This window comes from Oncorhynchus mykiss, chromosome 2, assembly GCF_057628025.1.
Source record: "Oncorhynchus mykiss isolate SJ-2025 chromosome 2, ASM5762802v1, whole genome shotgun sequence".
Lineage (NCBI taxonomy): Eukaryota > Metazoa > Chordata > Actinopteri > Salmoniformes > Salmonidae > Oncorhynchus > Oncorhynchus mykiss.
In genome coordinates, this window is record NC_143023.1 from 42,498,829 (window position 1) to 42,643,007 (window position 144,179).

A 144,179-nucleotide genomic window follows, 5' to 3' on the forward strand; every position below is an offset into this window, starting at 1 on the left:
TTTTCCATTCTGTCATTACATTGACCTCAGCTCTAGTGAACTAGGGGCACGTAATGTAGAGAGAGAAGGAGTACAGTCTGGCAGTGGTGGATTACAGTTAAGATGTCTGCTGGCTTTAGCCAGCACAGGGCGATGTCACTGTTCACCAAAGTGTCCTGTGGTTAATTTGACCACAGGCTCATTCAGCGTATTGACCCCGCTGTGGGTTTACAAACGATGATGGGAGACCAAGCAGGGCGGGAATTCAAACTCAACTTTCCTCTAAATGTACATTTAGATACCTGGAACTGACAGCACTTAACTTCTTTGCAGATATGAAACAAACAGACTATCATAATATTAGTCAAAAATATACAATTCCCATGTTAATGCTTCAAACCCAATTTTACAAGAATGTCTATACAATCAAACTAGCAACGGCAATGATCACAAGTTAGTCATAACGTGGCTAATAGGCTAGCTAGCGCATATGTATCAAACACAAGGCCCACGGGCCGAATAGGACACAGAAGCAAGCATAAATGAGTCAACAGTTGAGTCTTACACTTTATGAAATTACAGCCTGATGCGCTCGCGTTGGTGAATTCCACCTCAATTGCGCTGCTTTCATGTGTCTCATTTTCAACGTGCAGCGGAGGGAAAGTCTACAGGCACATGCCATAGTCCTAGCTAGGCTACTAAAATGTTTCAGTCTGGCATCAGTTTTTAAAGCTTGACAAGGAAAGAAAACCTGCAACAAAACACCATGCAAAGGAGAAAACGTGAGCCTACTACAGCAACATTTGAGCAGTAGCCTAGGCTTTCTACTCAACTACAATAAAACATTTGTTTTTACATGTTTAAATGTTACAACAACCCAAAGCTACGTTTTTGTTATTTGGAGTTTTCTAATACTTTTTGATTAGGGTTGCAGCATATTTTGCACGTGCAAGCATAGCGGCAAAGGCTGGACAAATATTATTTATCTCTTCTTTTGTTTTAATATGTTAACCCTATGTACATAATTGGACATTATAAATGGTCATATTTGTTCAAATAAAACAATGGCCCGCAAATTTGTTGTGTTGTTACAATATGGCCCGTGTGCTGATTGAGTTTCCTGGACTAGTGTATCTGTGTCATGACTTCCGCCAAAGTCGGCTCCTCTCCTTGTTTGGGCGGCGTTCGGCGACCGACGTCATCGGATTTCTAGCCATCACCGCTCCATTTTTCATATTTCCATTTGTTTTGTCTTGTTCCACACACACCTGGGTTTCATTCCCTAATCACACTGCATGTATTTAGTCCTCTGTTTCCCTTCATGTCTTGGTATGAAATTGTATTTATGTTATGTGGGTATTGTTACGCGCCATACTTTTTGTCTATGTTCCGTGTTTGGGCACGTTTATGTACTTTTGTGCTTTCGTTGCACCGGAATAAAAAAGTGCGCCTGTTCACTACACTCTGCTCTCCTGCACCTGACTTCGCCTCCAGTACACACCCTTAACAATCTGTTTATGTAGCTAGTTATTTATTTAGCAAGCTAAAACACGGAGCCAAAGATACTGTATTTATAATTAAACCCTTCTGTCCGTGACAGAGCCTAACGTTGGCTAGCAAAATGCTGGGTGGATGTCATGTCATTGGAGGAGTGGATGAGTGACCGACTTACCCTTGTATCGTTTTACGGTGGCTGCAGCTAAAGATTCAGGTGTCATTTGGTTAGCTAGCAAGAAATGTGAATCGCGTTTTCATGGTTGTTTGATCAATAGGTTGTTTGGTTGTTTGACCAAATGTAAGAGGACTCTGTTGGTATTTACATATTTGCAGAAATCAATTCAGATGTATTTTGTGGCTTTTTGGAAAATGCGTTCTAATGATCTAAAGTCACATTGTTGCTACTGCCTGTAAACACACAGTTCAGGTCAAAGTGAATGATGGCAGGTCTGTGTGGCAAATGGCTTATTTGTATATAGGTCTACTGCAGCTCTGATTGGCCATAGTGCACTGGTCTGCATAGACTCCGGTCCTGGACAAGACAGATGTTTTTTTAGGTTTTATTTACTGCAGTATCTATTAATTGTACAAACAGCTTTCCCACTCTATATTGCTATAGAATGTTCACAAATGCCTCACTATACGTCATTCCCAAACATTCTATGAATTTATGAAAATGTGAAAATGACCATATCAACTGCTCGCTTGTCAGAAAATGTCAAATAAAATGTAATAGTCTTCCCAGGGGTGTATATGAACAGATTTGAATACGATTTCATGTTGCTAAAATGCTGTCAGTTCCACTTTAATGTATCTCTGTGTTAGAGACTACAGTAGTTATTTTGTAGTTATCACATAGCCATCTCTCTCCTGAAGAAATCCCTGTCATTTTCACATTTATCTGGTTTCATGGGAACAATGTGACAGCGGCGATCCCTACTCTCGTCACTTAGCTATACTAATAGCATTCTTATCAACACCACACTTTGGGAACTCAGCCTACCCCCTTCTCTCCTCTTTTCTGGAGTCACTCTTTCTCTCTTCCCCTCTCTCTTTCTGCACACGACGTGAAAGACCTAAACACCCTCCCTTTTCTGACCTCCATTTCCCCTCCATCTCCTGTCCCACACTCTTCTGGAGTTCTCTCACACTGCATGCCTCTAATGCTTGCGCCATGTGGTTTTTACGGCCTTATTAGAATTTATATCTAACAAGTGTTTCCCCGTGCTTAATCTCCTGCCTCACACTGGATCTGGAGACTAATGCTGCTGGAATGGCCTAGGGATCTCCACTCTCCACTGCTGAGGGGAGTAACAAAGCAGCCAAGGCTGTTTCCCTTCCCAGTAAAATATCAGACAAATAAAAGTATTAAATCTGTAATGTTATTTAGTAATTCTTTAAGTCCGACAATGTTACCAGAATGACACGGCCATATTTTCCACACCACACCGCCGCACAGCAGTAGCACACCAACACAACAAGTGAGATGGTAGGCCTCCAGACAGTGAAGATGCTTGTTTACGTGTGTGCGTGTTTATGAGTGTGGGTGTATTTCAAAATAGAGAGTGAGGGTGTAGTGGGGTAATATTTGATATATGTGATATTATACAGTATATTCCTCACATGCGACCTGTGATAAGACTATGCAATTAGCCTATTAAAATGTTTGCCTGACTATTTAACATTATAGTAAAACCATGCACAATCAGGTATTATGCTTTTAGAGGTCTGAGAGCTATGAACATATCAAATAACTCAACTCCATAATTCCTGCTTCATACACGGCCTGGTTAATGTTACCCAGCTGTCAGATCAACTCCAACCTGAGACGAGTTTCTGTCTCTGTCTCTGTCTCTGTCTCTCTCTCTCTCTCTCTCTCTCTCACACACACAAACAAGCACTAGTGTCCAAACACAGATACAGTACTCACTTATACAGTCATTTTCATTGCCACAAACATTTATGTTTGGACTAATTTCCTGAGCTTGCAGGAACACCTTGCACCCAGGCAGGGTGCTCTCTGTATGGGAGATGTATTGGGTGACGCCTTGGGGCCTGTATACTCCTGGAGGGTGTTGGGTTCATGTGGTATGAGGTGCCTGCTACTGGGCTAGAGAAAGAGGCTACTCCCTCAGATGTGGAGATGAGATATGCTTCACACGCTATCTCGCCGGATTGTCTTTCTGTGTAAAGGGACGGTGGAGACGGTGTGGAAACGCATCTGTCGCGTGTCTTTCTCTCTCTCTCTCTGGTTCGCTGAGGGAAACTCTTATACTTCAGACAGGAAACTCTTGTTGATATAACAGCTTTTATTTGCTTTTTGGAGTGCGTAGAGAGCATGGTGTTGTGCTCCGTTGACCCTGGGCAGTCCTTTTGTAGCACACGCCTAATGGGGACACAGGACAAAATGGGCATTGTGGGCACTGGAGCGGAGTACCTCCTCTACCTCTCATTAGTCTGTAAATAGAGGGTTGGAATGGGAGGGTGTCAGTAAAATGTTGCCTGTCTGATTGGCACAGTCACCAAGTGTTATACCCTGACTACACCAAATAAATTTAGGAATCTATGTTATTCAATTATTGCACCCACACTGCTCGCGCGTGTCAACGAGCGCCTGCGTTGCCAAGGGCTAAAATAGAAGTCATTCCTATTTCTGATGCAGATCGCGCTGCAAGTCCTGCCTCTCCCATCTCATTGGTTTATAGAAGCAGGTACCCACGTGCCATCTCCGCATTGGTTATACCCACGTGGGTAATTGAAAGACGAACTGTTGCCGGTTGTAGTGGTAATACTATGAAAGTTTAGATGCCAATCACCATATAAGTTAAACGATGAAAAAGCCTGGAAGGAGGAGAGATGACTAGAAACGATTCGGTTGACCGTTTTTATGTGTGGATTAATTGTCAGAGTAGAGGACCTTGTCCATTTCAGGTAAAATAAAAACCTAATGTTTATATCCCAGGACAAATTAGCTAGCAACAGCAAGCTAGCTAAATAGGACAAATTAGCTAGCAAGTGCAAACTAAATTACCATAAATGTTTAATGCTTTTTGACCTGTCCCCAAATTAATGTCATTGGTTCAGAGTTTGTTTTGATATTATAACCTGCGTGTCGTGATCGCGTTTGGTGTAGGGGGACAAAATAAATGTATGCACGATCGCGCATGATGGTGCACGCGCGCAGCCGGTTTGGGTTTCGTGTTAGGCCCACTGACCTGAGCGGACCTGCCCAGAGGGCAGTGTGTGTGGGTGTGTTTTTATGCATATACAATATGTGTGTATATGTGTGTGGGTGCTAGAGAGTAGTTGTACCCCAGTCACAATAATCAGTGTGTCCCCAGGCTAACTGTCTGCACCATGACTCACACACTTCCTTGTCTGTGGTGTTCTCTTGGCTCACCATGGAAGGAACAGACACTTACCCCCCCCCCCCCCCCCCCCCCCCTTCTCCTCCCACGCACCCCTTTCTTCCCAACTCTCCCTTCTCCGACTGGGAGACAATGTGCTAGAGAAGTTATGGCACTTAACACCAACTTAAAGAACACACATACTTCAGATTCTTCCTCTGTAGATGAACTTCTCTCTCTCCCTCTCCACCCCTGTCTTCATACCTGCTAGATTATTGTTTTCTGAATGAATGCTGCAGATATTTCACATTGGAATTAAAGGGCAACTCCACCACTTTTCAATCTCATTTTCATCACAATACCAGTGTCAACATATAGTACGTGAAAACGGCGCATTTCTATGTTTTGTAGAAAAAAATCTAAACTTAAAAAGTTCTACCCAATGACATCAAAAGTTATAACAGTGATTTTAAAATATCAGATTTGCAGTGATGTGGAGAGCAAGAAAATACCCTCCCTTGAGCTAGAAACTCATTGCAGGTTTTGAAAATCTCAGTTTTTCACCTTTAATCCTACCCTATGATGCCACAGAGAAACTTTTTTAAAATCTTTGTAATCACAGATCATAGAAACACACAATGTTCACATATGTAGACACTGGTTTGGTCCTAGAGATGATGAATATGAAGTTGAAAAGTGGTGGAATTGTTAATCACTAGCTCCCTGTGTGTATATATGTGTGTGTGTGTATATGTGTGTGTGTGTGCATGGTGTCTGGTGTGTGTGTGTGTGTGTTAGTAATGCTGTTTGTTCACCTGCACCTGCCCGCAATTGCTAGTAACCCACCCGCAACCACTCCACTATATGTGATAAAGTGAAAATATGAGGCCCGCATCTAACTCTAACCCACAAATAAAGAAAATTAGGTGTACAGTCAGAGATGGCGGAACGATTTTTTGACAGACCTTTTTAGATAGGCCTATGCTTCTGCTTATAATTTCCATCATTTTGGCAGGCTATCAACTTGTGTATAATTAGATGCATGCAGGTTGTCTTCTTTAATTACTAGAAGACTAAATAAACCCCTTCTCACCAGAATTATGTCATAAATCGATATAATGCACTCTTCAATCTAGTTGACATTGGTAACGTTTTTTTTCTCTTTCATTTCTAATTCTCTCAAGGAGCAAATACTTTAGGGATCGTGGAGAAAATGCATTAACTCCCCCCAAAATGGGAAGGGATTTTCCTTGTCAAAATTTCCAATGACATCAGTTTGACCAGTTTGAAGGAAATTAAAAGCTGTTAAAATGACGCAACATGTTTTTGATAAGATTTCAGTATGGCTTGGATGTATATTTTATGTGTTTGAAATACTATCAGCTTTTATGACGATGATAAAGATAGCACCTTTAAAGACACTCCCTAACCGGCATTCATTCTCTCACTCCTGTTCTAGAGTCAAAATGTACATTTGGTGTATCATTTTACAGCAACAAATATTATATTAGGCTATGGGAGAGGTTATAGACCTACAGTTAGTGCCCAGGTTTCAGTTAGGCTACTATTCCATTTAACTCTGGGGTGGCAGGGTAGCCTAGTGGCTAGAGCGTTGGACTAGTAACCGGAAGGTTGCAAGTTCAAACCCCCGAGCTGTCGTTCTGCCCCTGAACAGGCAGTTAACCCACTGTTCCTAGGCCGTCATTGTAAATAAGAATTTGTTCCGAACTGACTTGCCTAGTTAAAAAAAACAACAACTGAACAGTACAGTTCCCCTGACGTGCCATTTTGAAGTCCCCGTCTTGTGAATGTTGAATATATATACATTCAGCTATCATTCAGTTTTACCACTTCACCAAATCTTTCCCAAACATTAAATACTGTTCTGCCCCTCCCTTCTATTTTACAGCTTTTCTATTATTGAATTAAATATTGTCCTTTTTGCCTCAGTGGAAGTTCCCAAAAGCATTTGGCAAGTGGCGTGTATTTGGCGTGCTACAGTTAGGACCTGAAGCTTAGGCTTGAAACTAATTTGAATGCATTGTTTTCCCTTTATTCAAACCTGCCAGCCAGCAACCCACTCTTATTCCACACAATATTTTATGACCCTTAACCCGCCCACCCCTCTCTATGTGTGCAAGCACTGTTCATGACACAAACCAGTCACACCCCTCTTGTTGGTGGAGAGACAATTTTGCCAGTTTTAAAGCTTGTTTCCTGCAATTCTATACATTTTACATTTTGCTATGTCTAATGTTTATTCATGTGATATTTAAGTGGCTCAAACATTACAACAAAATCTACGAGCTAAAAAACCTAGCTATAAAATCTTAGCTGACATGGGCTAGTTATAAATAGCTTTCCAAGGTATGCAATGACTGACATGACAAGAGGAAAACTGATGATGCACTATCCAATAAGTAAGTAGAAAGCCAGACTGAGTTCTCAATTTTTTAAACATATACAGTACCAGTCAACACCTATGCATTCAAGGGTTCTTCTTTATTTGTACTATTTCCTACCTTGTAGAACAATAGATGTTTTTTGTGACTGCACTTGAAGAAACTTGAAAAATTCTTGACATTTTCTTCCACTTCATGTCTTAAAGTAATGATGGACTGTCATTTCTCCTTGCTTATTTGAGCTGTTCTTGCAATAATATAGACTTGGTCTTTTACCAAATATGGCTATCTTCTGTATACCAACCCTACCTTGTCACAACACAACTGATTAGTTCAAACGCATTAAGAAGGAAATCAATTCCACAAATTAACTTTAAACAAGGCATACCTGTTAATTGAAATGCATTCCAGGTAACCTCATGAAGCGGGTTGAGAGAATGCCAAGAGTGTGCAAAGCTGCCATCAAGACAAAGGATAGCTACTTTTCTAAAATCTAAAATATATTTTGATTTGTTTCACACTTTCTTGGTTACTACATGATTCCATATGTGTTATTTCAGAGTTTTGATGTCTTCACTATTATTCTACAATGTAGAAAACAGTAAACATAAAGAAAAACCCTTGAATGAGCAGGTGTTTCCAAACTTTTGAATGGTACTCATTCAAAAGTTTGGAAACATCTGGTCATTCAAGGGTTTTTCTTTATGTTTACTATATGTATATATATATAGTACCAGTACCCCGCACCCCCCCTGCCGGCTCCACAGTTTGGGATCCACTGCTTTATAGGACACTACTTGTGAGAAGGAAATAATATTTCTGTGTGTGTGTGTATTTGAGAGAGCATGTAGTATATATTGGAAGGCAATGGAATAATTACAACTCTACCCTAAGATTCACTTCCCGAGCAGTTTATCAAGTTGCGACATTAGGAAAACAATAACAATAACAAACAGAAAAATATCAAAAGCGGGGGGGGGGGTTGAAAGGGATTCTGTTCCGCTGCAGCCCGAGCTGGGTCACCAGGGCCTGTGAAGTGAGTTCACTCAAACCCACGCTAGAGGGGACCTCAGTTCACACACACACCAAACAATGTGAGGATGGGAGCCTGCTGTGTGTGTGTAAATGCGTGCTTGAGTGATTGTGTGTGTTAGAGAGAGTGAAAGTATGAGTGCATGTATGTATGTATGTATGTGGTAATGTGTGTGCGTACATGTTTGTATGTATGTGAGAGAGAGAGAAAGAGTGCAAGTGTGATAGAGCTTGATAAACGGCAGCTCCCTGCCTCTGTCTGTGTTTAGCAAGGCCTGTGCATCGTCTCCTGCAGAGCAGACGGATAACCTCTGACCTCTACTTCCTGCAAACAGAGAAACACAACCTCCAGTGACCTTGACAATGGGACAAGGACAGCTGGGGGGGACAGCTGCCTCGGCCCAGGATGGGGAGAGGAGCACTTGGACATGGAGACACAAGGAGAGACAGGAAGATAAAAAATAAAAATAAATAAAAAGTTTTATTGTTAAGGCTCCTGAGTGGCATAGTGGTCTAAGGCACTGCTTCTCAGTGCTAGAGGCATCACTACAGACCCTGGTTTGATTCCAGGCTGTATCACAACCGGCCGTGATTGGGAGTCCCATACGGCTGCGCACAATTGGCCCAGTGTCGTCTGGGTTTGGCTGGGGTAGGCCGTCATTGTAAATAAGAATTTGTTCTTAACTGACTTACCTAATTAAATAAAGGTTAAATAAATTGTCACACATAGGTGCAGTGAAATGTGTGGTTTTACAGGGTCAGCCATAGTAGAACCTCACCCCTGGAGCAAATTAGGGTTAAGTGCCTTGCCCAAGGGCACATTGACAGATTTTTCACCTTGTTGGCTCGGGTATTCGAACCAACAACCTTTTGGTTACTGGCTCAAACACACACACACACACGCACACACATCGAGAGACACCCCAGGGATGGGAGGACCAGTGGGGAAGCGTTCCCATGCTGCTCTGACTCAAACGTCTTGGCTGATCCCAGGCAGGGACACACCACAGTCAGCCTTCATACAGGAAGGAGAGAGCTTCTTGCTGACAGTGAAGCAGACATATACCAGCAGGTCTGCACAAACACACACCCACACATGGTGTCTATCACACGCTATCCCTTACTACTCCTGTTCTCCTCTCCCAGACACACTATACACACATACAGTGTCTACTGACTAATATTTGCAACCCCTTTATGCTTTGTTTATTTTGTTGTATCACGGCCTATTCTTTGAGATAACACAGCAACTTGGGAGTAGATCAATTAAGTGTCCCTTCCCCACCCAAGTGGAAGCCGAACATAGTGAAGCACCCCGGACCTTGGACTCCCACCCCCTTCCCAGGATGCACTTCTCTGTTCAGGTCATTGGGTTTATCCTCCATTGGTCTCGTCACACTGATGGACAGGGACAGTTGGGTTTCATGGCTCCGAATCAAGGCCGGCGCTCGGTCTGGGAGACAACGCTCTATTCAATAAGAGGGACCATTCCACAAGGGAGAACGCAGCGTTGAGTTATTCAATACACTGCTGTCTCACATGCCCAACCCAAACAACTCTGTCGAAAGAGAGGGAGAAAGGGGGGGTTGACACACACACACACACACACACACACACACACACACACATATGCAGGTTGACATTTATTGTCATGTGTCTTGTCCTGGAGGCAGAACTGAGCAATTTCCCCTTAGATAGGCCAGCTGTAAAGTCCAAATTTGCTATATTTTAATAATTCATTAAAACAAAAATGTATTTTTTGGTCTTAATTTAAGGTTAGGGTTAGGCATTGTGGTTAGCAGTGTGGTAAGTTTAGGGTTAAGGGTTAGATTTAACATCTGATTTTTATAACTTTGTGGCTGCGTCAGCTAGTTACCACTCTGCAGTTCTGCCTCCAGAACAAGATTCATGACGAAAAACACTAACCTGGCACACGCACGCACACACAAACTCTGGATTACGGAACTAAGGACTTCATGGACAAAAACATTGTCAATCATCTGTGTCCAGTGTTTCTGAAAATGAAAAATACCATTATGAACGAGAGCTGAAGCTTAGTTTTGATTTATGCGATCAAGATAGAGTACCGTGACCCTGATGCTTCAAACAGCAAACATCAGCTTTAGAAGGACTGAAACTGTAATTGGGTTCTCAGAGAGAAAAAGGGGGCTCTCAGAATGACAAACTATGCCAAATCCTCCATTTGCTTTTGTAAGCCATAGTTTATCCACATAATGATGTTATCAGATCCTTTGGGGGAAAGGGGAGAGCTTGCTGGCTAAATTGCCTGAGACACTGTCCTCAGTGTGGTGTGACCTGCAACACAACCTCTGTGCCTGTCATTCGCCTCCTAAGCCAGTCAACCAACCAGGATATAACAGATAAAGAAGATACAGTGTAGACACTGTTAATGTTATAAATGACTATTGTAGCTGGAAACAACAGATTGTTTATGGAATATCTACATAGGCCCATCATCAGCAACCATCATCACTCCTGTGTTCCATTGGTATGTTGTGTTAGCTAATTGATCATTAGAAAACCCTTTTGCAATTATGTTAGCACAGCTGAAAACTGTTGTTCTGATTAAAGAATCAATAAAACTGGCCTTCTTTAGACTAGTTGAGTATCGGGAGAATCAGCATTTGTAACCTGATTCAGGAAACTAGGCGTATGTCGCAAGTCACTTCAGTGCTGCTGAAAACAAATAAATTACGCTTTGTTGCCGACTCAACGGGTGTTGAGCGTTCAAAAACTCCTCAGTTATTCTGCACTCTGGCATACTAAGGCGAGTCTTTTGTTTAGAAATGTAGCTAGATAGCTAGCTAGGTAAACAGTCACCAATGATCTGGATAACATGAAAACTGCCTAACCAGCTCTACTAGGGGGAGTAAAATGGTGAGAGTGGGGTGTACTCTCATTATGTGTCTGGAAGTAGCTAGCAAGCTAGCCAATGTTAGCCAGTTAGCTTGGGTGCTTGATTGTCGTTGTGAGGTCAGAGCTTTCAGAACAACCCTACTTATTGCCAAGGCTTCCAGTGTACACTCTTAACGCGAAACGCTCTGAATTTGCAAACGGACAATCTGACAGCACAGTTGTAGTCATCAAGGCTCTGGATAACATACTGCAACAGCCCAACCAGCTCTGCTAGGGCGAGTAATGATCAGCTCTCTCTCTCTCTTAGATGTCTGGAAGTAGCTGGCAAGTTAGTACAGAATGCATGGATCAACCCTTAAAGAGATGGGTTGGGCTTAAGAGGGTGTGAACAATGCTGAATGGGTGTAGACAAAGAAGGGCTCTCCAATAGTAGTACCAAAACATTGAAAGACAGTTTTCTCAAAAGTGAGTTTACAAGTTTATCAACTTTCAAAGCAGAATTACTTTCCCATTGTCAAATGCAGTGTATGATATTCCATTTTCTAGCTCTGAGTCCCTACTTTTATCCAATGTAGAAAAACAGAAATTCAAATGTTGTTACTTAAGACCGAATCCAAGTGGTGTGTCACATTTGTGGTTTCGATTACAGGCTCAAAATGGCCAGAAACAAAGTACTTTCAACTGAAACTCGTCAGTCTATTCTTGTTCTGATAAATTAAGGCTATTACATGCGAGAAATTGCCAAGAAACTGAAAATCTTGTACAACGCTGTGTACTACTCCCTTCATAGAAAGAGAAGTGGGAGGCCCCGGTACAGAACTGAGCAAGAGGACAAGTACATTAGAGTGTCTAGTTTGAGAAACAGACGACTCACAAGTGTCACGCCCTGATCTGTTTCACCTGTGATTGTCTCCACCCCCTCCAAGTGTTGCTTATTTCCCCCAGTATATTTATACCTCTGTTTCCTGTCTCTCTGTGCCAGTTTGTCTTGTATGTTTAGTCAAGTCAACCATTGTGTTTTTCCAGTACTCCTTTTGCTGTTCTCCTTTTTATAGTCCTCCTGCTTTTGACACTTGCCTGTTTCTGGACTCTGTACCCGCCTGCCTGACCATTCTAATTGCCTTGACCACGAGCCTGTCTGCCACTCTGTACCTCCTGAACTCTGATCTGGTTTTGACCTTTTTGCCTGTCCACGTCCATTCTATTGCCTACCCCTTTGGATTATTAAACATTGTAAGACTCCAACCATCTGCCTCCTGTTACGGTGCGTGAATGAGGACCCAAAAGCGAATTAACTTAAACAGAGCTTCTTTAATTACCAAACATAGGTAGGCTCAGACGGACCGGCAGATTCCGACAGGACAAGACAAGGTTACAGCAAACATGACGACAGTCTGGTTCAGGCATGAAACACAACAAACAAGAATCCGACAAGGACAGGAGCAGGAACAGAGAGAGATATAGGGACCTAATCAGAGGGAAAAAGGGAACAGGTGGGAAAAGGGGTGACGAGGTGGTTAGGAGGAGACAAGGCACAGCTGGGGGAAAGAGGAGGAGAAAAGGTAACCTAACAACGACCAGCAGAGGGAGACAGGGTGAAGGGAAAGGACAGAGACAAGACACAACATGACAGTACCCCCCCACTCACCGAGCGCCTCCTGGCGCACTCGAGGAGGAAACCTGGCGGCAACGGAGGAAATCCTCGATCAGCGCACGGTCCAGCACGTCCCGAGAGGGAACCCAACTCCTCTCCTCAGGACCGTACCCCTCCCAATCTGCGAGGTACTGGTGACCACGGCCCCGAGGACGCATGTCCAAAATTCTACGGACCCTGTAGATGGGTGCGCCCTCGACAAGGATGGGGGGGGGGGGGGGGGAGACGAGCGGGGGCGCGAAGGACGGGCTTGATGCAGGAGACATGGAAGACCGGGTGGACGCGACGAAGGTATCGCGGAAGAAGAAGTCGAACTGCGACAGGATTAATGACCCGAGAAATACGGAACGGACCAATGAACCGCGGGGTCAACTTGCGAGAAGCCGTCTTAAGGGGAAGGTTCTGAGTGGAGAGCCAAACTCTCTGACCGCGACAATATCTAGGACTCTTAGTTCTACGCTTATTAGCAGCCCTCACAGTCTGCGTCCTATAACGGCAAAGTGCAGACCTGACCCTCTTCCAGGTGCGCTCGCAACGTTGGACAAAAGCCTGAGCGGAGGGGACGCTGGACTCGGCGAACTGAGATGAGAACAGCGGAGGCTGGTACCCGAGGCTACTCTGAAAAGGAGATAGCCCGGTCGCAGACGAAGGAAGCGAGTTGTGGGCGTATTCTGCCCAGGGGAGCTGTTCTGACCAAGACGCAGGGTTGCGAAAAGAGAGACTGCGTAAGATGCGACCAATAGTCTGATTGGCCCGTTCTGCTTGACCGTTAGACTGGGGGTGAAAGCCGGAAGAGAGACTGACGGAAGCCCCAATCAAACGGCAAAACTCCCTCCAAAATTGAGACGTGAATTGCGGACCTCTGTCCGAAACGACGTCTGACGGAAGGCCATGAATTCTGAAAACATTCTCGATGATGATTTGTGCCGTCTCTTTAGCAGAAGGAAGCTTAGCAAGGGGAATGAAATGAGCCGCCTTAGAGAACCTATCGACAACCGTAAGAATAACAGTCTTCCCCGCTGACGAAGGCAGTCCGGTGACAAAATCTAAGGCGATGTGAGACCACGGTCGAGAGGGAATAGGAAGCGGCCTGAGACGGCCGGCAGGAGGAGAGTTACCGGACTTAGTCTGCGCGCAGACCGAACAAGCAGCCACGAAACGACGCGTGTCATGCTCCCGGGTGGGCCACCAAAAACGCTGGCGAATGGAAGCAAGCGTACCCCGAACGCCAGGGTGGCCGGCTAACTTGGCAGAGTGAGCCCACTGAAGAACGGCCAGACGAGTAGGAACGGGAACGAAAAGAAGGTTCCTAGGACAAGCGCGCGGCGACGGAGTGTGAGTGAGCGCTTGCTTTACCTGCCTCTCAATTCCCCAGACAGTCAACCCGACAACACGCCCCTCAGGGAGAATCCCCTCGGGGTCAGTGGAGGCTACTGAAGAACTGAAGAGACGAGACAAAGCATCAGGCTTGGTGTTCTTAGAGCCCGGACGATAAGAAATCACGAACTCGAAACGAGCGAAAAACAGCGCCCAACGCGCCTGACGCGCATTAAGTCGTTTGGCAGAACGGATGTACTCAAGGTTCCTATGGTCAGTCCAAACGACAAAAGGAACGGTCGCCCCCTCCAACCACTGTCGCCATTCGCCTAGGGCTAACCGGATGGCGAGCAGTTCGCGGTTACCCACATCATAGTTACGTTCCGACGGCGACAGGCGATGAGAAAAATATGCGCATGGGTGGACCTTGTCGTCAGAGAGGGAGCGCTGAGAAAGAATGGCTCCCACGCCCACCTCTGACGCGTCAACCTCGACAACGAACTGTCTAGAGACGTCAGGTGTAACAAGGATAGGAGCGGATGTAAAACGATTCTTGAGGAGATCAAAAGCTCCCTGGGCGGAAACGGACCACTTAAAGCACGTCTTGACAGAAGTAAGGGCTGTGAGAGGAGCTGCCACCTGACCGAAATTACGGATGAAACGACGATAGAAGTTCGCGAAGCCGAGAAAGCGCTGCAGCTCGACGCGTGACTTAGGGACGGGCCAATCAATGACAGCTTGGACCTTAGCGGGATCCATCTTAATGCCTTCAGCGGAAATAACAGAACCGAGAAATGTGACGGAGGAGGCATGAAAAGTGCACTTCTCAGCCTTCACAAAAAGACAATTCTCTAAAAGGCGCTGGAGGACACGTCGAACGTGCTGAACATGAATCTGGAGTGACGGTGAAAAAATCAGGATATCGTCAAGGTAAACGAAAACAAAGATGTTCAGCATGTCTCTCAGGACATCATTGACTAATGCCTGAAAGACAGCTGGAGCGTTAGCGAGGCCGAAAGGAAGAACCCGGTATTCAAAGTGCCCTAACGGAGTGTTAAACGCCGTCTTCCACTCGTCCCCCTCCCTGATGCGCACGAGATGGTAAGCGTTACGAAGGTCCAACTTAGTGAAAAACCTGGCTCCCTGCAGGATCTCGAAGGCTGAAGACATAAGAGGAAGCGGATAACGATTCTTCACTGTTATGTCATTCAGCCCTCGATAATCTATGCAGGGGCGCAGAGACCCGTCCTTCTTCTTGACAAAAAAAAACCCCGCTCCGGCGGGAGAGGAGGAGGGGACTATGGTACCGGCGTCAAGAGCTACAGACAAATAATCTTCGAGAGCCTTACGTTCGGGAGCCGACAGAGAGTATAGTCTACCCCGGGGGGGGGTGGTTCCCGGAAGGAGATCAATACTACAATCATACGACCGGTGTGGAGGAAGAGAGGTGGCCCTGGACCGACTGAACACCGTGCGCAGATCGTGATATTCCTCCGGCACCCCTGTCAAATCACCAGGCTCCTCCTGTGAAGAAGGGACAGAGGAAACAGGAGGGATAGCAGACATTAAACATTTCACATGACAAGAGACGTTCCAGGAGAGGATAGAATTACTAGACCAATTAATGGAAGGATTATGACAAACTAGCCAGGGATGGCCCAAAACAACAGGTGTAAAAGGTGAACGAAAAATTAAAAAAGAAATGGTTTCACTATGATTACCAGAAACAGTGAGGGTTAAAGGTAGCGTCTCACGCTGAATCCTGGGGAGAGGACTACCATCCAGGGCGAACAAGGCCGTGGGCTCCTTTAACTGTCTGAGAGGAATGTCATGTTCCCGAGCCCAGGTCTCGTCCATAAAACAGCCCTCCGCCCCAGAGTCTATTAAGGCACTGCAGGAAGCTGACGAACCGGTCCAGCGTAGATGGACCGACAAGGTAGTGCAGGATCTTGAAGGAGAGACAGGAGTAGTAGCGCTCACCAGTAGCCCTCCGCTTACTGATGAGCTCTGGCCTTTTACTGGACATGAAGTGACAAAATGACCAGCGGAACCGCAATAGAGACAGAGGCGGTTGGTGATTCTCCGTTCCCTCTCCTTAGTCGAGATGCGGATACCTCCCAGCTGCATGGGCTCAGCACCCGAGCCGGCAGAGGAAGATGGTAGTGATGCGGAGAGGGGGGCAACGGAGAACGCAAGCTCCTTTCCACGAGCTCGGTGACGAAGATCAACCCGTCGCTCAATGCGAATAGCGAGTTCAATCAAGGAATCCACGCTGGAAGGAACCTCCCGGGAGAGAATCTCATCCTTTACCTCTGCGCGGAGACCCTCCAGAAAACGAGCGAGCAAAGCCGGCTCGTTCCAGCCACTGGAGGCAGCAAGAGTGCGAAACTCAATAGAGTAGTCTGTTATGGATCGATTACCTTGACATAGGGAAGACAGGGCCCTGGAAGCCTCCTCCCCAAAAACAGATCGATCAAAAACCCGTATCATCTCCTCCTTAAAGTCCTGATACTGGTTAGTACACTCAGCCCTTGCCTCCCAGATTGCCGTGCCCCACTCACGAGCCCGTCCAATAAGGAGAGATATGACGTAGGCGACACGAGCAGTGCTCCTGGAGAAAGTGTAGGGCTGGAGAGAAAACACAATATCACACTGGGTGAGGAACGAGCGGCATTCAGTGGGCTCCCCAGAGTAACACGGCGGGTTATTGATTCTGGGCTCCGGAGATTCGAAAGCCCTGGAAGTGGCCGGTGGATCGAGGCGGAGATGGTGAACCTGTTCTGTGAGGTTGGAGACTTGGGTGGCCAGGGTCTCAACGGCATGTCGAGCAGCAGACAATTCCTGCTCGTGTCTGCCTAGCATCGCTCCCTGGATCCCGACGGCTGAGTGGAGAGGATCCGAAGTCGCTGGGTCCATTCTTGGTCGGATTCTTCTGTTACGGTGCGTGAAAGAGGACCCAAAAGCGAATTAACTTAAACAGAGCTTCTTTAATTACCAAACATAGGTAGGCTCAGACGGACCGGCAGATTCCGACAGGACAAGACAAGGTTACAGCAAACATGACGACAGTCTGGTTCAGGCATGAAACACAACAAACAAGAATCCGACAAGGACAGGAGCAGGAACAGAGAGAGATATAGGGACCTAATCAGAGGGAAAAAGGGAACAGGTGGGAAAAGGGGTGACGAGGTGGTTAGGAGGAGACAAGGCACAGCTGGGGGAAAGAGGAGGAGAAAAGGTAACCTAACAACGACCAGCAGAGGGAGACAGGGTGAAGGGAAAGGACAGAGACAAGACACAACATGACACTCCTGTGTTTGGAATTTGAGTCTCCTGTTTCCGGGAGAAAGGCGACTAGTAAACTGCTTGACTTACGTCAAAACCACCGTAGTGTGGCAGACTACGCGGTTGATTTTCGCAAGTTGGCTTCCGAGAGTGCCTGAAATTCGGAGTCTTTTTTTTGATACTTTTCTGCAAGGATTATCTGAGGAGGTAAAGGATGAGCCAGCTGCTCGGGAATTGTAGCTGGATCTCGACTCACTTATCCCCCTTACCATTAAAATTGATGGACGCCTAAGGGTACGCAAGAGTGAGAGGAGGTCTGGTCTCGGGCACACTCGTGCACCTGCTATGGAGCATTCACCTCCTATGGAATCCGGAAGTTTCCGAAGGCAGCTCTTCCGAGAGGATTCGAAGCCACCCGAGCACTCTCTGGAATCTACGATGGGTGAATTGGATACTCCTGAGCCTATGCAATTGGGAAGAGCTAGGTTATTAGTTGGGGAACATGCACGAAGGATGAATAATAACTGTTGTCTGTACTGTGGAGGGGCAGGACCTGCCCTATTAGGAAACCCTTGTCTCTAGTGGGTACCAGTACTATGGTGAGTCAGACTGAGTTCCCTAACTCCCGTCACCCGCACACCCCTTTTTGCTCTTGTACTGTGGGGAGACCAATCTAAGTCTATCCAAGTGCTAATTGACTCTGGGGCTGATGAATGTCTTATGGATGCCCCGATAGCTTCGGAGCTTGGTATTCCCACTCAGCCTCTCTCTGTGCCCATGGATGCTAGGGCACTGGACGTCCGCTCTATAAGGGAAGTCACGCACAGTACTGTGCCCGTTCAATTACGGGTTTCTGGTAACCACAGTGAGACAATACAGTTCCTCCTCATTGCATCTCCCCATGTTCCGGTTGTTTTTGGATTTTCCTGGCTTCAAAAGCACAATCCGATGATTGATTGGACCACAAGCTCCATCCTGGTTTGGAGTCCATTTTGCCATTCCTACTGTATTCAAGCAGCACAGCCTTCCTCAAATCGTCTTCCTCAGGATGTCTCTGCTATCCCCACTGAATACCATGACCTCCTGGAAGTGTTCAGTAAGGCACATGCTACTTCCCTTCCCCCGCACCGTCCTTATGATTGTGCCATTGCTCTTTTCCCAGGCACTACACCACCTTGGGGTTGACTGTATTCTCTGTCTGGACCAGAGACCAAAGCAATGGAGGAGTACATAGAGGAGTCTCTGGCTTTCTGGGATATGTCATTGCTGAGGGCAATGTTCAGATGGATCCTTGAAATGTGAAAAGTTGGCCTCACCCAACTTCCAGGGTGCAGTTGCAACGGTTTCTTGGGTTTGCAAACTTCTACCGCCGTTTCATTCGGAACTACAGCACCCTGGCAGCCCCCCTCTCAGCACTCCCCTCTCCCAAGGTACCGTTCAAATGGTTTACAGCTGTCGACAAAGCCTTTGTGGACCTGAAACATCAGTTCACAACAGCACCCATCCTCATCCATCCGGACCCCTCGCGTCAATTTGTGGTGGAAGTGGATGCTTCGGATGTTGGCGTGAGGGCCATCCTGTCCCAGCGATCTGCCCAGGACCAGAAGCTTTATCCCTGTGTCTTCCTGTCCTATAGTCTCAATCCTGCTGAAAGGAACTACGATATTGGCACCCGAGAACTCCTGGTGGTGAAGATGGCATTGTAAGATTGGAGGCACTGGCTGGAAGGAGCAGAACAGCCATTCCTGGTCTGGACCAACCATAAAAACCTGGAATATCTCCGTACAGCCAAGTGCCTCATTTCCAGGCAGGCCCGGTGGGCCCTCCTGTTCACCAGATTTAACTTCACCATCTCCTGCCACCCAGGGTCAAAGAATGTGAAGCCTGACCCCGTCTCCCGCCTATACAGTTCCTCTGCCACACCCTCGACCTCTGAAACCATTCTTCCTACCTCATGCCTTGCTGCCACTGGGGATTGGGGTATTGAGAACCTGGTCCGTGAGGCACAACGCTCCCAGCTTGGACCTGAAGGGGGCCTGGCTAACCGGCTGTTTGTCCCTAGTCTGGTCCTGGAATGGGCTCATTCCTCCAGGCTGACCTGTCATCCAGGGTCCCGTTGTACACTAGCATTCCTCCGACAATGTTTAACTGGTGGCCCACAATGGTTCCTGACGTCTCTGCCTTCATCGCCGCATGCACAGTGTGTGCTCAGAACAAGACTCCACGGCAAGCTCCTTCTGGCCTCCTGCAGCAACTACCGGTTCCTCATCATCCATGGTCTCATATCTCTGGACTTTGTCACTGGGCTCCCTCCGTCTGATGGCAACATTGTCATTCTGACGGTAGTCGATTGGTTCTCCAAGGCCGCCCATTTCATCCCTCTCCTCAAACTACCTTCTGCCAAGGAGACGGCCCAGCTTATGGTGCAGCATGTCTTCTGGATCCATGGACTCCCGGTAGACATGGTCTCTGATTGGGGTTCTCGTCTCAGTTCTGGAAGGCATTCTGCACCCTTACTTGGTCGTCGGTCAGCCTGTCCTCCAGATTCCATCCCCAAACTAATGGTCAGTCGGAGCTAGCCAATCAAGACCTGGAGACCACCTTAATGTGCCTGGTCTCAACCAACCCCACTACCTGGAGCCGTCAACTGGTCTGGGTGCAGTATGCCCGGAACACCCTTGCCAGTTCTGCCATGGGACTCTCCCCTTTCGAGTGCTCCATGGGGTATCTTCTCGGAACAAGAGCAGGAGGTCAGCGTACCCTCGGCCCAGATGTTTGCCCGCCACTGTCGACGTACCTGGAGAAGAGCCAGGGCGGCTATTCTCAAGACCAACTCCAGGTATCGTCGACAAGTGGACTGTCGCCTGACCCAAGCTCCCTGCTACAGTAGAGTGTATGGTTTTCCACTCGGGATCTGCCCCTTTGGGTAGAGTCTCGCAAGCTGTCTCCCCGGTTCATTAGTCCTTTTCCCATCTCTAGAGTCCTGAGTTCCACTGCTGTCCGACTTGGGTTACCCTGTACCCTCCGTATTCACCCTATCTTCCACATGTCTAGGATTAAGCCCATGTCTCACTATCCTTTGTCTTCTGTCTCCAGGCCCATCCCTCCCCCCCCGGGTTATTGGTGGCCAGCCAGCGTATACGTTGAGACTACTCCTGAAGGTTTGACCACGGGGCAGGGATTTCCAGTACCTGGTTGACTGGGAGGGTTAAGGCCCGGAAGAGAGGTGCTGGGTCCCTGCTAAAGACATCTTGGACCCGGCCCTCATCAACAATTTCCACTGCCGACCCCGCTCAGCCAGGTAGGACGCCAAGTGTGTGTGTGGGGGGTAAATGTCACACCCTGATCTGTATCACCTGTTCCTGTGATTGTCTCCACCCCTTCCAGGTGTCGCCCCCCCCCCCCAGTGTATTTATCCCTGTGTTTCCTGTCTCTGTGCCATTTCGTCTTGTATGTTTAGCCAAGTCAACCAGTGTGTTTTTTTCTGTACTCCTTCTTCTAGTCCTCCCGGTTTTGACCCTTGCCTGTTTCTGGACTCTGTACCCGCCTGCCTGACCATTCTGCCTGCCTTGACCACGAGCCTATCTGCCACTCTGTACCTCCTGGACTCGGATCTTGTTTTAAACTTTGTGCCTACCACGACCATTCTCTTGCCTACCCCTTTGGATTATTAAACATTGTAAGACTCCAACCATCTGCCTCCTGTGTCTGCATCTGGGTCTTGCCTTGTGCCTTGATAACAAGTCCTCAACTGGCAGCTTCATTAAATAAATTGAGACACCAGTCTCAACGTCAACAGTGAAGAGGCGACTCTGGGATGCTGGCCTTCTAGGCAGAGTTTCTCTGTCCAGTGTCTGTGTTCTTTTGCCCATCTTAATATTTTATTTTTATTGGCCAGTCTGAGATATGGCTTTTTCTTTGCAACTCTGCCTAGAAGGCCAGCATCCCAGAGTCGCCTCTTCACTGTTGATTTTGAGACTGGTGTTTTGCGGTTACTATTTAATGAAGCTGCCACTAGACAAACTAGACACTCTAATGTACTTGTCCTCTTGGTCAGTTGACACCGGGGCCTCCCACTCTTTCTATTTTGGTTAGACCCAGTTTGCGCTGTTCTGTGAAGGGAGCAGTACACAGCGTTGTACGAGATTTTCAGTTTCTTGGCAATTTCTCGCATGGACTAGCCTTCATTTCTCAGAACAAGAACAGACTGAAAGGTCTTTGTTTCTGGCCAATTTGAGCTTGTAATCGAACCCACAAATGCTGATGCTCTAGATACTCAACTAGTCTAAAGAAGGCCAGTTTTATTGCTTCTTTAATTAGAAAAACAGTTTTCAGCTGTGCTAACATAATTGCAAAATGGTTTTCTAATGATAAATTAGCCTTTTAAAATGATACACTTGGATAAGCTAACACAACTTGTCATTGGAACAGAGGAGTGATGGTTGCTGATTATGGGCCTCTGTACGCCTGTACAGATATTACATTAAAAATCTGCTGTTTCCAGCTACAATAGTAATTTACAACATTAACAATGTCTACACTGTATTTCTGATCAATATGATGTTATTTTAATTAACAAATGTGCTTTTCTTTCAAAAACAAGGACATTTCTAAGTGACTCAACTTTTGAACAGTAGTATATATATTTTTCATTTATTTAAGCAGGGAGCCATGCTGGGGAGTAGAGTTGCAAAAAAAAAAAAGTTAAGCCAGGGAATTTGGGGAATTTTGCTTAAATTCATCAAAAGTTAGTTTATAATGTCAACCTTTTTGTGTGGAATACACATGAGGAAATTCTAGTGTCCTGTGGCATATTTTGGTTAAACTATCCACAATTCAATGGAATTGCAACCCTCTCCATGCACAGTCCATTCTTCCATCACATGTACAGCTGATTCTCAAGATCTTGCACATGAATGAGATGCTATTGAGCCCACACTTCTACACTGTCTGTGCCAAGAACTACATGCTTTCTGGTAAGTTTTGATTACAATACTGGGTGGGGTGAATAACTGGTCATTGTTTGGGAACACACACACCAAGGCACGCAACAGGCTAACCAATACAAGGGTTGAAAAATTGGTGGCCATCCGGGCAAATTTGAGGCTTTTTGAGCCTGACAACGAGCCATCCTTAACAAGGTTGGAAAGTGAAAGTGAAGATGAGGCCTCAGAGTCTGATGCTCAAGAGGTGGACATTAAGAAGGTCCAGGGAGAAGACATGGAAGCCTGAGAGGAAGACAACCATATCTTTAGTTTCTAGACTATCATTTCACAGATGTATGTTGAAAACGTTTTTGGGAGATGTGATGGATCATTGGGGATCATTCAATGTTCCCTTTCTTTTCTTGTTCAGTGAAATCATCCCATGTGTAGAGTCAACTCATTTAATTAAAGTTAAATTCGTAACTCAATTGGAGATCATTCCACATGAGAAGCGCAAAACAAACTAAAAGCACATTTACCTATATCACCTGAGTCCGGGTTTGGTAACTTAAATGTCTGAAGATTTACAATGTGGTAAGGTATGGAGGAAGTTAATGCAGGAGGGCCTTATAGACAAAATGACTGCAACGCATACTGTTGCTACAGTATGGACCCCACTCTATCAAACACTGGGTTATGGCCCCAGTCCCAGTTGTAATATGTTGGCTTCAGACATACACTGTCACATGAAAGGGTAGTGCCTCCCTGAGAGATGTGGAGCAGACCACTGGGGTGGGGGTGGGGGGATTTCCTCAGACATCAAGCCGCCCTATGGACTCTCACAGATGGGACAGGTCTGACCATGTCTTTGACCCCCCCTCACCCCCTTAGTCCATGTCTAGTGGTAGAGGGGTCAGACATCAACCCCCCCCCTTATAAGCTCCACAGAAAGTTCAGCCCTGACCATGTATTAGACCCTCCCTTTATACTAAAAAAGATAGGACTTACCAGGTCTTGTGGGAGAGAGGGGGCCCCGGGGACATGAGACTGACTGGGAGCTCCGAGGGAACACAAGGCATGAGAAATGATGCAAGGTCCTGCTATTCCTCAAGCAGAGCCAGTGACAGCTCGATTACGGGCGGCAATACAAACCATTAAGTGCTATTAATCTTCCTGGCTGGCGACGAGTCATTCATCTCGCTGGGCCGGGGTGTGAGTCATTATGTGTCATTACTCTCCTACCCGCTGGGCACTGGGTTAGGGGGGCAGGCAGGACGGGAGCAAGGGGGGTTGAGGTCTCCCCTTGTTGGACCCCAAGCTGAGCAGGCAGGTCTACCAGGCCAGACGGTTGGCACTGGTGCTGAAATATGTATGGAGGACTCATGAACAACAGCCAAGCCAAAAAAGCCATATTTGGGGATAATTGTTTCCTGACACGGTCAACGTGTCACAGGGGTTAATCGGACCACTGTGGCTCTCCGTTCAGTCTTAGTCTCAGTCTCTCTAGACTTTCTGCTCGCTCTCTCTCTCTCTCTCTCTCTCTCTCTGTGTTTATTTCTCTGACTCTCTCTCACTATCTCTTTTTGTTTTCTCTTTCTCTCCTCTCTCTCTACCAGTGTGCTATAGCTTTCAATCACCCATTTTTTCCCCAATGTGCACTCAGAGAAAGGTTTAGGACCATGTCAATGTACATAAAGCCAAGGCATTAAACTGACTATGTGGCAAAGTGGGGTGGTGACCTCAATGAAACCCTAACGCTATTTCATGGTTGTGGGGTGGGAGTTGAGGGAACTTACTCGACCCCACACCTGGACAAGAACCCTCTATATAAGGCCTTATGTTGGAAATATAGTGGACCTCTCCACCCCTTGCCTCCCCCTAAGCGTGTCGCCCCCCTCCGTCCTCCCAGCCCATAAAAGTATGGGAAAGTCCCAGCGCTGCTATGTGTCTGTGTAAAACATAATACTGTCTGCAGGACTGTGCCTGAGTCCTGACTGAGTCCTCCGCCACTACAGCGACAGATGTTTTATTTAGAATCCAAAAACACTGGCTAGGTAATTTGCTTAAAGGAGGGGAAACAGAGCAGAGAGTGCTGTTGCGGTGTGACGACCATGCCAGAGCACGTGAGAGAGAGACCAGCTTGGTAGAGTTTCCACTCCTCAGCCTCTCTCCAACATCAGCTCTTTCTCAGACGCCTGTTTTTCACTCTCTCTCTCTCTCTCTCTCTCTCTCTCTCTCTCTCTCACACACACAAACAAGGTTAATCTCTGTCACAATCTACTTCCTATCTCTTTACTCTGTCTATCTAGCCTTGTCTCTGTCAAGCACTCTAATTCTCTCTTTTTCTCCCTGTCTCATCAGTTTCTTTCCCTCTTTCATTGTCTGACTGTTGGCTATAGGACCAGGTGGTGTTCCATTGTCTCTTCTCCCCCTACCCTATTTTTCTCCCTTCCTCCCCCCGTCTCAACTCGGGGTGCAGGTTGACCCTGCTCGTTAGGCGCAGGTTGACCCTGCTCGTTTAAGTGTGCCTCATGGGGAGAAAGGAGATGGGTCTAGGAAAATGGACAAGTCACTCACACGCAATCACCAACACATATACTGTAACTCACCAAGACACAGACATGCACTAAGCGCTACTGAGCAGTTTCAAAGGGAAAAACATGGTAGTTATATACCACAGTGATTGTCATATACTGTATAATATTGTGTGTGTGTGTGTGTGTGTGTGTGTGTGTGTGTGTGTGTGTGTGTGTGTGTGTGTGTGTGTGTCATATTGTACTAAGCAGAGTTCTGGTCTAGTGCGCTGTACTAGGGAAGAGTTAAACCCCACACTGGTTGCTGTGAACGTCTTGGCAGCCTCCCCATAATGACAATCCCAGATCGCTATTATCAGAGGTAATATGGATACCCAGTGCAGCCCCCTCCTCTACACCCCACTCCTCCCCATACACCTCTCCCTTCTCTATTGCCAATGGGAATCCAGCTCACTTTCAACAGCTATCCACTTTTAATTATTATTGTTTATTATGGTAAATGGGATTTTACACGCATAGCTATAATATTCCATGGGGGTCACTCAACCAATATGGAATAGCTGTTACTCAATCCGCATGTTCTCATCCCCGACTTCCACAAACACAGAGACGTACACACACACACACACACACACACACACACACACACACACACACACACACACACACACACACACACACACACACACACACACACACACACACACACAAACGCACATATGCGCATGCACACACACCCACACATACAACATGCATGCGCATGCACACACACATAGCCCTGGGCAAAGCTTCTCTGCGTGGCCCACCCACACCACACACCAGGAGTTTCCCTTACACACTCACCCTGGGAGAGAACGTGGAGCTAAACTCTCCAGCAGACCCAGGTATACCGGCCAGAGTACACTCAACCCAACTCAACCCAACTCAACAACAGGCTGGAAGCCACAACAGCAAATCACTCCAACAATGAATGCAACCGTCTACAGGGTCTACTCTGTGAGGATTTGGATGTGGGTGTTATGTAAAAGAGTGTGTGCTCATTTTATACAGTTATAAATGTAAATGTACAACAAACGAATGAAGATGGCGAGTGAGTGAGTGAGTGAGTGAGTGAGTCAGTCAGTGAGTGATTGAGTGACTGAATGACTGACTAAATGTGTGACTGTGTAGTTACAGACTGTATAATGTGTGTGTGTGTGTGTGTGTGTGTGGGGGGGGGGGGGGGGGGGGGGGTTCAGTAGCTTGGTTTGGAGCTTTGTCTGGCGAGAGAAAGGCAGGCAGGCAGTGTGTGTGTGTGTGTGTGTGTGTGTGTGTGTGTGTGTGTGTGTGTGTGTGTGTGTGTGTGTGTGTGTGTGTGTGTGTGTGTGTGTGTATGTGTGTTTGTGTGTGCATGCGTGCAGGCTGGCGCTGAAGGGATTGAATGTCTGGGGCTTCAGGGCTCCCTTCCTGCCTCTATCGTGATATCTCCAAGACGCTTGTCAAACTCAAGGAGAAGGGAGACGGAAAGGGGAAAAAAACACTTCGTACTTGGATTCTGTGTGATACTTAAATCTGCCTTCTTTTGTGCCTCTTTCTGTCCTCTCACAAAGAGAGTTGCTAATCCGGAGCTCAAAGGAGAGCTGGCTTTTCCTGTGTAATTACAGACGCAATGCAACACTCTGTCTGCCAGGCAATTACAGCTGCCACACGGGAGAGATGGAGGGATAGAGAGAAAGTAAGGGGTAAAGGGGGAAAAGAGGTGAAAACGGAATGATATTGAGTTTAGTCAAATTGCTATCAAAGGCATGTCTTTGCCACACACACACATGAACCCACACGCACACACACACAACATATGTTTTACTATCCTTGTGGGGACTTAAAATTGATTGCCATTCAAAATCCTATTTTCCCTAACCTCTAACCCTAAACCTCACCTTAATCCTAACCCCAACCCTAACCTTAACCATAACCCTGACCTTAAAGGGAAATTTCATCGCTGCTCTTTCCCTGTAAATGTCCATTAATCGAGAATCGAGAATTTCCTCCCTACACGCAAATACGAGCATTTCTGCATCTCACTGGTAGAAATGGGCCATCTAAATTTCCTGGCTGTAAGCAAACCACAATATTCATAATTCATTGAGATTTCACGATGTAGTACCGCCCCTGTCAAGGTGGATCCAATTGAGAATGGGTATCAAAAGGTAGCTAGCTAATGATACTCCCTGGATTAGCCATTCATCCATAGAACGTCAGTTTACAAATAACTATTTATTTTGTATTTTTGTGTAGAGAACAACTGTAAAATTTTGTCATGGTGTGGTGCTCAGTACTTGGATGTGCAAACTACAAGCAAGCACAGGCTGTTGGGGTAACATTTAATTGGTTACCTTACTAAGAAGTCAAGCAGAGGTAAAGTAGATAACTTAGCTAGCTAACTATAGTTGTTTTATCTAAACCCAAATCTAGTTTGCTTTCATAATACGCTGGCTAGACATTCCAAAGCAAATCACTGTAATTAGCCAGCTAATCGGGCGATGTCATTTGTAACTTTGCAAGCTAACATTAGCTATGTTCGGTTACGTTAGCTACATACTACCGGACCATATCTAACCGTTAGCTAGCTAACTAACTACCGCAGAGGCTAACATGACTGGCCTATGTGTTCTATTCACAGAGTCCAATTCCATCAACATCTATAGCAGCATAAACATCGAGCTAAGCACCAGGACCCTTTGCTAAATCTTTCCATGACTCCATGATGAGCAAATAAATATACTGGAGGTAGGCATAAACATGGTCTGTGTCTCGCTGTCATAGTTGGTGTGTTTTATAAGTAGACTATAACTTATAATGTCGTTTTTCTGTATTATGGAGGCTTAGTTGATTGTTTATGCAAAGCTTGAAGTCTAAATTGAAGAAAATCAGAGTTATTAGGAAGGAGGGAGTGGTGGGTTTTATTTGTGAAGTTTAGTATGCATGATCTATTGACACGAGGAGGATGGGTGAATATAGTACAGTGTTTGTGTGTACTGATGCACTAAAAGTAGTAACATGTTGGCTAATCACTGACTGACTAGTGTATGTCTTACAGACTAATCATGCTGCTGCTGCTGCTCTTAGGAAAAAAGATTGCAGTCAGAGTGCAGTATAACTGCAATTATTTTGCAATTACTGCATCGAAAATAGCACAGTTGACTGCAGTTACTGCACTTTTACTGTAGTTTTAATATATATATACCCATTGGATGAAAGCTTTCAGCCAGGAACACGTTCAAGCTCAACATCATCTGACTCGGATGAGGAAAAGACTGCACATGGCTGGCAAGAGCCAAAGTGTATAGTCTATGAATTAAAGGTCTGCTGTCATTGCCCAACACAAAACGAGGTTCACGCTGCTTGGAAGAATCAGCCAACACAACATCCATATTCATTTAGACTGATGTTGTAGTATAATATAGAATGCCTAGTATGCTCACAGCAGAGTTGTGGTATAGATATTGCGCCTTCGGAAAGTATTCAGACCCCTTGACTTTTACCAAATTTTATTAGGTTACAGTGTAACGGATGTGAAATAGCTAGCTAGTTAGCGGTGGTGCGCGCTAAATAGCGTTTCAATCGGTGACGTCACTTGCTCTGAGACCTTGTAGTAGTGGTTCCCCTTGCTCTGCGGAAAAGGTCTGCGGCTTTTGTAGAGCGATGGGTAACGATGCTTCGTGGGTGACTGTTGTTGATGTGTGCAGAGGGTCCCTGGTTCGCGCCCGGGTATGGGCGAGGGGGCGGTCTAAAGTTATACTGTTACAACAGCATTATTCTAAAATTGATTAAATAATTTCCCCCCCCCATAATGACAAAGCAAAAACAGTTTTTTTGAAATGTTTGCTAATTTATATATATATACTTTGTTGTACCGCCTTTGGCATCGATTACAGCCTCGAGTCTTATTGGGTATGACGCAACAAGCTTGGCACACCTGTATTTGGGGAGTTTCTCCCATTCTTCTCTGCAGATCCTCTCAATCTCAGTCAGGATGAATGGGGAGTGTCGATACACAGATATTTTCAGGTCTCTCCAGAGATGTTCGATCGGGTTCAAGTCCAGGCTCTGGCTGGGCCACTCAAGGATATTCAGAGACTTATCCCAAAGCCACTCCTGCATTGTCTCGGATGTGTGCTTAGGGTCGTTGTCCTGTTGGAAGATGAACCTTCTCCCCAGTCTGAGGTCCTGAACGCTCTGGAGCAGGTTTTCATCAAGGATCTCTCTGTACTTTGCTCCGTTCATCTTTCTCCCGATCCTGACTAGTCTCCCAGTCCCTGCCACTGAAAAACACCCCCACGGCATGATGCTGCCACCACCGTGCTTCACCGCAGAGATGGTGCCAGGCACCTCCAGACGCATTGTATTCTTGGTCACCTCCCCGACTAAGGCCCTTCTCCCAGAATTGCTCTGTTTAGCTGGGCGGCCAGCTCTAGGAAGAGTCCTGGTGGTTCCAAACTTCTTCCATTTAAGAATGATGGAGGCTACTATGTTCTTGGGGACCTTCAATACTGCAGACATTTTTTGATGCCCTTCCCCAGTCTGTGCCTCAACACAAACCTGTCTCGTAGCCCTATGAACAATTCCTTCTTGGTTTTTGCTCTGACAACTGTTGGACCTTATGTGTGTGTGTGCGTGTGTGCCTTTCCAAATCATGTCCAATCAGTTCAATTTACCACAGGTGGACTCCGATGAAGTTGGCCAGAAATGCTGTTGTGAGCATACTAGGCCAGCATCCCGGAGTCGCCTCTTCATTGTTGATGTTGAGACTGGTGTTTTGCGGGTACTATTTAATGAAGCTGCCAGTTGAGGACTTGTGAGGCATCTGTTTCTCAAACTAGACACTCTAATGTACTTGTCCTCTTGGTCAGTTGTGCACCGGGGCCTCCCACTTCTCTTTCTATTCTGGTTAGAGCCAGTTTGAGCTGTTTTGTGAAGGGAGTAGTACACAGCGTTGTACGAGATTTTCAGTTTCTTGGCAATTTCTCTCATGGACTAGCCTTCATTTCTCAGAACAAGAATAGGCTGACGAGTTTCAGAAGAAAGTACTTTGTTTCTGGCCATTTTGAGCCTGTAATCAAACCCACAAATGCTGATGCTCCCGATACTCAACTAGTCTAAGGAAGGCCCGTTTTATTGCTTCTTTAAAAGGCCAACACAACGTGCCATTGGAACACAGGAGGGATGGTTACTGATAATGGGCCTCTGTACACCTATGTAGATATTCCATAAAGAATCTGCCGTTTCCAGCTACAATAGTAATTTACAAAATTAACAATGTCTACACTGTGTTTATGATCTATTTGATGTTATTTTAATGGACAAAACATGTGCTTTTTTTTCAAAAACAAGGACATTTCCAAGTGACCCCAAACTTTTGAACGGTAATGTACTGTATAAAAACATAAAGATATATATATTATACAACTTTTGAAGTTAATGCAATGCCATTGTTAAGTGAGAACCACTCTGGAGAAGGGCGGAACAGCTCCTCTGGATGTGAGCATGAAACAGATTTTAAATTCATTGTCTAGTGATATGAAGAACCATTTCAAAGTAGAGAAGTATAGGCAAGAGATTTGGGGAAAAATACAGAAAATGTCACGTTCTGACCTTAGTTCATTTATTATGTCTTCGTGTTAGTTTGGTCAGGGCGTGAGTTGGGGTGGGTAGTCTATGTTATTTTTTCTATGTTGTGTTTATGTGTTTGGCCTGGTATGGTTCTCAATCAGAGGCAGGTGTCGTTCGTTGTCTCTGATTGAGAATCATACTAAGTTAGCCTGTATTCCCCATTTTAGTTGTGGTGATTATTTTCTGTTTAGTGTTTCTTCATCACCTTACGGGACTTTTTCGATTTTTTTTTAGTTTATTCACGTTGTTGTTTTGTTCGGTGTTCAGTTGTTTTATAAAAAAATATGGACACTTACCACGCTGCGCATTGGTCCTCCTCTTTTTCCACCAACGACAGCCGTTACAGAGAATGTCTAACTCCTTGACATGTTGGTCTTTAACTGCTTTAGCCGAAGTAAGAAAATGGGATGAGAAATTATTTATCAGTCAGGATAAATTATCTCCTGACCCCTCCTGTCTCAGCCTCCAGTATTTATGCTGCAGTAGTTTATGTGTCGGGGGGCTAGGGTCAGTTTGTTATATCTGGAGTACTTCTCCTGTCCTATTTGGTGTCCTGTGTGAATCTAAGTGTGCGTTCTCTAATTCTCTCCTTCTCTCTTTCTCTCTCTCGGAGGACCTGAGCCCTAGGACCATGCCCCAGGACTACCTGACATGATGACTCCTTGCTGTCCCCAGTCCACCTGGCTGTGCTGCTGCTCCAGTTTCAACTGTTCTGCCTTATTATTATTCGACCATGCTGGTCATTTATGAACATTTGAACATCTTGGCCATGTTCTGTTATAATCTCCACCCGGCACAGCCAGAAGAGGACTGGCCATCCCACATATGCTCTCTCTAATTCTCTCTTTCTTTCTCTCTCTCGGAGGACCTGAGCCCTAGGACCATGCCCCAGGAATACCTGACATGATGACTCCTTGCTGTCCCCAGTCCACCTGACTGTGCTGCTGCTCCAGTTTCAACTATTCTGCCTTATTATTATTCGACCATGCTGGTCATTTATGAACATTTGAACATCTTGACCATGTTTTGTTATAATCTCCACCCGGCACAGCCAGAAGAGGACTGGCCACCCCACATAGCCTGGTTCCTCTCTAGGTTTCTTCCTAGGTTTTGGCCTTTCTAGGGAGTTTTTCCTAGCCACCGTGCTTCTACACCTGCATTGCTTGCTCTTTGGGGTTTTAGGCTGGGTTTCTGTACAGCACTTTGAGATATCAGCTGATGTACGAAGGGCTATATAAATACATTTGATTTGATATTTCCCGGGGAATCATGACAAGACATTGCAGAGAGATAAAGATTGTTTGAGAGCTCTTGGTGAACAGATAAAAACATTGAAAGGAGAAATTCAACAATTACAGGCAAGGGTCGTAAAAACAGACTTGGCTCCAACATGTGGACCCTTTGTTCCCTCAATCTACCCTCACACTGAGTTGCGCAAGGCAGATCGGGTTTCAAGCATCTGGTCAGCATTGCCTGGCATTGAGTCAACAGATACTGACAGCAGTGACGAACGATGTCTTAGGCCAACCAGAACACAGGCTGTAAAAGGAAGTAAAGACAAACCTCTGGTGACTGTAATCACACACAAATCAGCATCTCCAAAACAGTTGGATGAATTGTCAAAACTGTTGAAAATTCCACGAGAAATGGGTATTAAAATATGGGACATGGGTATAGTTGAAAAGACACATTCTGCTGACATGTTGTTCATACTGATCGTTGGAACAAATGGTCAACTGTGTTGGAGGCTCCTATCATCATCTCACTATGTGGCACACCATGTAATCCAGTTACTCTGATGCTTCCTCCAGAAACCACATTACTTGAACACGACTGTTGTGAGTTGGTTTTGGATCAGCTCTCTGATGGGTTTATTAAGAGTCATCCGTTGGAAAACCCTGAGTTTCTTATACACAGACGGATCAAGCAGTGTGTGAGGATGGCAGGATGGCCAGTTACTACAATGGACAATGTGATAGTGACAGGCATGTTACCTGCAGGAACATGAGCACAGGTGGCGGAATTGGTGGCATTGACAGAAGCATGCAAACAGGCTGAAGGAAAAACGGCTAATAAATATACAAACTCAAGGTATGCTTTTGGTGTTACCCATGATTTAGGGAAAATATGGAAAAACAGACGATTCATGGGAGTTCCTGTGAAGAATGGACCAGAGGGGATGGTTCTACTGAATGCTCTCCAGTTATTGGACAAGTTGAATTTTGGAAATGAAAGCACATGGAAAACTCTTTACCGACGAAAGTAAAGGTAATGATCTGGCTGACAGAGCTGCCAAGGCAACTATCAAGAGAACATCTCTGTCACCTAAACTGATTAGGACATACATCTGGGATACATTGCAACACATTAGAGATATGCAAGGCAGTGCACTAAAAGATGAAGTGTGGGAATGGATGGCTGCAGGATGCGAACTCAATCAAGAAGGTGTGTGGAAATACAACCTGAGATGTGTAGCGCCAAATGCACTCTGACCCTACTTGGTGTCACAGATCCACTCTTTGGGACACATTGGTGTGAACAATATAGTTTATTGTTTTTGTGGGCAAATGGTGGAATCCTGGTGTGCGGAAAGAGGCTGAGGCTGTTGTGGCGAATTGCAACATTTGTATGGAAAACAACACCAAGGGACGAGTGAAAGTACAGACACGACGAGCGCCTGTCCCACCAGGATCCTTCAGACAACTACATCACGTTGCCCAAATGTAAAGGACACGAAGATGTGCTGGTTGTTGTTGATTGTTTCTCACGATGGGTTGAAGCCTACTCTACTAAGAATGGAACTGCACAACACACAGCTAAAATTCTGATTTGAGAAATCGTAGACAGAAAAAGAGTTGTGGGGAATAACTCCCGAGGGGGGACATGACGTAGTACCAAGACAGTGGGTGATGGTAAAAAAAAATATGTAACAGAGACATTAGGGACAAAATGAGAAGGTCCTTATCAAGTTTTGCTAATAACGGGTTAAAGTCCAGGGAAAATCACGATGAATACATGTCACTATTTGCAAGGTTGTCCATTTTGATAACAAAGTGGAGCCTGGAGAATAAAGAACTGATTGATTAGCAATCGGGGGCCAATCTCGGGTGAAGAAGCATAGTAAGATGATCAAAACTTGATAAGCTTCTATGTTGTATATCGCAGTCATCATATTAGGGATATCTAGGTGAAATGTCCAACTTTTTCCTGAACATTGGGACATGGTTACTTAGGGAATCTATGTGAAATATAATTTTCTCTTGAAACAAGGACATGTTACTTTCACTCTTTTGTTACCTTTGTTATAGGTTATGAGAATCTACCGTCTGAAGCTGAAGCAATATTCCTTGACCCAAGGACTGTACTTGAAATGATACAAGATCAGTCCTTATCAACCAGTGGAACGGAAGAAGAATTCCTCACTACCAGCAGACTGTCCGAACATAATTTCTAATAGTTATCTATGTGGGATTGATACCAGTGTGGAAGAGCTGGTCACTTTTAAAAGACTTGCCAATTGGACGATTTAATATTATTGTCTTCCTGCTTATACATGTGGTAGGAATCGTAAGCGACATCATCATTACACATGTTCAATACTTATTTTATATAACTTTGTTTGAAATCTATTTCTTATTGTAAACCAAGTAGAATATGCCCTTTGTGTTTTTATAGAAATGCAAGGTGTTTAATGTGAATGATTTTATGCTTACTGCTAATGTTTTTTATACTGTCTATTTTTTCATGTTTTCTAAAAATACATTTAAAGTATATTTATTTTTAAAATGGTCTAGGGGGGAGTGTAAGAATATTTAGAAGATAAATACACAATGCAGAGGACGAGAGGTCAATAGAGTACTAACGGTCAAGAGGACTAAAAGCCAATAGAGTACTAACGGTCAAGAGGACAAAAAGCCAATAGATTACTAACGGTCAAGAGGACAAAAAGCCAATAGATTACTAACGGTCAAGAGGACAAAAAGCCAATAGATTACTAACGGTCAAGAGGACTAAAAGCCAATAGAGTACTAACGGTCAAGAGGACAAAAAGCCAATAGATTACTAACGGTCAAGAGGACTAAAAGCCAATAGAGTACTAACGGTCAAGAGGACAAAAAGCCAATCGATTACTAACGGTCAAGAGGACTAAAAGCCAATAGAGTACTAACGGTCAAGAGGACTAAAAGCCAATAGAGTACTTACGGTCAAGAGGACTAAAAGCCAATAGAGTACTTACGGTCAAGAGGACTAAAAGCCAATAGAGTACTAACGGTCAAGAGGACTAAAAGCCAATAGAGTACTTACGGTCAAGAGGACAAAAAGCCAATAGAGTACTAACGGTCAAGAGGACTAAAAGCCAATAGAGTACTAATGGTGAAGAGGACTAAAAGCCAATAGAGTACTTACGGTCAAGAGGACTAAAAGCCAATAGAGTACTAACGGTCAACAGGACTAAAAGCCAATAGAGTACTTACGGTCAAGAGGACTAAAAGCCAATAGAGTACTAATGGTGAAGAGGACTAAAAGCCAATAGAGTACTAACGGTCAAGAGGACTAAAAGCCAATAGAGTACTAACGATCAATGGAAATTGTGTTTTTTTTCTGTAGTAGGGGATTAATGATCAATGGGTGTCACGAGAATTTTCAATCCAAATGATAATAACAATCAATCAATAGCTTTGACCAATCCCCGAGGTTTGTAAGACCATGGGTTTAATAATAATTAGTCAAAGACTCAGCTTATGCAAAAGGTTAGTGCAGTTTATTCACGAGAACGTTCTAAACTCAATAATAGAAAAACATCAATTTTATTGCTGCGCACATACTTCCACACACAAACAGTAGGTATCCTACACACATACTGTATCACTACCCAGCCGACAAAGATTAGGGAGACCTTGAGACTCCCTGTCCTCTCCCAAATCTCTAGTCAGGTTGGTACCGAATTTTGCTCAGACAGTCTGTGTTTAAGATGCGATAAAGACATATTGTACAGATACATTGTTTTACCCTAATTCTGACTAAAACTACACTCACAGATATATAATTTTACTGACTAAAACCACACACATCATTAGAATAATTTCATGATTCTAATCAATTTTATACAAGTATATGGTTTCAGGGTGGAATATTCTAATCATTAATTTAAACATATAAATTCCATTATCAATGGGTCAGAGACATGGGAGGAATTTCAGTCCGGGACTCATAGCTACATGGCAAGTTCTCATTGGTCCAAATTGTGTATACATTGAGCCTGAAATATGATACTTGTTATTTGGCCATTGTCCCAGCTAATTGCAAGGAATTCTAATTGGTCAACCACAGGCTAGGGTTGGGTTATAAAACTACATCCTGTCCCTTTGTTCTGTGGAGAGAATCACTGAGGACCGGGGAGAATGAACATCTACCTCCCCGCATGATTTGTTTTCTTTGAATAAACCTATTTTCCTCCCCCTGATTTGCTTTGGGGTCTGTGTTATTGAAGAGTAACATCAACAGCTAACACATTCAACAAATACAACTGGTGTAGACTTTGCAGTGAAATGCTTGCTTACGAAACTTTCCCAACAATGCAGAGTTTAAAGAAAAATAATTCAAAATGAAATAGTAACTAACAGAAGGGGAATAAAATGAAATACACAAGAATGGAGCTATATACAAGGAGTACCAGTACCAGAGGTACAAGGTACTTGAGGTAGATATGTACACGAAGGCAGGGTAAAGTGACTACGCATCCGGATAGATAGTAATAAGAGCAAAATAAACAATAGAGTAGCAGCGGCAAATGATGAGTGTAAAAGTGTATGTATGTTTGTGTTGTGTTGTGTCGGTATGCGAGTGTGTGTTTTATGTGTGAATACGTATGTAGTGTTTGAATGTGTGAGAAATTTGTGTAGGACTGACAGTGTGTGTGAGTGTGTATATGGTGTGTATATAAAAATTGAATGAGTGTGCGTAGGGTCAGTGCAAGATAGAGTCATTGTAGATAATTTGGGTACCATTAATTGACTATTTAGCAGTCTTATGGCTTGGGGGTAGAAGCTGTCTCGGAGCTGTTGGTCCGAGAGCCGATGCTCCGGTACAGTTTGCCGGATGGTAGCAGAGTGAACAGTCTATGGCAATTTTTTGGGCCTTCCTCTGACAACACTTGATTGAAAATGAATTACAGAACCCTGAATCAATACTTTGTAGAAGCACCTCTGGCAGCGATTACAGCTGTGAGTCTTTCTGGGTAAGTTTCTAAGAGCTTTTCACAACTGGACTGTGCAACATTTGCCCATTATTCTTTTCAGAATTCTTCAAGCTCTGTCAAATTGATTGTTGATCATTGCTAGAAAACAATTCTCAGATCTTACCTTAGATTTTCAAGTAGATTAAAGTCAATACTGTAACTTAGCTACTCAGAAACTTTCACTGTCTTCTTGGTGAGCAACTACAGTGTATATTTAGCCTTGGGTTTTATGTTATTTTCCTGCTGAAAGGTGAATCCTTCTCCAAGTGTCTGGTGGAAAGCAGACTGAACCAGGTTTTCTAGGATTTTGCCTGTGTTTAGCTCCATTTAGTTTATTTTTTATCCCCCCAAAACTCCCCATTCCTTAATGATTACAAGAATACCCATAACATGATGCAGCCACCACTATGCTTGAAAATATGGAGAGTGGTACTCAGTAATGTGTTGGATTGGATTTGCCCCAAACAAACACTTTGTATTCAGGATAAAGTTAATTGCTTTGCCACATTATTTGCAGTATTACTTTAGTCTGTTGTTGCAAACAGGATGCATGTTTAGGAATATTTTTAATATGTGCTTCTTTTCACTGTCAATTAGGTTAATATGGTTGAGTAACTGCAATGTTGTTAATCTATCCTCAGGTTTCATCCATCACAGCAATTAAGCTCTGTAACTGTTTAAGTCACCATTGTCCTTATGGTGAAATCCTTGAGTGGTTTCTATCCTCTCTGACAACTGAGTTAGGAAGCATACCTGTATCTTTGTAGTGACTGGGTATATTGATACACCATCCAAAAAATACCACCAGTTGATCATGGAGGTTCTGAAGAATGTCTCCAACACACCTCTATCTACATCTTCATCGAAACTGTGATGGTCTGTCACAGGCACACGATCCATAGGGTCTGCTGTGACCCTCTCCAGTAAGAACTGTCCGCCCCGTTTTGAAGCCTTTTTACAGCTGTCAGGCTGCAGTCCGCATGTTGTGGCTCTATTGAACAAGGACATCCATATTTATGCACTGCTAGTGTGATTGTGCAATCGACAACACACAGAGGCCAGCATAATTGCTACAAAACATGACTCCATTCAATTTTAGATCAGACAGCAGGCTCAATCAACCAATGACGTCATTGGCTGAACTCTCCCAGCGCAACAATTCTAAAATACTACTATGGTGCATAATTATGTCTGAAACGCCTCTCATCACTCATATAGGCAGACTGAAAAAACATTCCAAGCAGTAATGTTTAGCGGTGAAGTTTCCCTTTAACCCCTAACCCACTGTCACACCCTGATCTGTTTCACCTGTCCTTGTTATTGTCTCCACCCCCTTCAGGTGTCTCTTAATTTCCCCAGTGTATTTATACATGTTGTTCCTGTCTCTCTGTGCCAGTTCGTCTTGTATGTTTCCAAGTCAACCAGCGGTTTTCCCGTTCTCCTGCTTTTGCTATTCTCCTTTTTCTAGTCCTCCCGGTTTTGATCCTTGCCTCTTTCTGGACTTTGAACCCGCCTGCCTGACATTCTGCCTGCCTTGACCATTCTGCCTGCCTGCCACTTTGTACCTCCTGGACTCTGATCTGGTTTTGACCTTTTTGCCTGTCCATGACCATTCTATTGCCTACCCCTTTGGATGATTAAACATTGTAAGACTCCAACCATCTACCTCCTGTGTTTGCATCTGGGTCTCACCTTGTGCCTTGATACCCACGAGGGAGAATGTTCCTGTTTTTACTATCCTTGTGGGGACGTTCGGGGATTTCCAGTACCCATTTGGGTAGCAGCACAAGCGCACGCGCGCACACACACGCACACACAAACAAACTGTCATCAGACATACATTTTCTGACGAGTAGCCTGAGATTTTCTCTGTGATAATCAGGTCCTGTGCATTGCTCCATGCTGATGTCACCGTTCAGAGTGCCTCTCTCTGATTTCATATTATTGTGTGCCGCCAGCTGCGGCTGAATCACCAAATTGCTTTACTCCCTCGGGACGAGGAGCCCTTTCACCCCAAACCCCTCGCTCTGATCTGCTGGATACTCTCAGGCTTTCACTGTGTGTTTGTGCATGAAGGCCAAGGAGGGAGAACACTTCTGAGGTATTGTGGACATCCAACAGTGTGTGGTGTGGGCAGTATGGGTGTTTGCAGTATGGGTGTGCATGTGTGTAAGAGATAAAAAATAATGCATGTGTGCATACGCATCTGTGAGAAAGATCGAAGGTCTACGTGCATGTGCATAAGTATGCGTGTGTTAGAGCAGACAAGTGTGCATGTGTGTATATACGTTTTTGTATGTGTGTGCCAGGCGGGGAGGAAGCTGAGAAGCAGATAAGACATTAAACAGTGTCTCAGAAGTGAATTTGAAATCTCCAGCATTCCCCCTAGGTTACAAACCCTGAGAGAGAGAGAGGCCACACCTGGACACAGTAAGAATCACAACAAAGAGGAAACGACAACCCAATTAGACTCTGCTGTTCACTGCTCATCCTGCTGCCACAGCTGGTCTTTGTCTAAAGCCCAACAGCACAATACTCCCTGAGCTGTGTGTTAGTGTTTCTCAGTTGAATCCCATAGCCTGCACCTATCAACCATTGGTACTCTTGTGCCATTGTTTATAATGTTTATGACTGCCTATGACAGATGTTATAATGTCTTATGTAGCTGTTATAAAGACTTTATAAATGCATACATAAGGGGAGTTGCATTAAAGTGTCCCAACCATAACAGGTTAGAAGTTCTTACCTAGCTCTTGCAATAATCTAAATGCTATCTAATACTTTATAAGTATAATTATTTCGAATGGCTTAAACGGTTTGCCACTCAGTTGTCCTCCGTTTGATAATTCATATGAGTAATTATGATGCCCTCTTGATGCTTAGGAATGATTGAGGTGGGCAGGGAGGGACTGCTGGAAGAAACTCGATACTGTTCAGTGATTTTTGCACTGCTGTGAACTGTGACATCATCAGTTCGTAGAGCATTTATCTCTCTAACCACAACTCTGTCTCAATCACAGGAAGTGTCTGCTATTATCAACAGCCTGTGTTCTCCATAAAGGACCAGAATGCTGCTATGGATGGTATTCTATAGACGTGCCTAAGAATTGGTTTGCAAATCTCTGACTTTGAGTGAGAAGGTCATTGCGTACTGTAGTTAATGATATATTGTTGCATATAAATAGTTCCATGTAAATAGTTAATTGCATAACCCATATTGCAACTTATTAGTTTCAAGTTTTAATGTCACTTGGGCAAGTGCAGTGAGTTGCCATTCTTGCAAACAAAAAAATCCAATGCAATAATCAATAACAATGTATTACTAAAAGAAACTCGAGAAATAATCATATGAAATATGAAATACACAATAAAGTAAGTATTCATACTATATAAAGGAAATATTTAAGAAGTCAGTTCCAATAGCATATTTACATGTGCAGGGATACTGGAGTGATGGGGGTAGATATGTATGTATGTATGTATTTAAGGGCACTAGACTACAGGATATTAGATAAACAGAGTAGAAGCAGCTTGCATGTAAGGGGGTGTGTGGGTGTGTACAGTCAAATGTATGTGCATATTATGTGTGAGCAAGCAAGTGATGGATCGAGTGTTTGTGTGTGAGTGTGTAGGGCTCTGTGAGTGTGCATAGAGATATTGAAATAAAAGGTCAATTATGATACAAGGTAAACTCGGTGATAGAAGCTGTTCAAGAGCCTGTTGGCAGACTTGATGCACCGGTACCTCCTGCCATGCGGCAGCAGAGAAAATAGTCGATGGCTTGGGTGGTAGGGGTCTTTGACGATTTTCCGGGCCTTCTTTTCACACCGCCTGATATAGAGGTCCTAGAGGACCAGTAGCTACTCTTCCTGGGGTCCAGCAAAATTAAGGCACCTGTACATTTTAAAAACATTACAATACATTCATAACAGATTTCACAAAATATTAAGTGTGTGCCCTCAGGCCTCCACTCGACCTCCACATAAACTCAGCAAAAAAAGAAACGCCCCTTTTTCAGGACCCTGTCTTTAAAGAGGCACGTGCAAGTTCCCGGACATTTATAGGGGGAATGGTCCTAGCCCTCACCCGCCGATCCAACAGGTCCCAGACGTGCTCAATGGGATTGAGATCCGGGCTCTTCGCTGGTCATGGCAGAACACTGACATTCCTGTCTTGCATGAAGAATTAGCAGAATGGCTGGTGGAAGGGTACCACATGAGCGAGGAGGATGTCTTCCCTGTAACGCACAGCGTTGAGATTGCCTGCAATGACAACAAGCTCAGTCCAATGACGCTGTGACACACCGGCCCAGAACATGACGGACCCTCCACCTCCAAATTGATACCGCTCCAGAGTACAGGCCTCGGTGTAACGCTCATTCCTTTGACGATAAACGCGAATCCGACCATCACCCCCGGTGAGACAAAACCGCAACTCATCATTGAAGAGCACTTTTTTCCAGTCCTGTCTGGTCCAGCGATGGCGGGTTTGTGCCCATAGGCGACGTCGTAGCCGATGATGTCTGGTGAGGACCTGCCTTACAACATTCCTACAAGCCCTCAGTCCAGTCTCTGTCAGCCTATTGCAGGCAGTCTGAGCACTGGTGGAGGGATTGTGCATTCCTGGTGTAACTCGGGCAGTTGTTGTTGCCATCCTGTACCTGTCCTGCAGGTATGATGTTCGGATGTACCGATCCTGTGCAGGTGTTGTTACGCGAGGACGATCAGCTGTCCATCCTGTCTCCCTGTAGTGCTGTCTTAGGCGTCTCACAGTAAGGACATTGCAATTTATTGCCCTGGCCACATCTACAGTCCTCATGCCTCCTTGCAGCATGCCTAAGGCACATTCACGCAGATGAGCAGGGACCCTGGGCATCTTTCTTTTGGTGTTTTTCAGAGTCAGTAGAAAGGCCTCTTTAGTGTCCTAAGTTTTCATAACTGTGACCTTCTTTGCCTACCGTCTGTAAGCTGTTAGTGACTTAATGACCGTTCCGCAGGTGCATGTTCATTAATTGTTTATGGTTCATTGATCAAGCATGGGAAACCGTGTTTAAACCCTTTACAATTAAGATCTGTGAAGTTATTTGGATTTTTACAAATTATCTTTGAAAGACAGGGTCCTGAAAAAGGGACGTTTCTTTTTTTGCTGAGTTTATATGCCTCCCTGCTTTTCTGCGCCTGCTCTGAGGACGCGCCTTGGAAAACCGCTGGGCTACGCGGCCTTGCGGGTGTTGACCTGATTAAAGACCTTTCTCACGTTGTCCTTGCAGAGCAAGCTCACCGAGTCCTCTGGGTTGGTGACGGCCCTCACACCCGGCTCGATATTGTTGTTTTCAAAGTGTGCATAAAATGCATTGAGAATGATGTGTTGAACATTGCAGTCATGTCCAAAGGGATCATTTGAGAATAGAACTGACCCCCCCATTGGTTCAGGCTCAGATGTTGCCAGAGTCTAGTTGGGTCCAGCAGAGATGTTGAGACATGTTTTATAAGGGGCCAGATGTCTTTAGAGTGGAGCCAGGCACTAGGTTGGCCTAGAGGGTGTGTGCATGTCTTCCTTAGTTACCACACAGTAAGCCCAGCTCTGCCTGGGACCACACTGTCTTTATTTATCTCAGAGGTTACGTAGGTATCTGCCATGTCATATTTCCCCCTGGGCAGCCTGCCTGTCTCCCTCTCACTTTCAAGGTGAGAAGGGTCATACCAGAACAGACTGACTCACACCTCCCACATACTGTTCATACTTCTTCCATCTCTCTTTACTTTCCTGCACCCTATCTGTGCACACACTCCCTCTTCTTCCCTCCTCATCTGCAGACCCCCTTTCGTTTCCTTCGTCAATATCTGGCATTTACTCTTCTGGAGAGTTATTACATTCTGGCAAATACTGTAAATATATATTCATGGAGTACTAACAACGTGCCATTCTAGCTTACCTCCATAGCTTTTCACAGTAAGAACTAGAGAGAGATGCATTCAGTGCTGGTGTTGGAGATGTAAATGACAGCCCACTCATGCAGGATAAGAAAATCATAATGTTATTGTTTTGCTCAATGGGAGTGTCAAAACAAATCTGTTTTTGAAACTTCTCTCTCAATATCTCTATCAAGCTTTGATAATATGTACGTAAAATCACGCTTCGATTAACACAGATTAACAGAAAAAAGAAGAAGGCGAATTGTGTTATTCCCTTGTAATTTAAATAATTTATTTACCACTAGAGTACAACAACAATAATGTGTTACAATACATCATAGTGGGTCAAACAACAACAAAAACATAATTATTATAAACAACAACAACGAAAAATAATAGCTCTATCATGACAATATTGGTGCCTCGCTCCTCTTCCTGGTTTTCCAGGAAGTCCACTGGCGCGGGTGCCCAAAGGTGGGTGGAGTTAGGGGCGGGGTAGTGTCACCTACACTTCCTGCTCTAAGTCACATCATCAACACTCCTCATTTAATAAGGGGGAAGTAACGACTAATAAAAAAATAAAAAACAGAATCAAAATAGCGTCAGTGCAATTCTTTGTATCCAACAATTTTTATTCCTACAAAGGACAAAAAACCTATGACTGAATAATGGCTTTACACTTTGAGGGAGGCGGGCGAGACGAAGTATTTCAGATGCAAATGAGCAGATACAACGCTGGTGTCCATAACAACTACTGCACACCTGTAAATATGACCTTTTGACCTCCGACCTAAAGCAATCTCAGACCTTATGGAATGGTATCAAAGGTTCATGGAGAATCTCTGAACCAGGTCCCATCTACTGTCCATTCTCACCTATTGTATCCCTTCTCTCTAATTATCACTACAACACTACTATACCTCCCCAACTACTATACCTCCCCATTCCCATACCACTGCATCATATAGACAAGGACAACCCTGTTCCAATAAGAACAATCCAACATATCCACAGAAATCTTAAATGTGTGTTTATGATGACCTACCTTGTGTAGTTGATGGAATCACTGTTGGGCTCCCTAAAGCATTCAAGATTCAATGCACAAGGTAAACAGAGCTCAACAGTACTTTGGGACACTTTTTTTTATTTTTATCAAAATGTCAGAACTGTTCATTCCAGCAGTCTGAATATGTTGCCTGCTGCAGGGTCTGGGATGGGTGTGTGCTTTTTTTAAATGAATATGCCTGTGTGAGGATGAGTCTCTGTTGAAAAGGTAGGCATACTAGGTGTGCTTATTTTCTTTCATTCTGTCTCTCTCTTGCAGTCTCCCTCTTACAGGCTCCTAGCCTCTTTCTGCCTTTACGTGGCTGTTACAGCACATATAAACAGCATATGGGACGAGATTATAACATTACTATGTTATAACATATTAGTCAACTGACAATGGGGAGTGGATTCATCCACCTCTTCTCGAGAGAGTTTGAAAACAATTTGGGTGCTAACCATAAAACACTGGATTTTAAATAGGCAACACAATTATCAAAAATCAAAACAAAATATAAAATTACAATAGGTTCAAAAGGATGCAAAACGAGACAAAGAAAATCAAGAAGATGGCTTGCTTTGAGTGTTGAAACCGGGGTCGGTCGTCTTTGTTTCTCAGACGTATTATTTCACATATAGACACGTATACTTTTTTCCAGTGTTTGCTGTACTCTTGCGTCTTTGTGTGACAAGTGTGTGAGGTGAGGCATGTTAACAGGGCCTTTCTAAACACAAAAACACAGGCACGCCTGTACAAAAGCCACAGCTGTGTGTGTGTGTGTGTGCACGTGCGTGTGTGTGTGTGTGTGTGTGTATGGTTGTTTCGGGAGACATGTTTTCTGTACCTAGATCTGCTCAGCACCTTTTCCATTTGTGCTTGTAGGAGATCAAATATGTCTTTACTATAGTGCAGGAGAGTGATCGTGTGACTGACTGTGAGTACAGTATGTGTTTGTGGATGAATGTGTGTATATGTACAGTATGTGTATTTATGTGTGTGTGTGTGTACATGTGTGTGTAGGTGTGGGTGGGTGCATACACGTGTGTACGCATGTGTGTGTGACTGAATTTGTGTGTATCCAAGTGTGTGTGTGTGTGACTGAATATGCACGTGTGTATGAATGTGTGTGTATGCACATGTGTGTTGCCTTGTAACAGTTCCTAGCTGCACTTGCAGGACTTGACGATCATGTTGGAGAGCTGCTCTATCTTGGGGGTCTTGCCGATGTAGTAGAGGATGGTGAGAGGTTCCAGATCCTGAGACACACAGCAGGGCGATGCTGACGCCTCCGGGTTGATGGTGTTGTACAGACCTAGCACCTGAAGCGAAGAATCACACACACAGAGGTCAAGTATGAGGCTTGATGTTGACAAAGGCAATGGTCTTTGACCAGTGCTGCTTGAAACTAAGAAAAAACAAAAAAGAGGAATGAGACGATCTACAGAATAACTCCACTGCCACAATGATCGCTATGCCACACTGCTACTCTCACCACTGCTCTACACTACCACTCTGACCTCTGCTGGCTCTAAACTGTGGATTATTTAACCTTTGACTTCTCACCTTGGAATGCTGGGTGTCGGCGCTCCATAGATAGGGACAGGCCCCGGCGCAGAAGTTAGCGTTGTAACCCTTGGGCTCGTGGATCCACCTCCAGCCCAGATCCTTCTTGAAGTCGATATAGAGCGACCGCAAGCAGCAGTTATCCTGGACGTTTCTGTGTGTAGGAAGACAGAGAGAGTTAGGAGTGAAGGATGGATACGATTCTGTGGGAGCCACAAGTGTGTGTTTGTATGTGTGTGTGGGTGTAAGAGAGTGAATACATGCATAGCTGTGAGCAGAGAGAGTTCTGCAATAAGAACAATTGCCAAGTGTGTGTGTGTCACTGAGAGGGTGAGCTGCTGACAGAGAAGGTAACTATTTACTAGGTATGTAAAGTATCTATTAGGTATGTGTGTGTATGCGCACATGCTTATGTGTGTGTTGAGTTCCCGACAGCAGAGTGGTGTTGAGGTCATGTGAGGATCAGTGGGGTCAGTAGGGATCAGTATGGGTCAGTACCTGGAGCAGAAGGCAGCGTCCAGGGCTCGTTTGGAGCGGTGGCTCTTGTGCTGGGACTCCAGGCGGTAGGAGGGCAGCAGCATCATGAGCAGGTGTGGAGCCTGGGCGCTGTGGCGCCGTTTCCTATACACCTTCAGGTCTCCGCTGTGGTGGAAGCTGTCATCTATACCTGTCAATCACACACATACATATCATCAATATTCATCATGTTCATACAATGTCAAATCAAGTTAGGTGAAATCAAGTGTGACATTTTAAAGTGGAAATGACACATAAAAAAAAAAACTTGAATACACTACAATTTGCATTTCCTGCTGTACAGGAATATTCTCTGTGACAACAGAGTGATCAAATTAAGATAGACCATCTGTGTAGGACCCATAGGGCTCTGGTCAAAAGTAGTGCACTATATAGTGACTTGGTGTGCCACTTGGGATGCAACCAAAATGATCTGTACCAGTGAATCACACAAACTACATATCTGCTACTTACTGGACTTCTTATTTACACTTGCCAAACACATTGTTGCATAACTATTCATGTCAGTTATCTACATATGAATAAAAGTCAAATACGATGTACTTATTTATCAATATGCAGATATCTTTATTTGATCACTCTGTTGTCGCAGATAATTTTCCTGTGCAGCAGGAGGGTTAAAAAAGGCTTCTAAAGTTTGTAATTTCCACTTAAAAATGTCGGACTTGATTTTCCCAAATGAAAAATGTATCAACCCCTTCAAAACTGTCCATAATAATTCACATTTCCTGTTGCTGCATTTCCTTTTCCTGCTGTGAGAAACTGGTCAAATTAAGATAGCATCTGTATACCTGTAGAGTAACACACATATACTGTCCAATACATACCTGCAAAGCGGGTTTCCAGCTCCTCACTCTTATTGGGGATGATGTAGTTGTTTGAGGGAACAAACGTGCAGCACGGACAGTGCAAGCTGATCTTGAATCCACTGTTTCTGTCTGGGGGGAAAAATATACAGGATTGTTCATACACAACAGGCCAATGAGATTTCAGCACCATGAACTGTCTGATCAGTGACTCAGCTGTAGTATAGGAGGTCAAAACCTCTGCGTCCTACCTCTGTGAAGCAACCATTCACTGACTGCCTCTGTCACATCAAAAGACAGCCACTCCCCCTCCATGCGCGTGCGCACCACCTTGCTGTCGATGTAGCGCTGCGTCGGGGAAGCCAGGTCCTTGTGACTTAAAATCTGTGGAAACACATCAAGCGCACAACACAGGTCCTATGTATGAGAACAACCTGGAGGAAAATTCTGGCAAGTCCCAGAAGTCGCTCCTGGTTGGTCCCCCCTGTCTTCCAGACTGCTCTCTCCCTGATCGATTGAGCAGGTCTAGGAGGAGCCGAGCTGGGCCGGAAACAGATGCCGGACAGAGCGTTGTTATTCTGCTGTCCTTCATAACCATGTATTTTTGTTGGCCATGCTCTCCTTAATGTGAAAAACACTGCTCCTCTACTTCACCACTGTCTGCTATGCCACTGAGATCTACTGCTGCTACAGGGAAGCCTGACGAGAGAAGCGAGAGAGGGAGGGAGAGAGAGAGAGGCAGAGCGAGAGAAAAATGAAGTTGAGACCAGTCAAAATCTCTGAAAAGTAAGCCTACAGAGACTGTGGCCAATTGCTTACAAACCCTTGAGATGAGAGACAGACATGGGGGGCCCATCGACCTGGATGGTCACTTACTTCAACATATCTAGGCCCTAGCGATCTTTCCTCTAGGCCCTGGTTAGTCTTCACTAGGCCCTGGCGAGTGAACCATCTCAGGGCCCGATCACTCCTCAACAGTCATGGCAAAGAGAGAACCTTCCTAGTAGTTAATGTATAGTATCACTGTATCTCTGAAAAATACATAATTATGATAGGCTCAATTTCACTCTGTATCTGAATGTATTACTGAAGGTTGTCAGTTGATCTCCTTGGAGAAACTTTCCATCCGTCCTCCCAAACACGCTTTCAACCGCCTGTGTTCGCGTGAGAAAATCCTTCATGTTGAGCTGTGTTTAGGCCATTCCGCTGACTGGACATAAACACCACCACGGCCTGGGAATGGGCTAGTGCCGACGGTCCTACACCGTGTGGAGGCAGGAGACACTGGGCTGGCTGGGCCGGTAGAGCAGCCCTTTGGAGACTCAGCACCGGGGTCTAAATCACCGCTCTGCATTCCATACTCCTCTCTGTCGACGCACAAATAACGCTGGACTGATCCAAGAGCCGCCCGGCTCCCGACACTACTGACTCACACATTTCTAACAGGCCCACGCTGAGCTCCATAATGTGTGTGTGTGTGTGTGTGTGTGTGTGTGCACGCAATAGTATCTTTGTGGAATACCACCATATTGTCATTCATGCTATGTCAACTGTGCTAATAGAGACACTGTATGTATATAGTATGGAGTGGTTGAGTAAAGGATAAAGAAAAATACACACCATCCCGTACATCAGCTGTGCACAGTAAATCACCTGCTGAGTGTCGATGAACGGTGGCGATTGAACATGTAGAATCATCGGGAAATGAACAGAAAATGACAGCTGTTGTTCTGTGGTCAGAGGTGATAAGATGGCCACTCACTGCTTTTAACCATTCGCTGGCACTGTCTGTTTTGTCCTTCAGTGGAAATGACACTAGATGCAGCTCAGAGTGGTTCATCAACTAGGTTTTCATCCAATTGGCTAAAGATTTTCATAAAAATAGCTGTGCGTGATGACATGGTGCACATAGTACCGAATAAAAACGTTAAATGGGTCTCCAATGCATTTTCAACTCTACTGATGGTTTTCTCACAAAAGATGTTGCGTTACATAGCGAGTGTGCCCACTCTGGTATTGACACCTGCGCTCTAGCCAGCAGCTCGCAGATACACTGCGGTTAGGCATATAGCCTACACGATGAGATTATTATGGACAAAAGAGTTTATGTTTATTTGTCAAACGCCAAGCATCGATGATCATGTCACCAAAATAAGACCCTCGATATTTATTGGAAAGGAGCATATTAAGGTCATCACATTGCACCTTCGCCAACCTGTGAAGTTCATCTTCATTTATTTAATCCGTAACCTAATAAGCTGCATGCTTTCTGGGACAAGTCGTAGTGGGAGTACCACACAACATGCGTGACTCCAACTTTACTTCGATATGATGGTTATTATATCAATATTGGTGAATAAAATCGTTTCCACCGACATTTCTCGCATAATTAATTATACTGACACAAAAAGATGCTTACCGACAAATGTTCTGTTTCCATCAGGCTTGTCGGTACATTTTTTATCCAACATGTACAGTACTTCAGTCGCATAAAAAGGTTGGAGTGGCGTCACTACAGACTTAGGTTCTAACCCAGGCTGTATCACAACCGGCCGTGATCGGGAGTCCCATAAGGCGACGCACAGCGTCGTACGGGTTAAGGGAGGGTTTGGCCGGGAGGGGGGCTTTACTTGGCTCATTGCGCTCTAGCGACTGCTTGTGGTGGGCCGGGCGCCTGCAGGCTGACTTCAGATGTCAGTTGAACGGAGTTTCCTCCGACTCATTGGTGCGTATGGTTTCCAGGTTAAGAGGGCGGGTGTTAAGAAGTGTGGTTTGGCGGGTGACGTTTCGGAGGACGCATGACTGGACCTTTGCCTCCCGAGCCCGTTGGGTAGTTGCAGCGATGAGACAAGATCGAAATTGAAGAGAAAAAAGGGGGTTAACATTTATTTAAAAATAAATAAATAAAAAAAAAAGTTGGATGGAAACCTGGTTAGAGATGGACAGAAGGGAGATTTACCTGGTACAGCTCAATCCTCTGTTCAGACACGCGGGCCTTGGTGTTCTGGAGGCGGAAGACGCGTAGCTCAGCCTTGACCAGGTTAGAGGCATTCTTCTCCATGGAGGTCACGTCGAAGGTGAGCCGTCTGTAGTATGGGTTGTAGTGCGTGGGAGAGATGACATCTGAAACACAGGAAGGAGGACGGAGTTTAGCAACACGACTGACGATTGTGTGTGTGTAAAGACAAGACCAATCCAAATGTAATGGCTGACAGGGTGGAATTTCCTCCCCACTTTTACTCTTCCCCAGTTTATTCACTCACTATGTGAAGCTGAGAGGTCATAAAAAGGCAAAATGACAATCACTCTAATCTTTGCTACTTCAAAGAACGGTCAAATTATCACAGTTCCTCTATGAGAAACCACAGCAGTTATCAAAATGTCTCACGCCAGATTAGAATTGATGCCATTCGCTCTCTTGCAATGTTACGGCACACACATCTCCCTGTCTCTCGAAAGGGTCACTTGGGGGTAATGCTGCAGTTCATATGGTTCCTATAGGAACCCGGTACTATGGTAACACTCACTGAATACTCCCGAACATGTGTGTAGCTCTGTGTAACTATCTGATACGGCATCTGCACAGTAGTACTGTAACACTCACACACACAACTCAAAACCATGTGTGGTGGAAGCGTGTGTTTGACAGAAGCTTATACAGTGGAACCGGGTGACACACTTAACATTGACAACCCTGTGTGTAGTGTTGCGCCTGACAGCCGTGCTTGGGCGCACAAAGTAACGCAACACGCGTAATGCTGGGAACCATGTGTGCGGTGGTGTGTGTTTGACAGTTCCCTACACCACGGTGTATTAGGAGACCCGGAGCCTTAAATTGATGGCTGCAGCGTTAGGCAGAAGCCCAGGATTAGCCAGCCACCATGGATTGTTTAAAGAGAGTATACAACCGCAACGACCATCAAGACAGGAGGGAGAGAAGGGGGAGAGAAACTGCTAAGCAGTTAGTTGTACTTGGAGCCAGACCTAAATGGACAACTACAGACAAAAGACAATTTATTTTACTCAACAATTAGTTGAATTATAATAGCTTGCGTGTGTGTGCGGTTTGTATGCGTGTTAAACACAAAGCTGTGATAATGCTCTTGTGTCAGAGGGAGCATGGGTGAGGTGACTGTGTCTAATGTGACCTTTGACCTTCTCAGTGAGATACCCACTCAGGTCTCTCACAGGCACCTACCAAATACCCGTCCCAGCGTCATGTTTCAGAGCAGTTCCTGTCTTTTTTTTTTATCAGTCTATCAATCTTTTTTCTCTCGCTCTTGTGTGTTGCGCCAGTGACCAATGGTCTGGGCGCGCCAACACTAACCCTTCTCTGTGTGACCAGAGAGTCAGATGAGCCAAGACTAACTACGCTCTTACTCGCTTCCTTCCCATCCGTCAACAGAGAAAGTCACACTTCCAAGTCCCAATGGGCCAGCATAAGGCCGTGTGTAACTTCTACACAGCAGCACTGCCTCATGAATGAGGCCGCTGTGCTTAACACAACACTGGCCGCATTGACCGAGGGCACAGGAAATAGTGCAGCTGGACTAACCACAATGAACACACACTCGCCTAATGTACAGGTCTGGATATCCATTCGCACACATACAATCTATTTGCATACACTTCAAAACAGACATACATACCCCACCAGACACGCCACAACGTGTTTCCTCATGGTACCCAAACCAAAAACAGATTTAATGCATTGCTCAGTTATGTATAGAGCCATGTCATCGTGGAATGCTCTTCCACCAGATGTTACTTAAGCAAAACGCAAGTTTAGCTTTAAAAAACGGATAAAAAATGCACTGTGCACCACAGCGACTCCTCTTTCTAAAGATGTCATTTAACTGTACTGTATATAAGAATATGAATATGTATATATGAATTGTGTGTAAATAGTATTTTTTGTTGTCTCCACCTGTCTTTCCTATATAACTCTTATTTAATAAAAAAAAGGTATAATTTAATGTATCTTGTCCATAACTGTTCTGTACTTCGTTACGTATTTGTACTTTTTATGTGGACCCCAGGAAGAGTAGCTGCTGCATATACAGTAGCTAATGGGGATCGTAATAAACTAAACCAAACACACGCAAGCACACACACACACAAAGCTACTGTATATCCGTTATATACACATGGAATGCTCTCTCACACACACAACTACTGCACAATAGGTCATTTTACTCAACAAAACATAAACAGTCAAGCAGACACACACAATACAGTAATACATCGTCCCTCAAGCCGAGTCAGACCACGGTAACACTGATTTATACGAACATGACACCAAAATGATCCACCACAACTGGCGCCGCTGTGGTCTGTCTGTGTGCACTGCACCCGGGCTCATTCAGGGAATTGAGACGCGAGGAGGCAGTGGTGATGTCACACACGGAACGGAACACACCAAGCGCGGGCTCATTGGGAGGGGATGAGGGGGTTGGTTAGAGGGGCTGCACTATACTTTCATTAAGCAGACCAAGGCCTCCCTTCTTCCCCCTTTCCTCCCAGAGGGGAGCCTGATGTCACTGTCACACACTGTGAATAGACAGCCCCCTTTATCCCTCTAATCATTCCCTTCATTACTCATCACTTCCATGACATTACAGGCCAATGACAAAATAGTCGGGCATGTGCTGCTGGGAGAAAAAAAATACTATCCTGCCCCCATGGATATTCAGAAGGCAAGCAATGATTGTCATGGACTTTTCAAAAATAAACAAGTACATAGTTATACTTCTTATCACATTTTTCAATCGGGCAAATCAGTTATGTGGCAAGTCACATTCAAGCAACCGAGGGAGGAAAAAAACTGGGCTTATCTTTCAGGGATCACACTGTTTCATAATAACACACCATGATTTTCTTCCTGCGCGGGGAGGAAGAAACGTGTCCTGGGATACTTCAAACATCAGCTTATAACATTTATTCATAACAACCTTCGGAAACATACAGTGCCGGAAAATATTCAGACCCTTTGACTTTCCCCCTCATTTTGTTATGTTTGGCATTATTCTAAAATGGATTAAATAAATAACAAATAATCAGCAATCTACACACAATAGCCCATAATGACAAAGCGAAAACAGTAGAAGAAGGAATTGTCCGTAGAGCTCAGAGACAGGATTGTGTCGAGGTACAGATCTGGGGAAGGGTACCAAAAAATGTCTGCAGCATTGAAGGTCCCCAAAAACACAGTGGCCTCCATCATTCTTAAATGGAAGAAGTTTCTAACCACCAAGACCCTTCCTAGAGCCACCTGGCCAAACTGAGCAATCGGGGGAGAAGGACCGTGGTCAGGGAGGTGACAAAGAACCCGATGGCCACTCTGACAGAGCTCTAGAGTTCCTCTGTGGAGATGGAAGAACCTTCCAGAAGGACAACCATCTCTGTAGCACTCCACCAATTAGGCCTTTATGGTAGAGTGGCCACACGGAAACCACTCCTCAGTAAATGGCACATGACAGCCCACTTGGAGTTTGCCAAAAGGCACCGTATAGACTCTCAGACCATGAGAATCAAGTTTATATGGTCTGATGAAACCAAGATTCAACTCTTGATCCTGAATTCCAAACGTCATGTCTGGAGGAAACCTTCCTACAGTGAAGCATGATGGTGGAGGCATCATGCTGTGGGGGTGTGTTTCAGCGTCAACGACTGGGAGACTAGTTCGGATTGAGGCAAAGATACCGACGCAAAGTACAGAGCGATCCTTGATGAAAACCTTCTCCAGAGTGCTCAGGACCTCAGACTGGGGTGAAGGTTCACCTTCCAACAGGACAACGACCCTAAGCACACAGACAAGACAACGCAGGAGTGGCTTCGTCTCTGAATGTCCTTGAGTGGACAAACAGAGCCCGGACTTGACCCAGATAGAACATCTCTGGAGAGACCTGAAAATAGCTGTGCAGCAACGCTCCCCATCCAACCTGACAAAGCTTGAGAATATCTGCAGAGAAGAATGGGGAAAAACTCCCAAATACAGGTGTGCCAAGCTTGTAGCGTCATACCCAAGAAGACTCGAGGCTGTATTTGCTGCCAAAGGTGATTCAAGTACTGAGCAAAGGGTCTGAATACTTATGTAAATGTAATATTATTATTTTTGTATTTTCTTCTAAAAAACAGTTTTTGCTTTGTCATTATGAGGTATTGTATGTAGATTGATGAGTGGGAAAAAAACAATTCAATACATTTTAGAATAAGGCTATAAACTAATAAAATGTGGAAAAAGTCAAGGGGTCTGAATACTTTCCGAAGGCACTGTATATACCTGCTCACCGAACATCTCATTCCAAAATCAAGGGCATTAATATACTCTCCTCACAAGAAGAGTCTTATAGAGAAGTGGTTCCCAAACTCTGGCGTCGGCAGAGGGGTCGCGGGGGTCCAATAAAATTAACATTTCTGTTTTATTCTATAAACTACTGACAACATTTCTCCCAAATTCCCCCCCAAAATATTGTCATTTAGATCATTTACTTGCAGAAAACGACAACTGGTCAAATTAACAAAAAAAAAGATGCAGCGTTGTCAGACCTCAAATAATGCAAAGAAAATATGTTGACTTGCGTTTATCCTGGGGGATTTACATTAAATATGCATCTTTCCGTCTGTGAACTGCTCAATGTCTGCTGTGCAGTTATCTAAACAGCAGAGTCACAGGGACCTGTGCCAACCAATGCAACCCCTCCCAGGGTCCTTCACTCCTCACACTGTCACTGACCCTACACACACTTCCTGCACCCTGGCTCCACCCCCTTGCTTCCTGTCCCCAGAGCGGTTCCAGAACTGCAGCCAGCATCATCTTTATCTTTTAATGCACTCCAGACATGCAGGTTTTATACAGTACACATGCAGGTTTTATACAGTACACCGTGGTGTGTGTGTGTGTGTGTTGCCAAAACTCTCTCAGTTTATACTGTAATGACACTAAAACTGCCCTTAAATGCAGACTGTTTGTCAAATGGTGATGTTTCAAACTGTGTCTGGCTTCTACATTACAGAGCGACATTAAAGGAGAGGTTGATTTATTTTATTTTTACATGAAAGAGCCTTTATGGTGCTTGGCACAGGTCAGTGAAACACCTGAAGTGGGCAAACATTTGACCTTCGAGAAAGGAAAAAACTATTTAAGGCCGAACTGTTTCAGTTGGAGTTGGTCTGTGCTGGTTTCGGCTGAGCCCATAGCTCCAGCAGCACTTGACTTTGACTCCTTTTGCTAATGGTCAGCCAATAAAAATGTCTGCACAGTTTTTACTTAGGATCTATACACAATGTTAAAATCTCATTCAACAAGCTCTTTCGTCTCCTTAACTGAAGACAACTTGATTTTTCCTGCCTTCACTGCCTGATAATAAACAGTGCAAATCATTGAGAAACAGCTGAAGAGTGCCTACAAAAGTTAAAAATACCTAACTCACAAGGTTCTGCTCTGGAGAAAACTTGCCTGGTCCCAGATCTGTGTAGGCTGTCTTGCCAATGATCATTGTCATGCCAAACATTTAGCATGACAACAACCAGAAGTTAGCTATACAGCACAAGCAGATCTGGGACCAGGCTAAAAACTGTGGTTTCAATAAAAACCTGTGATACTAGCACAGGCTATTAGGATTTCAAAACAACACCAGCAAGTGTTTTTGCAGATAAATTGGCATGGTGCATGCAAACACAGTCACACACACACAGTCACACACAGGGATATTATAGGGTGTTTTGTGTAATATTAAAACATTTGAGTTGCCTGGAGACCTTTATGGCATAACATGTGGCTTTAATAAAATATGACATTAAGTGGTATATATTTTACGAGGAGACATTCATTTTCTTTATTGTTGGAATGGTCCTACAAGCCATGAATTACCAGGAAAATATCAAAATGTTTTTTCAAATTTCCCAAAAGTCTGATTTATTACTTTGTAAAATTACTGGATGCAACTGTTTGCTACCTCAGAGTCATTTTCACCATTTGAAAATGGAAATTGAGACCAAATATTGGTTTGCAGGGCCGAGATACCGGGACAGACCGAAGGGGAAATGATTTGACCTACTACTTCTTTAAGACATGCTCTCAGATTCCCCAGGCTTACTCTATGGACAGACAGCCTGCTCTCTCACACACACACACTGGACCGGCAAGTGGTACCGATGCACCATGTCGGGAACCAACAGGACACTGAACAGCTTCTACCAGGAGTAGCCATAAGACTACTAAATAGTTAACCAAATAGCTACCCGGACTATCTCAGGACTTTACAGTGCGACCATTTACTCATATATGTGCCCAAACATTTTTCTGTGCGACCTATAATTAAAAAAAAAATTGCCTTAAATATTTATCATTGTGCTCCAACAGTTCTTTGTGTCCGCCTACATTCTTCCACTTAGGCGCACACGTGCTCCTTGTAAAAAAAAAAAAAAAGTCAGCATAGAGTATCTGCATTTGCATTATCTACAGTATCTGCATTTGACCCTCTTTGCACTAACTCTTGACTCATCAAATACGCTGCTGCTGTTACTGTTCATGATCTATCCTGTTGCCTAGTCATTTTATCCCTACCGATATGTACATACAGTTCATTCAGAAAGTATTCAGAGCACTTGACTTTTTGAAAATGTTGTTCCGTTACAGCCTTTTTCTAAAAGGGATTAAATAGTTTTTTCCCCTCATCAATCTACACACAATACCCAAAATGTATTACAAAGAAAAAACTGAAATATCACATGTACATAAGTATTCAGACCCTTTACTCAGTACTTTGTTGAAGCACCTTTGAAAGCAATTACAGCCTTCTTGGATATGACGCTACAAGCTTGGCACACCTGTATTTGTGGAGTTTCTCCCATTTTTCTCTGCAGATCCTCTATACCTGTGTCAGGTTGGATGGGGAGTGCCACTGAAATGCTATTTTTAGGTCTCCCCAGAGATGTTCGATCAGGTTCAAGTCTGGGCTCTGGCTGGGCCACTCAAGAACATTCAGTGACTTGTCCCGAAGCCACTCCTGTCGTTATCCAGTAGGAAGGTGAACCTTCACCCCAGTCTGAGGTCCTAAACGCTCAGGAGCAGGTTTTCATCACAGATCTCTCTGTGCTCCGTCCATCTTTCCCTCGATCATGACTAGTCTCCCAGTCCCTGCCACTGAAAAACATCCCCACAGCATGATGCTGCCACAACCATACTTCATCGTGGGAATGGAGCCAGATTTCCTCCAGACATGACGCTTGGCATTCAGGCCAAAGAGTTCAATCTTGGTTTCATCAGACCAGAGATTCTTGTTTCTCATGGTCTGAGATTCCATTAGATGCCTTTTGGCAACTCCAAGCGGGCTGTAATGTACCTTTTATTGAGGAGTGGCTTCCGCAGAGGAACTCTGGAGCTCTGTCAGAGTGACCATCGGGTTCTTGGTCACCTCCCTGACCAAGACCCATCACCCCCGATTGGTCAGTTTGGCTGGGTGGTCAGCTCTAGGAAGAGTCCTGGTGGTTCCAAACTTCTTCCATTTAAGAATGATGGAGGCTACTTTGTTCTTGGGGACCTTCAATACTGCAGACATTTTTTGGTACTCTTCCTCAGATCTGTGCCTCGACACAATCCTGTCTTGGAGCTCAACGGACAATTCCTCATGGCTTGGTTGAAACATTATCTAAAAACCTGTTTTTTGCTTTGTCATTATGGGCTATTGTGTATAGATTGATGAGGAAAATGTTTTATTTAATCAATTTTAGAATAAGGCAGTATTGTAACAAAATGTGTAAAAAGGGAAGTGGTCTAAATACTTTCCGAATGCCTTGTATCTACCGCAATTACCTTGTACCCCTTCGGTACTGGTGCCCAGTGTATATAGCCAAGTTGTTGTTACTCATTGTGTATTTATTCCTTGTGTTATTAATTATTCTATATTTTTCTCTTTGCATTGTTGGGAAGGGCCCGTGAGTAACCATTTCACTGTTAGTCCTCACCTGCTGTTTACCAAGCATGTGACAAATAAAACCTTTTTTGAGACGAGGAGACGTGGAGAGGAGAGAGCGAAGATAGAAGGGAGGAATGCAAAGGTGAGCGGGAGAGAGAGGGAGAGACAGATCCTGTGTGGAATCAAGACGACCATCTAAGGATAACATTTTTTTTTTTAAAGGCATGAGCAATGACAACGGAGAGAAATATTTGTCAAGAAAAGGTCACGGAGAGGTCGAGGAAAGGTGAGAGGAGAGGTAAAGTCGACTGGCTGAGAAAGTCAAACTTGACAGATGGAATAAGAGAACAACGAGACAGCGATAGAGAGAGAAGTCGAGAAGGAAACAGGGACAGACAGACAGGAGATCACAGAGGACAGAGTGGGGGGAGAGTGAGAGTAAAGGGGGAAAAAAGACGACAGAAAGTGTGAGAGAGAGAGAGAGAGAGAGAGAGAGAGGGAATGTGAGACGGAAGAGAGCTCCCGCCTGTCTCGTTCCCTGCAGACGCCTCCACCCAGCCACTCACCTGCCAATAGCAAATTGAAAACAACTCTGCACATAATCCCTGGGAACTAAAAATACCCGGTGCTTTGAAGCCCCTTCCACGAAGGCCTGTCAGTCTCCAAAGGCCTCTTTCCCAGCAACAGACCAACACACACACAGAAATGTATATACACACATACACAGAAACACAGAGAGAGAGAGAGAGAGAGAGAGAGAGAGAGAGAGAGAGGAGAGAGACTCAGATGAGAGGGGCTTTTGGGCTTCAGCCACCAGTCAGACACATGGTCCCTCTCCACTGTTGCTGTATGGCAACCAGAAAACAAGCAAACTAGGCAGCAGCATAACAGAGCAGCGATGGAGAAAGATGAGGAGAGATAGTGGAAGAGAGATATATAGAGAAAGAGGGAAGGAGAGAGAGATACCTCATGGCGGTGTGTGTGTGTTTGTGTTTAAATGTGTGTGTGTATGAGAGAGAGAGAGAGCGAGCGAGAGCAAAAGAGAGCAAGAGAGGGCGAGCAAGAGAGCGAGGGTGTGCATGCATGCTGGGTAGCAGTGGCCTGGTCCAAACTCAGTGGGAGAATACCTCACCTCATTAATCGCTGAATACATAAACCTTCGGAACACTATGACACACACTGCAATACACCATACTCTGCTCGATGATTGCGTAACATTACGAACCGCAATCACACATTCAACAGTCCCATAAAACGTGCCTCTCCGCAGGACACATTCACTAAACTGCCCTCCACTAACAGCAGCACTAGCTCTCACTCCCGTCTATTACTCATGTTAGAGTATCATCTTACACGGGAACCTGTCCCATGGTTGTAAACAATACCAAAAGTCGGAGAAACAGTTGTTATTCTTTTGCGTACTCTTTCTCCGGTTCTTTTTTTTCTTTTTTAAAATCTTTCCCTCGGTTATGCAATGCTGCTTGGCCACGGTTGTCCTCCAGTTCAAATGGCAGCAGCGTCCAGGTCTTGCGTAAGTTTAGCGGAGGATCGAGCCCCATTCTCAACAACAATCCCACAGCGCTGCCGATGCTGATACCTCCTGGCTCTCTGTCCCTCTCTCCTTCTCCTTCTCCCTCTCCCTCTCGAAAAACACAAATGAGACATCAACAGGGTGCACAACAGCAGAGAAACTGACACCGACAAAGACCTACTGCAGATACCTCAGTCAAAGAACCACACAACACCAAAGCTACATGGCATTATGATTACATATCAAACACAGTTTCATTATGATAGAACTCAGCTCCATGACACAGCAACAACATAGACAGGATTACCTATCACAGCCATATACCTGAAACAGGGATACAGGGGAAACACATCGACTATAGTAGTTGCTTTCGGACAGTATCCCTTCAAGACTGATGTGCAATTGCTTGAGGTACAGTGGCACCAAACCCAGGAAAATCACTCTCCCTTGAAACAGCTTGGTGAAAGTCAGCTGCAGCTAATAATAGTGGCAAACACAGCGTGAGGCTTTGTCTCGCCCACAAATAGTTCAAACGGGCCCGCTCTCCACAGTGTGTTTGTCTTCCTGTTTGGCTGTTTGTACAGCCCTCTCCTCGCGAAGCAGCAACACACGCACGAACGCACAAACGGACACATGCGCCACAAGACCAATGGTATTTACAGAAGTTCAGGGGAGATAGTTTAAGTGAACACTCTTGCCTAACTAAACACAATCCATCACACACGTCGAGCCACACCAGGCTCAACACACTGAGCTAACACATTCGAACACACAAACACCAGCAGTCAAACACAAACTAACAAAGATGCTGATATTATAGAAAAGGCCCAATGCAGTCAAAAACTAGATATGCCTGTCCTTCGTATTTCTTTACTATGAGGGAATAATACTGTGAAAAAGTGCAAATGATGATAACGCTCTTTTAGTGTAAGAGCTGTTCAAAAGACCGCCTGAAATGTCAGCCTGTTTTGGTGGGATGGAGTTTTGACCTGCCTGGTGACATCACCAGGCGTTAAATGAGTTAATAGACCAATAAGAAAGAGAGTTCCAAACCTCTCTGTCAATAACAGCTTGTTTTCCACCCTCCCCACTCAGACCACTCCCAGACAGTCCTAGAGAAAATCTTGCTTGAGAAATTGCTCTTTGCTAAGAAGCTATTTTTGTTTATTTTGGACCATTTGAATTTAAACCAATCTTGTTACCCAAACGTGATTTGATAATGAGATAAAAACAACTGCATTGGACCTTTAGCATACCAGACAGGCACACATCCATACTGCACACACACAGACAAGAACACAAGCACATACAGTACCAGTAAGAAGTTTGGACACACCTACTCATTCTTTATTTTTACAATTTTCTACATTGTAGAAAAAATAGTGAAGACATCAAAACTATGAAATAACACATATGGAATCATGTAGTAACCAAACAAGTGTTAAACAAATCAAAATATATTTTATATTTTAGACTCTTCAAACCAGCCACCCTTTGCCTTGATGACACACTCTTGGCATTCTCTCAACCAGATTCAAGAGATAGTCACCTGGAATGTATTTAAATTAACAGGTGTGACTTGTGTGACTTGTTAAAACTTAATTTATGGAATTTCTTTCCTTCTTAATGTGTTTAAGCCAATCAGTTGTGTTGTGACAGGGTAGGGGTGGTATACAGAAGATACAAATAAAGAAAAACCCTTGAATGAGTAGGTGTGTCCAAACTTTTGACTGTTATTGTACATGCTTGAATGCACGCAAGCACACATGTAACACTAACACGGGCGGACACACACACATGCATGTACACAATACACACCATTAAATCTTAATACAAGCAGTGCTATTCATAAATGTGCACTTGTCTTTAAGTCCTATGTAAGTCTGACACTCTCTGCTTCCCATAATACACGTGACACATCCTTCCTGCAGACAGTTTAAAAAGCTGAATTAGAAGTCATTCTGTAACTAAAACACTTGACACATACACACTGAGCTTTTCTTTTATAGTGACCCTCTGCAAACTCTCACCAGAAGAATGTCTCTACACAGTGCTAGGCTAGCTAGCTCACCTTAGGAGAGTTATATTATGAAGAACAAAAAACTGCACAAAAGCAAAGTAACAAATAAAAATTGAATTAAATTGTATTTCTCATATGCTTTGCAGACAACAGGTGTAGACTAAGTGAAATGCTTTTATTATGTTACAGAATTATTTGAAAATTGCTTAAATTGTTTTTTTTCCCCACTCATCAATCTACACACAATATCTCATAATGACAGAGCAAAAACAGTAAAAACAATACTTTGTTGAAGCACCTTTGGCAGAGATTACTGCCTCGAGTCTTCTTGGGTATGATGCTACAAACTTGGCACACCTGTATTTGGGGAGTTTCTCACATTCTTCTCTGCAGATCCTCTCAAGCTCTGTCAGGTTGGATGGGGAGCATCGCTGCACAGCTATTTTCAGATCTCTCCAGAGATGTTCGATCGGGTTCAAGTCCGGGTTCTGGCTGGGCCACTCAAGGACATTCAGAGACTTGTCCCAAAGCCACTTCTGTGTTGTCTTGGCTGTGTGCTTAGGGTTGTTGTCCTGTTGGAAGGTGAACCTTCGCCCCAGTCTGAGGTCCTGAGTGCTCTGGAGCAGGATTTCATCAAGGATCTCTCTGTATTTTGCTCCGTTCAGCTTACTCTTGATCCTGACTAGTCTAGCAGTCCCTTTAGCTGAAAAACATCTCCACAGCAGGGTGCTGCCACCACCATGCTTCACCGTAGGTATGGTGCCAGGTTTCCCCCGGACATGATGCTTGGCATTCAGGCCAAAGAGTTCTATTTTGGTTTCATCAGACCAGAGAATCTTGTTTCTCATGATCTGAGAGTCCTTCAGGTGGCTTTTGGAAAACTGTCATGTGTCAGGCTGTCATGTGCCTTTTACTGAGGAGTGGCTTACGCCTGGCCACTCTACCATAAAGGCCTGATTGGTGGAACGCGGCAGAGATGTCTGTCCTTCTGGAAGGTTCTCCCATCTCCACAGAGCAGAAGAACTCTGTCAGAGTGACCATCGGGTTCTTGGTCACCTCCCTGACTAAGCCCTTCTCCCTCGATTGCTCAGTTTGGCCGGGCGGACAGCTCTAGGGGAGTCTGGTTCCAAACTTCTTCCATTTTAGAATGATGTAGGCCACTATGTTCTTGGGGAAGTTTAATACAGCAGAAAATGCAGGATTGTGCCTCAACACAACCCTGTCTCGGAGCTCTACAGACAATTCCTTCGGGCCTTGGTTTTTGCTCTGACATGCACTTTCAACTATGGGACCTTAAATAGACAGGTGTGTGCCTTTCCAAGTCATGTCCATTCAATTGAATTTAGCACAGGTGGACTCCAATCAAGTTGTAGAAACATCAAGTATGCACCTGAGCTCAATAGTCTCATAGCAAAGGGTCTGAATACTTACGTAAATAAGGTATTTGTTTATTTTTAGTACATTTACAACAACAACAAAAATGCACCTGTTTTCACTTCGTCAATATGGGGTATTGTGTGTAGATTGATGAGGGGGGAAAAAAACTATTCAATACATTTTAGAATAAGGCTGTAACCTAATAAAACGTGGGAAAAGGGGGTCTGAATACTTTCCGAATGCACTGTACATATAAAGTAGGTAGTGATAAAGACAACAGGATAGATAATAAAACAGTAGCAGAAGCGTATGTGATGAGTCAAAAGAGTTGGTGGAAAAAGGGTCAATGCAGATAGTCCAGGTAGCTATTGGTTAACTTACTATTTAGCAGTCTTATGGCTTGGGGGTAGAAGCTGTTCAGGGTCCTGTTGATTCTAGATTGGTTTTATTTTGTTGGTTTTATTAATCAGCATCATAGCTTGCCACAGATTAGCAACATGGACATTGTTCTATCACATTCATGTTCAATTAATTTACCTTAGTAGAGCTGTTACAGCACAAACAAAGTGTTACTTAACTATACTAAACTACAGCGTACAAAAAGGAGGCTTTATGAGCAAACAGCACCGAAGCACTCCAAATCTAAAGTGATTCAAACTTGCCATAATGCCTTTCATTTCAACCATGTAAAGTTTAATGTTCAGAACCTGTTCGAAGTGTAATGTGTTATCGAAAGGCGAGGTAATTAGTGCTCCATCGAATTGTCATTACTAGATAAAGGCAGAAACAACATGCGGTCTCTATTTACATTGGTACAACAGGTAGATGCTTCCCACTCACTGTGTTAGCTCCTTAACAGCTGACTTCTGTTAAAACACGGAAATGTTTGCCCAACGTCTCTAAATTGGAAATACGTCAAGTGATTTGCTGCAAGTAAAATATATCAATGTCTAATGCATTGAGTGTAGTTTAGATAGTGTAGTCCAATTTACGACACTATGTACGCTTCTATTCTACAATGTACATTTCCAAAGTTAACATTAATGTGAATGCTTTAGACATGCTATACATAGTTTTATACAAACACTCCCAGTGATATGACTAAAATGATGGGAGTAGTAGGCTGCTCTGAACGAGGATAACACTTCTATATTGAACAAAAATATAAATACAACATGTAAAGTGTTGTTCCCATGTTTCATGAGCTGAAATAAAATATTATTTTATTGGGGACAATAAAAGGCCGCTCTAAAATGTAAATTTTTGTCACACAACACAATAACACAAATGTTTTGTGTTTTGAGGGAGGGTGCAATTGGCATCCTGACTACAGGAATGCTCACCAGAGCCGTTTCCAGAGAATGTCATGTTAATTTCTCTACCATAAGCCACCTCCAATGTCATTTTAGAGTATTTGGCAGTACGTCCAACCGGCCTCACAACCGCAGACCACGTGTAACCAGGCCAGCCCATTAATGTCTGTAATAAAGCCCTTTTTCTGTAATAATTCTGATAGGCTGGGCCTGGCTCCCCAGTGGGTGGCTGTGCCCATGCCCAAGTCATGTGAAATCCATAGATTAGGACCTAATGAATATACAGTGCCTTGCGAAAGTATTCGGCCCCCTTGAACTTTGCGACCTTTTGCCACATTTCAGGCTTCAAACATAAAGATATAAAACTGTATTTTTTTTGTGAAGAATCAACAACAAGTGGGACACAATCATGAAGTGAAACGACATTTATTGGATATTTCAAACTTTTTTAACAAATCAAAAACTGAAAAATTGGGCGTGCAAAATTATTCAGCCCCTTTACTTTCGGTGCAGCAAACTCTCTCCAGAAGTTCAGTGAGGATCTCTGAATGATCCAATGTTGACCTAAATGACTAATGATGATAAATAAAATCCACCTGTGTGTAATCAAGTCTCCGTATAAATGCACCTGCACTGTGATAGTCTCAGAGGTCCGTTAAAAGCGCAGAGAGCATCATGAAGAACAAGGAACACACCAGGCAGGTCCGAGATACTGTTGTGAAGAAGTTTAAAGCCGGATTTGGATACAAAAAGATTTCCCAAGCTTTAAACATCCCAAGGAGCACTGTGCAAGCGATAATATTGAAATGGAAGGAGTATCAGACCACTGCAAATCTACCAAGACCTGGCCGTCCCTCTAAACTTTCAGCTCATACAAGGAGAAGACTGATCAGAGATGCAGCCAAGAGGCCCATGATCACTCTGGATGAACTGCAGAGATCTACAGCTGAGGTGGGAGACTCTGTCCATAGGACAACAATTGCACAAATATTGCACAAATCTGGCCTTTATGGAAGAGTGGCAAGAAGAAAGCCATTTCTTAAAGATATCCATAAAAAGTGTCGGTTAAAGTTTGCCACAAGCCACCTGGGAGACACACCAAACATGTGGAAGAAGGTGCTCTGGTCAGATGAAACCAAAATTGAACTTTTTGGCAACAATGCAAAACGTTATGTTTGGCGTAAAAGCAACACAGCTGAACACACCATCCCCACTGTCAAACATGGTGGTGGCAGCATCATGGTTTGGGCCTGCTTTTCTTCAGCAGGGACAGGGAAAATGGTTAAAATTGATGGGAAGATGGATGGAGCCAAATACAGGACCATTCTGGAAGAAAACCTGATGGAGTCTGCAAAAGACCTGAGACTGGGATGGAGATTTGTCTTTCAACAAGACAATGATCCAAAACATAAAGCAAAATCTACAATGGAATGGTTCAAAAATAAACATATCCAGGTGTTAGAATGGCCAAGTCAAAGTCCAGACCTGAATCCAATCGAGAATCTGTGGAAAGAACTGAAAACTGCTGTTCACAAATGCACTCCATCCAACCTCACTGAGCTCGAGCTGTTTTGCAAGGAGGAATGGGACAAAATGTCAGTCTCTCGATGTGCAAAACTGATAGAGACATACCCCAAGCGACTTACAGCTGTAATCGCAGCAAAAGGTGGCGCTACAAAGTATTAACTTAAGGGGGCTGAATAATTTTGCACGCCCAATTTTTCAGTTTTTGATTTGTTAAAAAGGTTTGAAATATCCAATAAATGTCGTTCCACTTCATGATTGTGTCCCACTTGTTGTTGATTCTTCACAAAAAATACAGTTTTATATCTTTATGTTTGAAGCCTGAAATGTGGCAAAAGGTCGCAAAGTTCAAGGGGGCCGAATACTTTCGCAAGGCACTGTATTTCAATTGACTGATTTCCTCATATGTACTCATATTACTGTAACTCAGTAACATCGTTGAAATTGTTGCATGTTGTGTTTATATTTTTGTTCAGTATATAATGAGTAGAATGTTCTATATTCAAGTATAGCTGTAACAGTTTGCATTGTAAAGTTGTTACTTATTTCTGTGGTGTAAAGTACTTAAGTAAAAAATACTTCAAAGTTTTTTGGGGGCTATGACTAGTTTTATTTCACTACATTCCTAAAGAAAATAATGTATTTTTTACTCCATACATTTTCCCTGAAACCCAAAAGTACTCATTACATTTTGAATGCTTATCAGGACTGGAAAATGGTCAAATGCACACATTTATCCTCCCTACTGCCTCTGATCTGGCGGATTCACTAAGAACAAATGCTTTGTTTGTAAATTATGCCTGAGTGTTGGAGTGTACCCTTGGCTATTCGTAAATCCCACAAAAAAAAAGGAAAGAAAACGGTGCCGACTGGTTTGCTTAAAATAAAGGATTTTAAATTATTTATAGTTTTACTTTCATTTTGATAGTTTGAAAAATATACCCATTACATTTACTTTTGATACTTAAGTATACTTAAAACCAAATACTTTTAGGGAAAGGGGATACCTAGTTAGTTGTACAACTGAATGCATTCAACTGAAATGTGTCCTCCTAATCCCTTTTACTCAAGTAGTATTTTACTGGGTGACTTTCAATTGAGTTATTTTCTATTAAGGTATCTTTACTTTTACTCAAGTATGACAATTTGCACATTGCCCTCCACTGCTAAATATCAACCAACCAGCATTCCTGTCTTATCACAAGGACAAGACCGCATAGGTGATGCTACTCTCACAATGCCACCTTTCTAAGTCTAGGCTATAATGCTTTCTCCTCTCCAACTATTATCATAGTCGATAAAGGTTTTTACATGAAAGACAAGTCAATGAATGTGCTGCTAAATTACAAGGCTATTAGTTTAACCCCTGCCTTTGAACGATGCTGTGTACATGACATCATCTAAATCCCATTTTATAAAAGCAAGCAACACATATAGTTTAAACATACATACACAAATCATAAAGATAGCGTAGTGTAATACACAAACCATGTGCCACAGTAAAGGGAATGGCACAACTATCCCCCAACAGACAGACACACACACACACAAGGGTCACTGTGTTCCTGGAAGCCTTTAGTCCACAGGAGAGCTATAACACACTGGAGACATACAATAACTTAGAGAGTAGGCAGGGCTATGCTAAACAAGCATTTATGTATAGGGCAATGAGGGAATGCTAACAGGCCAATGTTGTATCAGCGTGTACAGTCCATTATGAACGAGACTAATGCAGCATCATGAGAGACTGTCCCATGACATAGCCTAGGTGACAAGATTGAAAAAGACGCAGAAAGCACACACAGGTAATGCATGCAGAATGCACACACATACGAGATTGGGAAAGGGCAGGTGGGGGTGAGAGAAGGCAAACATGGGAGGAGTTTAATTGGGGGCCAACGAGTATCAATGAGGGGCAAAAATTAGTGGGGAGATGAGAAAGAGAGAGGACGAGATTGGGATGGGGGAAGGATAGGTTATCTTACTACCAACCACTCCACAGCCCAGCAACAGTGGGTATCCAGCTGGAATTTTCCATGGAGCAAGTGGCAGAGCAGAGCCCAGGGTAGCATTCAGTATTATATGTACAATGCCAGCTTGCTGGTTTAAATTGTGCACTGTGGGCCATGTCAGGCTTCTCTTTCTGACCCCACTACGCCCTCCCCAAACCCCACCCATCTCCCCCTGCTCTGGCCGACTCCTCCCCTCCACAGCCCATCCTCCGCCCCTTTTAGTTCGAGTTAGTGTCGTGGTGCCCCGCAGTGCTGCCTCTGAGGACTTCCTGGCACCCTACCAAATAAGGTTGACACCCTTGTGTGTTTGTGTGCATTATTAGCTGGCAAGGACATTCACACTTTGACACTGGATGACACACACAGTCAACTGTTAAAAAAAAGAGCCACCTGTATCGTCTTTGGCTGTGCACTATGGGACTAACAACTGGTGGTTTGACTCCCTCTCCCTCTCTCACGTCTCTCTCTGTCATCTTTCCTCCCAGGAGCTAGAGTGAAGCAGTGTCAGAAGTGAAAAGCAAAAAGGATAAAAATAAAATAAATAATCTGTCTTTTTTTTCTCTGGATGTTGACTCAGGATTATTTATACCCTATAAATGCCTTCCTGACTGCGCTTGGCACATTGCCTGATCTATTCATATTTCGGGTATTTATACAACAGGCAGGGCCAAGGATAATATTTAATGCAAAATATACTTTGGGGCATATAAAATATTTCCTAATTAATTTTTCCGCCATGCCGTGTACTCACATTTGATCTGGAGGAGAAAAATATATTACAGAATAAATGGCACAATAGCAGTGTTTAATAGTATTATTGTGTTTAGACAACCATAACTTTGAAAATATGAATGACTATGTAAAAATGTAGTTATTAACACAGTGGTTTAGTACTTGAAAGCAGTGAGGGGGTAAAAACAACTTTAAAGTAGGTAATTGCAGTGACTCTGGGAGCCCAGGGTTAACAGTCCCAGACCCCTATTAATCCAATTTGGGAGTGTAGGTCACACAAAAACACACACACACCATTTTTCACGCAACTTTTTTCGATGATCGCTCTAGCAGCACATGCCCGCATCATCGTTGTTTTACCTGTCTGGATGCATCAGTGCCAGGAATAGTTTATATAGTTTCCACAAACACACATGATGACATACATAAAGGGAATGGCGATTTTTGAATACTTTGCAGATAATACTACCCACTGGGCAAAAACGTCTCCACGTCATTTCAACCCAAAAACTCAGTGGAAAACTGCAGTCATCCAACTTTTAACCTAAATCCAGTGACATGTTTTGTTGATTTCACTTTAGTTGACAACTACCAAATGTAGATCAAAACTATACATTGAACTGACTTCTGCGCCCAGTGGGTAATTACCGATTATTGGACCTTTTAAATTAGGCGTTTAACCATAACCATTACACATGTGCGCAGGCGCTCTGGCACGTATTCAGACGCGCACACAAACTTACTCTCAGAGGGGTAGGGGGGTTGCATGTCGATTTTGTGAACCTCTTTTGCATAGTACTCCTCCTCGCTTCGTTGGCGCTCACACGTTGCTGCCCGTTCGTTGGCTTTCTCCTGCAACAGGTCCCTCGTGCTGTTATAGATGGCGATGATATCCCGCGACACCTCCTCGGGTTTGGGGTATGTCTCCGGGGGGCTCGTGAGCTTCAGCTTGCTCAGTATCTGTCCCCGGATGGCTTCTATGCGCTTTTTCATAAACTGATCCATGTCCAGTGTACTGCATGTAGACAAACTGACGGCCACAGTGGCTAAATCCAAGGTCAGGAGAAGACTTAAAACGCAGTAGTTCATTGTGAACTCTAAAAGTAGACTACAGCAGCGTCTTGAAATCTTGACAAAAAACGATAAAGCGGCCTTGGAAAGGGAATTTAGATATAACAGAATGGCAATATAAACATGAAAAAAAGCCAAAATATTGTATTTTTTTTACCACTAAATATAGGCCTACACACTTAACTACTTGTAGCCTAAATATTGGGAAACGTGGTAGTTTTGTGATCCCAGTTTCAGCACAGTATTTCAAAATGTACCTGGAAATCCATTTAACAACCATGGAAGGGAAATAATCTGTAAAATCCGTTATACGGGGAGCAGACAGCAGCAGTAGGCTATATATATTACCAATCACTTCACAATAAACGCATACTAAACGCGCGTAAAGTTACAATTGTCCAAACAAAAATACCAAATTGTGGCCATCAAATGGCAATGAAAGTTTAATACAAAAACCTTGAAGTAAAACAAACTACAACCAGCTAGCTCGCTATCTCCAGTTGTACAGAACAGACGTGTAGCCTGTGGGTTAGCGCACACCTCCACCGCATCAGAGCGCTGCGAGCTTTCCAACTGTGGCCAGTACCGCGCTCAGCACAAGTCCGTCTTTGATTTCTCTATCTCAAGATGGGCTTCGCTGAGCAGTTGCATCGCGGTTCTTGACAGAATAACATACAACAGTGCAAAAATCAACCCGTCCTGGTACTCGCAAGGTGTCGTCTCGAGGAGATTATAACCTATTAAAGTTGTTATAACGCATGTGTTGGGTCAATATAAATGGAGAAAGTGCGGGATTTTTAAAATCAAAAGTATGGCAAGTACGTTGAATTATAAAGATAATTCCTTTTAATACAATGGTAAACCGTGGACGCGTTCCTCCATCCCTTCTTGCTGAAAATCGGTCCACAGAGCTGATGTTGCCAGTGGCACAACAGCATGCGGCCGGTTGTAGAGCGATATTTATAAGACTTACTTAACCACGTGCTCCCCCTTCTTCAAATTGATGTTGTGGTCGTCACTTTCTGACCGGGGGACTCCTTCAACTTCAGGTTACGAGACGATTTATTGTAACGAGTGTTTAGTGTGCCCATCCGGACAGTGCAGCGGGTAATGTCCCTGCGCGCAACCACGGGGTCCTAACGCCAGATGGATAATTTGGCGTCCACTAGCTAAATAACCATATCCACAAGTCCGGTGTCCGCATTACGCAATGGACAAAGTAGACCAGAAATATTTAAGATTCGAGTTGGGATGGCTCTAAAGAAACATATTGCAGATGAAATCTCCGAAATTACAAGAACATGCAATTTAGCTTTCTGAGAAATGATATGAACTGGATAAAGAAATGATATAGGCCGATTTGATTTGTGGGCTCTGGGTAAGCCTGTTCCTTTCTCAATCCTCCTTAATAACACGACAGAAGTTGGCAAGAATACTGCTTCACATAGGTTTAAATAACTTAAATAAAAACGACATCACTACTGAAGGTGTTCTTTTTTAAACCCTTTATGCAGCTCTTAAATGGGGGATGTTTAGAATGGTTCTCCCCTGGGTCTTTGTTAGGGAGTGGTACACTACAGCTCTCTCTTCATCCCTGCACCTGTCTTAGGGGGACTGTACCGTGTCAGCCATGAGAGTCCATGGACATTCCCGCATCCACTCGATTTATCTATGTTCTTGTATTCTCACTCCCACAGTCATAATGCACCAGGTTGATTTACATTTACGCACCCTAGAAAATCCCACTGTTTTCATCCTTTGCCAAGGCTTTTTTCCTGTCTCTGCTCAAACCTCCCCCTCTCACCCTGCCCCCACATCTCCAACACCACTCCACCCAAACCAAAGCCTGCAATTCATCAGCTGTGACAGCCTCTCAGAAACTCTCTCAGAGCCCAGCCTTACTGGTGTAAACCAGATGTCACTAAATCAGTACCCACACAGACATCTTAGGCCAACAAGAGGTGTGAGTGTGTGTGTAAGGTGCATGGGAAGTAGAGGTAGATATCTCACACAGGGAGGGCAGTTCCTGCATGTCCTCTCCAACACCTGTTCACTGTGTTGAACACACCATGACCTCAGTCAGTGTATACGGTACAGTAACACAGACAGAACACCATTATTACTTGAAGCCCTCTAAACATGTGTAGTGAGTGACCCTGTCATGTTTAATCCCCTTCTGCACCTGCAGATAACCCTATATCATTCCTTTACACACAGTGAACCTGTATTATTAACTCCTTCTCTACAATCCCTGTACAACGGCCCAGGAAAACCATTGGGTCGTGTTCATTTAGGCATACCGACAAAAGGACGGACAACAAAAACAAGTGTCTTATTGGGCAAATGCAGGTAGTGCCTTGCTGATTACCTACATCTCCTTCCATTCTGTGCCTAATGAACATGGCCCAAGTTAGAGCAACAAAGGGACAGCTGGACCTAATAAAGAGGGACAGAGGGAAATACCATATAGACTGAAGAGGATGAGATGACATAGCAGGCTGGTTCTCTAGCAGTGTGTCAACAGAGCCAGGAGAGCCCTGGCATTCCATAGCGGCAGGTCGCAGTGTTGCCATGACAAATGAGCGTTCTACGCAGTGGAGACAGGTCGGCTGAGTCGTGGCGGCATTCTCCTTGCGGCGATAAGGGCGCTCTGCAAATATTTCCACTACTTGTATGTGTGTGGCAAGGGTCAGACAGGAAGAGAGGGAGTAAAAAAAAAGAAGAGAAATGGAGAGAGAGAAAAGAGGAGTCAGCAAAACTGCCACTGGGCATTCTCCACATCAACTTGGCACTCAGGGTCACTCCGAGGCGAGGGCCGTCACCTTGGCAACCGTCCAGTAGACACACACAGGCAAGCAGTGTGTAAAACGGGGTGAGCGTCACAAAACGAGAAGTTTATGTAGTGGGACAGCATCTTTATGTCACCAGCTGTTCCGTGCTCTCTGGCACACACACATTTCCTCTCTGAGGGGTCATAAGTAGCGCATCTCATATTCTCTGACAGACAGGGAGCATGTCTACCATGTATTTTGTTTGTCATATGATAACTACAACCACAGAACATACAAATATATATACAGTATATATAATTGATGAAATAAACTAGATACTGTACAAAACACTAACTACAACTTCCTAATATTGGGTTGCACCAATCCCCTTTTGACCTCAGAACAGCCTCCACAAGGTGCCGAAAGCGTTCCACAGGGATACTGGCCCATGTTGATTCCAATGCTTCCCACAGTTGTGTCAAGTTGGCTGGATGTCCTTTGGATGGTGGACCATTCTTGATACACATGGGAAACTGTTGAGCGGGAAAAACCCAGCAGTGTTTCAGTTCTTAAATCTTTTGTGTCTTGCCCATTCACCCCTTGAATGGCACACAAACAGTCCATGTCTCAATTGTCTCAAGGCTTAAAAATCCTTCTTTAACCTGTCTCCCCCCTTCATTTACACTGATTGAAGTGGAATTAACAAGTGACATCAATAAGGGATCATAGCATTCACCTGGATTCACCTGGTCAGTCTGTCATGGAAATAGCAGGTGTGCATGTTTTATACACAGTGTATAAACAAATTGATAGTCTTTAGATAAACTAGTGCTATAACTAGTAATATAACTAAATTAGTATTCAGTGAAAGGCTACATTAGAACTAATCACAAACGAATCCCAAAAATGAAAAAGGAAATGTTTATCAACTGGCTTTTTATTGAGGGACATGCAACTGTTATGAAAAAAAAAGGTCTATATACAACAGAGTTCAGACAGAAAAATGTTCAGTGGGACATTTACAAGCCAGAGAGCACCAGCATTAAACAAACTAGGGATCCTGCCGTAAATAATTGTGCGCCAGAACAGGACCTTGACCCCAGTCTTTCTTCAGCTCCTGGTTCCATATAGAAAATTCAAAAGAGGAGTCTTTGGGCCTGGTAGGGCTACCTCTGTGGGAAGAGGAGAGGGAGGCTGGGTTGAGCTGATCTCAGCGAAGCAGGACCCTTCAGCTCCATTCCTCACAGTGGACTCAAAGGCACGGTCTTGTGTACTCCTGGGTGTGCTCAGTCATACACATACTTACACAGATGGGCCAGTCTGCTCAGTCCGACTCGCTGTTGTAGTCCTCTGCACCCCCTGGTGCCTCCTCCTCGCCCCCCTCCTCGTCGCTCTCCTTGTCCCAATCCTTCATGGAGGCTCCCATCATGAAGTCGTCTCTCAGCACGCTCCAAGCTGGCTTCTCTTCTGCCTCCCTGCCAGTCTATACACAAACAAAATATATTCACTTTTTTTTAATATATATTTTTTTTACAAAGATGGTACTTATGATCCATAAATGATCTGTTTCTTATATCAAATATATTTCCGCTTCAGGTGTATGGTCAAACAGAGGAATAGACCACCACTATAACTCCCAACTCATCAGTCTGGTCTAAGGCACTGCATCTCAGTGCTTAAGGCGTCACTACGGACACCCTGAATCCAGGCTGTATCACAAACGGCCGTGATTGGGAATCCAATAGGGTGGTGGCACACAATTGGCCCAGCGTCATCCAGGTTTGGCTAGTATAGGCCTTCATTGTAAATAATACTTTGTTCTTAACTGACTTACCTAGTTAAATGAAGGTTAAATAAAAAATAAATACAAAATTATAACAATAGTCTCCAAGAAAGTTTCACAACATCCCAAAGCCAACGGTGCCACCAAGTGGACATCAGGGGAAACTACAATTAAGACAACAGGACACTCCAGAGAGTATTTATTCAATTATATGCAATTAAATAAGCTGTTTTGATGGCAATTATTACAGACCTGCCTTATACATTACGCAGTTTATTACGGTTAAAATCCCAAGTTTGTCAAAAGAAAAAAATCCTGTTTGTGCGTGGGAAAATTTTTCCAGACATAATAGATGGTAGTTTGGGGATTGACATCAATCTAAGCCTTTCAATCCCCAGTGCCAGCCCAGCAATAACACTGACACTCTAACCCTGAAGCTCAGAGGCCCTGTTAGTATATGAACATGTATGTCAACAGACTGTCCCTATGGTGCTGCTGTTATTATGAGAGCAGCAATTGTGTCTATATACATATACTATATACAGATGCTGTGAGATGGATTTGGCCTATGTTCCCCTTTACGGCCATGTTCCCATTCAACACAGTGGATCTCTGCACCATAACTACCACCATATCAAACTACTTCAGTCAAGTACCCTCTTGCTTGAGAATCAGTCTATCAGATGCTATATCCAAGCTAAAATAGTTAATTTAATTTATTCTTTATTTTACCAGGTGAATTGGGTTGCAAAGAGGGCTGACCCCATTTAGTCAACTGGTCGATTGTTTGGTCGACCGATATTTCTTCAGTTGAGAAGTAGCAAAAAAACAAAAATCATGGTGTACAAGACACCTGTGGACTGATCCATTGCGGAGGCTGTGGGGATGGCACAGTCCATGCTGCAACATTAATAAAAAATTATATTATCTTATAACAAATGCGCTTTCTCCCACGTTGGATAGTGAAACCACGACTAAAGGAAATCAATAAGAAGAGACTTGCTTGGGCCAAGAAACATGAGCAATGGACATTAGACTGGTGGAAATCTGTCCGATGGTCTGATGAGTCCAAATCTGAGATGTTTGGTTCGAACGGCGGTGTCTTTGTGAGAAGCAGAGTAGAACGGATGATCTCTGCATGTGTGGTTCCCACCATTAAGCATAGAGGTGGTGGTGTGATGGTGCTTTGCTGGTGACACCGTCAGTGATTTATTTAGAATTCAAGGCAAACTTAACCAGCATGGCTACCACAGCATTCTGCAGCAATATGCCACCCGAACTGGTTTGCGCTTAGTGGGAATACAATTTATTTTTTAACAGGACAATGACCCAACACACCTCCAGGCTGTGTAAGGGCTATTTGACCAAGAAGGAGAGTGATGGAGTGCTGCATCAGATGACCTGGCCTCCACAATCACCCGACCCAATTGAAATGGTTTGGGATGAGTTGGACCGCAGAGTGAAGGAAAAGCAGCTAACAAGTGCTCAGCATATGTGGGAAAAGCATTTCAGGTGACGCTGGTTGAGAGAATGTGTGCAAAGCTGCCATCAAGGCAAAAGGTGGCTACTTTGAAGAATCTAAAATATATTTTGATTTGTTGGTTACTAAATGATTCCATATTTGTTATTTCATAGTTTGTCTTCACTATTATTCTACAATGTAGAAAACAGTAAAAATAAAGGAAAACCCTTGAATGAGAAGGTGTGTCCAAACTTTTGACTGTATGTAAATAAGGTTTTTCAGTTTTTTCTTTTAGATAAATTAGCGAAAATGTCAAAAAAAAACTTTTCACTTTGTCATTATGGGGAATTGTGTGGAGATTGCTGAGAAAAACCATTGTATTTAATCCATTTTAGAATAAGGCTGTAACGTAACAAAATGTAGATAAAGTCAAGGGGTCTTCACGAAGGCACTGTAGGCCTATATTTCAATAAATACAGGCCATTCGGCAAGTATTCAGAACTCATTTTCCAGGTTACAGCTTGATTCGAAAATCGATCATTGTTTTTTTCACCCCAATATATACACAGTACCCCATAATGACAAGGTAAACAGGTTTTTAGAAATGTTTGCTAGTAAAAAAATATTACCTATTTTTTTAAAGTATTCAGATTCTTTATTCAGTCCTTTGTTGAAGCAGCCTCAAGTCCTCTTGGGTATGATGCTACAAGCTTGGCACACCTGTATTTGGGGAGTTTTTCCCATTCTTCTTGGCAGATCCTCTCAAGCTCTGTCAGATTGGATGGGGAGCATAGCTACACAGCTATTTTCAGGTCTTTCCGGAGATGTTCCATCGGGTTCAAGGTGGGCTCTGGCTGGGCCACTCAAGGACATTCAGAGACTTGTCCCGAAGCCAATCCTGCATTGTCTTGGCTGTGTGCTTAGGGTCGCTGTCCTGTTGGAAGGTGAACCTTCGCCCCAGTCCAAGGTCCTGAGCGCTCTGGAGCAGGTTTTCATCAAGGCTCTCTCTGTACTTTGATCCATTCATCTTTCCCTTGATCCTGACTAGTCTCCCAGTCCCTGCCGCTGAAAAACATCCCCACAGCATGATGCTGCCACCACCAGCATCACCGTAGGCATGTTGCCAGGTTTCCTCCAGACGTGATGCTTCGCATTCAGGCCAAAGAGAATCTTGTTTCTCATGGTCTGAGAGTACTTTAGGTGCCTTTTGACAAACTCCAAGCGGGCTGTCATGTGCCTTTTACTGAGGAGTGGCTTCCACCTGGCCACTCTACCATAAAGGCCTGATCGGGGGAACAGCACTCCACCAATGGTTGTCCGACAGTCATCCTTTTGGAAGGTTCTCCCATCGGGTGACCATCGGGTTCCCTGACCAATCCCCCCGATTACTCAGTTTGGCTGGGCGGCCAGCTCTAGGAAGTCTTGGTGGTTCCAAACTTCTTCCTATTAAGAATGATGGAGGCCACTGTGTTGCTGAGGACCTTCAAAGCTGCAGACATTCTTTGGTATCCTTCCCTAGATCTATGCCTCGACACAATCTTGTCTCGGAGCTCTACAGACAATTCCTTTGACCACATTGCTTGGTTTCTGCACTGTCAACCTTATATAGACAGGTGTGTGCCTTTCCAAATCATGTCTGATCAACAGAATTTAAAACAGGTGGACCTAAATCAAGTCGTAGAAACATCAAGGATGATCAACGGAAACAGAGTGTACCGGAGTTCAGTTTTGAGTCTCATAGCAAAAGGTCTGAATACTTAAGTAAATAAGGTCGTTTTTTTATTTTGTAGAAACTTGCAAAAAAATTCTAAAAACATGTTTTCGCCTTGTCATTATGGGGTAGTGTGTGTAGATTGATGAGGGAAAAAGTTAATTCAATCAATTTTAGAATAAGGCTGTAAAATAATATAGGAAAGGGGAAGGGGCGTGAATACTTTCCGAATGCACTGTATATAGGCTACTGTATTAATCAATCATCTGTTCGTTCATGTCATCACACAGCATGCGAGTCATTCACGATTTGAAATGCAATCATGCATTTTTAGTTTTAAAATAAAATAATAAAGCGACCCTTGAATAATTAACATAAACAATAAATAGGCCTAAAGCGTTCAACTTCGGAAATTGTACTCACAAATGAATGCGACTTTAGTCTTTGCTGTAATGGGTTAAAAAAATAATACAACCTTACAACAGACTCTGGTACGCTTATAATTGATTTAGTGTTGTTTACATTGTTCCAAATGGTCAGAAATGATATTGTAATCTAACAGCACCCATTTGGCACACGTAAAATGCACGTAGCACTTCCTCTTTTTCTTGATCTCTGGTATTTTCCACAACTGGTTTTATTTCGCACATCTGACTTCACTTCTACCTCCAGAGCAATCAGTAAACATTCCCCCCGTTTCGAGTTTGTCTCATCCTCTGCATCCATTTTGCTGTCACGTGTTACGGTGTTCAGAGTTTGTTATAAGCAATTTATTGATGTTCCTATGATATGCTATAGGTCAGACCCTATTGGTCACGTGCATGCGATGCAAACATGTATCACATAAAGAATGCAAGGTCTTGAGGGAATGTTTTTTCTTAACACATTAGGGATGTCGGTAACATAACTTCAGTCAGAAATGGCTGTAATTATGTTGCAGCTTCAGAAACACGGACAGCGCAATACCCACTGTTGATGTTCTGTGCTGGTCGCTGCAGCAGGGAAGAGAGAGACAACGTGTGCTTGTCACACAGTCACAGTCTTTAATACAAATTATAACACAGTCCAGCAAGTCTGAGCCAGGCCCGGCAATCAAATCAATTGCCGGCGGACTCCCTCTAATCATTTGTGTGTCTTAATTATTTCATCAAACATGTTCGCTTAAAGCATCAGACAAGCTCAGTGCATATAATTGATTATATTAAAACACATAGGATGCGTCTATACTGTATATGGAAAAAAACAATATTTAAAATTTGGACTGAAAGAACAGACTCCTCTTGGTCGGCCAAGATTTATTTTAGTCGGGGACTGCCCTAGTTGCAATACAATTAATGGAAACAGAAAGGACACATTGACTCTTTAAAGCTTATCTCGTATGGACCCCTGACCAATAGACGATTAAGAGCAAAAAAAAAAACGCGAAGACAGGTGTTTAAAGCAAAAAAATTATCCCATGACTGAAACATAAATCGATCTCAGCTCGATTGTCTGCGGGGCCAAGTTAATTTCCCCTTTCATGTAAAAACAAGTCATGACCATCATGCTTTTAGGGAAAGAGGATAATTTTCTATATGTACTAAACTGCGAGTTTGACCAATTCCAGTCACCTTGTTTAGGGGGTCCAGTGTCCTCCCCATGATAATTGACAAGCTCAGTTCTGGTGACTTTTTAAAAGGACATTCTACCCAAAACGAATGAAAATAAAATGATGCTGACCACATCCAAAATATAATTTCCACCTCAATAAATAAGCCCAATAACATACTAGTAAAAAATATTTTTATATTGGACCATGCATTGTCTACATCAGGACTCTTACCCTATTAGGTCCAGACTGCTGTTTTTCTATTCTACCTGATAATTAATTGCACACACCTGGTGTCCCAGATCTAAAATCAGTCCTCGACTTGAGGGGAACAATGAAAAAAAGCTGTGGAACTGGCTTCGAGGTCCCAAGTTGAGCATGAAAGGTCTATATTATCAGCAATAAGCATTATCACCTGTAGCCCAACTGATGAGACATAGTGGATATAAATACATAGGCTGAAGCATGGGGGTTGTTTTTCTGCATTTGCCCCATTGGACACATCCTGATTGTTATTATTAATAATAATTAACTTAAAAAATTATAATTTGGGCTTTCAAACGTGCTTTTCCCATAATTGCTGTGCATTGACTGTTTCAGCAATTGGCATTTTGAAACTATTTAACCATCAACGTAATAAAAAATAAAAAAACGGATGGTTTATGTAATTTTATGAGGCATGTCTTAACTTGTTTCAAAGAAGCCTTACCAAAAGCAGACCCACTTCTTCATACGCCACTGAAAACAGCATTTCTCTCATGTTCTATTGGTTTTCAAATCAACTTTCTTTCATTATTAATTAGCCAAAGGAACAATCCTAGTCATATTAGCAACCCATGCAAGTTGTTGCATGCTTTCTACATTTGTAACGGATATTTTAATCTCCGTCACATGAAACCGCTGTCATGTGCATTGAGAACTGTGTATTCCTGCTAATTGCATGTTGGTAGTGGTGTAAAGTATTTAAGGAAAAATACTTTAAAGTACTACTTAAATCGTTTTTATTTGTGGTGGTGGGGGGTATCTGTACTTTACAATGTATATTTGACAACTTTAACTTTAACATTCCTAAAGAAAATAATTTACTTTTTACTGGTCCAATTCACAAATGTATCAAGAGAACATGCCTGGTCATCCCTACTGCCTCTGATCGGGCAGATTCACTAAACACAAATGCTTAGTTTGTAAATTATGTGTAGGTTGGAGTGTGCCCCTGGCTATCAGTAAAAAAATGTAAACAAGAAAATCTTGCCATCTGGTTTGTTTAATAAGGAATTTTAAAAAATTCATAGTTTTACTTAAGTATAGTTTAGCAATTACATTTACTTTTGATACTGAAGTAGATTTAAAACAAAATACTTTTAGACTTTTACTCAAGTCATTTTTTATGAAGGCGTCTTTACTTTTCTTTACTTTACTTTTGGGTTGGAACATTCGGAACATTTGCGCAAAGCCTACTGCCGTGTGCGCATTGCTTATAATGTAAAAAATCATAGTTTATCGAAATCTTCTGTTGCTTTAAAAAAAAAAAAAAAAAAATTGTGTAGTGGTTGTATGAATTTGGGATCTATCGTCCCACAACTGTCCCAGAGTCTGTTTCAAATATTTATTTCTCACACAGAACGACAAGCTAACCAATAGATTAGGTTAACTTTATTACTATAGGGTATAGAAAATTGACATAGGCTAGTGATTTTAATGTTGGTTTACTTGTCTTGTTGGCTGAGAAAAAATAAATGTGGACAGTTCTTGGGGGGGCGACGACGACACATGACGACTTTAACCCCTGCCCGAAGACCAACTTCGGGAAAACAACATATCAATAGTGGGAGAGAGAGGGGGATGAAACTCACCGTCTGTCTCTCTGTCTTGATGACGACCTCGCTGCCCCCCTCTGTGCCCCGCAGCACGTTGATGAAGTCTTTCTTGGAGACAGAGGAGAGGAGCTTGGCCTTCTTCCTCTCCGAGCCGCCCGCCTCCTTCACCTTCTCATCCACTGTTTTCTGGTGCTTCCTCACAGCGTTGAACAGCTGTACTACTCCCCTGTGAAGAGAGGTACACACAAGACACTGTTTTTCTGGTAGAATTTCAAGCCAATTCACTTTAAGATTAATTGTAATATTTTGTGATGCTTATATTTAGCATAAATCATAATGCACAAGATTTTTTCCTGATTTAATAATTTTGTTATCCCCATCTTCATCTGGTAGGCACTATCATCATTAAGAGATATGCAGTGCCTTCAGAAAGTATTCATACCCCTTGAATTCCATTTTGTGTTACAGCCTGAATTCAAAATGGTTTAAAGTGCCCCCCCCCCCTCACCCATCTACACACACAACCCCATAATAACAAAGTTAATTTTTTGTTGTTGAAATATTCGCTCATTTATTGCAAATGAAATACAAAAATAACTTATTTACATAAGTATTCACACCACTAAATCAATACATGTTATTATCACCATTGATCACAGCTGTGAGCCTGTCTGTGTAAGTCTCTAAGAGCTTTGCACACATGAATTGTACAATATGTGCCCATTATACTTTTCTAAATTTTTCAAGCTCTGTCAAGGTGGTTGTTTATCATTGCTAGACAACCATTTCAGGTCTTGCCATAGATTTAAGCAGATTTAAAACAAAACTAACTCGGCCACTCAGGAACATTCACCGTCTTCTTGGTAAGCAACTTCAGTGTATATTTGGCCTTGTGTTTTAGGTTATTGTCCTGCTGAAAGGTGAATTTGTCTCCCAGTGTCTGACGGAAAGGATTTTGCCTGTACTCATCTCCATTCTTGTTTATTTTTTAATCCTGAAAAACTCCCCAGTCCTTAACGATTACAAGCATACCCATAACATGATGCAGCCACCACTATGCTTGAAAATATGCTGCATGGTACTTAGTAATGTGTTGTATTGGATTTGTCCCAAACAAACACTTTGTATTCAGGACAAAAAGTGAATTGCTTCGCCACATTTTTTGCAGTATTACTTTAGTGTGTTGTTGCAAACAGGATGCATGTTTAGGAATATTTGTATTCTGTACAGGCTTCCTTCTTTTCACTCTGTCAATTAGGTTAGTATTGTGGGGGTAGCCACAACATTGTTGATCCATCCTCAGTTTTCTCCAATCAAAGCCATTAAACTCTAACTGTTTTAAAGTCACCATTGGCCTCTTGGTGAAATCCCTGAGCGGTTTCCTTCCTCTCTGGCAACTGAGTTAGGAAGGACACCTGTATCTTTGTAGCGACTTGGTGTATTGATACACCATCCAATAGGGATATTAAAAGTAATCTTCTGCCAACAGGTGCCCTTCTTTGCGAGGCAATGGAAAACCTCCCTGGTCTCAGAGGTTGAATCTGTGTTTGAAATTCACTGGTCAACTGAGGGAGGTCATAGATAACTGTATGTGTGTGGTACAGAGATAAGGTAGTCATTCAAAAATTATGTTAAACACTATTATTGCACAGAGTGAGTCCTTGCAACTTATCTCGTTACGCACATTTTCCCTCCTAAACTTATTTTGGCTTGCCATAACAATGGGGTTGAATACAGTGCATTCGGAAAGTATTCAAACCCCTAGACTTTTTCCACGTTATGTTACAGCCTTATTTGAAAATAGATTCAATAAATACAAATTCCTCAATCTACACACAATACCCCATAACGACAAAGCAAAAACAGAAACCTTATTTAGATAAGTATTCAGACCTTTTGCTGAGACTCGAAATTGAGATGTTTCTACAAATTGATTGGAGTCCACCTGTGGGAAATTCAATTGATTGGACATGATTTGGAAAGGCATACACCTGTCTATATAAGGTCCCACAGTTGACGGTGCATGTAAGAGCAAAAACCAAGCAATGAGGTCAAAGGAATTGTCTGTAGAGCTCTGAGACAAGATTATGTTGAGGCACAGATCTGGGGAAGGGTACCAAAACATTTCTGCAACATTTAAGATCCCTAAAAACACAGTGGCCTCCATCAATCCTAAATGGAATAAGTTTGGAACCACCAAGACTCTTCCTAGAGCTGGCTGCCCGGCCAAACAGCCTGCTTAGAGTTTGCCAACAGGCGCCTAAAGGATGAGAAACAAGATTGAACTATTTGGCCTGAATGCCAAGCATCACGTCTGAAGGAAACCTCGCACCATCCCTACGGTGAAGCATTGGGCGGCAGCTAGCTTAGTGGTTAGTGTTGGGCCAGTAACCGAAAGGTTGCTAGATCGAATCCTTGAGCTGACAAAAAAAATGTTCTGCCCCTGAACAAGGGAGTTAACCCACTTTTCCTAGGCCGTCATTGTAAATAAGAATTTGTTCTTAACTGACTTGCCTAGTTAAATAAAGGTTAAATAGCGTCAGGGACTGGGAGACCACTCAGGATCTCAGACTGAGGCGAAGGTTCATCTTCCAACAAGACAAAGACCCTAAGCACACAGCCAAGACAACGCAGGAGTGGCTTCGGGACAAATCTCTGAATGTCCTTGAGTGGCCCAGCCAGAGCCCGACTTGAACCAGATCGAACATCTCTGGAGAGACTTCAAAATAGCTGTGCAGTGACGCTACCCAGCCAACCTGACAGAGTTTGAGAGGATCTGCAGTAAAGAATGCGAGAAACTCCCCAAATACAGGTGTGCCAAGCTTGTAGCGTTCTACCAAACACTCAAGGCTGTAATCACTGTCAAAGGTGCCTCAACAAAGTACTGAGTAAAGGGTCTGAATACTTATGTAAATAAGGCATTTCTGCATTTTTTTTTTAATATACATTTGCAAAAAATTCTAAACCTTGTTTTTGCATTGTCATTATGGGGTATTGTGTGTAGATTGGGGGGGGGGGAGAACTATTTTTAATACATTTTAGAATACGGCTGTAACGTAACAAAATGTGGAAAAAGTAAAGGTGTCTGAATACTTTCCGAATGCACTGTACTTATTGATTCAAGACATTTCAGCATTTCATTTTTTAAATTAATTTGTAGAGACCAAAAATCTCAATGTAATCAATTTGAAATTCAGGCTTTAAATTTGGAAAAAGTAAAGGAATGTGAATACTTTCTGAAGGCACTGTAGGTTTGTAAGCAGCACACAAGTGTGTATGTACCTGGTAGCAACTCTCTGCAGGTTCCTCTCATTCTCTCGGTCTTTTACTAAGTCTGGTTTCTCTCGACACATCATCTCCCATGCTCGCTTTTTATCCGTCTGTCAGCCAGGAAAAAAGTAATTATGCACACACATACAGGCAAGCTGTACTGAATAAATGTCTAGGGTGCAAGTCAACTCCAGCTGAATTGATCTTAGGCCATTTCTGTTATCAGGCAATCATCTATCTGATTTCAATAACCAGCATCAGTTTAAGACCGGTTTTCATTAAAGCAAGAAATTGACATACAGGTAGGTACATCCAAAAACAATCAAGTAGGACTATGCACACAAACATTTACAGACATGAAAAAACACACAGTACCTGTTTCTTCCTCTCCAGATTCTCCTTCTTCTCCTTCTCCTTCATTTTGTCCAGCTGTTTGTTCTTCAGCAGGATGCTGGGTTTGCTCTCCGGTGTCTTCTTCTGCAGAATCTTGGCCATGGCCTCCGCCCATCCAGCATTGGGGTTGGTGTCTACATCATCTACTTCCCTGTTGCCTTCACCATCTTCTTTCTCCCCTTCACCCTCCCCATCCTCCTCTTCACTTCCTTCAACCTCTGATCCCTCTCCATCGCTCCCTCTGTCAGAATCATCACTCTCAGCGCTGTGGTCCTCCTGGGGCTCTTCTGATGTGTGAAAACAAGGCATTTATCATATTGTCTTATACAAATAATAGCTAGGCCTAATCGGTTGCAAATTCAAAACAATTTAGCTCTGCCACTTCATATCTAGCTTAACCTAATAGACATTTAACACCCTCTAATATTATCATTATTCATGCTTCTCTGTAAAACACTAGCTACAATCTATTGATTCATGAACTATTAACTATATTAACTATTGATTCGATCAAATGTGTGGCTTACAGACAGCTTTCTAGCCAATTATCTAAGTTAGCTCCATATGTTAGCCAAGTTACATCGCATAGTCTAGCTAACGTTAATGCCATTTGACGTTTCAAATGCAGAGTGAAGACGAATGAAAGCAAGTACTGTAGCTAGCTAGTTAGTTGATCTGTACTTAACTTCATAGGGTTTAATGTAAATGTAACTTTTTAGATACCTAACGCTAGCCAACTATGCCTAACGTGCAGCCATATATTATCTGATCATGCTAGTGCCAATGCTATAGCTAGCCTAGCTACCAGCTTGGGTCTGGGAGAGACAAACGATACAAGGTTAATCATCTCGCTAGCTGGCTACTTCTTTTGAACAATTCTAAGAAAAATACTTCGTGTACCTAACATCCCTGCTGAGTTCTCCACATGTGCCTTTTCCACAGATGCCATTATTGTGCAGCACTGAAACTACTCCGTGAATAAAGTTCCGTTCCGTGTAAAAAGTTCCCACTTGACTTGACCTTAGTCCAAAGGCCGGCAGATGGCGATATTGAGCCGTTTCCTCTTACCGCCCAAAGGGAACACATGCAGCCAGCTATACACTTGTATCCTTAGTGGACCGGTTCATACATAAAACATTCTCCAATCCGACTACAAAGGCGTCGATTTTCCTCCTTACCTAAATTTTATGGATAAAAAGCTGTGAAAGCTGGTAAAATATACATACTTTCTTTATGAAACACCATTTCCACCACCTTGCTAGTGGCTAATGCCTAGGAATGCTAGATCCGGATGTTGCGAATCACGTTCACCCATTCAGGTTGCAGCAGTCTGTTGTTTACCCCTGGCTGAACGAGGGGTGCAACATCAGGAAGTAGCATTAGCCACTCTAGCATGGTGGTGGAAAATGGTGTTTCATAAAGAAAGTATGCAGCCTGAATGGAGAATGTTTTATGTACGAACCAGTCCACAAGGGATATTAGTGTATAGCATACTTCAATATCGCCATCTGCCGACCTTTAGGGTAACTTGACTGAAAATGATCATGGGTTGACTTGACTGACTCCGTGATATTTTTAGCTACACAAAAATAACTGCCTGCATGCCACCCTGAGGGTCTTTTACTGTTCCAAACACACACACACAATTTTGTCAAGTATATTGCACAATCCAGATGTGCACAGCTCTTTGGGATTTACTCAAAAAGACTTACAGCTTTAATCACTGATTACGGTGTTTATAACATGTTTTGACTCGGGATGCATATTTATCCAATCAATATGTATTATTGTTTTATCTTTTTATGAATTTCTATGTTAGAATAATTTTTCCACTTTAAAATGTTTCTGCTTGGAATATTTTGTGTAGATCATGAAAAAAATCTAAATTAAATCAATTTGAATCCACTTTGTAACACAATGAAATGTGAAAGTCCAAGGGGGTAATACCTATAGGCACTGTAGGTTAATAACGTAAACATATATTATGTTTTGTACTTTCTTAAACCGGTGGACTGTGAATATGTGAGAAAATGTATAGACGACTATAACCACAGACGTTGTTTGGTTCAGATTTGGTCCGGTCTGGACCGGCCCTGATTTGGCCCAAACATAGACTTGCCTAGGGTTGGTTCCGATTTGGTCCTGCCTGACAGAATTGGGTCTTGTTAAGGGCTAGAGCACATTAAAAAAATACCCAGAGTGCTTTGCAAGTGTTCATTTTTGTATTTACATGGTGGTCATTTAGCAGACGCTTTTATTGAGAGCAATTTACAGTCAGTAAATTGGATCCAGGTGCGTCTGTCGTCACTGTCACAGCTGCAACCTAACTATTTCACATTACTGAGTGAGTAGTTATTGTACATCGACTGTGAATTTAACTATGAACATTGAACTATGATTACTGCTCCATTGTTACTGATATTGTGTGCCACTGGTGTGCTGTTTATTGGCGTGAGTGTCGTTTACCATTTGTGTTCACATGCCCTTACCTGAGGTCCTCCTGTGTGTTTCAGTCTCTAAGCAATGATGCCACCGCTGCTGATTCCTTGCCTCTCAACCAGAGAAATACCTGGCTGACTACAGTGGAGCTGCAGGCCAATGACGTCACCAGGCGATGTTCCCACAGCTGAGCAGAGGATCCAATATGACAAACCATGCAGCAGATCACCAATGGTGCAGTAAGTAGTACAGCACTTTGGTTAAATACAAAGATGAAATGTTATATTCTACTCTCTACATTTTGATTGCCAATGGTACTTGTGTGTAAATCTAACATACTCTTTTCTGAAAGTTATTTTAAAACTGTTGTTGGTCCCTTTCCTACAGAAAATAATCCAAATGGTAACTCTGAATTGGACTACTGGTTTCTGTCAAAACACCCACACTGTGATGAAAGTGACCTTGTGAAAATCCTAGATATGGAACAGCTTGGATATCATCAGTCTTTGGGCAAGTCATGATGAGGTTAAATCTCTCGCTCCTTCCCTCTGTCTCTCCTGGCCTCTTCTCTGTCACTTCTCCTCTCCTCGTATGTCCTCTACAGCACGTGGATATTGCGGCCTTCTTGATCAAGTTCTAATGAAGTGGTCAGTATTCTCTGATGATTCTCAACTCAACACAAGCAAGAGAGCTCTCCTATGTTTTTTTTGCTCATAATGGTAGATGTGGATGTATTTATTCAGTATCGTTCTAGTTGCACAACTAAGTGTCTGATTTACAATGACATAGTCTGCTCACTACAATCCTCATCCCAATATATTTTGACATGCATCCCTTATCACCCAGTAACTCCTCTTCCTCCTTCAGGCCGATGATATCTGCATCCTGTTGATAGACACTACGCCCCAGACACAGAGACTGGAGGACACAACAGCCATTATTTAATATCTGCTCATAATTACTGAACCAAAATATAAACGCAACATGTTTAGTGTTGGTCCTATGTTTCATGAGCTCAATTAAAAGATCCCAGAAATGGTTTACATCCTTGTCAGTGAGCATTTCTGATAATCCATCCACTTGACAGGTGTGGCATATCAAGAAGCTGATTATAAAAGCAGTATCATTACACAGGTGCACCATGTGCTGGGGACAATAAAAGGCCACTCTAAAATGTGCAGTTAGTGCCACACAACACAATGCCATATATGTCCCAAATTTTGAGATAGCGTGCAATTGGCATGCTGACTGCAGGAATGTCCACCAGTTGTTGCCAGATAATTTACTCTTAATTTTTCTGCCATAAGGCATCTCCAATGACCTTTTAGAGAATTTGGCAGTACGTCCAACCGGCCTCACAACCGCAGAGCACGTGTAACCACGCCAGCCCATGACCTCCACATCTGGCTTATTCACCTGCGGGATCGTTTGAGACCAGCCACGCGAACAGGTGATGAAATTGAGAAGTATTTCTGTCTGTAATGTAGCCATTTTGTGGAGAAAGCTCATTCTGATTGGTTGGGCCTGGCTCCGCAGTGGGTGACCCATCCATGGCTACGCCCATTCATGTGAAATCCAAAGATTAGGGCCTAATGAATTTCCTTATATGAACTGTTACTCAGTAAAATCATAGAAATAATTGCATGTTGGGCTAATCATTTTGTTCAGTATAGTTATCAGTTATTACCAGGAGCACAACTTTGGAATTATTATTATGACATTTTTTCCCCCGAATAAACACTCCAAACAGCCTACCCGACCGCTCTGAGGGGTCTCCATGGTCCTAAAGCACAACGTTGCCTCGTTTTGTATCACAATCCAATGAGAAAACTGGGGGGGACAAAAATGCAACTTCCGACTGTGGGGGGACATGTCCCCCCCGTCCCCAGTGAAAGTTGCACCCCTGGTTATTAGCTGTGGAATTTTCCTTCTATACAGTATTATGATATGATTGCTTTGTAACTCTGCGACCAATCTCTAATCACATCCTGTAGTCATATAAAGTGGAGTTCCTCCTCCACCAATAGCTCAGGGTTGCAATGTTAAACGTTGAACTCCACCCTCTTATAAACTGAGGTGAACTGATAGACAGTGGACCAGCAGCAGTCGGTACGTAACCTGACACCACTGGAAGTCTTCATGGCATTTGTCTAGAACAAATGAAAACGTTATTGAACTATTTACAGATTACATATATAAAAGAATAAAGATAAATAGGAATATATTAGCATATACAATGGATTTATGTATTTAAACATTTTTACAAATCAATTAAAAATTTAAAACTGAAATGTCTTTAGTCAATAAGTATTCAAATCCTTTGTTATGGCAAGTCTAGAGTTCAGGAGTAAACATTTGCTTAACAAGTCACATAATACATTGGATGGACTCACTCTATGTGCAATAATAGTGATTAACATGATTTTTTTATGATTACCTCATCTCTGTACTCCACACATACAATTATCTGTAAGGTCCATCAGTCGAGCAGTGAATTTCCAACACAGATTTAATCACAAACACCTCATAAAGAAGGGCCCCTGTTGGTAGATAAATAAATAAAAATTAAAAGCAGACAATGAATATCCCTTTGAGCATGGTGAAATTAATTACACATTTGATGGTGTATCAATACACCCAGTCACTACAAAGATACAGGCGTCCTTCCTAACTCAGTTGACGGAGAGGAAGGTAGCCACTCAGGGATTTCACCATGAGGCCAACATTGACTTCATAACACTTAGATTGTTTAATAGCTGTGATAGGAGAAACTAAATATTACATTGTAACATCTCCACAATAGTAACCTAATTAACAGAGTAAAAAGAAGAAAGCCAGTACAATGTGTAAATATTCCAAAACATGCATCCGTTTGCAACAAGGCACTAAAGTAATACTGCAAAAAATGTGACAAAGCAATTCACTTTTTGTCCTGAATACAAAGTGTTTGTTTGGGGAAAATCCAGTATAACTCATTACTGAGTACCACTCTCCATATTTTCAAGCATGGTGGTGGCTGCATCAAGTTATGGGTATGCCTGTAATCGTTAAGGACTGGGGAGTTTTTGAGGATAAAACATTTATGGAATGCTGCAAAATCCTAGAGGAAAACCTGTTTCAGTCTGCTGTCCCACAGACACTGGGAGATTAATTCGCCTTTCAGCAGGACAGTAACCTAAAACACAAGACCAAATCTACAGTGGAGTTGCTTACCAAGAAGACAGTGAATCATAACTGCAAAGCTTTTTCAGAAACTTTTTTCATCATTCATTTTGTAACAAGTCCTATGAATTGTTGTGATTGCATTGTGTTGAATAGAAAATATACAACTGCTAGGTCTCCTGAGGTGCCCATGTCAAGCTAGCTTGTGCACATTTGATTTGGTCCTCATTAATTTACTTACATACAACTCCTTACATTTTTTAAGTGGTTGTGGTCACTGTGGTACAGATTTACCTTCCTCAAACTTGTCTCAGCCACGCAGATCCATGTCCCTGGCAACACTGGCAGAATGCCCAAAAGCTTCCCGCACTCATGCTTGTGATATATATATTTCTCATGTCATTGCTTACATGTATGCATAAATAAGACCTTATAGATGCTCGGGCTCATGCTATTCATGTATTAGTGCACAGGCAGAGTAGTCCCAGTAAAATCGAAACTAGCAAGATGGCGGCAGCCACGAATTGGTATATGCAACCGTGGGTAGATTGCGTTTTAAACAACAATCGGGCATCTTGGAGAGGCTGTCTCTAGTTATTATTATTGGTGCTTTCAGGACAACTGGGAACTCTGTAAAAAAAAAAAGCTCAAATCATGATTACGGTGATCTTCAGGTCGGAAAGTCAGAGCTATAGAATGATGCCGGAGTTTCCGACATAGAATTCTGAGTTGGATGACCTTTCAAAAGATATTTCCCAGTCTGAGTTTTATTTTCAGTTACCACTTGTCTTTGAAGGCACTGAAGTTGGAAGTCTGAGATTTCAAAGTTCCCAGTTCTTTGGACCGCAGCAAGAAGCTCGTATGTGCAACCCCGAATTTACAACCACAAACCATTTTGGCACGTTATATGTTACAAAACGCAGAGTGTGCAAATGTAACCTTTATTTAACTAGGCAAGTCAGTTAAGAATAAATTCTTATTTACAATGATGGCGTAGCCCGACCAAACCCGGACGACGCTGGGCCAATTGTGCACTGCACTATGAAACTTCCCATCACAGCCAGGATTCTAACCAGGGACTGGACTGACACAACTTGCAGCTAAAAATGCATTGACTTCGACCACTGCGCCACGCGGGAGCCCTTAGACATGGGCAAATGTAATTTTTATTCACAGAAGAAGATTCACCAGTCCAAAGTTTAGTGATTGTGTTGCATTTATCCTCAAATTGAGTTGCATGCTTGCAAATCGTATTTAATGTATTCATATGTCAAGTTACAACTTTGGAACCATTCTTACATTGTGTTGGTAAGGTTAGGGATACTCACACACATTGTTTTCAACCTGTATATTTGACACACTACGACATACATGATTACATTGTGCATGTTCATTTATACAGTAATTACTATTCAATCTGTCCTCATCTGGGATTTGAACTCTTGATTCTTTGGTCTTCCTGCTATGCCATCTTCCTGCTATATCCGTGTCATGTATCAATTAATCTGACTATTCTCTAATCATTGATTTTATTTACTTATTTCTGTACAGTTGTCTTACGTTGGTGGGGCATATTAACCTGTTTTAATCCTACTCCAGTGAACAGAACAACTATCCCAAAATGGAAATATCAGACACGAATGACAAATAACAAGCAAACAATTAACAGAATCGATCTGCAATGCTTCTGGGTTTTTCACACTCAACAGTTTCCCATGTGTATCAAGAATGGTCCACCACTCAAAAGGACATCCAGCCAACTTGACACAACTTTGGCAAGCATTGGAGTCAACATGTAATGATCGTTGTCTGAGGAGGAGTAGGAAATATCGGACCAATGCGCAGCACGTGTTCATGATGTTTATTTGCCTGAACACTGAAATACAAAATAACAATGTGCATAAACGAAAGAGTCCCGTGTGGAACAAACACTGACACGGAAAAATAATCACCCACAAAACACAGGTGGGAAAAGGCTATCTAAGTATGATTCTCAATCAGAGACAACGAACGACACCTGCTTCTGATTGAGAACCATACCAGGCCAAACACATAACCACAACATAGAAAAAGGAACATAAACTACCCACCCCAACTCACGACCTGACCATACTAAAACAAAGACATAACAAGAGAACTAAGGTCAGAACGTGACAATGAGAATGCGTTTGGCACCTTGTAGAGTCCATCCATTGAGGCTGTTCTGAGGGCGAAAGGGGGGGGTAGGGGCGTTTCATATTTTTAGGCTTGATAAAGTTGTTAACAGTGAGAGTAAAATAACTTAGCTTCTGATTTTAACTAGTAACACCAACCTCAATGGTACAACAAGAGAAGGGAGGACCATCCTAAAAATAGTGAAACATAAAAACATTGCTATTCTTTTTTACATAAAACTATACTATATTCATGTCTCCAAATAACTGATTAAAACACATTGTTTTGCAATGAAGTATGTGGACACCTGCTCATCGAACATCTCATTCCAAAATCATTGGCATTAATGTGGAGTTGGCTCCCCCTTTGCTGCTGTGACAGCCTCCACTCTTCTGGGAAGGGTTTTTATTTTAATTTGATTTATTTCACCTTTATTTAATAATTGAAACTAGGGGGCACAATTTTCATTTTTGGAAAAATAACGTTCCCAAAGTAAATGGGATATTTTGTCCAGACAAGATGCTAGAATATGCATATGACAGCTTAGGATAGAAAACACTCTAAAGTTTCCAAAACTGTAAAAATATTGTCTGTGAGTATAACAGAACTGATATTGCAGGCGAAAGCCTGAGAGAAATCCAATCAGGAAAATACTCTTCTTTAGAAAGCTCTGCGTTCCTATGCATCCCTATTGAGCAGTGAATGAGATATCAACCAGATTCCTTTTTCTATGGCTTCCCTAATGTGTCTAGTGTCACAATACATAGTTTCAGGATTTTATTTTGAAAAATGAGCCTGGACGTCAACATTGCGTCAGTGGTCAGCTGGAGTCTCTCAGAGTGTTTTGTGCATAAGGGACAAATGCAGCCATTGTTTCTCTCTTTCCTACTAAGAAGACACCTGTCCCGGTTGATATATTAACGAATAGGTATTTGAAAAACACCTTGAGGGTTAATTATAAACAACGTTTGCCATGTTTCTGTCGATATTATGGAGATAATTTGGAATATTTTTCGGAGTTGTCTTGACCGCAATTTCCGGTCGAATTCTCTGCCAAATGTGAGGAACTAATGGAGTTATTTCAGCTACAAAAATAATATTTTTGGAAAAAAGGAACATTTGCTATCTAACTGGGAGTCTTGTGAGTGAAAACATCCGAAGCTCATCAAAGGTAAACGATTTAATTTGATTGCTTTTCTGATTTTCGTGACCAGGTTGCCTGCAGCTAGCTAGGCATAATGCTATGCTAGGCTATCAATAAACTTACACAAATGCTTGTCTTGCTTTGGTTGTAAAGCATGTTTTCAAAATCTGAGATGACAGGGTGATTAACAAAAGGCTAATGTTACGGTGCGTGAATGAGGACCCAAAAGCGAATTAACGTAAACAGAACTTCTTTAATAACAAAACATAGGTAGGCTCAGATGGACCGGCAGATTCCGACAGGACAGGACAAGGTTGCAGCAAACATGACGATAGTCTGGTTCAGGCATGAAAAACACAAACAAGAATCCGACAAAGACAGGAACAAAAACAGAGAGAGATATAGAGGACTAATCAGAGGGAAAAAGGGAACAGGTGGGAAAAGGGGTGACGAGGTAGTTAGGAGGAGACAAGGAACAGCTGGGGGAAAGAGGGGGAGAAAAGGTAACCTAATAACGACCAGCAGAGGGAGACAGGGTGAAGGGAGAGGACAGAAACAAGACACAACATGACAATACATGACAGTACCCCCCCACTCACCGAGCGCCTCCTGGCGCACTCGAGGAGGAAACCTGGCGGCAACGGAGGAAATCATCGATCAGCGCACGGTCCAGCACGTCCCGAGAGGGAACCCAACTCCTCTCCTCAGGACCGTACCCCTCCCAATCTACTAGGTACTGATGACCACGGCCCCGAGGACGCATGTCCAAAATCCTACGGACCCTGTAGATGGGTGCGCCCTCGACAAGGATGGGGGGGGGGAAGACGAGCGGGGGCGCGAAGAACGGGCTTGACACAGGAGACATGGAAGACCGGGTGGACGCGACGAAGATATCGCGGAAGAAGAAGTCGCACTGCGACAGGATTAATGATCCGAGAAATACGGAACGGACCAATGAACCGCGGGGTCAACTTGCGAGAAGCGGTCTTAAGGGGAAGGTTCTGAGTGGAGAGCCAAACTCTCTGACCGCGACAATATCTAGGACTCTTAGTTCTACGCTTATTAGCAGCTCTCACAGTCTGCGCCCTATAACGGCAAAGTGCAGACCTGACCCTCTTCCAGGTGCGCTCGCAACGTTGGACAAAAGCCTGAGCGGAGGGGACGCTGGACTCGGCGAACTGAGATGAGAACAGCGGAGGCTGGTACCCGAGGCTACTCTGAAAAGGAGATAGCCCGGTCGCAGACGAAGGAAGCGAGTTGTGGGCGTATTCTGCCCAGGGGAGCTGTTCTGACCAAGACGCAGGGTTGCGAAAAGAAAGACTGCGTAAGATGCGACCAATAGTCTGATTGGCCCGTTCTGCTTGACCGTTAGACTGGGGGTGAAAGCCGGAAGAGAGACTGACGGAAGCCCCAATCAAACGGCAAAACTCCCTCCAAAATTGAGACGTGAATTGCGGACCTCTGTCCGAAACGACGTCTGACGGAAGGCCATGAATTCTGAAAACATTCTCGATGATGATTTGTGCCGTCTCTTTAGCAGAAGGAAGCTTAGCAAGGGGAATAAAATGAGCCGCCTTAGAGAACCTGTCGACAACCGTAAGAATAACAGTCTTCCCCGCTGACGAAGGCAGTCCGGTGACAAAATCTAAGGCGATGTGAGACCACGGTCGAGAGGGAATGGGAAGCGGCCTGAGACGGCCGGCAGGAGGGGAGTTACCGGACTTAGTCTGCGCGCAGACCGAACAAGCAGCCACGAAGCGACGCGTGTCATGCTCCCGGGTGGGCCACCAAAAACGCTGGCGAATGGAAGCAAGCGTACCCCGAACGCCAGGATGGCCGGCTAACTTGGCAGAGTGAGCCCACTGAAGAACGGCCAGACGAGTAGGAACGGGAACGAAAAGAAGGTTCCTAGGACAAGCGCGCGGCGACGGAGTTTGAGTGAGTGCTTGCTTTACCTGCCTCTCAATTCCCCAGACAGTCAACCCGACAACACGCCCCTCAGGGAGAATCCCCTCGGGGTCAGTGGAGGCTACTGAAGAACTGAAGAGACGAGATAAAGCATCAGGCTTGGTGTTCTTAGAGCCCGGACGATAAGAAATCACAAACTCGAAACGAGCGAAAAACAGCGCCCAGCGCGCCTGACGCGCATTAAGTCGTTTGGCAGAACGGATGTACTCAAGGTTCCTATGGTCAGTCCAAACGACAAAAGGAACGGTCGCCCCCTCCAACCACTGTCGCCATTCGCCTAGGGCTAAGCGGATGGCGAGCAGTTCGCGGTTTCCCACATCATAGTTACGTTCCGACGGCGACAGGCGATGAGAAAAATACGCGCAAGGGTGGACCTTGTCGTCAGAGAGGGAGCGCTGAGAAAGAATGGCTCCCACGCCCACCTCTGACGCGTCAACCTCGACAACGAACTGTCTAGTGACGTCAGGTGTAACAAGGATAGGTGCGGATGTAAAACGATTCTTGAGGAGATCAAAAGCTCCCTGGGCGGAAACGGACCACTTAAAGCACGTCTTGACAGAAGTAAGGGCTGTGAGAGGAGCTGCCACCTGACCGAAATTACGGATGAAACGACGATAGAAGTTCGCGAAGCCGAGAAAGCGCTGCAGCTCGACGCGTGACTTAGGGACGGGCCAATCAATGACAGCTTGGACCTTAGCGGGATCCATCTTAATGCCTTCAGCGGAAATAACAGAACCGAGAAATGTGACGGAGGAGGCATGAAAAGAGCACTTCTCAGCCTTCACAAAAAGACAATTCTCTAAAAGGCGCTGGAGGACACGTCGAACGTGCTGAACATGAATCTGGAGTGACGGTGAAAAAATCAGGATATCGTCAAGGTAAACGAAAACAAAGATGTTCAGCATGTCTCTCAGGACATCATTGACTAATGCCTGAAAGACAGCTGGAGCGTTAGCGAGGCCGAAAGGAAGAACCCGGTATTCAAAGTGCCCTAACGGAGTGTTAAACGCCGTCTTCCACTCGTCCCCCTCCTTGATGCGCACGAGATGGTAAGCGTTACGAAGGTCCAACTTAGTGAAAAACCTGGCTCCCTGCAGGATCTCGAAGGCTGAAGACATAAGAGGAAGCGGATAACGATTCTTCACTGTTATGTCATTCAGCCCTCGATAATCTATGCAGGGGCGCAGGGACCCGTCCTTCTTCTTAACAAAAAAAAACCCCGCTCCGGCGGGAGAGGAGGAGGGGACTATGGTACCGGCGGCAAGAGCTACAGACAAATAATCTTCGAGAGCCTTACGTTCGGGAGCCGACAGAGAGTATAGTCTACCCCGGGGGGGAGTGGTTCCCGGAAGGAGATCAATACTACAATCATACGACCGGTGTGGGGGAAGAGAGGTGGCCCTGGACCGACTGAACACTGTGCGCAGATCGTGATATTCCTCCGGCACCCCTGTCAAATCACCAGGCTCCTCCTGTGAAGAAGAGACAGAGGAAACAGGAGGGATAGCAGACATTAAACATTTCACATGACAAGAGACGTTCCAGGAGAGGATAGAATTATTAGACCAATTAATGGAAGGATTATGACAAACTAGCCAGGGATGGCCCAAAACAACAGGTGTAAAAGGTGAACGAAAAATTAAAAAAGAAATGGTTTCGCTATGATTACCAGAAACAGTGAGGGTTAAAGGTAGCGTCTCACGCTGAATCCTGGGGAGAGGACTACCATCCAGGGCGAACAAGGCCGTGGACTCCCTTAACTGTCTGAGAGGAATGTCATGTTCCCGAGCCCAGGTCTCGTCCATAAAACAGCCCTCCGCCCCAGAGTCTATTAAGGCACTGCAGGAAGCTGACGAACCGGTCCAGCGTAGATGGACCGACAAGGTAGTGCAGGATCTTGAAGGAGAGACAGGAGTAGTAGCGCTCACCAGTAGCCCTCCGCTTACTGATGAGCTCTGGCTTTTACTGGACATGAAGTGACAAAATGACCAGCAGAACCGCAATAGAGACAGAGGCGGTTGGTGATTCTCCGTTCCCTCTCCTTAGTCGAGATGCGGATACCTCCCAGCTGCATAGGCTCAGCACCCGAGCCGGCAGAGGAAGATGGTAGTGATGCGGAGAGGGGGGCAACGGAGAACGTGAGCTCCTTTCCACGAGCTCGGTGACGAAGATCAACCCGTCGCTCAATGCGAATAGCGAGTTCAATCAAGGAATCCACGCTGGAAGGAACCTCCCGGGAGAGAATCTCATCCTTTACCTCTGCGCGGAGACCCTCCAGAAAACGAGCGAGCAAAGCCGGCTCGTTCCAGCCACTGGAGGCAGCAAGAGTGCGAAACTCAATAGAGTAGTCTGTTATGGATCGATTACCTTGACATAGGGAAGACAGGGCCCTGGAAGCCTCCTCCCCAAAAACAGATCGATCAAAAACCCGTATCATCTCCTCCTTAAAGTCCTGATACTGGTTAGTACACTCAGCCCTTGCCTCCCAGATTGCCGTGCCCCACTCACGAGCCCGTCCAGTAAGGAGAGATATGACGTAGGCGACACGAGCAGTGCTCCTGGAGTAAGTGTTGGGCTGGAGAGAAAACACAATATCACACTGGGTGAGGAACGAGCGGCATTCAGTGGGCTCCCCAGAGTAACACGGCGGGTTATTGATTCTGGGCTCCGGAGATTCGAAAGCCCTGGAAGTGGCCGGTGGATCGAGGCGGAGATGGTGAACCTGTTCTGTGAGGTTGGAGACTTGGGTGGCCAGGGTCTCAACGGCATGTCGAGCAGCAGACAATTCCTGCTCGTGTCTGCCTAGCATCGCTCCCTGGATCTCGACGGCTGAGTGGAGAGGATCCGAAGTCGCTGGGTCCATTCTTGGTCGGATTCTTCTGTTACGGTGCGTGAATGAGGACCCAAAAGCGAATTAACGTAAACAGAACTTCTTTAATAACAAAACATAGGTAGGCTCAGATGGACCGGCAGATTCCGACAGGACAGGACAAGGTTGCAGCAAACATGACGATAGTCTGGTTCAGGCATGAAAAACACAAACAAGAATCCGACAAAGACAGGAACAAAAACAGAGAGAGATATAGAGGACTAATCAGAGGGAAAAAGGGAACAGGTGGGAAAAGGGGTGACGAGGTAGTTAGGAGGAGACAAGGAACAGCTGGGGGAAAGAGGGGGAGAAAAGGTAACCTAATAACGACCAGCAGAGGGAGACAGGGTGAAGGGAGAGGACAGAAACAAGACACAACATGACAATACATGACAGCTAAGCTGTGTTTCAATATATTTCACTTGTGATTTCATGAATATTAATATTTTCTAGTAATATTTATGTCCGTTGCGTTATGCTAATTACTGTCAGTTGATGACAGCGCTCCCGGATCCGGGATGGGTAGTTTCAAGATTAACCAGGTAGGCCAGTTGAGAACAAGTTCTCATTTACAGCTGCGACCTGGCCAAGATAAGCAAAGCAGTGCGACAAAAACAACAACACGGAGTTACACATAAACAAAGTACAGTCCAATAACACAAAAGAAAAGAAAAATAGACAAATCTATGTACAGTGTGTGCAAATGTAGAAGAGTAGGGAGGTAGGCAACAAATAGGCCCTAGAGGTCGAAAATAATTACAATTTAGCATTAATACTGGAGTGATAGATGTGCAGATGATGATGTGCAAGTAGAGCTACTGGGGTGCAAAAGAGCAAGGGGGTAAGTAATAATATGGGGGATGAGGTAGTTGCGTGGGCTATTTACAGATTGGCTGTGTACAGGTACAGTGATTGGTAAGCTGCTCAAACAGCTGATGTTTAAAGTTAGAGAGGGAGATATAAGACTCCAGCTTCAGAGATTTTTGCAATTTGTTCCAGTCATTGGCAGCAGAGAACTGGAAGGAAAGGCGGCTAAAGGAAGTGTTGGCTTTGGGGATGACCAGTGCAATATACCTGCTGGAGCGCGTGTTACGGGTGGGTGTTGCTATGGTGACCAGTGAGCTGAGATAAGGCGGGGCTTTACCTAGCAAAGATGACCAGGAGCAAGTGGGTTTGGCGACAGATATGTAGCGAGGGCCAGCCAACGAGAGCATACAGGTCGCAGTGGTGGGTATTTATATGGGGCTTTGGTGATAAAACGGATGGCACTGTGATAGACTACATCCAGTTTGCTGAGTAGAGTGTTGGGGGCTATTTTGTAGATGACATCGCCGAAGTCAAGGATCGGTAGGATAGTTAGTTTTATGAGGGTATGTTTGGCGGCAATAGTGAAGGAGGCTTTGTTGTGAAATAGGAAGCCGATTCTAGATTTAATTTTGGATTGGAGATGCTTAATGTGAGTCTAGAAGGATGGTTTACAGTCTAACCAGACACCTAGGTATTTGTAGTTATCCACATGTTCTGGGTCAGAACCGTCCAGAGAAGTGATGCTAGTCAGGCGGGAGGGTGCGGGCAGCAATCGGTTGAAGAGCACGCACTTAGTTTTACTAGCATTTAAAAGCAGTTGGAGGCCACTGAAGGAGTGTTGTATGGCTTTGAAGCTCGTTTGGAGATTTGTTATAACAGTGTCCAAAGAAGGGCCAGATGTATACAGAATGGTGTCGTCTGCTTAGAGGTGGATCAGAGAATCACCTGCAGCAAGAGCGACATCATTGATATATACAGAGAAAAGGGCCTGAAAATTGAACCCTGTGGCACCCCCATAGAGACAGCCAGAGGTCCGGACAACAGGCCCTCCGAACACTGAACTCTATCTGAGAAGTAGTTGGTGAACCAGCCGAGGCAGTCATTTGAGAAGCCAAGGCTATTGAGTCTGCCGATAAGAATAAGGTGATTGACAGAGTCGAAAGCCTTGGCCAGGTTGATGAAACGGCTGCACAGTACTGTCTTTTATCGATGACAGTTATGATACCATTTAGGACTTTGAGCATGGCTGAGGTGCACCCATGACCAGCTCGGAAACCAGATTGCATAGTGAGAAGGTACGGTGGGATTCGAAATGGTTGGTGATCTGATAATTAATTTGGCTTTCAAAGATTTTGGAAAGGCACTGCAGGATGGATATAGGTCTATAACAGTTTGGGTCTAGAGTGTCTCCCCCTTTGAAGAGGGGGATGACCGCGGTAGCTTTCCAATCTCTGGGGATCTCAGACGATACGAAAGAGAGGTTGAATAGGCTAGTGATAGGGGTTGCAACAATTTTGACGGATAATTTTAGAAAGAGAGGTTCCAGATTGTCTAACCCAGCTGATTTGTAGGGATGCAGATTTCGCAGTTCTTTCAGAACATCAGCTGTCTGGATTTGTGTGAAGAAGTGGGGGTTTGGGCAAGTTGCTGCAGGGGGTGCTGAGATGTTGGCCCGGGGTAGGGGTAGTCAGGTGGAAGCATGGCCAGCCATAGAGAAATGCTTATTGAAATTATCGATTATCGTAGATTTATCGGTGGTGACAGTGTTACCTAGCCTCAGTGCAGTGGGCAGCTGGGAGGAGGTGATCTTATTCTCCATGTACTTTAAAGTGTCCCAAAACTTTTTGGAGTTAGAGCTACAGGATGCAAATTTCTGTTTGAAAAAGCTGGTCTTTGCTTTCCTGACTGACTGCGTGTATTGGTTCCTGGCTTCCCTGAAAAGTTGCATATCGCGGGGACTATTCGATGCTAGAGCAGTCCGCCACAGGATGTTTTTGTGCTGTTCGAGGGCAGTCAGGTCTGGAGTGAACCAGGGGCTATATCTGTTCTTAGTTCTTCATTTTTTGAAAGGGGCATGCTTATGGTGAGGAAATTGGTGAGGAAATTACTTTTAAAGAACGACCAGGCATCCTTGACTGACAGGACGAGGTCAATATCCTTCCAGGATACCGGGGCCAGGTCGATTAGAAAGGCCTGCTCGCATTTGACAGTGATCAAACGGACCCATAGCGGATGCAGACAATGAGGCAGTGATTGCTGAGATCCTGATTGAAAACAGCAGAGGTGTATTTGGAGGGCAAGTTGGTCAGGATAATATCTATGAGGGTGCCCATGTTTATGGATTTAGGGTTGTACCTGGTGGGTTCCTTGATAATTTGTGTGAGATTGAGGGCGTCTAGCTTAGATTGTAGGACTGCCGGGGTGTTAAGCATATCCCAGTTTAGGTCACCTAACAGAACGAACTCTGAAGATAGATGGGGGGCAATCAATTCACATATGGTGTCCAGGGCACAGCTGGGAGCAGTAGGGGGTCTATAACAGGCGGCAACAATAAGAAACTGGAGAGATTCATTTTTAAAATTAGAAGCTCGAACTGTTTGGGCATAGACCTGGAATGTATGACAGAACTTTGCAGGCCATCTCTGGAGTAGATTGCAACTCCTCCCCCTTTGGCAGTTCTATCTTGACGGAAAATGTTGTAGTTGGGTATGGAAATCTCAGAATTTTTGGTTGCCTTCCTAAGCCAGGATTTAGACATGGCAAGGACATCAGGGTTGACGGAGTGTGCTAAAGCAGTGAGTTAAACAGACGTAGGGAGGAGGCTTCTGATGTTAAAACGCATGAAACCAAGGCTTTTTCGGTTACAGAAGTCAACAAATAAGAATGCCTGGGGACATGCTGGGCCTGGATTAACCTCCACATCACCCGAGGAACAGAGGAGGAGTAGGATGAGGGTACGGCTAAAGGCTATCAAAACTGGTCGTCTAGTGCTTTGGGGACAGAGAATAAAAGGAGCAGATTTCTGGTTGTAGTAGAAAAGATTCAGGGCATGATGTACAGATGGGGGTGAGGGTACAGTGGAGGTAAACCCAGGCACTGAGTGATGATAAGAGAGGTTGCATTTCTGGGCACGCTAGTTATGCTGGGTGTGGTCACCGCATGTGTGGGAGTTGGACAAAGGAAGTATCTGAGGCATGTTGAGTGGGATCTAGGGGCTCTATAGTAAACTAAAACAATGATAACTATCCTAAACAACAGTATACAAGGCATATTGACATTTGAGAGACATAAAGCGAGGAATAAAGCAATCACAGGTGTTGATTGGAAGAGCTAGCTAAGACAACAACAGCTAATCAGCTAAGACAACAACAACAGGTAAAATGGCGATGAATGGGTAGAGAAGGTCGGTTAACTATACACAGGGCCTGAGTTTGAGGCTGGGGCCAACAGATAAACAAAAAAAGAAACAAAATGGAGTACCGTGATTAATGAACAGTCCAACAGGCATCAGCTATGTAGCCAAGTGATCATAGGGTCCAGTGAACAGCAGTAGATGGAACAGGGAAGCCGCGGGGTAGTCGTTACTATGCTAGCACGCGGGAGACACAGCATTTAAAGTTAGCAGGCCGGGGTTAGTAGAAGCGTCTGCTCCGACAACCGGGAATGGCACAGCGGATGGAGTTCCGTCGGCAGAACAGTCGGGGTGGTACGGCGGGGCGCAGTGTCGACAAAGGGTACAGGCCAGATGGCGAAAGGGGTATTGTAGTTGTAGTAATTTAGTTTGCTAGCCGGGAGATGTGCCTGGCTTGCGGCTAACTGGTGCTAGCTTCGGGGCAGGGGCGTTAGCCACTATAGCCACTCAGTAGCAGCTAACTAGCAGCGATGATCCGATGCAAAGGTCCAGAGCTTATGGCAAGGATCCGGGGGAGTAGTGGATTCTAGCCGTGTTGGGGTAGAGTCCGGGAGGCATCAGCTGTGTAGCCGTGTGATCACTGAGTAGGCCGGGAGGTAGGCCTGGCTCAGAGCTAGGGGGTGGGTCACTCGGTGGCAGCTAGCTAGCTGTGATGATCAGGAATAATGGTCCAGGGCTTACGGCAGGAATCGGGCATTGTAGTGGAGAAAACAGGCTTGAAAAAACGTCTGTGCGGAAGGTTTCTTACGTGCTGTCCCTGATTTTTCTGTGGTGTATTTTTGTGGTGTTTTAGTGATTCACCATAGTGAAGGCGTAGACTCAGTTTTTCTGGGTCTCTATGTTTTTGGTTGAATAGGTTTCTTAATTTCTTTCTTAGGTTTTTGCATTTTTATCAAACCATTTGTCATTGTTTTTAATTTTCTTAGGTTACCTTGACCTTTTTTTGATGTGATTGGAAAGCTGAAATGTTAAATATACTGTTTAAACGTTCTACAGCCAGGTTAAAACCTTTACTATTACAGTGAAATGTTTTGTCCAGGAAGTTTTCTAAAAGGGATTGATTTTGTTCTTGCCTAATAGTTTTTTGGTGGGTTTCTACACTACTTTCATTCCATCTATAGCATTAATATTGTGCAGTTCCTTTTGCTTTGATGCCTCATTATAGAGGATTGCTCTGTTCAATTAGACTGTGATTTTGCTGCGATGGGGGTTTCAGTGGGCTGACTGTGAATGCTCTGAGAGACTCTGGGTTGAGGTTAGTGATGAAGTAATCTTCAGTACTACTTCCATGAGCTGTAGATGTACCTACCATAGGAGACTACTTGAAGCCTACTATTGACTATGTACAGACCCAGAATGTGACAGAGCTGCTGGAGTTGTGACCCGTTTTAATTTTATTTAGTTGTGACCCGTTTTTTTTAATAGTTGTGTCTATGGGGGACATATTTGGGAGGGAATACTGAGAGTGCTGAGAGTGTCTGGTTCTTGTCCAGTTCTGGCATTTAGGTCACCACAGACTAGTACATCTCCCTGGGCCTGGAAATTGTTGATTGCCCCCTCTAGGATGACGTTGTCAGTGTTAAAGTATGGGGATTCTATTGGGGGGATATAGGTAGCACACATGAGGACATTTTTCTCTGTTGAGATAATTTCCTTATTAATTTCGAGCCGGAAGTAAAATGTTCCTGTTTGGACTAATTTAATAGTGGGTTAGGTTTGCTCTATACCAAATTAGCATACCACCTGAGTCTCTTCCCTGTTTCACACCTGGTAGTTTGGTGGATGGGACTACCAGCTATTTGTAACCTAGAGGGAAACCAGTGGGTCCGTCTCCTTTATACCATGTGTCCTAATTGTCCTAATGTGTCTCTGTATCCTCCTTGTCCTGATTGCAGGTTCATGGGACATAATCACAGTGCACCAGTCCCCTCCAGTTCCACTGTGGGAATTCTCTGTAGAGCCTCACAAGACATTGGTAATGATATGACGCTTTACCAGTTCAAACCTGTGCAGGCACCCAGAGGCCTCATTCATGAAAGTAACCAGAAGTATCCTTACACACCTAGTTGGTTCAGTGGCTTATTGAATGAAGCTCTCATCACCTTCACTATCACAGAGGTCCAGGTTGAGGATGAAGCTGAGTAATACTGCCAACAAAGTGAACAGCTTCCATTCACACAGTGAAATATGGCCGTACAAAAAAACTCTGTTAGCTTCTTTCACATCAGTGAGTTTGTGAGAGTGCCCGGCCAAGCATCCGAGAACTGTCAGGGTTCAATGACCTCTTTCCATCATAGCTGTAGCTGTACTGTTAGCATAATCACAATCATAAATAACTGGCAGTAGGGTGGTATTAGCCAGTCAAGGCAACACAAACATGGGAATGGAACTGAACTGGCAGCTGGAAGGCTGCTGGTCTCTAATCCCATGTACCATCTCCTGCCCTTGTGCACTTGGACAAGGCACTCAACCCCCCACAATTGCTCTTCGCCGAGGGGCACTGCACTACAGCTCATCCTGTGCCTCTCAACATGTGTGTGTGTACACTCTTAGGAAAAAAAGGTGCTATCTAGAACCTAAAAAGGTTATTCGGCTGTCCCCATAGGAGAACCCTTTAAAGAACACGTTTTAGTTCCTGGTAGAACCCTTTTGGGTTACATGTAAAACCCTTTACACAGAGGGTTCTACATGGAACCCAAAAGGGTTCTACCTAGAACCAAAAAGTGTTCTCCTATGGGGACAGCCGAAGAACCCTTTTGGAACCCTTTTTCTACAAGTGTATATCTGTGGGTATGGGAAAGGCAGGAGACAAATTTCCACTGTAACCAATGGACAATAAAGTATCTATTCTATAGGTCTTCAATAACAGAATAAACTACTTCAGACTCGCCCAACAGTGTTATTTGAGCAGTGATCACCATGATGTCAACATTTCAGCTCCTATTTCTTTTAAACCTATGGACAAAAAGTACATATACAAGTTACAAAACTTAAAGCGGCAATCAGAAGTAGAAACAAGAGTAAAGCGGTTGCCCCACCCCTGGCTCTGTAATAAGCTGAGGATGGGGCTGGAAAGATGTAACCATTCTGAAATTCATAGACAGCACTATTTTTAACCATGTTCTGAGGCTATATAGTGTTTGTTTCCATTTTCTTTGTTTACAAACATTGGAGTAAAACAAGCTTAAATATATATATATACAGTGCCTTGCGAAAGTATTCGGCCCCCTTGAACTTTGCGACCTTTTGCCACATTTCAGGCTTCAAACATAAAGATATAAAACTGTATTTTTTTGTGAAGAATCAACAACAAGTGGGACACAATCATGAAGTGGAACGGCATTTATTGGATATTTCAAACTTTTTTAACAAATCAAAAACTGAAAAATTGGCGTGCAAAATGATTCAGCCCCTTTACTTTCAGTGCAGCAAACTTTCTCCAGAAGTTCAGTGAGGATCTCTGAATGATCCAATGTTGACCTAAATGACTAATGATGATAAATACAATCCACCTGTGTGTAATCAAGTCTCCGTATAAATGCACCTGCACTGTGATAGTCTCAGAGGTCCGTTAAAAGCGCAGAGAGCATCATGAAGAACAAGGAACACACCAGGCAGGTCCGAGATACTGTTGTGAAGAAGTTTAAAGCCGGATTTGGATACAAAAAGATTTCCTAAGCTTTAAACATCCCAAGCAGCACTGTGCAAGCGATAATATTGAAATGGAAGGAGTATCAGACCACTGCAAATCTACCAAGACCTGGCCGTCCCTCTAAACTTTCAGCTCATACAAGGAGAAGACTGATCAGAGATGCAGCCAAGAGGCCCATGATCACTCTGGATGAACTGCAGAGATCTACAGCTGAGGTGGGAGACTCTGTCCATAGGACAACAATCAGTCGTATATTGCACAAATCTGGCCTTTATGGAAGAGTGGCAAGAAGAAAGCCATTTCTTAAAGATATCCATAAAAAGTGTCGGTTAAAGTTTGCCACAAGCCACCTGGGAGACACACCAAACATGTGGAAGAAGGTGCTCTGGTCAGATGAAACCAAAATTGAACTTTTTGGCAACAATGCAAAACGTTATGTTTGGCGTAAAAGCAACACAGCTGAACACACCATCCCCACTGTCAAACATGGTGGTGGCAGCATCATGGTTTGGGCCTGCTTTTCTTCAGCAGGGACAGGGAAGATGGTTAAAATTGATGGGAAGATGGATGGAGCCAAATACAGGACCATTCTGGAAGAAAACCTGATGGAGTCTGCAAAAGACTTGACTGGGACAGAGATTTGTCTTCCAACAAGACAATGATCCAAAACATAAAGCAAAATCTACAATGGAATGGTTCAAAAATAAACATATCCAGGTGTTAGAATGGCCAAGTCAAAGTCCAGACCTGAATCCAATCGAGAATCTGTGGAAAGAACTGAAAACTGCTGTTCACAAATGCTCTCCATCCAACCTCACTGAGCTCGAGCTGTTTTGCAAGGAGGAATGGGAAAACATTTCAGTCTCTCGATGTGCAAAACTGATAGAGACATACCCCAAGCGACTTACAGCTGTAATCGCAGCAAAAGGTGGCGCTACAAAGTATTAACTTAAGGGGGCTGAATAATTTTGCACGGCCAATTTTTCATTTTTTGATTTTAAAAAAAAGTTTGAAATATCAAATAAATGTTGTTCCACTTCATGATTGTGTCCCACTTGTTGTTGATTCTTCACAAAAAAATACAGTTTTATATCTTTATGTTTGAAGCCTGAAATGTGGCAAAAGTTCGCAAAGTTCAAGGGGGCAGAATACTTTCGCAAGGCACTGTGTATATATATAGATATATATATTTATTCATTTATTTATACTCTTTTTTTCGCCCAAATTTCATAGTATCCAATTGGTAGTTAGTCTTGTCCCATCGCTGCAACTCCCGTATGGACTCGGGAGAGGTGAAGGGACAGAGCCGTGCGTCCTCCGAAACACAACCCAGCCAAGCCGCAATGCTTCTTGACACAATGCCCGCTTAACCCGGAAGCCAGTCGCACCAATGTGTCGCAGGAAACACCGTACACCTAGCGACTGTGTCAGCGTGGATTGCAACCGGCCCGCCACAGGAGTCGCTAGTGCGCAATGGGACAAGAACTTCCCTGTCGGCCAAACCCTCGCCTAACCCGGACGACGCTGGGCCAACTGTGCGCTGCCCCATGGGTCTCCCGGTCGCGGCCGTCTATAAATTATATTCTTCAAGAATCAATGGGTACGTTTGTTTATTTAGAAGTCCAAAAATGGATGTAGCAACTGCTGATTGTCCCTTTAAACCTACTAATATAGTTGATATGTTTCTTCCAATAAAGCAGTGATTTATTTGATGAGTTCATGTTCTTTTCTAAACAGCATTATGTGTTTTGTCTTTGTTACACTTCAAAGATTTTCAGCACTGTTTTTCTTGTTGTGTGTCTAGGTTCATGGGGCATCATCACAGTGGACCAGTCCCCTCCGGTCCTCTCTGCCCAGCCTGGAGACAGTACAGATTCTCTGCAGAGCCTCACAAGACATTGGCAATGATATGGAGGTGCACCAGTTTAAACCTGGACAGGCACTCAAAATTATTTTTATGATGGTAACCAGAGGTATTTGTGCACACCCTGTCGTTTCAGTGTCTCCTATACTGGAGCTCTCACCACCTTCACTATCAGTGGAGTACAAGCAGAGGACGAAGCTCAGTATTACTGTCAACACAGTGAAACATTTCCATCCACACAGTGAAATACGGCAGTACAAAAACCTCAGATCACCGTTCTCATATGAGAATGTTGCCAAGCTCTAGTGCACAGTTTAGCTTCAGTGAAAAACTGTTCCATGCTTGTAACCTCGGTCAACACTAGACTCTACATTCGGTCAAAATAGCCTCTCTCGTATGTGCTAGAGCTCATATGGACATTTGGGATCTACATTTCCTTATTGAAAACATGTTGTTTCTGGATATTTTGTTTCCATCAATAATGACATATCTACTGTACATGGACAACCTCTCAAATCAAATCCAAATCAAATCAAATCAAATCAAATTTTATTTGTCACATACACATGGTTAGCAGATGTTAATGCGTGTGTAGCGAAATGCTTGTGCTTCTAGTTCCGACAATGCAGTAATAACAAGTCATCTAACTAACAATTCCAAAACTACTGTCTTGTACACAGTGTAAGGGGATAAAGAATATGTACATAAGGATATATGAATGAGTGATGGTACAGAGCAGCATAGGCAAGATACAGTAGATGGTATCGAGTACAGTATGTACAAATGAGATGAGTATGTAAACAAAGTGGCATACTTTAAAGTGGCTAGTGATACATGTATTACATAAGGATACAGTCGATGATATAGAGTACAGTATATACGTATGCATATGAGATGAATAATGTAGGGTAAGTAACATTATATAAGGTAGCATTGTTTAAAGTGGCTAGTGATATATTTACATAATTTCCCATCAATTCCCATTATTAAAGTGGCTGGAGTTGAGTCAGTGTCAGTGTGTTGGCAGCAGCCACTCAGTGTTAGTGGTGGCTGTTTAACAGTCTGATGGCCTTGAGATAGAAGCTGTTTTTCAGTCTCTCGGTCCCAGCTTTGATGCACCTGTACTGACCTCGCCTTCTGGATGATAGCGGGGTGAACAGGCAGTGGCTCGGGTGGTTGATGTCCTTGATGATCTTTATGGCCTTCCTGTGACATCGGGTGGTGTAGGTGTCCTGGAGGGCAGGTAGTTTGCCCCCGGTGATGCGTTGTGCAGACATCACTACCCTCTGGAGAGCCTTACGGTTGAGGGCGGTGCAGTTGCCATACCAGGCGGTGATACAGCCCGCCAGGATGCTCTCGATTGTGCATCTGTAGAAGTTTGTGAGTGCTTTTGGTGACAAGCCGAATTTCTTCAGCCTCCTGAGGTTGAAGAGGCGCTGCTGCGCCTTCTTCACGATGCTGTCTGTGTGAGTGGACCAATTCAGTTTGTCTGTGATGTGTATGCCGAGGAACTTAAAACTTGCTACCCTCTCCACTACTGTTCCATCGATGTGGATAGGGGGGTGTTCCCTCTGCTGTTTCCTGAAGTCCACAATCATCTCCTTAGTTTTGTTGACGTTGAGTGTGAGGTTATTTTCCTGACACCACACTCCGAGGGCCCTCACCTCCTCCCTGTAGGCCGTCTCGTCGTTGTTGGTAATCAAGCCTACCACTGTTGTGTCGTCCGCAAACTTGATGATTGAGTTGGAGGCGTGTGTGGCCACGCAGTCTTGGGTGAACAGGGAGTACAGGAGAGGGCTCAGAACGCACCCTTGTGGGGCCCCAGTGTTGAGGATCAGCGGGGAGGAGATGTTGTTGCCTACCCTCACCACCTGGGGGCGGCCCGTCAGGAAGTCCAGTACCCAGTTGCACAGGGCGGGGTCGAGACCCAGGGTCTCGAGCTTGATGACGAGCTTGGAGGGTACTATGGTGTTGAATGCCGAGCTGTAGTCGATGAACAGCATTCTCACATAGGTATTCCTCTTGTCCAGATGGGTTAGGGCAGTGTGCAGTGTGGTTGAGATTGCATCGTCTGTGGACCTATTTGGGCGGTAAGCAAATTGGAGTGGGTCTAGGGTGTCAGGTAGGGTGGAGGTGATATGGTCCTTGACTAGTCTCTCAAAGCACTTCATGATGACGGATGTGAGTGCTACGGGGCGGTAGTCGTTTAGCTCAGTTACCTTAGCTTTCTTGGGAACAGGAACAATGGTGGCCCTCTTGAAGCATGTGGGAACAGCAGACTGGTATAGGGATTGATTGAATATGTCCGTAAACACACCGGCCAGCTGGTCTGCGCATGCTCTGAGGGCGCGGCTGGGGATGCCGTCTGGGCCTGCAGCCTTGCGAGGGTTAACACGTTTAAATGTCTTACTCACCTCGGCTGCAGTGAAGGAGAGACCGCATGTTTCGTAGCAGGCCGTGTCAGTGGCACTGTATTGTCCTCAAAGCGGGCAAAAAAGTCATTTAGTCTGCCTGGGAGCAAGACATCCTGGTCCGTGACTGGGCTGGATTTCTTCCTGTAGTCCGTGATTGACTGTAGACCCTGCCACATGCCTCTTGTGTCTGAGCCGTTGAATTGAGATTCTACTTTGTCTCTGTACTGGCGCTTAGCTTGTTTGATAGCCTTGCGGAGGGAATAGCTGCACTGTTTGTATTCGGTCATGTTACCAGACACCTTGCCCTGATTAAAAGCAGTGGTTCGCGCTTTCAGTTTCACACGAATGCTGCCATCAATCCACGGTTTCTGGTTAGGGAATGTTTTAATCGTTGCTATGGGAACGACATCTTCAATGCACGTTCTAATGAACTCGCACACCGAATCAGCGTATTCGTCAATGTTATCTGACGCAATACGAAACATCTCCCAGTCCACGTGATGGAAGCAGTCTTGGAGTGTGGAGTCAGCTTGGTCGGACCAGCGTTGGACAGACCTCAGCGTGGGAGCCTCTTGTTTTAGTTTCTGTCTGTAGGCAGGGATCAACAAAATGGAGTCGTGGTCAGCTTTTCCGAAAGGGGGGCGGGGCAGGGCCTTATATGCGTCACGGAAGTTAGAGTTACAATGATCCAAGGTCTTTCCACCCCTGGTTGCGCAATCGATATGCTGATAAAATTTAGGGAGTCTTGTTTTCAGATTAGCCTTGTTAAAAGGCTACAATGAATGCAGCCTCTGGATAAATCGTTTCCAGTTTGCAGAGAGTTAAATAAAGTTCGTTCAGAGCCATCGATGTGACTGCTTGGGGGGGGATATATACGGCTGTGATTATAATCGAAGAGAATTCTCTTGGTAGATAATGCGGTCTACATTTGATTGTGAGGAATTCTAAATCAGGTGAACAGAAGGATTTGAGTTCCTGTATGTTTCTTTCATCACACCATGTCACGTTGGCCATGAGGCATACGCCCCCGCCCCTCTTCTTACCAGAAAGATGTTTGTTTCTGTCAGCGCGATGCGTGGAGAAACCCGTTGGCTGCACCGCTTCGGATAGAGTCTCTCCAGTGAGCCATGTTTCAGTGAAGCAAAGGACGTTACAGTCTCTGATGTCCCTCTGGAATGCTACCCTTGCTCGGATTTCATCAACCTTGTTGTCAAGAGACTGGCCATTGGCAAGAAGAATGCTAGGGAGTGGTGCACGATGTGCCCGTCTCCGGAGTCTGACCAGAAGACCGCCTCGTTTCCCTCTCTTTCGGAGTCGTTTTTTTGGGTCGCTGCATAGGGTCCACTCCGTTGTCCTGTTTGTAAGGCAGAACACAGGATCCGCGTCGCGAAAAACATATTCTTGGTCGTACTGATGGTGAGTTGACGCTGATCTTATATTCAGTAGTTCTTCTCGACTGTATGTAATGAAACCTAAGATGACCTGGGGTACTAATGTAAGAAATAACACGTAAAAAAACAAAAAACTGCATAGTTTCCTAGGAACGCGAAGCGAGGCGGCCATCTCTGTCGGCGCCGGAAGACTCCTTATGCAGGAGCTATAAAGTCCCGAGTTACCTGGGACACGATACAGCTGATCCTGGAATAAAGGCGGTCATGATTTTTTAAAATTTACATTGATGGATATTGAATTGAGAAATGGGACCAGGCTAGGAATCACTGTGATGACATGTTCAGTATGGGATGATTCCTGGTGCTAAATCTTTCATCTGTATTGAGCTTTTTGTGTACACAAAGATACATCCGCTGGGTTGATCAGTAAGGTAAGGATTCATGTTTGAAATTGTAATGTTATTGAGTTTGGTAAAACTATTTGAAAGCAAATCTTAAACTCCCACTGTAAGATTGTTCATAGTTTATAACAAATCAATAGAAATATAATCTCTCTCTGAAAAGAGTTTAACAAAAATGGCGATAAACAATTGAATGGTTACATTAAATGATGGATAATTTGTATGATAAGGTAGTGATTGATATTTGTTTTGACATTCTGTCAACTTGTGCCATTCACAGACCAGTGAGTTTAGTGGATGAGAGGTTTTTGAGCAATCTCATGTTTAAATCACTGTGGTACATGTTGTGGCAAACGACCAAACTGAACGTTAAGAGTAAGTTGCAAATAATTCTACAATGTTTCTAATAAATAGACTATATTGTTTATAGACATTTCTGTTATTATTGTACGTGGAACCTTCATGGTGTAATTGTGAACATATATTTTACTGTAACAAACAACTATTTGAATTAAAAACAAGAGTGTATTATTCTTTCAGAGACATTTTCATTTTGACATTGGCCTCTATGCTGCTGAATTGGAATGGATCCATCAAAACACTGCAGTTGTGTACGCTGTTTAATGATTTTCTTTATTTAATCAATTTCATAAATCTAATGTTTTGGTAACACATCATTTCATCCTATCATATTATAACATTTCATGAAGCCTTCATAAATGCTTATAAATGCTTTAAAAATTATGATAAATGTTCTAAATTATTATGGAATGGAAGGCTTAGAATGCTTATAAATGTTTACACGTTTATTCATGATAGTTATTATAATAAAGTGTTACCAATATTTTTGTTAATTATATTGTATTTTACAAATGTACAAAATATATGTTATTATGTAAATCAAGAATAGATATATTCATATTGTCTATCTGCATTTATACATATTTCAATCTGTTTATGCTGGAGGCTATGAAAATACTAAGGGGGGAGGGGGTGGGGGGGTTCTACTAAGGTAACATATGGAATTGTTTTTAGATGGTCATACCATGGATCATTTAGCTATTTGATATTGAATTTTAGGACCCCTGTAGGTATCAAATATTTTAAATGTCTGATCAAATATAGAATTTGGCCTTTACTACTATAGCTCATAGAAATGCATAGAATAATGGCAAAACAAAAAATAAATAATGAGGAATAAGGTTTTGAAGTGTCTGTCCTATATCTAGAAGATATAAGAAAGCTCAGGAAATATATATACAGGTATATATACTGTATTTGGACACATATTTAACTCTTTCTTTTATCCGGTCCCGCGTTACTTTCAGACGAGTTCTGTGACACTAGTGGGGGTCGACAGAGCAAAATGGAGAACACCATTGTGTTCGTGGGAGTCTCCCCATTCCAACGAGTGGTTAAAGCGTTCGGATGCTACAAATGTTTCCATGAGAAGACTGATTTTCGGGAGGTCTCCTGGTCTGACAAACAGCGCTGTACTGTAGCTCTGCCACTTTCCACTGCAGATGAGGAAGGCCAACATAGGCGGATGCGGTGGATTGAGATGCAGCCCAAGCAAAAACATATCTCTAGATTAAACAGATTTTTGATGGGGATTTTTTATTATGTACATTAATCGACTCTTAAGGATTAAACACTTGCTAGTTTGATTTTCAGGTTGTATAATATCTAACCTTTTTTATTCCAAGAGAATTGTTTTAAATATTTGTTTAATTACCATAATGTAGTATATTACCAGATGCTGATGCTTTGCATTTCCATTTATTCATTAATATATTTTCCACAGGTCATGCCACAGCTGCCGCTCAGGTCAGTGTCCCAACTGGTAAGGACCTGACCAGAACTCGTGGTCAGGCCACGCTGCTGTGTCTGATCAACAACTTCTACCCTGATCAGGTCACTGTGAGTTGGACAATGGATGGGAAGGGTGTCTCCGGAGAACAACAGGACAGCCAGTCTATACTTATTCCTGATAGGACTTACAGTACAAGCAGCACTGTTACTTTACCCCACTCTACCTGGGAGTCTGGAGAGAAGTACGTCTCTGCCAGGTCCAGCATTGAGCCAGAGGGAACCCATCTGAGGAACCAGTGTGTGATGGAGGAGTTTATCTCTGTACTTTCGTGAAGTATAGACATACAGCTGGTGGTTTCCCTTCTGCTTCTCAATAGAATGGTTCTGTTACTGTAGCTATAAGTGCATTTGATTACTTAGACTACAACTAACAATGTTTCACTTCAGTAGGCTATTTGAGAAGTGTAATTACTTTTTCATCTGAAAATGACATTTATTAAGAGGCATTTCTCTATTTTCACTTACAGTCAATTAAAACGTTAACAAATTAATGAATCATTACAATCTATGATGAAATGAAATGGTATAAGTTTTGCTTGACAATAAGCATTTCATAAAAATAAAGAAAAATGCCTGAGCATGACTTTTTGATCGGTTGTTTGATTAGCTTATCGAGACAAGTGGGAGTGCTGGCATGAAACAGGTTATACTGCATTGCTCATGATTGCAACACATACCACAAAGCCACAAAATCATATCTCATTCTCCTGTTGGATGCTCTATCAAAAAAGATCGGCCATAGAAAAGATATAAGCCACCGGCATCTGCAATCCAATGTTGACAAAGTGCCACTTACCCATCCCCAACGCTCCTAAAACCATCCCTGCTGTAGTCCCTATCGTACCTGCCCATGTGGACCACCCCACTGCCACTGATGCGGTGGCCCCAACAGACACCCCTGCTGCCCCTACCACCCCTAACAGTGCCCCTGAGGTCCCTCCCGCTCCCAGCACTACAGGGGAAGAGACACTCACTACTATCAGAATGACCACTGCCAACCCAGCTGATCCTACTATAACCTTCCCCTTATCTTCCCCCCTGCCCAAAGGGCCTCCTATGGTGGCCCCTAAGCCTAGCTGACATAGCTTTGACACAAAGAATCCTGCGCCCAAGGCCTCTAGAGAAGATCTGTGGTTCATCTGGGTGCTAATGTTCGCTCTTGATATATCCTGACCAACCCTGCGCATTTTGATAGAATCCGACACCACTTCCTGACGTGCGTGCACAGTGAGCACTGCTATGGCAAACGTGGCAAACATTCCCATACACCCTGCGAACATCCAGAAGTAAAAATTTGATGATTTCATGAAAATGAAGGACATGAACAGGACCAAAGCTAAAAGGACCACAAACACAAACCGGTAGTCCCCGAATCCAAACACCCCAAATCCTGCTGTGACCATGGCGGTCATAGTCATGGGTATCCCTGAAAACGCCAGGAAATCCACGTATTTCACCACCACTTTGTTGATCTGCTCTTGAATGGTCTTTTGCTCATTTACCTCCTCCATCCATTCTCTCCTCTTTCTCTCCATCTCATTTCTCTCTCTGCGCTGTGCCTCCCACTTTGCTCTATGCTCCAGGCCCTCTGTCCTCTGTCCTTCCTTGTCCAATGTGACAATCCCCTGCTCAATCTCCACTGTCACTCCTCTTCACCTCCCTCACCTCCATCTCTCTCAGCTCTCTCTCCCTGGCCTCCAGAGAGCTCTGTCCCAGGCGGACACAGGACTCTTCTTGTCTCCATATGAACTTGAGAAGGAAGTGCAAAGCAGGTTTGAGCAGGGTGAATATGCTCAGTGCCCAGAGAAGTCCCACCATCCCTGAGCCCACCACGACTGCCTCAATGATGACTCCAAGTGTTGCTCCACTGGCTGTGGTCCCGAAAGCGCCAGCCAATCCAACTGCGATCCACACAACCACAGATTCTGCCTGGGATGCTCCACCACCACTGCTCCTGGCACCCAGCAATACGGAAGCCATAGCCGCTGCGAATATGACCCCAGCCACCATTGAAGTCATGACTGTGGTTAGTGCCGTTGCTCCCAGGAGGGTACCCAGCCCCAAGGGCCCCACAGTCTGGACGCCGTCAGACACATGCTTAAGCAGGGCCCCTGAGGTCATCACTGACATAGCCTCATTCACTGGCTCCTCAGTGGCCCCCAGCACACAGCCTCCCACCACTCCCAGGACAAAGCCCAGAACTGCTTCCAACATGGGGCTCCTGGCCTCTGAAACAAAGCAGGAAAAGGGAGGGTCACTGACAAAAACACTGGATGTGGTATAACAGTTTTGTGATATAGTTTCTATATATTGCCTGAAGATGTGTAATAAGTAAATATTGATGAAAAAGTAAGTAAAGAGATCCAATCATCCCTGATGTTTAATTGTTAAGTGGTTGGCAATTTGAGTACATGAATCATATTCTTCTATTGTACTTACAGTATTGACAGTATTTATACTGTAGGCCTATGTATTTGTATTGTACCATGCAACTGAATGAAACCACCATTTGTCACTTCAACCGTGAAGTGCCTGTAGCAAGTGACTGTCAACAGACTTGCTGATCAGGTTTAACCAGCAGAACTGCCATGCATGGTGCCATGATATTTACTGTATACGTTGTTCACATTGCTCACATGGTTCCAACACTTACAATACTAGGATTTAGCTAATGTTCAAGCACTTTACTGAATATACTGCATATGTCCCAATGACTTCTCTCTGAAGCAGCAAAGTTGTTCTCCAATACTTGTTTGCTATAAGATGTCACAAAATAAGTGCATGGTCAACATTATTCACAGTGTGCTGTCTGCACATGTATGTCAAGACAAAACAAGAGTTTCCATCTCATTGATAAATAGAATAATTTACATATTGCGAGGTGCAGTACTTAATGGCAAACATGTCAACTCAAAACCACCTATCAAACTATTTGCCTCATGTGAAAAGGTTGTTGCACACTACCTTAAACAGCATAGGGAAATCCTTCACCACCACCCCCATTATATGAAATTAAAGGTTCAGTAAAATGCAGACGACTTACTCAGCGTTGATGGAACCATGATGATACAGGAAGCTCGGCGTACAGTAGATGAGTTCCCTCTTCTTCCAGCGATTACAGTGCAGCCTCTCCACCAGCCCTTTGCCTCAGGTGAGACTCTAGCTCTGTCTGTGTGTGATACAGGTGAAGTACTCCTCTGCTCCCTATCTGAGAGACTGACTGGAACAGGATATACCCACTAACTGTTCCACAAATTCTCCCATCATTCTGTTCATATTAATCTCCAGGATCTCTACTACATCAAATTACTATCAACACTCACATGAGCATCGATGTTCTTCCTTTATCTGGCATCTGCCATGACTCCTCCCTGTCCCTGTCCTGTCATTCATCCACACCCTACTGGTGTGTGAAGGTAAAATAAGATAAAGATATAGTAGTAATGTATTCATCTTTATTCATCAATGGCTTTCTTTCGTAAGTGTAATAGAGTTCAAGTGCCCTTGCAGTTGTCTAAATGGGTTTGAATAAAAGAAGGCAGCTCAAATGACAAAATATTTGTCATTGTATGAGTACATTTTGACCAATTAGACTCAGAAATAGTTTTTCAGGGACCATGATCAGAGTGACATCCAGTGACATCCAATATGGATGGTTGTAAACAGTATATTTCCAGTCCACCCAGCTGACCCCAGTTCAGTTGTTAGTAGTTCTGCTGCTCCCAGCACCATAGCCCCGAATGCCACTAAAGCCAAGGCAGCTGACTATGTTCTCCTCATCCAAGCAAACTCTAGTATTGGCAAGGCTAGCGTTCGCACCAGAGCTGTAATTACTTTGCTCAATGTCACTGTTAGGTCTCCCAAAATGGTGGCAATCATTGACCCAAAAACTGCCAGCCCAAGTCCCATCTATGAATGTTGTTTCCCTACGACCATAACAACTGCTTCTAGAGACACCCCCGATGCCCCAGCCATGCCCATCAGCAAACCTATCGCTCCCAAGGGATGAGTCTCCTTCATGGCCGACCAGTGACATATCCACCTATATGTTGTTGAGCACCACAACCATCATAAGATATATACTCACCCAGCCAGCTGTCTGCCTCCATGGAGGTAACTGAAACTGCCCCCAGAACAGAGCCAACTGCCCCAACTAGCATCACTGCAGTATGAACCCGTGTGTCATGGATGTTTAAAACTGAGGGTGACTGCCTTCCTTAGGAACTCAGTCCGAACAGGAATCCTGCCAAACCGTCAACTGTCCACACAGGGCTCAATTCCCTGCACCTGTACTTGGTTTCCCCAAGATAATCTCTGCCAAAAAGGTCAGATGACCAGCTGTAGGTAACAGAAAAATGCCTGCTAAAGGAATGGAAGGCAGGATACCCCCAGCAGTGCCACTGCCAGCCAAACTCCTATATGCATAGTCATGAATGTCACAGCCATGAATAACAGCAACAGTCCAATCTGAGTAGTTGTCGTTGGCCTCTTTATTTGCTGTCTCAAGGGAAGGAAGGAGAAGCTGAGAATCAGTCCCATGACACAAAGCCCTTTTGGTCCCACTGTCATCAAAGTAGATTCTAGTACTGCTCCCCCTATTCTGGATCCCCATTGCAATTTACCAGACCAGTTAAACCCCTCTCTACAGCTGATCCGACTCTTGTTCTCGTGACCAGTAACATAGCTCCAGTTCCAAAGATAATGCCACATGAGATGGATAAAAAGACCATCTAAGTACTAGGAAGCCCAACAGTGTAACCAGTCCAGAAAATTGCCATGCAATAATCACTTCCACAGTCTTCATGGCTTTCGCTGCTGCCATGATCAGAGCATAAGTACCTAGGCCTGTGCTCAGCCCGATGTGATATTACCTCTGTATTGATAGAAGCAACATAAGTATCAGCAATATGTGGCTAAAGCCTCTCTCTCTCTCACAGTTGTTTCATACCTGAATGAAAATTAGTAAGAAAAGCAAATTAAGCCTTACCCATCTGTGGCAGTCTGTAAGAAGATACAGACAGCTACTAACAACCTGTAAAAAAACAGGCCTACAGCAAGAATAAAGTGCTGTTCTCAATTGATTCCAGTTGGCTAGACAGTGAGGAGACAGTGCAGACTTCATCAGAGTGCAACGCATGCTGAACGCGGAACAAGAGAGAGCTCAGTTTGCTGTTTTGAATGTTTCTGAAAAGGTTTTTCCTTGAAAAAAACGATTCTCTTTCCCAGGACACTGCCATACCATAAAGTCTGAAGAGCTGATGCTTGGTGAAGCAGCTAGCCTAGCTGCTAGCTATCAAGCTAGCCATGTTTCCTTGACAGTTTGAACACAGCCCGCTACCGTGGATAGTCCCAGACTTGTGGCTGTTTGAATCCCTGCTGTTTGTTGCTGTTTCCATCGGCCCTGCGAGCTGTGCTGGCTGGAATTGCGTGGAGTACCAGTGTTAGTCTACGTTACTACCATCATGCCGCCCAAAGTTAAAGAAGGTTGGAGTAATAGAGGGGACTGTGCTTCGCTATCACAGGTGAGTGATGTTTTAAATCAACAAAAATATGTCTACAAACAATTGTTACAGCAACAGGAAAATAGCTGTCACGTGTTGCTCGCCCTTGTTTCCCCCTAACTGGAGACCGGACCATTTTGTGTTTATTTATTTTGAGTTTGCAGAGATCTTTATTCTACATCTACTATATTTATTGGCATGCATTATTTTAGCCTGTGCTTTCCTTGGTTGTGTGTGTCTCCTAATTGTAGTGTCCTCCCATTTGGCTGGTCTCCATGGGGATCGGCACACCCCTAATTTACACACCTGAGCCTAATGCCCTCAACGAGCCATGTTCCCTGTACAAAAAGGTGCTCCCAGCTCACTTCAGCCCTTCTTCTGATGTTGAGAACAACCATTATTACCGAGGCTGTTGCTGCCATGCCACTGCTAGACGACCGCAACAGAGCCATGCTGTCACCTAGAGGGGCGATGGAGGACAGAGCCGAATGAAGAGTGTTACGATGCACAAAGCCCAGACGGTCTTTCCTGAACTGAGTGAATGAAGATTAAGTGCTACAGAGAGAATGCTGGCCCCTCACCCCTGCTCTGGTCTTTGTGCCAGTGGCGAGGCAGCATGTACCAATGACGGAGTAATGTGACGGGCAATCTACCCCCTAAAAATATATATATATATATATATATATATATATATATATATACAGGTGGACACCCAATGGATGGACAATGCACGGTGGCGGTGCCCATTTTTGTTCTACCTTAGCAGCAGCCAGGATTTAATTATAGGACTGAGTGTTTGTGTGGGCCGTTTGTGTGCTGAATTTTTGTAAAACCCTGAGGCCTCAAGTAAAGCGAATCTGAACTCTTATTAAACATTGTCTGTGTGTTGACCTGGGATCGTACTTATCTTTGTCCAAATACTGCTGGGCTCAACTTACAAAATAATGGATGATCTGATCAGATAGGTCCAAGACCTAAGAACAGTTCAGAATTCTCCCAGGACGAGGTGCATGTCCTGAAAGAGACTTGCAGCAAGATGACATCAGCACCATCTGTGAATCATTATTACAGACTTGTCTAGAGGGACAATCCAGGGGGAATAACACTGTTACCAGACTCTCCACAGGTCTGGAAAACCTGTAACCAGCCCAGGTGACAGACCCAGGCCACTAGTTGTCAGGTTCAAGGACAAGATGGTTGTTCTGGAGAGATGCAAGAAGTTGAGAGGAACCATCTTCCTCAATTCAGATGTGCAGAAAGAACTTATCCCAGCTATGAAAGTTGCCAGAGATCATGAGGACATTGCTTACAACTGCTACCTCATTGTCCACCTTCCCTCTCAAAAGCCTTGGAGGAGTGACAGCCAAACTTCTGGGTCAGTAGCTTCAGCACATCACACACACCAACTGACACCAAGTCCCTGATTGACTGACTGTATAAGCTCAACAATGTTTTTTTTTTTGGCGAGCTACCTAAGGGCTAAGAATAATCCATATTAATATATGTAGCTTTAGAAATAAGGTTCATGAAATCAATAACTTGCTAACATTGGATAACATTCACACAATGGCCATCTCTGAAACTTTCTTAATTCATTTTATATAGCAGAAGCAATACAAGGACATAACATATACAGGAAAGACAATAATTCTTATGGGGAGGTCTTGCTGTATATGTTAAGATACATATTCCTGTAATGCTTAGAGGACCTTCTGTTGAAGTGTTGTGGTTGCAAGTTCACCTGCCTCATCTAAAGCCTTTTGTTTTGGGGTGCTACTATAGGCTGTCAAGTGTTAAGTCAGTATTTGGACCAGTTCCCATTGGCTGTAGTGACCATAACATTGTGGCAATAACAAGAAAAGCCAAAGGGTGGGCCTAAAGTAATTTATAAGAGATTTTACAAAATGTCTTTGTTGAAGATGCAAATCATTAATGTTGGTCTAATGTGTATGAGGAAGGGAATCCAGATGCAGCACTGGGGGTATTTGTAAGCCAAGATAAATGACATAAACAAATGGAAAAAATACTTTGGAGTACCTTAAATTATATCAAGGGCAGAAAACCCAATTTAAGCTCCAATGTTCATTGAAGTTGATGGTTCATTTATAACAAAACCTTCTGATATTGCCAATTATTTCAATGACTTTCAAGAGTAAAGTAGAAAAACTCAAGTGAAATGACAACATTGAAAAGTGAACCCTCATAATGAAAGGGAAGGATTGCTGTTTTGATTTTGGTCAAGTCCATGTGGGAGAGGTGGTAGGCTATTGTTATCATTAATAACAATCAGCCACCAGGAATAGACAACCTTGATGGGAAACTATAGAGAATGGTAGCAGACTGTATTGCCCCCCTCTCCCTATTTGCTGTATCTTTAACCAAAGCCAAAAGGAGTGTGTTTGTCCACAGTTGTGAAAGGAAGCTAAACTAATTCCAATGTCTAAAAGCTGCCCAATCAGTTTGCTGCCTGTTCTTAGTAAACTGATGAAGAGAATTGTATTATCAACTGGAGTACAAAATCGAAAAGCCCCAACAGTATCATTTTTGGCTTTAATAAAACAAAAAAGGAAATGAAAGTTTGGCTGCTGCCTGATGTCCCAGTCATCCATCCCTCTGGAGCAAGATGGAAACGAAAGAGAGGAGATCCATCATGAATCCAGTACATCAAGGGAGTTTAATTATGCTAGTATTATAAATTGATAGTCAGTAATGGAGTTAATCGGTTCCTGTCTGTCCTCACCGCTCTCTCGCGTTCCTTTGACTTAAACTTTATGGCCAATGTTAGCAGGGCTCAAGACTAACCTTTTTCATCACCATCCCAATGTTTTTTTTATATGCCATATTGGGTCTACCCTAGAACCTATAGGTCATTCATAGTGATTTAATGTTAATTATCCTACAGTATAGCTGTCAAACATAACTGGCGTTTAGCCGATATTTATGTAATTAAAAGTCTGTTTGGCTATATTTTCTGTTGCCTCCATGTCAGCATCGGTGTGGACATGAGGCTGTAGCCAATACACAACCTAGGCTGCACTATTACATTTAGGCTAATTATTTATATACGCTACATTTATGCTAAAGATGCTCTTTTTTGAGGCATTTTTGGGGGGAATTTCTGGCTCAGTTGACAGCCCATTTAGGCCTGTCTATTTCAGTAGTAATCTACTCTTAAGGGTCAAAAATGACCCGCCACTTTGTTTAACATTAGAGAGAACCCCATAAATGATCTTGAATCAGTTATAGAACCCATTGCCCTTTATGGTTGTGAAGTCAAGGGTCCACTCACCAACCAAGAATTCACAAACACTAAATTGAGACGGCATGCAGAAATCTGCAAAAACATCCTCCCTGTACAACGTAAAACACCAAATAATGCACACAGAGCAGAATTATGTCGATACCCGCTAATGATCCAAATCCAGAAAAGAGCTGTTAAATTCTACAACCACCTAAAATGAAGTGATTCCCAAACCTTTAATAACAAAGCCATGACCTACAGAGAGATTAACTTAGAGAAGAATCCCCTAAGAAAGCTGGTCCTGGAGCTCTGTTCACAAACACAAACAGACCCCACAGAGCACCAGGACAGCAACAGAAACACATTTAGACCCAACCAAATCATGAGAAAACAAAAATATACATACTTGACAAATTGGAAGGAATTTACAAAAAGACAGCGCAAACTGGAATGCTATTTGGACCTAAATAGAGAGAGAATAGAGCAGAATACCTGACCACTGTGACTGACCCAAAATGAAGGAAAGCTTTGACTATATACATGCTCAGTGAGCATAGCCTTGCTATTGAGAGAGGCCGCCGTAGGCAGACAAGGCTCTCAAGAGAAGACAGGCTATGTGCACACAAAATGAGGTGGAAACTAAGCTGCCCTTCCAAACCTCCTGCCAAATGTATGACCATATCAGAGACTCATATTTTCCTCAGATTACAAAGACCCACAAAGAATTTGAAAACAAATCCAATTTTGATAAACTCCCAAATGTATTGGGTGAAATACCACAGTTTGCCATCACAGCAGCAAGATTTGTGACCTGTTGCCAAAAGAAAAGGGCAACCAGTGAAGAAAGAACACCATTGTAAATACAACCCATATTTACATTATGTTTATTTATTTTCCCTTTTGTACTGTAACTATTTGCACATCGTTATAACTGTGCATAGCCATACTATGATATTTGAAATGTCTCTGTTCTTCTGATACTTTTGTGAGTGTAATGTTTACTGTTAATATTTTATTTATTTCACTTTTGCTTTATCTACTGTATTTCACTTGCTTTGGAAATGTAAAAATGTGTTTCCCATGCCAATAAAGCCCATTGAATTATATGGTGTGATTAGAATCACTCATGTTTCAGTCATGATCCTGCAAAAAATGTGTGAAGCAGCATTCTTAGTTCAATTGCTGTGTGCTGCTAAACTAGTAGCCAGCAATCCCTCCACCTCTGGTTACCATGTGACAGAGATAAGTCACATGACCAAGGCTCTGCGTACAGGAAATAGAGACCAGCAAGAGAAAATAGAAAGAAAGTAGCGACAGTGAGGAATTTGCACCAATAAAGTGGGTTTACTGACTGCAAAAGTGAAACGTTGAGCAGGTATAGTACCCCAATTTAGTTTTGTAATATCATTTGTAATACAACATTATTGAAAAAGGACTTATTTCCTTTTACTGCTTCTATTGTTGTTGATCTGGTTCTTGATTGACCAGAATCTTGCAGGCTTCATAATCTGTTATTATGGTATGTAATAAACAACCCATGTGCAGACTCAGGGCAAAGTGCTTTCTGGCTAAACAGTTTTTTCACTTTCCCAGTTAACCAAGATCAGCATTATAGACACCAAGATCAGTATTGTAGACACCACAAATATGATCCGTGCATCAAATCTGGGTGGTGCTTTCAGTTTATCTTTGCTGGGCAATACAATTTGTTGTTTGTTTTGCAGAGTTTGTTCTGCGACCTAAATATAAACATCTAGGATAAACCTTACAGTTGCTTTGCATATCACTATTTCTCCTCAGAGATGAAGCTGTTGCCAGTGATTTCCCTCCTGGCATTAACCTCAGCTACCTCTGCTTTGGACAATGGTTTGATGAGGACCCCACCCATGGGATGGATGTCCTGGGAGCGTTTTCGCTGTAATATCGACTGTGAGAATGATCCCAAGAACTGCATCAGGTACATAATGGTAGACATATTTATGTGCAGTTTTACAGACTGACTCTGCAGTCACTCCTATTGTAGAGCTATTAACCTCATCCCCAGGCTAATTGCAACCGCATATCAGGTAGCTTCCCTGTATACAGATTAAGATTAGTCTTGGACTAATAAGCACTTTCAATCGAGAATCTCTTTTGAACATCATTTTTTGTCTATAACTAGGCTTAATCTGTGTCCGATAAACTGGCCAATAGAGTATAACTCGACAGATAGTGACCAAGTTGGTAGACGAGACTATTTAGGTGTATATAGGCCTGGGTTACTTGTAGATTAATTTTCTTCTCATAGTGACTGATATTAATAGGATGCTGGACATTTTACATCAAATAATATAATGGCATGAATATGAATAAATTAATATCTCCCTACAGTGAGAATCTCTTCAGAGACATGGCAGACAGACTGGCTGAGGATGGGTGGAAAGAGATGGGATATGATCATGTCATGATAGATGACTGTTGGTCCTCCATGCTCCGGGATAAAGATGGACGGCTGCAGCCCGACCCACAAAGGTTAGCCTCTCTCTGACCCTTCTCCTAACTCTCTGCATCTTTGACTTTCTTCCTTATTTCCTGGCCTTCTACCTCTTCCTTACCCTCTCCATCTTTGCAGTTCCTCTTCTTCCCATTCAACCTTAATTAAAGACTGTAAATCTGGTGTACTGTAACTGTGCTGCTTGTAATGAATACCTTAGCATGGGTTAATAAAGTATATTGACTTGAGTTTAAGGTCTTACCTACTACAACATTATAAAAGGACAATATTAGGTATGAGACCCAAGACTTCACTGCCATCTCTCTAACCCCAGGTTCCCTGGGGGCATTGCCAAGCTGGCGAGGTACCTCCATGACCGCGGCCTGAAGCTGGGCATCTATGGGGACCTGGGCACACACACCTGTGGAGGGTACCCTGGCACCACGCTGGACAAGATTGATACTGATGCCCAGACGTTCGCTAGTTGGGGTGTGGACTTCCTGAAGTTGGATGGCTGTTACTCCAATGAAGAGGAGCAACAGAAGGGTGAGTGAATCTTGAGGGGGAACTGTAACTGTACATTGGGAGTTACTATATAGAGTGTATCACCATTGGTGGTCCTTTGGGTAGACTGGCATGGTAGTATTTAAAGAGATGGGTGCAAGAGAGGGTAGAGGGAAATAGACTCAGAGGGGGATAGTGTGGATTTCTATTGACGCGTACTATGTTCTTCTGTCATACAGGTTACCCTCTCATGTCCAAGGCTTTGAATGCAACAGGCCGTCCAATTGGCTACTCCTGTAGTTGGCCAGCCTATCGGGGTGGACTCCCTCCCAGTGTATGTTTCATTATGCTACCGGTGACACAATAACAGAAATAAGGGACCACGCATGCCCCCTGGCGACGGGTTTGAGCCCAGGCTCGGCAGATTGTCGGTCCTCTTCCTCTCTGTCTCCCTAGCCTTTGGTTCCTACTGTGCTGTCATGAAAATAATAAAATACAGAAGGAGATCAAAACAAAAATAAGGGTTAGTGAATGTGTTGCAAAGATTTTTAGTTTTACAATAACAATTATGGCTTGGAGGAAAAGGTAATGGATGACCTTCTCTTTGAATAATGCTTCATTCATTGTCATATTTTCACTGATTATATTCGGGTTTTTTTCTCGCATGAGCTACTTTTGCATAGTTACAGGTATTCCGTGACAGCACTGCTGTAGTTAAATGAGAAACTGTTGCTCCTTCACGTTTGATCCATCACTCAGATCATTCTTGATCAGAGGTGTTTGATGATTGTTTTTTTCCCCCTGAAGAATCAGGATGTCTTCCAAAGACAGGCAGGCAACAGTATCAAATCTAATATCTTCATAACATTTGTACCCTTTTGGAAACTAATCAAGGTGTATGTAAATACATTTGTATTGCTCACAAACACTCATACAGTCCATATCTCTTTTTTTCTTCAGGTGAATTACACTCTGCTGGGGGAAATCTGTAACCTGTGGCGTAACTATGATGACATTCAGGACTCGTGGGACAGTGTACAAGACATTACAGACTGGTTCTTTGACAACCAGGAGATACTGCAGCCTGAAGCCGGCCCTGGACGCTGGAACGATCCTGACATGGTCTGTCTGCTATCTTTCCTATGTCCGACCATTGTCTGTCCCTTACTTACACCAATCCCTCTGTCCTTCTTTCTGTGCTCTCCTCTCTGTTCATGTCTAATACTGTACTCTCCTCAGAATTGAATTGGTAGGGTTTTCACCCTATTTCTTACTTTGGTCTGTATCTTACATTTATTGAAGCCTGTATACATTACTTGCTGAGTGTCGTGGTATTGCTACGTGTCACTCTTACCCTGTCCACCTCTCTTGTCAATATTCACCTTGTTCCTGCATTTGGAAGGGACTAGGAGTCACTCTCGCTCACATTGTTTTATTTATTTAATATGTTATTTGTTCCACCATCAGTATTGTTTTACAAGTCATTAACCTTACATATTTATAATTTTTCTCTCCCAGCTGATCATAGGAAACTTTGGCCTCAGTGTGGACCAATCACGCTCTCAGATGGCTCTTTGGGCGATCATGGCTGCACCTCTCATTATGTCCAACAACCTTCGAACCCTAAGCAGTGAGGCCAGGGCCATCCTGCAGAACGGTGCCGCCATCGCCATCAACCAGGACCCGATGGGCGTCCAGGGAAGACGCTTGCTACAGGTGACCCTCAATGACAAAATTACACATTAGTTTATGATTCCGGCAGTATGAAATTCACTTCATTCAGACAGTTGGGAGACAGGCAAGTAGGAGAACAGTAGGAAGTGGATTGAACCCTGGTCTCCAATTGGGAGTGGAGTATGTGACTGACAGGGAGCATTACTACTAGACCACGGTCTCTGCACCAAATTCACTGTTTACTCTCCTTTTCTTTGTCTGTATGTCACTCTCTTTTTTTCAGGAGAGGAGTCAGATTGAAGTGTACTGGCGGCCCCTCTCCCAGTCAGCCAGTGCTCTGGTGTTCCTCAGCCGTCGCCAGGACATGCCCTATCGCTACCACACCTCCCTGGCCAAGTTAAACTACACAGCAGGCAGCTACGAGGTGTGCTCCTCTTTCCTGGTTCCATTCCTAGTTCTCTCCAACCACTTTGTAGCGCATGATGACTCTATTTCCTCCAGCGTATGATGACTGTATTCTATTCCTGTTGAGGGAAGTGGAAGTTTGAGCTGTGTTTTTGTAAGTGACACAGTATTGTACCTCTTAATTTGTACTCTTCTATATCTTTCAGGCTTATGACGTATTCACTGGGAAAACATTGAGTGGACTGTCTGCCGCCACAGAGTTCACCGTCTCCATCAACCCCTCAGGAGTCGTCATGTGGTACGTCTATCCCAAAATGCACTACGAGCATCCGCAGGATGATGGTAGATACCCCTACTTCCGACAGAAATACAGGATGTCCTCCTCGCTCCGCTTCCACAAGCCGAGGGTTGTGCCTCCTAGTCTGCTCTGAGGGGACGTGAAGTAAGCAAGCAGGAGGGCGAATCTGTTGTTTTAAGAAGTCCTCCATAAATCCAGATCCAATCAAAGATATTTGAATCAGGAAGAATATGGATATTTTTTTTGCGCTGTTGTGTTTTAACCCATATGTAATCTTGGCAACCCAGAACTTAAATCGTGCGCCAGCTACTTGGCTAAGGTCTTGGGGTAGCCGAAAGAGAAAAGATACTAGAACCAGTGGCGGAAACAGGTCGGCAGCTTCATCACCGTCTCTGTCTGCAACATTTTATGTTATGTGTGTCTGCCCACGAGAGATTAAACCATGTGTAATGTTTGAACATTTATAAAAAGTAGATTTTGTATTTTGTTGTGTGACTTTATTCTAACGGGAAGGAGCGGTTCATATCTTGCCTATGTTTAAAAAAAATAATAATAATAAAAAAGTGGTGCAATAAGGTGCAGAATTGAGACTGCATAGAGTAAGAAGATGAACAAAACATGCCATTTAAGACTTCAATGTTTGCACTTTCAGTCATGCAATAGTGCATATGGTTTGGATCTGTGTCAAAAGAGGAAGTGTGCCCATAGCAGTTATTCCCCCTTTCCACCACTGAGTGGCAGTGTAGACAGATGTCCACAACAACCATTAGTGGGTTTCCTTCACCCTTGAAACACCAGCATGGCTATATCACAGTAGATTAGGTTGCACAAGGAAATTAGATGTTGTGCTCCAGATTAGGCCAGGCATGTTTATTTGGTGATGGGATAAACTGCTGGTGATGTGTCAGTATGGAGAGATGAGATTGCTTCCCAGTCAATGCCGGTCTGATAGGGCTTCTGGATAAGCGATACGGTGTGTCTTGTTGTTGGTATAACCTCTAGGTAGGTATGCCTTATGTCAGTTCTGTGAAGGTGGCACACATGCACACACACACATCTGCCCGGTACAGCCAGAAGAGGAAGGGCCACCCCTCTGAGATGGGTTTGATTAAACATGATCAAATCTGCACATCAAATCACGTGAACATATGCACATGTTATACAAGTGACACCAATTAACTTATCTATACCTCTGAGGCTCTCACACAAAGACATGTTATACCAAAACATCACACATCCTTACTCATCTCCAGTCCACATACAAAAACAGTTTAGCCTGTTCCTCTCTCTTCCAAATGGTCCTCTTCTTTCCTTCCTCTGGCCTCCCTCTGTTTCGGCGAACGTGTAAGGAGGGACCATCAAGGCTGGCAGGAGTCCTGACATCCTCTCCTGGTACAGAGCATCTCTGTCCACAGTGCTTTGTCTGTGTATTTCTGTGTATGTTATTTTCCATGTGCCCATACAGTAAGCAGAACAAAATGTTTCACTGTGGGTGCATGAGTGTGTCTCATGCCATGTCGTTATGTTCCACTCTGTCTATATGACACTGAAATTAGCAGGTTTATGTGTTGGCTGTGCTACACTGCAGTCCAAATCTCAGATAGGGCCTTCAAACTGTCCTCCATACATTATCACAGACGTTATCCTAAATTCTAGAGGCAAGCCGTGTTTTTGGGCAGTAATAAGCAATTTAACCACTTTACCCATACCCTAACTAAGCCTGAACCTAGCCGTAACCTTAATCCTAATTTGTAACAGAATTCTTGTGCCTCATTTTTTTGTTAATTTCAGTAACTTCCAGGTCTGCAATAATGGTGAACGGGAGAGGTGGCAGGAGGAAGAGGCAAACTAGCCAACCAGAGCTCAGATCTTAGCATGTTGTGGCAAGTTTGTAGGTCTACTCTATGTTTTACCTCCATATTTTCCTCGATTTACCCTCCATTCCTCCACAGAAATCCTCCTGAACTCTTATACAGTCCTCCATACATTACCACAGAAATCCTCCTGAACTCTTATACTGTCCTCCATACATTACCACAGAAATCCTCCTGAACTCTTATACTGTCCTCCATACATTACCACAGAAATCCTCCTGAACTCTTATACTGTCCTCCATACATTACCACAGAAATCCTCCTGAACTTGGAAGAAAGTCACAACAGCCAGGTCACACAGCAGATGCCTCCCAGTAGGACATCGTCTCCCGCATCCCCAGTGCCCCACGCATCCCCAGTGCTCAGCCCGGTCTTTATTGTGTCGTAAAACAGGAAGCATGCGGTGCCCATGTCTCATAGAGGATGTCACATAGGTGTTCCTATGCAGCCCTGTGATGTGGGCTCTATGGATGCTCAGTTCTCATATACAGTTATCAGCCTGTCGCACAGCAGTATTAGATCTTTGAGGGCCTTGTGGACATGAATTAAAACAACAAAGAAGGAGAACTCTAAATTGCGTCATCCAGTGGTCACGTGGCCAACAAAATGGGCTCACGTACAAGAGACACATGCAACAATTACAGTGCTGCATTCACAAGCTTTTGGATTCAGAATTAGATCATGTGTTTTGCTGATATAGGATGGAAAGAGTGAGCATAATATGCGGTAGGGGACTATGTGAACTGCTTTGTTTTGGAGAAATGGGCTGGTCCCTCCTGCTCCATCTATGACAGCGAACAGATGAAGGGGCCGATTGTCATTCTGTTGCGGAACCCATCGGAGCTTGGCAAGGGCAGCTGCTCCACAAACTCTGTGGTCGACTTTGACTTTGAGGTACCCATTGTATTTGGTGTCATCTGTTCATCTGAGTTCAATGTTTCCGAAATGCTGTATTGTAAATGTCATCAAGGGAAGCAATGATACACCATACACACATACACATGCTCAGCCATGCACGCACGCACGCACGCGCACACACACACACACACACACACACACACACACACACACACACACACACACACACACACACACACACACACACACACACACACACAATGACACTGGTGATGTTTGTCATGTGTCTGATTAGGGCTCATGTGGGAATCAAACCCCTCCGCACTCTTCCGATGTCCGGAATCTCGTCTCAGAAATCCAACACTTGCCCCATTGTTACCCTGTCTCATTAGGCTAGTGTAGAGAGAGAGAGAGAATTGTGGCGAGCGAGACAGGCTGGTATTGAGAAATGTATCCCTGACTGTACTCACGTAGACACTGTCTCTCTTTCTTCCTCTGACTCTCTCTCTCTCCTCTCTATTTCTCTCTTACTCTTTCTCCCACTTTCTCTCTCACTCCCTCCACCATCCTCACCTGTTGCATTGCTGTGAGGAGACGGCTTTATCCTGCCTCCCTCACACTGCTTCTTTTGAAGAAAAGCCTCTCTTTCTTTCCTCTGTCTGTTTCATCCTCAGGGAGCTGCAGGTGGATGAAATAGGCCATGCCCGTTAAGAGAGGAGTGGTTGAAAAGTGAGAGTGACTGATAGAGCTGGAGCAGCTCACAGTCACATCACAATGATGGCTGACATGGTGGAAAAGATATACAAAAATAGCCCGCTATCCCAACCTCCATTTTCTAGCCACAACACAGCACCTGATGTAAACACCCACATCATAGCACCTACAATCACAGACGAGTCATTTTGCACTTTTCAAATATAGCCTAGTCTTCCAAAGCAGCTGAGTCAGACTAGAAACCACATATATAATTTGAAGAGAGATGAGCCAGTCTAGTTGTCTCCTCACATCTCCACCCCATCTTCTTGTCCGGCTGCTTCTTCCCACAGATATCTGACACCTCGGCGGTTCTCTGCCCTATTGTGGCGTCCTGGCCTGCTTTTATGTATGGCCTCTGAAGTGAAGTCATCTGTTCAAATAAACCTGGAGACTGTTCTGCAAATAGGATTCAGGTGTTTCTTAAACGTTCTGTTTTTTTTAAATGGAATTCGTACAGGCTGCTAGGTAAACCTGCTGCTGTTTAAGCTGGGGTCACTGAAAAGGGGTGCGTGGGTGTGTTTATGTGTGCCCCGTGTGTACCTGTGAGTGTGTGTGCATGTGCTACATGACAGCCTTAAGTAGTTTAGAAGAGTGGGTGCTTTCTATAAGGGAATTTTCCCTAGGGGAAATAAAAATGCCAGGGTAGAGCGCATCCCTAAAACCCCAAAGCATTCAAATGTATAATCTCTTGTAGCTTGACCCCACTGCTCTTCTACCCTGTTTCCTCTTGGCCTACATTCAAGTTTAATATAAGCCAAAGACAATAATCTGTACAGCGCTCTCTATTGTGAATTAAACTTCTCCTCTCACGTGGTTTACAATATTTCTGAAGATTTATTTTACTAGGCAAGTCAGTTAAGAACAAATTCTTATTTTCAATGACGGCCTAGGAACAGTGGGTTAACTGCCTGTTTAGTAGCAGAACTAACATATTTGTACCCTGGCAGCTCGGGGATTACAAACTTGCAACCTTTACGGTTACTAGTCCAACGCTCTAACCACTAGGCTACCCTCCCACCCCGCAAGATGCTGGGCTAAGACCTGCATGGAACCAAATTCCACAGATTACATACATGAGGGAAAAGGTCTTCCAACTGTGTGATCTCAAGTTATTTTTCTGAAGAGATCCATAGAGCATATCCAATTGAAAACCCAGGTCAGTGCATGTATCCTTTGAGGTTGTAGTACAGAGAACGTCCTATAGGGCGCAGTGTTGCTTGGTCAACGGGAAGTTGGAAAAGCAAAATCGATGAGGAGACTAGACCCAAACCCAGGTGCCTTTTATGAGAAGGACATTGTGTTAGTGCAATGCTATTTGTTTTAGTGCAGCTATTTGTTTTAGTGCTCATGCATTGTATGGCTGCTCTAATGCTTTCTGCCTCTGTGTGCGCTTTGGGCTTGAATACTGATTACTGGATCACTGTATTCTGATCCCAAAACTTCTCGCGGGAGATTAACCTGGGTGATCTTCGCATCGGCACTAATCCAGCCCATCATTATGACTTACTGCCCATAATACGGCCTCCGCACCTTCCATCCCCTCTGCTCTCTCACCCCACTGACCACTGTCTGAGGGCAGGGTAGGGATGTGCCAGGGATATGGCCATGGGTCACACTCACTATGAAAAAATAGTACCAGCAAGATGAAAGAATCTCACGCTTGCTTTCCTAGAACCCAGTGTTGTGGGGCTGACATACAACTAACATACAGTTTCACGTAGGCTTACATGGGATCTAATACTGACCCCACTGCTCTTCTACACTGTTTCCCCTCATATCTGTCTCCTCTTGGCCTACATTCAAGTCTATCCCTGTCAATAAAACAATACAAATACCTAAGGAGAGTAGATTTCCACTACCACTCTCCTTTAAAATAAAAAGTTGACAGAAGCTGTTCTTGTGGCCTGGTTGTTGGCATTTACACTGTCGTGTTTAGATATTGACGTCACACTGGAGGTGTTGTGGAATTTCTGGTTCCTATTTTGTGACAAATGCTTGCCAAGACTCCGGGTCCCTCACCATTATGACCAGGCCTGGTGGCACTGGTGCCACCCTGTCCTGGCACTAGAGCCACTGCAAATGGGATCCAGTGACGCAGATTGACACTCTGGACCCGACTGCCGGCACGTACAACCAAACCAACTAACAACCTTAAATGAACCATTATATAACCAATTGCAACACACAATACAGTCCTCCCGCTTAGGTGGACCCAACTCAATCACACAGCCACAATAAATACCATGTAATAACTCCATTACATTTAACCTCTGGTGAAGCAGGACGTCACTCTGTGGGTGGCCTGGATATCATTGAGCTGCTGGCAGTGGCAGTGATTAGAGGAAGTAGTTGATCATATACACATCAGCATACAGTCTAGTAAGTGTTCTCTGTTTTTATGAATGGGTCTCTGGGTTTGCCCAGCAGTGGCTGCTCTTGACCTGTGAGGACAGGCTTGGTTAACCCTCGCACCACTCCACCCCACCCACCCCCCTCTTTTTCACACCCCAGCCAATCCTAATCCCTGGGCTTGTGCCCAGGCGTATACATGGCCGGCTGCACGTTGCAGCAGCTTAAGTCCCTTGGTGGCAGAGGGCCAGCCTGTCAGCTGCCTTCTGGCAGGAGAGAGTAGGTCAAAGTCAGAGCCACCTGCCAGTAACCAGCTCAGAGAGCAGCAGGCTAGAAAATCAAACCACACAGAACCTGCTTGGTAACCCTAGCCTAGAGCATGCTAACAAAGTAGGGCATACAGTAGCATGCTAGCAAAGTAACATAGCACATGCCAGCAAAGCAGCATCATGTAGATCAGGCGGCATAGAGTGCACTAGGCAAACATGTCCACATTGGCACGATGTGGGTCCAATGTGGGCTGAAATATTGGCCCATGTAGGCTGCAAACATTGGTTGTTGCTATCCTACATATATTGTTTTACATAATATGTACGTATTTATAGTACATTTGGAATGTATTCATACCCCTAGACTTCTTTATCATATCTCCTCCCCTTCAATCACTGTAGATAATGTGGATTTAACTGGTGACATCAATAAGGGATCATGGTTTTCACCTGATTCACCTGGTCAGTCTATGTCATGGGAAAGAGCAGGTGTCCTTAATGTTCTGTACACTCAGTGTATATACATTGCATTCGGGAAGTATTCAGACCCCTTTACTTTTTCCACATTTTGTTATGCTACAGCCTTATTCTAAAATTAATTCAATATTTTATTCTCAACAATCTACACACAATACCCCATAATGATGAAGTAAAACAGTTTTATGGAAATGTTTGCAAATTTATTAAAAATAAAAAACAGAAATACCTTATACCTTATACAGATATACCTTATATACATACCTTTGCTATGAGACTCGAAATTGAGCTCAGGTGCATCCTGTTTCCATCGTTAATCCTTGAGATGTTTCTACAACTTAATTGGAGTCCACCTGTGGTAAATTCAATTGATTGGGCATGATTTGGAAAGACACACACCTGTCGATATAAGGTCCCACAGTTGACAGTGCATTCAGAACAAAAACCAAGCCATGAGGTCGAAGGAATTGTCTGTAGATCTCCGGGACAGGATTGTGTCGAGGCACAGATCTGGCGAAGGGTACCAAAAAATGTCTTCAGCATTGAAGGTCCCCAAGAACACAGTGGCCTCCATCATTCTTAAATGGAATAAGTTTGGAACCACCAAGACTCCGCCAAGATTCCTACAGCTGGCCACCCGGCCAAACTGAGCAATCGGGGGAGAAGGGCCTTGGTCAGGGAGGTGACCAAGAATCCGATGGTCACTGACAGAGCTCCAGGGGTCCTCTTTGGAGATGGGAAAACTTTCCAGAAGGACAACCATCTCTGCAGCACTCCACCAATCAGGCCTTTATGGTAGAGTGGCCAAACAGAAGCCACTCCTCAGTAAATGGCGCATGATAGCCCGTTTGGAATTTGCCAAAAGGCACCTAAATTCTATGGACTGATGAAACCAAGATTGAAATCTTTGGCCTGAGTGCCAAGCATCACGTCTGGAGGAAACCTGGCACCATCCCTATGGTGAAGCATGGTGGTGGCAGCATGCCGTGGGGATGTTTTTCAGCGGCAGGGACTGGGAGACTAGTCAGGATCAAGGGAAAGATGAACGGAGCAAAGTACAGAGAGAATTTGATGGAAACCTGCTCCAGAGCGCACAAAAACCGGGACTGGGGTGAACGTTCGTTGATGTGGGCTGGCCTTGTTTGGCTGGTGTGGGCTAGCAAATCAAAATCAAATCAAATGTATTTATATAGCCCTTCATACATTAGCTGATATCTCAAAGTGCTGTACAGAAACCCAGCCTAAAACCCCAAACAGCAAGCAATGCAGGTGTAGAAGCACGGTGGCTAGGAAAAACTCCCTAGAAAGGCCTAGGAAGAAATCTAGAGAGGAACCCGGCTATGTGGGATGGCCAGTCCTCTTCTGGCTGTGCCGGGTGGAGATTATAACAGAACATGGCCAAGATGTTCAAATGTTCATAAATTACCTGCATGGTCAAATAATCATAATCACAGGCAGAACAGTTGAAACTGGAGCAGCAGCACGGCCAGGTGGACTGGGGAGAGCAAGGAGTCATCATGCCAGGTAGTCCTGAGGCATGGTCCTAGGGCTCAGGTCCTCCGAGAGAGAGAAAGAAAGAGAGAAAGAGAGAATTAGAGAGAGCATACTTAAATTCACACAGGACACCAGAAAGGACAGGAGAAGTACTCCAGATATAACAAACTGACCCTGGTCCCCCGACACATAAACTACTGCAGCATAAATACTGGAGGCTGAGACAGGAGGGGTCAGGAGACACTGTGGCCCCATCCGATGATACCCCCGGACAGGGCCAAACAGGAAGGATATAACCCCACCCACTTTGCCAAAGCACAGCCCCCACACCACTAGAGGGATATCTTCAACCACCAACTTACCATCCTGAGACAAGGCCGAGTATAGCCCACAAAGATCTCCGCCACAGCACAACCCAAGGGGGGGCGCCAACCCAGACAGGAAGATCACATCAGTGTCTCAACCCACTCAAGTGACGCACCCCTCCTAGGGACGGCATGAAAGAGCACCAGTAAGCCAGTTACTCAGCCCCTGTAATAGGGTTAGAGGCAGAGAATCCGAGTGGAAAGAGGGGAACCGGCCAGGCAGAGACAGCAAGGGCAGTTCGTTGCTCCAGAGCCTTTCCGTTCACCTTCACACTCCTGGGCCAGACTACACTCAATATGACCCACTGAAGATATGAGTCTTCAGTAAAGACTTAAAGGTTGAGACCGAGTTTGCGTCTCTCACATGGGTAGGCAGACCATTCCATAACAATGGAGCTCTATAGGAGAAAGCCCTGCCTCCAGCTGTTTGCTTAGAAATTCTAGGGACAATTAGGAGGCCTGGGTCTTGTGACCGTAGCGTACGTGTAGGTATGTACGGCAGGACCAAATCAGAGAGATAGGTAGGAGCAAGCCCATGTAATGCTTTGTAGGTTAGCAGTAAAACCTTGAAATCAGCCCTTGCCTTGACAGGAAGCCAGTGTAGGGAGGCTAGCACTGGAGTAATATGATCAAATTTTTGGGTTCTAGTCAGGATTCTAGCAGCCGTATTTAGCACTAACTGAAATTAATTTAGTGCTTTATCCGGGTAGCCGGAAAGTAGAGCATTGCAGTAGTCTAACCTAGAAGTAACAAAAGCATGGATTAGCCTGTGTTGGGCTGGTGTAGGCTAGCCCATGTTGGCCTGATGGGGGATTGGTGTGGGCTAACCCATGTCGGGCGGGTATGGGATTGTTGTGATCGTAGGAGCCCACTGTTGGGCAAATGTGGGATTGCTGTGGGCTAGCCCATGCCCACCATGTACTCCTGTGAGCCTACAAAGTAAATTAATGAATGGTTGAATGTTTGAATGGTGAAATGCTGCAATTGCTTCCACTTCTTTAGATCCAATCGTTATTTTGTCACGTCATCCCTAAGAGCATAATAATGGGTTGGCCAGCCCCCACCATGCCCACTCACAAAGGGCCAATGGGGTTATGTTTGCTGGGTGGCCTATACTAGCAAAGCAGCATAGATCACAATAGCAATGCAGCATAGAGCAAGGTAACAAGCAGTGCACATTTTAGTTTTGTCTCTTATCTGGTTATTATTATGCTCTTAGGAATGACATGACAAAATAACGATTGGATCTAAAGAAGTGGAAGTAATTGCAGCATTTCACCATTCAAACATTCAACCATTCATAAAATGACTTTGTAGGCTCACAGGAGTACATGCAGTACGTTGATATGGTGCTCGGAAGTTAAAGTACAGCTATGGAACAGACCTTGAAGTTACTGTATTATGTCATCCACCGTCAGACTGAGACTGGGACCTCAGGTTCCAGCTGGCAATGAAGGAAGGGTGTGGACATGAAGGGCTGATAGTTGCGGCTTCGAGGTTTCACACTGAATTACCATGACCAGGAAGTAAGGTGATGTGACACAATAAGGAATCAGAAAGAACTGGAGCAAAAAATAATTTTGATGATGACCAGACAATCAGATTGTACACTTATGGTTTCTGGGCTAGTGTGTCCTAGGTCAGAGTAGTGGGCGTACTTTTGTGTACAGAGTCCGGGGGTAGACTTTTGGGGAGAGGGGGTGCGAGGCCTATTAGTCCAGAGGACGTGCAGTGCTGCACTGCTGCCACCCGCAATATTGTACGCTTCATGCTCCACCTAGCTTCAATACCACAATCATCCCCTTGTTTAGTAGAAATGTTCAGTGGTCAGCTTCTACGGGGGCTTTCCTATATACCAACTGCGTGTATAAAACCATTTTTTTTTACCTTATCAATCACTTCATACTTTGCAATGCTTCGCAAATACATTGTAGGTACAGTACCAGTCAAAAGTTCGGACACACATACTCATTCAAGAGTTTTTCGTTACTTTGACTATTTTCTACATTGTACGAAAATAGTGAAGACATCAAAACTATGAAATAACACATATGGAATCATGTAGTAACCAAGAAACTGTTAAACAAATCAAAACATATTTTATATTTCAGATTATTCAAAGTAGCCATTGGTACGATGACAGCTTTGCACACTCTTGGCATTCTCTCGAAAAGCTTAATGGGGTAGTCACCTGGAAGGCATTTCAATTAACAGGTGTGCCTTGTCAAAAGTTAATTTGTGCAATTTCTTTCTTTCTTAATGCGTTTGAGCCAATCAGTTGTGTTGTGACAAGGTAGTGGTGGTATACAGAAGATAGCCCTATTTGGTAAAAGACGAAGTACATATTATGGCAAGAAACGCTCAAAGAAAGAAATGACAGTCCATCATTACTTTAAGACATGAAGTTCAGTCAATCTGGAAAATTTCAAGAACTTTGAAAGTTTCTTCAAGTGCAATCGCTTAAACCATCAAGCGCTATGATGTAACTGGCTTCCATGATTAACCCCACAGGAAAGGAAGACCCAGAGATACCTCTGCTGCAGAGGATACGTTCTTTAGAGTTAACTGCACCTCATATTGCAGCCCAAATAAATGCTTCAGAGAGCTCAAGTAACAGACACATCTCATCATTAACTGTTCAGGGGAGACTGTGTGAATCAGGCCTTCATGGTCAAATTTCTGCAAAGAAACCACTACTAAAGGACACCAATAATAAGAAGAGACTTGGTTGGGCCAAGAAACACGGGCAATGGACATTAGACCGGTGGAAATCTGTCCTTTGGTCTGATGAGGCTAAATTTGAGATTTTTGGTTCCAACCGCCGGGTCTTTGTGAGTAGGTGAATGGATGTGTGGTTCCCACAATGAAGCATGGAGGAGGAGGTGCTTTGCTGGTGACACTGTCTGTGATTTATTTAGAATTCAAGGCAGTCTTAACCAGTATGGCTACCACAGCATTATGCAGCAATATGCCATCACATCTGGTTTGTGCTTAGTAGGACAATCATTTATTTTTCAACAGGAAAATGACCCAAAACACACCTCCAGACTGTGTAAGGGCTATTTGACCAAGGAGGGTGATGGAGTGCTGCATCAGATGACCTGGCCTCCACAATCACCTGACCTCAACCCAATTGAGATGGTTTGGGATGAGTTGGACCGCAGAGTGAAGGAAAAGCAGCCAAGTGCTCAGCATATGTGGGAACTCATTCAAGACTGTTGAAAAATAATTCCTCATGAAGCTGGTTGAGAGAATGCTAAGAGTGTGCAAAGCTGTCATCAAGGAAAAGGGTGGCTAATTTGAAGATTCTCAAATATAAATATATTTTGATGTTTAACACTTTTTTGGTCACAATAGGATTCCATTCGATTTATTTAATAGTTTTGATGTCTTTACTATAGAGTAAAAATAACGAAGAATCTTTGAATGAGAAGGTGTGTCCAAATTTTTTACTGGTACTGTATGTATCTACATTGAGTGTACAAAACATTAGGAACACCTTCCTCATATTGCGTTGCACCCTCTTTTGACCTCGGAACAGCCTCAATTCATCTGGGCATGGACTCTACATGGATTTTGCATTGTAGATTTGTGGTAGTAGGGTAGTGGCCTGAGGGCACACACTTAATGTGTTGTGAAAAGTTTCATGAAATGTGATGTCATATTTTGTATTTTATATAACTGCCTTAATGTTGCTGGAACCCTGTAATATTGCCTTGGCAGCAGCTATAGGGATCCATAATGTGGATCCACAATAAATACAAGGTGTCGAAAGCATTCCACAGGGTGGCTAATGTTGACTTGAATGCTTACCACAGTTGTCAAGTTAGCTTGATGTCCTTTGGGTGGTGGACCATTCTTGATACACAAGGGAAACTGTTGCTAGCATGAAAAACCCAGCAGCGTTGCAGTTCTTGACACTCTCAAACTGATGTGCCTGGCACCTTCCATCATACCCCATTCAAATGCACTTATTTTGTCTGGCCCATTCAGCCTCTGAATGGCACACATACACAATCCATGTCTCAATGTGCTCAAGGCTTCTAAATCATTCTTTATCCTGTCTCTTCCCCTTCATCTACACTGATTGAGGTGACATCAATAAGGGATCATTGCTTACACATGAATTCACCTGGTCCGTCTGTCATGTTCCTAATATTTTATACACTCAGTGTAATTCACATCCCAAATGGTAGAATGAAGTCAAAATAAGGAATACAGCTTTAAGGTTACCTTCTCCCCAAGCTGCCTCCACTACTGTTCCTCTCTCTCTCCTCTCACTCCCCTCTATTTTTTCTCTCTCTGTCCTCTCCACAGCTTGATAAGATTATCCTCCTGGTCGAGGCTGGTTTATACTTCCAACCTGTAATGGGCTCCCATAACACTAATGAAAACTGCTTTGTCACACTGCCCTCTCCACTGCTGGCTGATATGACCAAACTGTTGTGTGCACCCTCGTCACTGATCATTGTTAGAGTAGAATAGACCTACAGTAACTGTATACTGTTATCTCTGCTCATGGCTCTGCCAACAGCCATAAAGTATCTATGGGCAACCTATCTATGACTTATTTTAAATGACGTTATAGTGAATGGAGTTACAAACTCATCGGAATCCTGAACTGTTAATTTGATCACCGATATTGGATGTGAATCCTATTTGCTACCCGGGATGATTGATACTGGTAAATTGATAATGGTAAGAGTGTTGAAAAACAGCTTCTATCTCAAGGCCATCAGACTGTTAAATAGCCATCACTAGCACATTAGAGGCTGCTGCCTATATACATAGACCTGAAATCAGTGGCCACTTTAATAAATGGAACACTAGTCACTTTAATGGTGTTTACATATCTTGCATTACTCATCTCATATGTATATGCTGTATTCTATACTATGCTACATTATCTTAGTCTATGCCACTCTGACATTACTCGTCCATATATTCTTAATTCCATTCCTTTATTTAGATTTGTGTGTATTGGGTATGTGTTGTGAAATTGTTAGATATTAGATATTACTTGTTAGATATTATTGAAACAATAATTTCGCTACACCTGCAATAACATCTGCTAAACACATGTATGTGACCAACAACGTTTGATTTGATTTGAGTCTAATGCCATGAACATCAATTATGCCGTGCCCAATGCCATCAGAGTGCTGATGCTAATGCTGTGAGAGGACAGTGGACTTGGCCGCTCATGTAATATATTTAAAAGAGTCAGTGGCTATGATTCCTATTCGCTGGCAGTGCAAACCTCCTTGGTAGTAGTGGTAAATTGATGGGTTGTCAGAGTCGTGTGTATAGGTGGCAGGGAAGTCAGGCGCAGGAGAGTCAAACGGAGTGTAAATGGAGTCTTTTAATAATATAAGTCCACTTAACATGCTCCAAACACATACATACATAAACTAACATGGGTACGAGGACCCATCACGCACCTATACAACATAAAACAATCTCTGACAAAGACATGAGGGGAAACAGAGGATTAAATATGGGATTGAAAACAGGTGTGTGGGAAGACAAGACAAAACCAATGGAAAATGAAAAATGGATCAATGATGGCTAGAAGGCCGGTGACGCCGACCGCCGGGCACCGCCCGAACAAGGAGAGGCAACGACTTCGGCAGAAGTTGTGACATGGGTGGAGAGGACGGTTCAAATTCAGGTCCAGACAAGAGTCCCTATGCCAGAGGAATTACATAGGAATCAACTATAAAGTGCCAAATGATATCAGAGTGCTGATCACAGAGTTCTGATGCTAGTGCTGTAAGGTTCAGTGGAATGACGGTCGACTAGGATGCTCAGGTCCCTAGTGATTGCCCCCTCAGGTCATCACAGTGATGAATCATTCTAAACAGAGCTTTGCCACGTTGACATGTGTGTCCTACTGCAGCTTTTACGTGTGTGTGTTTATCAAGTTATACTGTAGAGTTTATACATCTTTGATGCATCCAGTAAAAAGAACAGCTGATGTGATAAGAAAATCTGATGCTAAACGGCTGCATACGTAATGGCATGTGTGGGGCCCGGTGTGTGTGTGTGCATGTGTTGGTGTGTGCGTATATACGTGTGAGTGTGATTTAATGCTTCCACATTGCTTCTGTCACAGGCCACACACATACCTCTCCTGACTCATCACTTCTCCTTTTCGTGTAGAGGTCCAGTGACCTTACTGACGTCCGTCTGTCTGACGTCCAGTGACCACAAGTGCCACTGTAAAACAGGAACTAATCTAAAAGACGTCAGGGATCAACCACTATTCATAAAGAACAAGTGAGATCATACCAATAAAATGTCTCATACACTTCCTAAAGGCATCATAGCTACATTGAACATGTTCAGAATAGAAAATGGGAGAAAAGAAAGCTCTCAGTGAGCATTATTGTTTCCTCTCAGTCAATTCACTCATTGTAAGGGTTATGTCATCAGCCTTCCCCAGGGAGCAGCAATTATTTCAGGGGCACAATGACTTCACTTTGAGCTCAGAGATAAAGAGGGAATCCACTATACTTCATAAACCCCTCTTTTAGGAATGGGTATACGCTTGTGGATTGACTCACCTTACAGGGGCTTCCGAGTGACGCAGGGGTCTAACGCTCTGCATCTCAGTGCTAGAGGCGTCACCACAGACCCTGGTTAAATTCCAGGCTGTATCACAACTGGCTGTGATTGGGAGTCCCATAGGGTGGTGTACAATTGGCCCAGTGTCGTCCTGGTTAGGGTTTGGTCGTCCTGGTTAGGGTTTGGTCGTCCTGGTTAGGTCCTGGTTAGGCCATGATTGTAAATAAGAATTTGTTCTGAATTAACTGACTTGCCTAGTTAAATAAAGGTTAAATAAAAAAAACAGCCAAAGGTCTTGGTTGACTTGATGGCTGTCATAGAAACAAAAGGACAGAGGCCAAAGCTTCTCACAATAACATCTGACGGTGACCGCTCTGGCCGTCTAACATGTCTGCATGATGACAGAGTCAATATTGGAAAGTTGGCCGTTCTGCCAAATGGGAGACGTCCACTTTACAGACAGAGATAAACAGTTACCAATTAAGCTATGGTCACACACAGAAACAAATACTGTATTCAAACAGTTGATGTATACAGTATAACGAGGGGAACAAAAAGGCATTTTTGGCTCCTGATTATGTGATCTTTTTTGTCTGAACGCTGACACGGTTCCTCTTGTTTATAAGACCGATTTAAACATTCTAAAATATAGCAATGTCATTGAAAAAGCGCGTTTGATATTTGTGTGATATTTAGCTACACATTTGTAAACTAATTCACAGACACTTACACACTCACTCAAATATGCACGTGAATGTCCTCTTTCACCACAATGTATTTGCAACGCGAGATTGTTGTGCTTTGGCGCTTGGATACCAGATACTGACAAGTGTTGATCACTTTTCAACTTTTCACCTGAGCGTCCCTGTTGCTTATTGCGGAAAGGTCAGCAGACATGGTAACAACTCCAGTTGACACCCAAGAAAGTCATCAGTTAATGAGAAGTTTGATTCTAATTGGTCAATCTTCCCCAATAGTGGCAGTTGGAAAGGTCAGTGATTGGTTAAGAGGAGAAGTATAACACAAAGAGAATTAAACCCCCTGTAACTGTGGCAGGCAGGGATGCAGGGCAGAATTTTGTTCGGCGAGAGCCCCTTTGGATACCCTCCAGTGTCACATAGTGCAGGGGTCAAAGACCAAACATTGTCCTCACCCTCTATCAACCCCCCAGCTCACATTTCTGGCAGGGCTCTGAGATCAAGGCCGATGGTTTAAAGGCAGAGGATATCAACTTCATGAGGACTGATATGGGTGATAAATGACTGGAGAGGGCAACAAGCTCTGTTTTCCTCCATGCTCCCAGTCACGGGATTGAGAACCATTATGACCACCTTTTAATGATCGCATTATTAGGGGTCAGCAGGATGGCCTCTGAGACCCGAGGGGTTGGAGATTTTAGATTGCTGATTTGTACATGTGTAAATAAATACTAACACAACCTAACTTTCAGACACATACACACTATAGCTCATGAATTAATGTTGACATAATAGAGAATGTGTGCACAAACACCATTACGAATTATCTTTACGATGTCTCACACTTGACTCTCCTAAAGCCTAAAGTTCAAGGCCAGGCATGACCAGAACATGACCTGGGCAGTGTTGACAGTCAGAACTAGCAGAATTG

The 144,179-nt window shown here is 43.8% G+C and overlaps 3 protein-coding genes, 1 long non-coding RNA gene and 1 other non-coding gene across 11 annotated transcripts; 2 read left to right on the forward strand and 3 right to left on the reverse strand.

The window, feature by feature from the left end:
* Window positions 1–42,921: 42,921 nt before the first annotated feature.
* Window positions 42,922–70,308, reverse strand: LOC110490140 (transforming growth factor beta-2 proprotein). 3 transcript variants are annotated; one of them, XM_021563342.3, is made up of 7 exons: window positions 68,774–70,308; window positions 49,562–49,725; window positions 46,854–46,986; window positions 46,624–46,734; window positions 45,758–45,926; window positions 45,260–45,413; window positions 42,922–45,015 (listed from the first exon to the last, which is right to left on the reverse strand). In XM_021563342.3, exons 1-7 carry the CDS (start codon window positions 69,117–69,119, stop codon window positions 44,857–44,859), a joined length of 1,236 nt encoding a protein of 411 aa, XP_021419017.2. In that variant the 5' UTR covers window positions 69,120–70,308; the 3' UTR covers window positions 42,922–44,856. The 3 variants fall into 3 exon arrangements, with proteins under 3 accessions (XP_021419017.2, XP_090056268.1, XP_090056272.1); XM_090200142.1 differs by having other exon boundaries at window positions 70,075–70,253; XM_090200146.1 differs by lacking the exon at window positions 68,774–70,308 and having other exon boundaries at window positions 49,022–49,725.
* A 283-nt stretch (window positions 70,309–70,591) lies between these two features.
* On the reverse strand, window positions 70,592–85,239 carry LOC110490149 (RRP15-like protein). Of its 5 annotated transcripts, none has more exons than XM_090200175.1 (6): window positions 84,797–85,239; window positions 83,879–84,183; window positions 83,516–83,613; window positions 80,270–80,459; window positions 73,179–73,355; window positions 70,592–71,766 (listed from the first exon to the last, which is right to left on the reverse strand). In XM_090200175.1, the coding sequence occupies exons 1-5, from the start codon at window positions 84,843–84,845 to the stop codon at window positions 73,197–73,199; spliced, it is 801 nt and encodes a 266-aa protein (XP_090056301.1). In that variant the 5' UTR covers window positions 84,846–85,239; the 3' UTR covers window positions 70,592–71,766; window positions 73,179–73,196. The 5 variants fall into 5 exon arrangements, with proteins under 5 accessions (XP_090056301.1, XP_090056294.1, XP_090056291.1 ...); XM_090200168.1 differs by having other exon boundaries at window positions 70,592–71,769; XM_090200165.1 differs by lacking the exon at window positions 70,592–71,766 and adding an exon at window positions 72,002–72,405.
* Window positions 85,240–85,284: 45 nt separating this feature from the next.
* Window positions 85,285–87,378, forward strand: LOC149985106 (uncharacterized). The gene is made up of 4 exons (XR_016486697.1): window positions 85,285–85,419; window positions 86,410–86,574; window positions 86,723–86,982; window positions 87,203–87,378. It is a non-coding gene; the product is annotated as an uncharacterized LOC149985106 (long non-coding RNA).
* A 25,958-nt stretch (window positions 87,379–113,336) lies between these two features.
* Window positions 113,337–116,683, reverse strand: LOC110490160 (uncharacterized). Its single transcript, XR_016486705.1, has 2 exons — window positions 116,489–116,683; window positions 113,337–115,673 (listed from the first exon to the last, which is right to left on the reverse strand). It is a non-coding gene; the product is annotated as an uncharacterized LOC110490160 (transcript).
* Window positions 116,684–123,360: 6,677 nt separating this feature from the next.
* Window positions 123,361–128,021, forward strand: LOC110490166 (alpha-N-acetylgalactosaminidase). Its single transcript, XM_021563389.3, has 9 exons — window positions 123,361–123,562; window positions 123,988–124,144; window positions 124,558–124,698; window positions 124,995–125,206; window positions 125,404–125,498; window positions 126,125–126,286; window positions 126,683–126,880; window positions 127,122–127,262; window positions 127,450–128,021. Exons 2-9 carry the CDS (start codon window positions 123,990–123,992, stop codon window positions 127,672–127,674), a joined length of 1,329 nt encoding a protein of 442 aa, XP_021419064.1. The 5' UTR covers window positions 123,361–123,562; window positions 123,988–123,989; the 3' UTR covers window positions 127,675–128,021.
* Window positions 128,022–144,179: the final 16,158 nt, after the last annotated feature.

Excerpts from the sequence above, each read along its gene's own strand:
- LOC110490140 (XM_021563342.3), bottom strand. The coding sequence starts at position 69,119 with ATGAACTACTGCGTTTTAAGTCTTCTCCTGACCTTGGATTTAGCCACT. Across the intron at positions 46,987-49,561 it reads AGAGGATTGAGCTGTACCAG|ATTTTAAGTCACAAGGACCT; the intron begins GTAAATCTCCCT and ends GTGTTTCCACAG. Across the intron at positions 46,735-46,853 it reads TGAATGGTTGCTTCACAGAG|ACAGAAACAGTGGATTCAAG; the intron begins GTAGGACGCAGA and ends TTTTCCCCCCAG.
- LOC110490149 (XM_090200175.1), bottom strand. The coding sequence starts at position 84,845 with ATGGCATCTGTGGAAAAGGCACATGTGGAGAACTCAGCAGGGATGTTA. Across the intron at positions 83,614-83,878 it reads ATCTGGAGAGGAAGAAACAG|ACGGATAAAAAGCGAGCATG; the intron begins GTACTGTGTGTT and ends CCTGGCTGACAG. Across the intron at positions 73,356-80,269 it reads TCAAGACAGAGAGACAGACG|ACTGGCAGGGAGGCAGAAGA; the intron begins GTGAGTTTCATC and ends GTTTGTGTATAG.
- LOC110490166 (XM_021563389.3), top strand. The coding sequence starts at position 123,990 with ATGAAGCTGTTGCCAGTGATTTCCCTCCTGGCATTAACCTCAGCTACC. Across the intron at positions 125,207-125,403 it reads TGAAGAGGAGCAACAGAAGG|GTTACCCTCTCATGTCCAAG; the intron begins GTGAGTGAATCT and ends TCTGTCATACAG. Across the intron at positions 126,287-126,682 it reads GCTGGAACGATCCTGACATG|CTGATCATAGGAAACTTTGG; the intron begins GTCTGTCTGCTA and ends TTTCTCTCCCAG.